The sequence below is a fragment of the Triturus cristatus genome, chromosome 2_2, assembly GCF_964204655.1.
Source record: "Triturus cristatus chromosome 2_2, aTriCri1.1, whole genome shotgun sequence".
NCBI classification, from domain to species: Eukaryota; Metazoa; Chordata; class Amphibia; order Caudata; family Salamandridae; genus Triturus; species Triturus cristatus.
In genome coordinates, this window is record NC_140582.1 from 987,193,524 (window position 1) to 987,337,702 (window position 144,179).

Genomic DNA, 144,179 nt, shown 5'->3' on the forward strand with positions numbered 1-144,179 from the left:
CCTAGGCACTTTGACTGGGGTAGGTCTGGAAATGCTTATGAAGGACACCTTTGCACAACTGTTTTCACTTTTCCCTAAAACTGCCTTTGTGTTTTCCAACATATGCCAAAGGCAAAAATGGAACTGGTCCAATCATTTCTGTCCGCAGATTGACAAAGCAAGAAAGCACGTCAACAAATCTGTTTCTGCTTTCCTCCGTGACTATGGTATGGGTGCCATTTACCACAACAACTTGCGTTATGACTTGCAAGACATTTATAGAGGAGATGGTGTGCACTTCAATGATGAAGGGAACAGAGTCTTCCTCTTGAACCTTAGACTCTGCATCGGTACTTACTTGTAGGTACCACTAACAAAATGACTTCATAAACACAACAGCTCTTTTTAGAGCTCCCTAATATCTAAACTCTTAAATCTGCATTTCATTTCTTTTTTAATTTATTTTTTCTTCCGTACGCTTACCGTAAGCTTACCGTACGCGTACCCCGTGATTTTTTTAAAAATCAATAAATGTTTTCTTTGTACTTTACAGTCCTTCTTTGACCCCCTCACAAATGTAAGGGGGTCTGTAACTCTCCTCATTGCCCCCTTTTCTTGTTTTCACTCTTTTTTTTCTGAGTGAAACACACAAAATGGCGGCCGCCGCTTCCTGGTTTCGGCCGATTCGAATGTTTACTAAGATCTAACAGCCAATCAGAATCTCGCTCGCGCACGCCACCGTACGCGTACGGTAAGCGTACCGTAAGCGTACCGTAAGCGGGCTCAGATATATATATTGATTTAAAGGCTATTTTCTCAGAATCTACTGAACAGATTTACACCAAACCTACAAACGGCACTTCCTTGACCTACGGACTACCTCTCTGCCAAATTTCTAGTAATTCTGTTCAGCCGTTCGGGCTGTAGCTCGTTCTAAAGGTCCTATGGAAAAATGCATGGGAAAAACGCGTTTTGGGACCCCCCTTTTATCTCAGCCCCCGCTTGACGAATCCCCCCAAGACTTTCAGGGTAGGAGCGGAGCGGAGCGCCCCACCTATTTTGAGAAATTCGCGAGGATTCATCGACCGGCGCCAAAGTTATTCAAAATAGAATGTTGCGGATTTCCTATGGAAAAGGGGTCCTAACTATAACTACCTACTGGCGACCGCCAGTAGGTAATATATATATATATATATATATATATATAGAGAGAGAGAGAGAGAGAGAGAGAGAGAGAGAGAGTCTCTCTCTCTCTCTCTCTCTCTCTATATATATATATATATATATATATTTATATATAGATCACTTTTTTATATATGTGTGGTTACCATGGGGGCGATCACGGCCCACAGGGACACCACCCATGTATATTAGAAAAACTAATCACTATATATATTTACAAACCATTATAGGCCCCTGTGCCGTGCTATTGGGCCCCCCAGGAGAACAAAACATACATTTATTTTAAAATATTGCCCCACAGGAGGGGTGGCGTGGTACCACGAGGACCGCCCCCCCTTGCAGTATCCCTCATGGCCTAGTGCGATTTATGCTCATGGATTGTGACGCGCCGCGATCCATGAGCAGGAATCCATTTGTGAGAGTCATTGTTGGAACCTTTCCAGTGATGCTGGCCACAAACATGGGGAGGCATTCTAAATGCCATAAGCCCAACCGAACATGGGAGCAGCTCTTAACTGCTGTTTGTCTCTCACCTCTGGTGGGGATTTGGGACATCAGCGTGCCACACGGTGTACTGACATCACAGATGGGTGGGTGTGGGCGGGGTTAAGACACAGAAGCGATTCCATATCTCTCCCAGCTTTTCTTTGTAAAGGAATCCTCTGGTGCACGCACCAGAGGATCCTATTTAGCACTCCCCGGTGTTGGACAATGTCTGATCCTCTCACTGGTCAGGTTGTGCATGTGTCGGCCATTGGCCGACACATGCACCAAAGAGAGTATTTGTATATATTTTTTAGAATTTGCAGCCTTGATGAAGTTTGTGATTTATGAGTGAAACGTTTTGGCCGCTTTGTTGTGTTTTATGATGCTCATCTGAATAATAATAAAACATACATTTTAAGATTCTTGGACTTCCTGTGTTTTTTTTGACTGAAGAGACTTTACATTTGTTTTTGCTGCCTCTCCATTTTGTATTGTTTCAGAGGTGTGGATTTGGTACAGCTGATTCAGGGAGGTGGGCAGCACATATATGTATCAGAAATTAGGAGAACTAACTGGTGGTTGCACTGGAGTGCCTCAAGCTGTCCATCCTTAGTCTAGGTGGTCTTCTTTCTTGTATCAGATCATATATTATTTTCTTTTTATATGTTTTTAAAACTCCCAAAAAGGTTGATGTTTCCCGTGATCAATCATTTTTGTTAATAGAGCCCAAAAATAAATAAATAAATAGCTAAATAAATAGATAAATAAATATCAGTCTTCAATCATTATGATGATTTTCCAAAATTAAGAAAGTCAGTCTAACAAAATCACGCTGACGAAACTTCATTTTGAAGAAATGCCACCTATTCTAGTAAAACAATATTATTTCATATGAAAGGTAGACCGGTATTTTTCTAAATACAAAAGGAGATCACCACTCAGGTAACACTAGAAAAGAGTTGGGAGAGTGGATGGAGTGGCACAGAGAGGATTAGAACATTGGTTTATGGTTTAGAAAAAACAAGGTGGGGAAATAGGGAAGTAGAGCAGCACAAGATGCTTAAATGGAATTGTGGAGTGTAGAAAAATCATTGTAAGAATTGGGACATTTGTTAAAGGGGGGTAAAACCCTAGTCAAGTAGCAACCACAATCCTTGTCAGGGTGAAGTCACAAGTAAACCCCAAATTAGCTTGTGCTTAACCCTCTGGTAGTTGGCACAAAAGCAGTCAGGCTTAACTTGGAGGCAATGTGAATAGTATTTATGCAGCAACTCAAACAGTAAAAAAGTGAAGCACAACACAAAACAACCCACACCAATTTAAAAAAAAAGAATAACATCTAATAAATAATTTAAGATCAAATAGACAAAGGTCCAATCAGTGGAACCAGAGATATGCAAGTTTAAAGATTTATGTGAAAATAGTGCCAAAAAGCACAAAGCGTCAACTTTGGTAATCTAGTGTTGCTAGAACTGGACAAAGTCACAAGTACAGGCCACCGTGATGGAGAGTGGACCGGCTACAAGGACCCAGTTAGGCCCACTGAACTGAGTATCTTTAATCCTGGTTGTGGGGCGTTGTGAGATCCCACGTCGAAGATGCATTGCACAGCAGCAGTTCCGAAGGGCTGCGAGGTGAGGTCTTTTGTTATAGTCGAGCATGGCATTGATGAAGGGTTTGCGATGTGAAGCCCTGTATCGAGAATGAGTTGCACAGCAGCGTTTCTGAGGAGTATGCGGGCTGTGATGCGAAGTACTGTGTCGGGAATGCATCGCGCAGTGGTTCTCATGTGGAGTTTTGTGAGGTGAAGCATCACACTCAGTCAGTTCTGCTGGGACCACAGCTGGGCTGGAACAGCACATTCAGGTCTAATGCAAAGATTGCAGGACTGAGATGGCTCTACTTGAGAGAACAGGATTTACGGCTGGCAGAGTCCTCGTGCTGGGTACAAGGTTGTTGGTTGTTCTGTCCCTGAGGCTTTGAACAGGAGGCTAGCCAACTAGCCTTTGGAGTCACACTGGTGGTCCTGGGATCAAGATGCATTTCCAGTCCTTCTCACTCATACAGAAGGGCAGCATAGCAGGGCAGCAGAGTGGCAGTCCTTCTTGTAGCAAAGCAGTACAGCATTTCTTCTTCCACTGGCCTATACGTGTACTGAAGAGTTGGGTCTGATGGTCCATTATTTATACCTGGTGCCCACTTTGAAGTAGGAGATGTTTCTGGAGGTTTCCATCCCCCTGAGGTGTCAGGCATACCCTTAGTCCCTGTCCTGACCACAGCTTGTCTGGGGAAACAAAAGACTAATGACAAACTATTTGTAAGTGTGTTCAGGCAGGGCCCTTGTCACGTGCCAGTGTGGTTGGTGACAGCTCTGCCCCCTCTTAAAGTCAGAGTGGCCCATCCTGCCAACACCTATCTTCCCTTTGTCTCACTGTCTGGGAGCAATACACAAGAACCAACTGCCAGCTACACCTAGTTATGTGCCCCAGGGACAGCCTGCAGCCAGCAAATGGTAAGGACAAGAAAACACCAACTTTCTAAAAGTAGGATTTTCGGAATTAGGACTAAAAATCTAATTTTACACTTGTGGGCTTTCAATTACAATTGTCTAGACACCAATCTCGACCTGTCTACCTGCTTCCAATTGAAAGTTATCACTTATTAATTGCAATAAGAAACCCAAATATTGGGGAGAGGTAGGCCTTACAGTAGTAAAGAATGAATGTAAAAGTTTTTCACTACAGTACAAGTAAAAAGTACATGCCCAACTTTTTAAAAACACGGAAACCTGCCCTCTGAAAAAGTCAACAAAATATCATATGTGGATTGTTTTTAATATATTGATGGTGGATAGCAACACTCTCTTCATGGGTGTTGTCTCGAAATATCCCACTACCCCTATCAGCCACATGTATATACTTTTGTGCATAGCATGTATGAACTTTTTGCACTAATAGTCACTTTCACTGCGCCGTCACTCTCTAGGCGCACCTTACAATTGTTTCAAAAATGTAATAATCAAATTGAAAATTTCAAAAAATGAGTCCAACAAAATAAAATAAATGTACAACTTTGAGTTAAATGTTTTAAATGTATTTGTACGCTTATCTCATCACTCTGCCGTGGGATTCAAGGGCTACAATTCCCTCATAGGGACCACCTTTTTTAGGTCTCGCCTGACCCAGCGCATGCGCTGGTCGGGCGAGACTTATTGAGAGGGCTCCAAAAAGTGCTACCAGGCCAGCCTAGAGCCTAGTGCATGTGCGCGGGCGGGCGTGCGCGCCACGCTTTTCGCGGCCGCACGGCCGCTTTGATGTTTGATCGCGACCACTTACACTTTCGCGGCCGCTTGGCATAGCCAATAGGTCTCGCTTTTGGGACCTTATAAGTATTTAGTGATGCAACTGTTGCATGGCTAAACACTTATAAGGTCCCAAAGGCGAGACCTATTGGCTATGCCAATGCTTGTGTTAAATATTGTCCAGCCCAGATCCCTGGGTTGCCCCTTTTATTATTAAGGATGAAGAAAAATATCAGCAGAACCAGTTTCTTCAGGTGTGTTTTCAGTTAAAAACAGAGACAACCCAAAAAACCATCAAAGATACTTGGTGAAATAGAAAAAGCAGTTTTGGCAAGTAGAGCTCCATACTGGAAAAATATTTTTTCTTAGTATTACAGCATTAGGCAGATGTGATCACCATTGTTCTACAAAAATACATAAAAACAAATCAGAATATTACTTTCCTTATGGAAGAAAACTATACCCAAGCCACTAACACTGGTGATGTCCCTCAGACCATGAAGCAATCTATATACAAAATTCAGATTTATTACCACATGCCTTAGGTTCTCAGATTAACAAGCAAATTAAATGAATTTTGTAAATAGTACACTATGAAAGAACTTTCCTTCCTACTGAAACAATAAATTACAGAAGCTAGGAAAATGTAAATCAAAGTCAAAAAGATGGTCTGGGTGAAAATGTATAGCAAAATATTATCAAAGATTCTGGCGTGACTGGTCTCATTGATGTAATGGGATCAATGTGCCAGTGATAATTCAGGAGAGGCAGACCAGTAACTTGCCTACATTACCTATCTGTTAATTATCTCATCATGTTTTTTTTCACAATAGGACTGCAATTTTGATGAAATTGGGCTCAATTATTTTGTCTAAAGTTTATTCCAATGCAGTTGAATAATGCCTACCAAATATCAATAAATATTTAACTTTGGTATTGGTTGGATAAACATAATGGGCCATGTAATATTAGGATTAACCTATTGGTTAGCTTTGTACTTTAGTTTATGTAATTAAATGTAATTGAACTTAATTAAATTAAACATTTAGCACTGCTTTAGTTGAGAGTTACTGTTACTATTAGGGTCAGGGGACTCTGTGTGCTTTTACTCGGACCCTGGGCAAGTGGACCCTCATCCCAAGGAATCTTGTGCCTGGACCTAATTGTTGTATCTGCCATCACTGTTCGCCGGACCCGCTTTGCGGGTCCCGCTTCACGGGAAAAATCAGCGGAGAACTTGTAGTTTCTACGGCAGCTGGGGAGGTCTGTGGCAGTACAGCAGGGCTGCGAGCATTACTGCAGGGACTCCATCTCCCAGGAGTCCCTGCCTGGCCAATAGCTCACACCTGGCCCGCTCTCCCTGCAAGCCACGCCCCCAGCGTATACGTACATAATCACGCTCACGTCCGCGAACGCGGGTCGCGCGCGGGTCGAAGCTCAGAGCGAAGCCCGGGCAAAGGGCGGGCAGTCTGTGGCAGTCCGGGGCTGTCCAGGGCCGGGTCGGGCCACCCCCCTGACAACATCACTGGTATTTTTAGACGCATAGGGGTTTATTATTATTAATAATATCTGGTCAACACTATAGCCTGTGTTAATGTCCACCCGTTCAGGGAAGAGCCTCAGGAGAGGAGGAGAGGGTGGAGCCAGCTGTATTATAGGCACTATGGATCAGTTCATTACACGGGTAGCTGCTGTCATAGAGAAGGAGATTGTAATGACAGAGCGGCGTCTCTCCCAAGAACTTCCTCCATCGAAACGGTCCTCATTGGGTTCCCTGGTGCTTGTTACCTCGCCTGTATGTAGTTCAGATCCCCTCTCAATTACATCCCCTCCACTGGAGCTTCTTCGGGTTGCATCTCTGAGGGCCAGTATAGATAGGTTGGAGAGCTTGGCAGCCATATCTATTCCCCCTCCCGTTGATAGTAGTAGTTTTGACCCATGCTCCAGTGAATTCCCTGTCCTTACAACTCATCCTATCATTCCTACTATCCAAGTTAATATCCCTCAGCCACCTGCCTTACCACTGACGGTATCCAAGAATGTAACTTATACCAAAAGGAAAAGGACTGCAAGCCCACGGAAAGGCAGCTTCCCAAAACTTTATAAGAGACCAAGGAAGTATGGTGCCAGGGAAATAGGAACTAAAGCGGGTGAGGGGTTGGGCGCAGGTCCCGCTTCACGGGAAAAATCAGCAGAGAACTTGTAGTTTCTACGGCAGCTGGGGAGGTCTGTGGCAGTACAGCAGGGCTGCGAGCATTACTGCAGAGACTCCATCTCCCAGGAGTCCCTGCCTGGCCAATAGCTCACACCTGGCCCACTCTCCCTGCAAGCCACGCCCCAGCGCACCGGCTACATTTAAGAACACCTTCTTTCCCTGGTGCTGGTGGGACTCTGTGTGCTTTTACTCGGACCCTAGGCAAGTGGACCCTCATCCCAAGGAATCTTGTGCCTGGACCTAATTGTTGTATCTGCCATCACTGTTCGCCGGACCCGCTTCACGGGAAAAATCAGCGGAGAACTTGTAGTTTCTACGGCAGCTGGGGAGGTCTGTGGCAGTACAGCAGGGCTGCGAGCATTACTGCAGGGACTCCATCTCCCAGGAGCCCCTGCCTGGCCAATAGCTCACACCTGGCCCGCTCTCCCTGCAAGCCACGCCCCCAGCGCACCGGCTACATTTAAGAACACCTTCTTTCCCTGGTGCTGGTGGGACTCTGTGTGCTTTTACTCAGACCCTGGGCAAGTGGACCCTCATCCCAAGGAATCTTGTGCCTGGACCTAATTGTTGTATCTGCCATCACTGTTCGCCGGACCCGCTTCGTGGGTCCCGCTTCACGGGAAAAATCAGCGGAGAACTTGTAGTTTCTACGGCAGCTGGGGAGGTCTGTGGCAGTACAGCAGGGCTGCGACCATTACTGCAGGGACTCCATCTCCCAGGAGTCCCTGCCTGGCCAATAGCTCACACCTGGCCCGCTCTCCCTGCAAGCCACGCCCCCAGCACACCGGCTACATTTAAGAACACCTTCTTTCCCTGGTGCTGGTGGGACTCTGTGTGCTTTTACTCGGACCCTGGGCAAGTGGACCCTCATCCGAAGGAATCTTGTGCCTGGACCTAATTGTTGTATCTGCCATCACTGTTCGCCGGACCCGCTTCGCGGGTCCCGCTTCACGGGTAAAATCAGCGGAGAACTTGTAGTTTCTACGGCAGCTGGGGAGGTCTGTGGCAGTACAGCAGGGCTGCGAGCATTACTGCAGGGACTTCATCTCCCAGGAGTCCCTGCCTGGCCAATAGCTCACACCTGGCCCGCTCTCCCTGCAAGCCATGCCCCCAGCGCACCGGCTACATTTAAGAACACCTTCTTTCCATGGTGCTGGTGGGACTCTGTGTGCTTTTACTCGGACCCTGGGCAAGTGGACCCTCATCCCAAGGAATCTTGTGCCTGGACCTAATTTTTGTATCTGGCATCACTGTTCGCCGGACCCGCTTCGCGGGTCCCGCTTCACGGGAAAAATCAGCGGAGAACTTGTAGTTTCTATGGCAGCTGGGGAGGTCTGTGGCAGTACAGCAGGGCTGCGAGCATTACTGCAGAGACTCCATCTCCCAGGAGTCCCTGCCTGGCCAATAGCTCACACCTGGCCCGCTCTCCCTGCAAGCCACGCCCCCAGCGCACCGGCTACATTTAAGAACACCTTCTTTCCCTGGTGCTGGTGGGACTCTGTGTGCTTTTACTCAGACCCTGGGCAAGCGGACCCTCATGCCAAGGAATCTTGTGCCTGGACCTAATTGTTGTATCTGCCATCACTGTTCGCCGGACCCGCTTCGCGGGTCCCGCTTCACGGGAAAAATCAGCGGAGAACTTGTAGTTTCTACGGCAGCTGGGGAGGTCTGTGGCAGTACAGCAGGGCTGCGAGCATTACTGCAGGGACTCCATCTCCCAGGAGTCCCTGCCTGGCCAATAGCTCACACCTGGCCCGCTCTCCCTGCAAGCCACGCCCCCAGCGCACCGGCTACATTTAAGAACACCTTCTTTCCCTGGTGCTGGTGGGACTCTGTGTGCTTTTACTCGGACCCTGGGCAAGTGGACCCTCATCCCAAGGAATCTTGTGCCTGGACCTAATTGTTGTATCTGCCATCACTGTTCGCCGGACCCGCTTCGCGGGTCCCGCTTCACGGGTAAAATCAGCGGAGAACTTGTAGTTTCTACGGCAGCTGGGGAGGTCTGTGGCAGTACAGCAGGGCTGCGAGCATTACTGCAGGGACTTCATCTCCCAGGAGTCCCTGCCTGGCCAATAGCTCACACCTGGCCCGCTCTCCCTGCAAGCCACGCCCCCAGCGCACCGGCTACATTTAAGAACACCTTCTTTCCCTGGTGCTGGTGGGACTCTGTGTGCTTTTACTCGGACCCTGGGCAAGTGGACCCTCATCCCAAGGAATCTTGTGCCTGGACCTAATTGTTGTATCTGCCATCACTGTTCGCCGGACCCGCTTCGCGGGTCCCGCTTCACGGGAAAAATCAGCGGAGAACTTGTAGTTTCTACGGCAGCTGGGGAGGTCTGTGGCAGTACAGCAGGGCTGCGAGCATTACTGCAGGGACTCCATCTCCCAGGAGCCCCTGCCTGGCCAATAGCTCACACCTGGCCCGCTCTCCCTGCAAGCCACGCCCCCAGCGCACCGGCTACATTTAAGAACACCTTCTTTCCCTGGTGCTGGTGGGACTCTGTGTGCTTTTACTCGGACCCTGGGCAAGTGGACCCTCATCCCAAGGAATCTTGTGCCTGGACCTAATTGTTGTATCTGCCATCACTGTTCGCCGGACCCGCTTCGCGGGTCCCGCTTCATGGGAAAAATCAGCGGAGAACTTGTAGTTTCTACGGCAGCTGGGGATGTCTGTGGCAGTACAGCAGGGCTGCGAGCATTACTGCAGGGACTCCATCTCCCAGGAGTCCCTGCCTGGCCAATAGCTCACACCTGGCCCGCTCTCCCTGCAAGCCACGCCCCCAGCGCACCGGCTACATTTAAGAACACCTTATTTCCCTGGTGCTGGTGGGACTCTGTATGCTTTTACTCAGACCCTGGGCAAGTGGACCCTCATCCCAAGGAATCTTGTGCCTGGACCTAATTGTTGTATCTGCCATCACTGTTCGCCGGACCCGCTTCGCGGGTCCCGCTTCACGGGAAAAATCAGCGGAGAACTTGTAGTTTGTACGGCAGCTGGGGAGGTCTGTGGCAGTACAGCAGGGCTGCGAGCATTACTGCAGGAACTCTGTAGTAAACTAGTCCTTCCTCTGTGTTTCCTCTTACTAAGCCTCCCAGAATGCCTGTGTACATTCTATGTGATACTTGGAGGTTCCACACTTGTCAGTTGGGGTCTGGTCAGCTGGCGAGGTGTGTTGCTCTGCTGTAACTTAATAAACCTAACTTATAACTACCAAGAAGTGTCCTGCTGTCTACCTGAACTTACTTACAACATTTTGGCGACAATCTTGGCTGACCAGACCAGGCAAGCAGACCAAGAAGAACTGCGCAGCACGAGCAGCACCTCGCACAAAGAACCCAAGAAGGCGTTTCACCTAACTTCAGCAAGAATTAAGTGGTAAAGAAACCTGAAACGCCAGCATATTTCAAGAAACCAAGTAAAACTAAAAGATGGTACGAATTTAGTCCATCTGCTTCCAGTAACTTGATAAGGAAAAGTGCGTAACCAGAGTAATGCCAGAAGATTTGGAAAAACGAAATTTAATGTATTGAGAAACTAGCTACTGCCAAAATAACTCAAACGAGTTAAATCCCACGGTTCCTGTCACTCTGCAATCTTTAACAGGAATTAAAACAAGAAATCAGCTTCATGTAATGCCTGAAGATTAACGCGCAAGAACACTGCTGCCCACATTAAGAAACTTTTCGTGTTTAGCCCAGCTGCTGTCATCCACTAGTCATGATCTCTATCTTCGTATGGTGAAGAAAATCGATTTCGAGCATGGCGTGGATAATGAGAGGAGAAAACGAGACTGAGCAAGAGAATGGTGAAGTTCTTAGTCTCCGCCTTACCGTTATGCTTCAGTGAGATCTTTCCGACGTCGCTTCCATCCCCATACTGATGACGTCTGAGAATCTCCGTGGGTATCGGTGGAGAAGCGTGTCATTCCATGCGCAACGTCAGCTGTCTACCCTCACAGGAAGAAAGCTTCCCTCGTAGCCAGTGTGAGCACGTCACCACGCTGCTCGTAAGGTCAGGAGGCCATCTTTGAAATTTTTGTTTGCTGGTTTCCATGGTAATGGGATGTACGGGACTCTACGTGGCAAGGTAGTCCATCGTTATCTCGTCAAGGATCAAGTAAGACACCCTAATGTTGGAAAAGTTAAAGGTGAGGAGAACGCAAGCAGTTTTATTTATCGTTAGGATTTTCAGAGTGCTTGTGGTTCCGCTTTGTGAAAGTGATTTCTGCCGAACTGGTGCTTCCCAGGGGATGTCAATATTCTGGTCAGTTTCCTGGTAAAGCGCATGTCGTGGTATCATAAGATCGAAGTTTGTTTATGCGAATGCCTTGCACTTCGTTATGCCTCTTAATGCCCGTTCATCATCTCGCCAACATCTTTCCAAAGCATAGGTGAGTGAGCATATGCATAACAGTGTCTCACAAGTTTTGGGCAGCCAACACTGTCTCCGATTATTGAAACTTATGTGTACACCTAAATGGCGAAAGAACAAGGTGATCGTAACATAGACAGAAGCACAAACAGGTCAAAGAGCTGTAGGTTTGTGAACCTGTTGACAACAGTGCCACCTAGGGGATATTCGTAATCTTTATTGAGCACTGGGAAAAGTCAAGAAATGTATCGAAGAGCACAGTAGAAACGAAAATAAACTATGTATTGAGAAAACGACTGTTTTATAACGGTATTATATGTCATGATGCCTACGCCATCCTGGTACCACCTGCCGATGTGCAAGAGATGAAGGCTCTCCCAGCACAAAAAAAAAAAGAAAAAAAACCTATAGCCATTACTGGCTCGTTACTCATAACCACAACTAGTACCTGTTTTACACAAAAGAGCCCAGTGACAAGGGAAAAGAGTTCAATTAGGGGAAAGCGAGCCCATGTGCGGGCTACTGGACCCAACCAGGGACAAATGTCACGGAGAAGCAATTTGAGGACAATATTTTCAGAACCAAAAGGGGTCAAAGGTACAGAAATTAGTAGGAAACTCAGCTTCCAGAGCCAGCTGAGTACTAAGGACTAACTGGAAAAGGATAAAGGAGTGGACAAAGGCCGTTCCAGAACTTTGTGTGAAAAAAAAATCGTTCAAGAGGGGACAAAGGTCGTCCTAGAACGAGAAGTAGTGAACTCGTCCATGAGGGCACAAAGGTGTTCCAGAACAAGAAGTGGACAAAACTTGTCCAAGAGGGGTCAAAGGTATCCCAGAACTGGAAAGGCCCCGGTGTCGGGAAAAGGACAAAAAAAAAGTGGACAAGGGCCGTCCCTGAACATGGTGTGGAAAAAAAATCGTTCAAGAAGGGACAATGGTCGTCCCACAACTATGAATGGACAATGGTTGTCCAAGAGTAGGCAAGGTCTGGACAAAGGTCTTTCAAGAGAGCACAAAGTCTATGACCGGTATGGCGATCAGAAGTGGGTCAGCGGATCCAGAACAGGGTCTTACGTTCCACATCTGGATGCTGGTCAGGGAGCTCTCAACCTTGTCTGTGAACCAGGAGGGGACAAATGATCCGAAACTTAAGGTTAAAAAAAAATCTAATTCTGAGGCGCTCGATCAGAGCAGAGGATCCAATAGTTAAGAAAGAGGTCAAGATCTGGTTAGAGGGATCCAGACCAGACGGGACTTCTATATTTTCAAGTTAACCTTTATCTTCATTTTGGAGCGCAAAACAGGTTGAAGAAAGTGAACTGTCTCTTTATGTTTCTTTTGCTGGTCAAGGACAGATAGGAGGGAGTTGGACTGTCTTTTCCTGTTTTGGTCTGTCTAAGGGGAATAGGTGGTGGTGATAGCTATTAGTTGTTTTGGGTGGTGTGTTTCACCTCACATCTCACTCTCAACACTCTTTGCCCTTTAACGCTCGTCTATCTTTTCTATCTTTATTTTAATTTCTATTGTTGAGAAGGAGGATGGGTGTATTACATTTCTAGATGAAGGAGGAGGATGTGTAGTTAACAAATGTTCTTCCCCAACATGGCCATTTGCGGCGTTTTGTCTTTTCTAGATAAAGGGGGAAGATGTGTAGTAAACTAGTCCTTCCTCTGTGTTTCCTCTTACTAAGCCTCCCAGAATGCCTGTGTACATTCTATGTGATACTTGGAGGTTCCACACTTGTCAGTTGGGGTCTGGTCAGCTGGCGAGGTGTGTTGCTCTGCTGTAACTTAATAAACCTAACTTATAACTACCAAGAAGTGTCCTGCTGTCTACCTGAACTTACTTACAACAGACTCCATCTCCCAGGAGTCCCTGCCTGGCCAATAGCTCACACCTGGCCCGCTCTCCCTGCAAGCCACGCCCCCAGCGCACCGGCTACATTTAAGAACACCTTCTTTCCCTGGTGCTGGTGGGACTCTGTGTGCTTTTACTCAGACCCTGGGCAAGTGGACCCTCGTCCCAAGGAATCTTGTGCCTGGACCTAATTGTTGTATCTGCCATCACTGTTCGCCGGACCCCGCTTCACGGGAAAAATAAGCTGAGAACTTGTAGTTTCTACAGCAGCTGGGGAGGTCTGTGGCAGTACAGCAGGGCTGCGAGCATTACTGCAGGGACTCCATCTCCCAGGAGTCCCTGCCTGGCCAATAGCTCACACCTGGCCCGCTCTCCCTGAAAGCCACGCCCCCAGCGTATACGTACATAATCACGCTCATGTCCGCGAACACGGGTCGCGCGCAGGTCGAAGCTCGGAGCGAACCCCTGGCAAAGGGCGGGCAGTCTGTGGCAGTCCGGGGCTGTCCAGGGCCGGGTCGGGCCACCCCCCTGACAACATCACTGGTATTTTTAGATGCATAGGGGTTTATTATTATTATTAATATCTGGTCACCACTATAGCCTGTGTTAATGTCCACCCATTCAGGGAAGAGCCTCAGGAGAGGAGGAGAGGGTGGAGCCAGCTGTATTATAGGCACTATGGATCAGTTCATTACACAGGTAGCTGCTGTCATAGAGAAGGAGATTGTAATGACAGAGCGGCGTCTCTCCCAAGAACTTCCTCCATCGAAACGGTCCTCATTGGGTTCCCTGGCGCTTGTTACCTCGCCTGTATGTAGTTCAGATCCATTCTCAATTACATCCCCTCCACTGGAGCTTCTTCGGGTTGCATCTCTGAGGGCCAGTATAGATAGGTTGGAGAGCTTGGCAGCCATATCTATTCCCCCTCCCGTTGATAGTAGTAGTTTTGACCCATGCTCCAGTGAATTCCCTGTCCTTACAACTCATCCTATCATTCCTACTATCCAAGTTAATATCCCTCACCACCTGCCTTACCACTGACGGTATCCAAGAATGTAACTTATACCAAAAGGAAAAGGATTGCAAGCCCACGTAAAGGCAGCTTCCCAAAACTTTATAAGAGACCAAGGAAGTATGGTGCCAGGGGAATCGGAACTAAAGCGGGTGAGGGGTTGGGCGCGAAAAACCCCGGGATGGAAAAGGGGGGTAATCATACAGGTCATATGATTGAGGAAGCATATGTAGATCCAAAATCAGTCTGTCATTTAGCTCCACCTAATGACTCTGTAACAATTACACAATTTGAAGACCTGATGACAAAATTATTGTCCCCGATTGTAGAGAGAGTAAAAGGGTTGGGAGAGAGGTTGGATAGATTTGAACAGGCAACCTTGGATAATTTCTTCTCTCTGAAAACCCTTATCAAACTGCACTTGATCGGGGAGGACGGACAGGGAGGGGATAGTGGCACCCGGATGTTCTCTGCATCCACACAGGCCACACCTACCGCCTCTAATACAGCAAACACTGTAAATATGTTGGCTGTGGCTAATGTACCTGCTGCACAGGTTGCGGATACCTCAGGCAGTACTAGTCATTCAGGCCTAGCACAACCGAGTGCACCTAAGCCTCTTAAAGTCCCGGTAAAGAAGCCTATCCGGGCTGAGCTGCAGGGTAGGAAGGGACCTCTTAAATATAAGGGAACCTCGAATGTGATTGCCAAAGGCAATGGTCCCGATCAAGCGCACTCGACCAGAACTTGTACTAACCTCCCCAGAGAAACCCAGCCAGAAGAATCTTCCCCCAAAGCGGCTCCAACTATTCCACCGGTGAATTTGCCCCCCGAGTGCCACCCGTATGTCGCCATACTTACTAACGTACCCACTTTGAAGGATGATCATTATGAATCCCACCAGGCTTTAAAAAATAAAACCATGCACTGGTTAAAGACCAATAGACCTCTTCCTAGGGGTCTAGATGGGTTGATCCTAGGAGTGAGAAGGGTAGGGTGGGTAGGATATGGTCGCAAGCACCTAGAAGGAGATTGTGTGGTGGTAAACCTCAAAGACAATAGGGTTGCTCAAACTATTTGCAATCTAAAGTATGTAATTGGGGGGCAAGCATTGGTGTAGTAGATTTAACCCATTTTTACCCTAGGACTGCAGCAAATAATAATGGTTTACATTCTGGCGGGGGTTGGAGCAATAACCCTATTTATCCTGAGAATCCCGTTATCCCTCAATTATTCCAACCGGCAGTCTGGCCTGGGTCTTATGGGGGGCCGTCGGGATATTGAACCGACACTTGCCATAGGATGGCCTTCAGGGACCAAAGCCCAGGTGATGTTCCTGTGCCAAACGAGTCGGTGATGGCAATGTCTTTCTTCCCTCTCAGTTAGACGAAGCCACTACCCTACCTCAGGACATTAACTCGCTTGCAGGAAGACTAAGTGGGGGCAGTAGATTAAGTCTTATAGATCTGACGGAGGGGGCACCTAACACCGAGCCCCGCAGGGAGCCGGTTGTGGCGGATCCAGACTTTAAGATTTTTAGCTGGAACGTCGCGGGCATCTCAAGGAAGCTGGGACTACCAGACTGGAACGTGCTTGTGGAGGGTTACTCCATTTGCATTTTTCAAGAAACATGGTGCAGGGAGCCCTGCCACAAGGTAGGATATTCGACATATTTTGTTCCCGCTGTACCCCTGTTTCAGGGAAGGGACACCCTTCGGGCGGTCTCCTCATATGGGTTGATGTCGCTCTCGATTGCCAGGTGGTTCAGCACCCCACCAACTCTCCCGATCTCCTCAATATTACTGTAAAGGGTGCACGGGGTGGCCTTCTCCTGGACATCTTTAATATCTATGCCAGAGGCACGAAGGGTGGTATACCATCGGCCACAATATCCCTATTAGAAAGTCTGCTCAGGCAGCGCCCCAATAAATCTCGCATCTTGGTGGCAGGAGACCTGAATTGTACGTTCGAGCCTTTGGGCCTGGACGATACATTGGGAAGTGGTGAGGAGGACTCCAGGAGGGGGATTCCTGCCCTAGCGCTGCCTCCCATCAAAAGGTTGACCCAAGTGGCGGTACAGATTAATTCCCTCACCATGGAATTTGACCTTAGGGCTGTTAATGGGAGGTCCAAGTCTGACCTAGTGGGTGCTCATACTTATAATAGGCCGAATCATACGTCTAGAATAGATTATATTCTTCTTGACGTAACTCTATGGAGCATCCTGAAGGATATGGAGATCATACCGACAACTGAGAGTGATCATAATCTCCTCTCACTCGCTCTCTTTCCCCAGTGGTTAACTGATAAGGGGGGATTATCATCTTATATAGCTCCAAACCCCCACAAAGTTTTCCCATCCAATTGTGGTAGACGGCTGAAGTGGGCTAAGCTTATCATGTCCGAAGAGAAAGTGGCAGATATAGGGGCACTTCTGGCTGCAGCACAGTGCAAATTGGAGTCGCTGACCCGATCGCCTGAGGAGATCACGCTGACCTTCTGCGACTTAACTAGGGCGCTGAGCAACCTATTTATTCTCCCTAGCATGGCTCCTCGTGCTAACAACAGGAAGTTGCTGTCCAAAACGCAGGGTTGGTTTACAAAAAAATGCAGAGTCAAGAAAAAAGCGCTGGTAGGGGCTGTCAAATCTAAATCCCAGGTTGCAATTAGGCTCGCAAGGAAAGATTACTCCCAGACTTTAAAGGCAGCAAAAAGAGAGGGGGAGGAGAAGTTCTGGGCGGACCTCTTGGCAGCAAGCTTGGACAGGAACGCTAGGGGATTTTGGAGTTTGGTACGATCCAGGGAAAGGCCTGTTGGCACATTGCTGACATGTAATATCCCAGCTCAGAATTGGTTTAGCCACTTCTTGTCCCTTTATACCCCTGCCGAGGGGGTCCTTAATGACTCCTTTGCTCTGCTGGTCGAGGCAAGGGACACTGAGGTCGATGCCTTTACTGACAGAGAAGTGGAGGTCGTAATCAAGTCCCTGGTCCCCCTAAAAGCGGCTGGGCCTGACGGGATACCCGGCGACTTGTTACGTACCAATCCCAAGCAATGGGGGAAGTTGGTTTCCACTCTATTGAATGCTATTATGGGGGGAGCATCTGTACCTGAATCCTGGAAAGGGGCGGAGGTTGTCCCGATATTCAAGAAGGGATGTCGGGACAACCCCGCTAACTATAGGCCCATAAGCCTTATTGATTCATCCCAAAAGGTGGCAGGGAAGGTAATTCTGGGGAGGATCCTCAAATGGGTGGATGATAATAAGATTCTGTCAGATTTCCAGGCTGGTTTTCGCTCTGGAACCGGGACCATAGAGCAAGCCTTCAGACTGGCGCTCCTGCATTGGAAGGTGGTGGTGCTGGGCAAGGGCAGTCTTTATCTGGCCTTTATCGACCTCAAGACTGCCTTTGACCTGGTACCTAGGGAGGAACTGTGGAGGGTCTTGCAGGGTTTGGGGGTGCCTTCTTATATCCTATCACTCCTGATAAAACTACACACAGGCAATTATGCACAGGTGCGGTGGGGTAAGAATGGGGAGAAAACCGACAGAATTCCAGTGAGTAGGGGTGTCCGCCAGGGATGTGTGTTAGCTCCCACCCTATTCTCTCTCTATGTCTTACTAGGGCGCTGGACGCTCTGATACCTATTGTATCAATTAAAATCAACCCCCGGGAGTCTAGTCCCTGGTATGGCGGGGCCTTACGCGCTTTGAAGGGGGCCTGTAGACGGGCGGAGAGGGCATGGCGGAAGACCTATGGGGCTGACTTAAAAGCCGCATATGCTGCTTCGGTTAAGCTCTATCACCGGGCCATATGTCGGGCTCGTGCGGCCTTCTATGCTGAAGAATTTCGGAACAGCACCAACCCGTCGAAGGCCATCTTCAAAGCGGTTAAAGATCTTATGGCCAAACGGACTATCCCTTTAGCCGAGAGCTCGGTCTCCCATTGTGAAGCCCTAGCCTCTTATTTTCTGGGAAAGGTCCAAGCGATCTATCGGACCTTACCTAGTATTGGGGCTCCGCTGGAAAGTTCCATCGAGACATTGCGTCAGTTTACCCTGCCTTCATTCCCCCCCCTCACCTCTGATGGGTTTGACAAACTTGCTTTGCAAGTTAAATCAGGATCTCCATCTGATCCGGTAAAGCCTGCTCTCTTCCGAGACCAGACCTTTTTGGGGCGCCCTGTGGTGCGCTCCCTTGTCAACCTCTCCCTGGAGTCGGGGGTAGTTCCAACTAAATGGAAGCAGGCGGTAGTGTCTCCGATTATTAAAAAACCCTCCCTAGACCCGTCTAAGCCTGAAAGTTTTCGCCCCATTTCGCTGCTACCGTGGCCGGCAAAGTTGACAGAGGCCCATGTCAATCTGGCCCTGTCGGAACATCTTGCCCGGACCAATGCCCTTGATCCCACACAGAACGGTTTTCGTGCTGGTCACAGCACGGAGACCGCTCTCCTCGCAATGGTGGAACATCTGCGTGCTAGGTTGGATGCGGGTCAGACGGCGGCGCTGATATTGTTAGATCTCAGCGCCGCCTTCGACACTGTATCTCATGGCATCCTCCTGCATCGGCTAGAGGAGATTGGTGTTCGAGGTCTTGCGTTGCAGTGGTTCCGCTCCTTCCTGGACAATCGCTCCTTCTGTGTGGCCATTCCTCCCTTCTCGTCCAGTTCTCAACCTGTGGCCATGGGGGTTCCGCAAGGGTCTTCGCTAAGTCCCACGTTGTTCAACCTTTACGTGAGACCGCTGGCTGATGTCGCGAGGCAGTGGGGCCTTACTTTGGTCTCATATGCCAATGACACTCAGCTGGCGGTTACTCTTAGCGGAGATGTCCAGCTAGACGCCCCTAGGTTTCGGTCTGGACTGAAGGCGGTGGCTTGCTGGTTGACAGAAAACTGTCTCCAGCTTAATGCCACAAAAACAGAGGTGATGGTTGTTGGGAAGGGAGTGGAGCTCTGGGGTGATCAGTGGTGGCCTTCTGAGCTGGGCCCCACTCCGACCCCTGTGTCGGAGGTGAAAAATCTGGGGGTCTGGTTGGACGCCGGCCTTACTTTCACAGGACATACTAAAAAAACGGCAGCCTGTTGTTTCGGCCTACTAAGAGGTCTTAGACCGGTCCTCAAATACTTCGATGCCCCTACCAGACAGCTTGTAGTCCAGGCTACTATTATCTCTCGCCTGGACTACGCTAGCTCTCTTCTGGTTGGGGCGAATCAGGCTGAGTTAACCCGCTTACAGCGGGTTCAAAACGCTGCGGCTAGAGCCATTGTTGGCCTGCCCAGATTTTGCCCGGTGGCGAATGTCCTTCGTTCCTTGCATTGGCTCCCTGTAAGGAAGCGTATTCTTTTCAAGGTCCTCTGCTTGGCCTTTAAGATACTAAGAGGTATTGGCCCTGAAATCTTGTCCAATCTTATCTCCTCCTATGTTCCCACCCGTAGCCTCCGATCTCAGGGCCAGGCCCTTGCTGTGGTCCCCAGATTTAGACTCTGTCAGATGGGGGGTCGTTCCTTCAGCGTGAAAGCTGCTCTAATCTGGAACACCCTCCCAGTGGAAATCCGACAGTTAGACGATCTGCTTTCTTTCCGTAGAGCGATTAAGACTTTTCTGTTTTAGCTGTCTATCTTGGGCGTTTTTGTTTTGCTATGTTGTGTTCCTCCTTGTCTTTGCGCCGGGACGCTCCTTGGCTGGAGTAGCTGTGCGCATAATAAATTAACTTAACATAACATAACATAACATAACATATGTGAATGGTGTGGTTGAGTATCTGCTACAAGAACCTGCTGATGCACCCTCCCTGGCGGGCACTCGGATCCCCACACTGCTCTTTGCTGATGACACCCTCCTCATTGCAAAGACCCCCCAAGGCCTCCCAAAACTTCTTAACCGCTTCCAGGAGTTTTGTTCCCTTAGGGGATTGGTGATCAATGTTGACAAGACCAAATATTTGATCATGAATCCTCATGGGAAACTGGGGCGCCCCCCGGTCTTGAACTCTGCTCACCTGGAGAGGGTGTCAGAGTTTGACTACCTGGGAATCCGCCTTAGCGACTCTATGAGTTGGACTCTGCACATCCACAAGATGCTCCTTAACCACAAAAGGGTGGGTGGTGTGTTGCTTAGGGAACATCGTTCTTCCACAAAACAATTTATTGCCCCAGTTGTGGAGATTTATAAAGCTAGAGGGGTTAGTGCTGCCTTGTATGGGGCAGAGCTGTGGGGTACAGGCAATCTCGATGTACTTGCAAAATCGGAGAGCAAATTTTTGAAAGACCTGATGGCTCTCCCTTTGAGCACACCCACAGTTCCAGTGCTGCTGGATCTAGGCTGCAGATCAATTGCGGACCAAGCTCGACTTTGTCCCTTGCTCCTGTGGGCCTGCTTGTGGAGGGTGCCCGAATTAGCCTCCTATGCGGAGGGACTGTCCGAGGTGATGTCAATGGGGGGCTGGCATAGGATTAAATGGTTGAGGGACGTTAAACATCTTTTGGGGGAGCTGGGCTTAGGTGAAGCTTGGGTTACTCGATCTGCCCCTCCTAAAGCCACTTTAAAGAAATTGTATTGGGATTGGGTTTCGTTTAAACTCACTGTCGATCCACGCCTATGTAAGTCAACTGTAGCCTTTTTGAGGATTAAAGACGTGGTAGTTTACGAACCCTATCTCGACATGATTTCCATTCCTTTTGATAGGGCTTTATATTTTAAATTTAGAGTAGGGATTCTACCTGTTGGTGACCTGATATCCCGGTGGAAATTGTCCCCCCAGTCCTCCCCCTTTTGTGCCCTCTGTTCCACGCGGGTCGAGACGGTGGCACATATTCTTTTTGAATGCCCTGACTATTGCTCTCCCAGGAGGCGCTGGCTCACACCACTTTGCAGACAGTTGGGAACTCGCTATCACACTGTGGCCCTACGTATTTTATTGTCCGACACATCCACTTTGGTGGCTTGTGGTGTGTCTAAATTCTTAAAGTGGACCTGGTTGATTCGTGCAAAAAGGCTTTCCGTATCAATTTAATCCTGGTTTTAACTGTATTAATTGTATTTATTAAGTTATTGTATTTTACCTTCTTTTTCTTCTGGGAATGTGTTTTATTTGTTGTTTTTCTTAACTGTTGAACCGCTTTTAAGATATTTTATGTATCGAAATAAAGCCTATCAATCAATCAATTAGGATCAGAGGCAGTGCATTTGTTTTAAGAAAATACTTATAAGATAATCCCAGTTAAGGTGTAAATGGCCATGTAGACTGACACATTAGTACTTGACAAACTAGCGAAGGTATAGCTAAAGGTATGTGCCCTAATTCTAGTGGTATTTGATTTGCATGTATATGAATTTTTATGTTTATTAAAAGGCAGATAACGAATCACAGACATATTTTCTGAAAATGAAAAATTTAGACCAGGTGTAATATCTCTTGGCATGTGATTTATAATAGCCATTTGTTCCAGGGGGTGGGGTGATACACTAGCATACACTCCTGCAGCAATGTAGCACAAATACGAATTTGCTATGTAGCCAGTGTTTTCTTTGGTTCCAGAGTATTCTAATAGGAATAAATAGAATTTTCGGCTGTAGTGACAAGCTTTTCAGGGTACTGCGAAAGGATCTGAATTATCAGACTAGTTAATAAGTTTCCCTTCAGAAAATCTATAGGGTTTTATTGAATTTAATTTGAAAACTGTGGCCATATTATTTTCTTAGAATAAGAATTCACCTGTCCAAATGATGGCAAATGAAATAGATTTGCTGAGAATTTATGTTGTCCTTAGAGTTAATAAGCATGTGAATAACTCACTAAAACAAGAAGTGGAAAGCAAGGAGGAGTAAGAGAAAGCCTAGGAGAGCCTGCTGTGGTGTATCATCGTTGAGTAGACCTGGTCTGAACCGGCGTCTGTTAGCAAACTATTACATAGACTGACTCTCAAGCAGGAAATGAAATGAGTTCTGGATAGAAATAGTAAATGCAAGAAAGTAAACAAATATGCAATACAATGTATAAACGTGATCAGCTGTATGTGACTATTGGCTGAATATCTTAAACAGATCCAAGGTGGAAGAGACAGTGATGAAATCAGATGCTGGCATGGATACCAGGGCGGATCCCTAGAATGCCGAAGAGCAGGGAACTCTTCAAGAAGCAGCAGGTAGCTGATATACAAACAACATATAAACAAGAACAGAGCCCAGAAAGTATTGAGTTCGTGGAAATATATATCCTATTATATCCTATGAGATTTATATTTTGGCGTACCGGATATCCGTCACCGTTGTGTCAGAGCAGCACATCCGCCAAGGTCACAACGGTGATGGATATCGAGTTTGCGGGAATGTATATCCTATGAGATTTATATTTCGGCGTACAGGATATACGTCACCGTTGTGTCAGAGTAGCACATTCGCCAAGGTCACAACGGTGACAGATATCGAGTTTGCGGGAATATATATCCCGTTATATCCTATGGTATTTATATTTCGGCAGAGCGGATATCCGTCACCGTTGTGACGGAGTAACCTGTCCACTGAGATCTAAATCAGGCTCACAGTCCTGAAGACACCTGCACTTCTACAAGAACAGCCAGTCTCTGTTCTCCCAGACTCCTCTGTCGACCATTCTGCCAGAGCTGCTCCGACTCCAGCAGCAAACAAAGGCAAGCATCCTCCCGAGTACCACAGTGCAGCTTTCACTTGGTGCATCCACAACAGCTGGCGAAATATATTGACAGAAAGGAAAATTGTGTGTTTACAGGTGAGCACGAGAGAAAGTAGGTGGGTGTATGATGAAGGAGGGCAACACAAGAAAGTACTTGAGGAAGGACAGGGTGAGAAGAGTAATGGGGTGGGCGAGTTTTGCATACGGGAGATTTCTGAAAGAAGAGAGAATAAATAATAGGTAGGTGGCAATCACTGAGAAACTGTGCAGGAAAGTGGTGTGAGGAGAACGTGAGTGGTTGAGGCAATCTAAAGATCAAAACCCTTTCCACAGACCTCAGTAACCCACAGAGAAGTACCTAAATACTAGTTATAGCTTTGTTTTTCTTGCGAAAAATATAACTCAAAGGATCGAACATCTGGCTGTATAATATCATACATATGCACAGGATTGTCACTCACATGCATAGAAGTGTTACACAATCTAAAAACCTGGTTTTAGTATTTGACAACGATGATCGTCCATGTCATGAATATATAGATGCACATACTGCCGGCAGTGTAGGGCCACTGCCGGTGTGTAAGCAGGACCGTAGCCTGCGTAAGACCCAACACCCGGATTCCCTTTCACAGGCAGCGGCGGCCTCTGCTGTTGCGTCCTCGCAGAATCTCAGGAAAGTGCGAGTTCCTGTCTGAGCGCTGCTGGTCGGTGCCAGGGAGAGAGCAACAGAGTCCAGCCTCTGGGTGGGCGGGGCAGACACGATGGTGACGCAGTAGGAGAGAGCCTGAAATTCACTGGCAGTCTCTGATCAGGGCAGGTTACACGCGGAACGGGCAGCAGTCGGCTCTCTGCTGTGCAGCTCTGAGCTCGTGCGCCGGCAGCTGAGCTGGGACCGGAGATTCCGTACACAGCACGGGGGAGGAGAGTGCAGGAGCCGGGACCCGTCCCTCAATCCGCGCTCATGGGCCAGACTCCGATGACTTGACTGCAGCACCTGTACGTCCCAGGTGAGCGATGACCGTCAGGCCGGAGGGAGCGTGTGTGCGCTGACTACAGACCTGCTCGCAGACTGCGCGGCTTCCTCTCACTGGGACAGCTAGTCCTCCCCGGGCAGTGAGTGGGGGGAGCGGGTGTCATTTACTAACCGCACGCCGCTTTATGTACACTACCTGTTTGGGAGGATGCCCAGAGCTGCCGACTTTGTTTGGAGCTGGGGAAGCAGGTTCCAATCTCGGCGTCGGCTCCACATTCGGTGATTTTGGGCATATCGCTTAATCTCCGGCTCGTGCCTACCAAAAATGAATGTGCATTGTGTAATGTAACTGGTGCACGGGATTTTATACTTTCGGGTCGAGTTTGCGTTATATGAAACTGCAAGGAAATACATATATATAATTCATATGCAGGTCAGACCGAAAAGTCAATTCTTGCCTATTCTGGCTCAATATTTTTCATGAATGCTTATGGTTTGGTTCGTCATTGCTGGCACGTTAAGCGTCGTCAATGCATCCTACAGTTTAGCTGTCTTCCAGATTTTTGTTTACCATATTTTCATTATATAGCACTGTATCATCAGTACCAAAGGGGCGATGCTAGGCAATGAACGTGTAGTCTGCCATGACTTTAGTACGCCCAGCTCTCCGTCGCTCGAGACCTAATTTCTGCATTCTTTACCAGTGTGTAGTAGTGGTGTTGACAAATCTGTGACGATTTTACACTTCTTTAATACCCTTCTATTATAAGCTGGAAAGCACGTGGGTTAGTCGCGCGCTGACCTTTTGCTGCTATTTCCCTGTGTATTATTAATATTAGCCACGTGCGTTTTAATTTTTCCTGCTACACCCTCTTTGTGTCACTTGGGACTTTGGTTCCGAATCGGCTGACGCATAACATTGCACAATCGCACCTGTGTCTGCAGTTCACGGTTCCCACGAGTCGTCTCATGTACAGGTGCAGAGACAGGAAGTCCCGGGCACGTCGTACGTTCATTCATTTACCACCCGCGCCCCATCCACGCAGGCCTGCCTGTTATCTATTCTTTTTCGTCACTTCTCTGACGCTTGCTAGTCTAGAGCCTCGCGCTTCAAAGTTCTGAGGCCACTCCTTTATCTGGACTCCACCTTGAGGTGTGGCATACGTACTAAATTAACTTCACCAACATTAGTATTTCCTGGGGTGTGACATGATTAGGAAATCAACTTCCTGATTGCTTGGAAACGCCAGGCCGTATTTCCAGTGTTTTATTTGAAGTGGATAATTAATTCCAGCAGAGATAAGATAATGAGCAGGAGCAGAGAGCTCGCCACGTGCGCAATGAAAGGAAAAGAGTCGAGGCTGATGTTTGGCGCTCGCAGTCAATCGAGAGCCACAGTGGTCCATTGACAATGTTCTTTTGGCGCGCATTGTTATGTTTACGTCTGTAGTATGGTATTTTTTCATATGACAGTTGATACAACAGTTTTGGTGTTTTATAGCACTGCAAATTATCTGGACCACGATAAGTGCAGTCCACCCATGCTATACTATTTCATAACTGTCAACTCACACAGTGTGACGCACGATATCGGCTCCCATCACACGGTCACCCGACGAGCAGCTGATATCACACTGTGGCAGGGAAAATGAGCTGAAAACCACTGTAAATAGCATTGCATTGTAATTGCAATTATAGAGCGCTTACTACCCCTGATGAGGCGCTGAAGCGCTTTTTCGGCGAGTAGCACGGTAATCCAGAACCAATAAAGGATTAGTGGTGAATTAGTTTAGCGAAAATATGAAGGTAATACTGGTTTTCCAATTCATTTTCGTGAGGCTTTGAACTGCCGACGTCCATTAAGGGGTGTTAAAACACCCCAGGACATCGGCACCAGCCTGGGTAAGTTTTTTTAAAAAAATGTATGTGTGTTTTTTGTTGTTGTTTGGGGGTGGGGGGGGCTTGGGAGCAGGGTGGGGTTCTAAAGTGTCTCCTAGGTACTTCTAGGCATGAGGTACTGCCCCTTCAAGGCCCTGCCTCCTCCTTACACTTTGAGATTGTTCTTCAAGTTGTCAGGTATCCTGTTTCGAACTGACACATGTATGTACAAACAGACATCAGCATGCTATGCAAACCCTTATTCTGGTACAGGTCAGTCGGTGCAGATGCTCGTTTTGCTTTTGCGAGATGCACCACAAGCAGGGCATTCTATGTAATCTGGAAATGTGGGTTTCAATATTTGCAGTGCCACCTAGGTAATCTAGCCTCAGCTTGCGCCTTGGTGTTGCATAAGGTAAATTATCAGAAAAGAATCCCACAAATATCGCCAGAATATGTCTTGGCTGGGGCCCCAAAATCTATTCATGAAAAGTACATCTTGTGCAATGTATTATATCATGATAGCAGCAGTAAATGATTCAAAAGGAATGCTGCAGTTATCAGACCATTCGACACAAAGGGCCTCGGCAACAAGAATGGTGGGAACTCTTCGATAAGGCGGTGGTGTAATGGGAGAGCGGTGGGTGAGGCTCGAATTAGATAGACACTTCTCAGAGACCAGTGGGTGTATGGACAAGAAGACTCTAAAATGCCCTTCAGTAACCTAATAAAGTAGCCTGGAGGCTGCAGGGTTAATGCATCTGCTGCAGAATTATGCATGCTGTGTGTATATCTTTTATCTACTCAAACTTAATTAAATGAGACCATTGGGTTAAACATTACTAGCACGTGTTTGCTGTGCTGAAGCGGCGGATGTGTGGCAGCCAGCACTTTATAAAGCGCAATGCACACCAGGACATGGAAGGCTGCAATTTCCCCATCGAGTATAAGCCTGACCACTTTAAAGTTGTGTGTGTGTGTGTGTGTGTGGTGGAGAAGGACTACTGCAGATCCACACACAAAATTCATCAATGTCCTTGCAGACGTTAAGAACAGTTCTGTGGTTGCAGTCTCATAGTCCTTCTAATGGGCATGACAGCTCCTGTAGTGCATTTCCCAAAAGTACACATCGCCACGAGCATTCTATTTCACAGCAGAAATAAGATCGATTATTCAAGCTGCTGATTTTCCGCTTGCAAACATTTTGTTAAATTAAATGTAGTTATAGGGCTGCAGTGCTAATGTCCTAATCTAGATGTCCCCTCGGACATTATATATGAGTAACAGTCTGTTCATCCTAATACCATTCTTATTTGACTCTACAAATATTTGCATCCTTTGTTTTTTCTTAGGTGATGTCGTATGTCGGGCCGCAAGCAGGGCACTCCTCCGGAGTGTAGTGCTGTGTGGCTATCCATAACTAGACATTTTCAGCAGTTTCTTTGTTTGCTATGATATTGCCAAATACATGGATGCTGTGGTTATGATAACCATAGCATCCATTTATTTGACGGTTTTATTATTTATGTTTAGTCGTTTGAGAACCATGCATTTTCTTAGCAACATATTAGTTAGAGCTTGTTATGGTATACTATAGTTTGCGTGTATCCCAGCTCTCAGGTCCTACTATGGGAAGGGGGCCTGGTCGTTGACTTTGCTGTATGCCCAGTCCTTGACAGCCCTCCGGCCATGTCATACAGCCATGGCCAGCTGGCTTGGAGCACAGGGTATGATTTTTGCTACTGCCCTCCACTAAGCCTCTTTGCTTTGAGACCTGTTGTGCACAGTCTTCAGCCATTCCTTGTGGTCTTTGGGCACACTTTGAACCTTGCCCGCCTGTCCATAAAACCTGCTGGGTATTTTATTTGTTTTGCCATACGTTGAGTTCTGGTCACGTATATGGGAAAAGCTTGTATTCATTCCTACTGCTGCCAATTAGACGTGGAAAAGACCAATCATTGGCAGATTAGTTAATATATTCTATAAATGACATATTACCTCTGACGGGGGCTTTGCCTAAGTTTCTGTCCTTGAACACCAGGTGCCTACTGTTCTCTACTGCCAAACTCATAAGACTACCCTACTATAACTACATTATTCTGCAACACCTTTGGTAGGATCCCTGATGGCTTTTGAGATCTGTAGACCATACATGAGCAGTGTCCCAGTAAGCTATGTTTGAAAAGGGGAGCATTCAACTATGAAATAAATAATCTAAAGATTGCCAGTTTTATTTGATTGAATTTTGTATAGCACAACGTATGCCCAAGGGTGTCTTGACCGTGCCTATTAGTGAAGAGGGTGAGAGCTGCCTTTGGAGATTTTACCCCGGAAGGGTAAATAAAGAAGCTTCTGCCACCCCAAGAACCCTTGTTGGCAAAGAGAACCAAAACATTTCTAGCTGAAGCTGATCGAAGAGAACTCTTTGAAAAGTACCAGGACATTTTACTTTTTTTAAAGTCAGGATCTTGATGATAAATACATTTATGAACAAGGCCGAGTGTCTTCAAACTAGCCACTGTCTTTTTGATGGGTAACCAATGGAGGTCCTTCATAGTTTTGGAGACTGGCTCAAATTTGTTGATGTTCTATAAACCCCAAACTGCTGCATTTTTATGCCTCTGATGTTTCTTCAGGATACCCAGCTGCACCGCAACATAAAGTGCATTACAGTAGTCTAACCTGGATAGAGCAAGTGAAGTAACTGCTGTTTTCTGCAGATCAACGGGCAGAGAAGGCAGAATCTTCTTCAAAGTTATACGCACGAGGCAGCAAGACTATGTAGACTGTTCTCTAAAGTACAGGTCCCTTGCTTTAGGGACAGGATAGGGAAGGGAACCAAGAGATTGCGGCCACCAAGTGTTTTTCCAAAAAGAGGTGTCGCGTCTAAAAACGAGGACCTCTGTCTTTTCAGAATTTAGCTTCAAGCTGTGGGAGCTCATCCAGTCAACTTCTGTGGTCATGCATTTGTTGAAGCGAGAGGCCACTTCTTATACGATGGGTACCTCAATGTGGGTATTGCCTGCATAGGAGACTGTGGCGAAACCATGTGATCTCATTATTTGCCAAAGGGGAGCCACATAAATATTTAAAAGGCCATCCTCTGCCATTTTAGACTAGTATAGTCCTAGGTGGCGGATTCAGCAAGGCTGCTGCTGGTATAGTTCACATTTCCAGATGCAGAAAGGGCAAAGTGTTTAAGTATTGGCAGGGCGTGAGTCCATACCAAACCAATGTATGCTGCTCAGCTAAGTCAGCAAATAGTATATGTGACTTAAAAGAATAGGTATCTCCTCTCATGGGTCCTATGCATTAACAAGTGAATTTCTCTATAGGATTGCAACCAAGGTACGTCTCAAGACCAAAAGCATCTCCCTCATTCTTCCCGAGTTCCTGACGGTTACACTCAACCATGCATTTTATTTTCTCCAGGCTACGCCTATGCAAAATCCACGACCACGCTTTGGTGCCGAATGGTGATCATTCGGAGCAGTCGCTATTCAATGATTGGAATCGCGCAGTTAATTCTATACTAAACAACAGATCTTTGAAGCCTTTTTATGCAGAGTAATCTTGCTGGCCCCAGTCTCGTTGAAAGCATACTTGTTTCAGTGTAAGGTAAAAGACGAAACCATACATGGCTGACCTCAATGCTACCGAAGCTAACATTCATTTAGTGCACGTATTGCTTTTAAATACTTGTTTTTCCTGCTTCAGTGATACACCTGAAATGGAATACAATAACTGTGATACCACATACAACGCCCTTGCGAGATAGTGCTGAACAACATGCTAAGATTATGTTCCCCTCTAAATGTAGGCTCCAGCAGCAAAAGACTTTCTGCTGCAGCATTTAACTAAGAAGGGGCACCCCTTTGGGCGGATTTCAGAAAACAATCCTGATTGGCAACGAAAAGATCTCCAAAAGGTGAGAGTCGTGACTAGACAGTGGCATCTTTCTGCTAGGCATAGGTGTGGTCCTGGCACAAGAGGAACAATGGATGAGACTGTTGGAAATATAACCACGCATCAATCCTGCAGGCTCCGGGAGACCATAACCACAACCACAACCAAAAACCAATGGTGGCCCAATGAAAGAAAGTGTGAATATCACAAATAAGACTTTCCTGTGGGAAACTGTGCAAGTCACCTACCTCCTTTCATCACTTATGAGCGAGCTTAGTGCTGCTAACGAGATGATCCATATGTCTACAGAACTGTTGTGTGATTTGTACCACACCCAGTTTTCAGCGTCATGTTACAAAATATGTATCAATATTGTCAAACTCATTTGTTCTCAGACTTAGTTCAGCTATCGGATTAAGTACACAACCCAGTTGGCTAGATCCTGGCCAGTTACCCATTTCCAATTTATTACAGATACATTTATTAAGTTTGTGATTAAAATGTCCTGGTGTAGCTGCGACAGACCATTTAATGACACCTGTGCGGCACCATCTGATCATGATCCACTAATGATGGTGCATTAAAGTCTTTTCCATCTACAGACACTCACAGACATACCCACACACAGCTCTTGAACACACATACACACTGCCCAGCAACTGTACAGGTTTTCTAAAGTACAGGAGAGACCGGACTTTCTCCCCTATGTCAACAAACGGATATACGAAGGAGTAATATACTTTGTCCTTGGTCGCTCTGACCAAGAGTCATTCATATACCATGCAGCAATTTTAGATGCGCGTCACAAAAAAGTATACATTAAGAGTCAAATGAGCTAACCACTGCAACAGCATAAGAACCCTGGTCAATGCAAGCCAACACCAGACAACATACAAATTGACGACAGTCGTCTCTGTAAATTAAGACTATGTCACTACGGTCGTCACTCCTAATCCCACACACAATTGGGAAAGTATTCTGTTCAAATGGCGTGTGGCAGTGACACGCTGACGACAAAGGAGTTCAACACATTTGCTCAGGCTTGAGACTCATGAACGCAGACTTGCACCAGAGTATGATTGGAATGTCAGATTACTTCTCCTGAGCCACATCAAAAACAAAGTGCACACTGAGATGTTCACCTCTACCTCTTCCCACTACGAGTAAGCACTGTTTTAGGAGACCGTGGGGCGCTGTCCTTCAACACATCCAACAGAGTATGCTTAAAACGCGTTCTGTTATATATTTTTCTGTGTGCATATCCAAACATAACCAAGAAAACACTGAGTTTTTGTCATGATGTATAAATGATTTACTGTCTGCCGTGTAACGCCTCACTTAGCTGTATTATTCCTTAGAAGTGTGGTGAAAAGCCAGATCTGTTTAACTGCAGGATTGTAATTTTGTTTGGGGAAAGTTCTGACTCAGTGGTTCGGTTTTTATGTAATTGTTTTGGACGGTTTCATGAAATGTCAGCAGCACATTTGTGAGCATTATGGTTAGAAGCTACCTGACCACTTTTGTTGATTATCTTCAAACTTAAAAGCAAATCGGTGTTCTCCAGGTTGGACATTTCAACCCATTAATAGTAATGCCATTGCAACGCCTGGCTTGGGTTTTTAGGTCGAGCCTTAGCGCAGCGCGCATGCGCTGCTCTAAGGATACGGCCTCTTGGAGCTGACTAGCACTTCACGCACGAGAGAGCAAGCTCGTGCTCGAATTCCTGACATTCCATTGGCCTTTGCATGCATCTTGCGTCTTCCTTAAAAGACAGCACGCAAGTGGGTAAAGGCGGGCGCATGCCCCGCCTTTCCCAGCCAATGTAACCGCCCACGGCTTAAGGTTTGCGATTATGCACTCAGGCCACATCTCATTTCAAATATTGTGCCCAGACGCGGGCGCGATAATTGAAAACAAATGGGCTGCTCGCTCTCCCAAGTGCGCACCACTTGCGAGCTTACCTCATCCGTTCCCGCTGTCGCCACCCTGACCCCTTTTAGGATGCACGTTTTGGGTCTCTCCATTTCTAAAGCAACCCCATACTGCGTTATTAAAGAGCAGGCCCATGTCAGACATTTAGAATGTTGTGTGGGAAAGCTGAGAAAAGAATGAAGCAACAGTTGAAGGATATGCAATTAAGCCGGTCCAGTCTCTGAAGTTGGTTTGTTTTCTGTTTGTATACTTATTGCTAATAAACCTTGTGTTTTGCCCTTTTTTGTACCAGCCCAGCGCTGCCTCGTCGTTGTTGCACTTCCCTTTTTTCTCTACCTTTTGTTACTACTAGGCTGAGTGGAGTACGGTCAGTCCTCCAGTTACAAGCAGAGAAGTTGCGCTTGTCTTTGCATTCTGGGGTGACCGGCTGCATTTCTTATCTTTTTGAGCACCTCCTTGTGTGGACGGTGGTCTGGTTAATAGATTAGTCAAGAGCTGCCTTTAATTTGTTGGCCAGCGATTCACGCCCAGGGACATTGGAGTGCTTTAGATTGAGCTCCAGTTACACTATCCATGGTTATATTAATTTTTTAGGCATGGGTAGATTAAGTGTTGCGCTGAGAATCAGTGGGAATCAAACCCCGATCTTCAAAAGTCAGAAGCCCTGCCCGTAAGGCCACATCCTGTACCTGCCAATCTATTAGCTCTCTGCTTTACTCATCTCGTCCACATGTAGAAAGCAAGGAGATTTGTGAGATGGGTGGGGAGGAAGCCATGGGAGTCACATTTCAGTCAGACATCACGTCCTCATTTAAAGCGGAGACAGGGTAATGCACTCAAATTATTTTGAGACTGCAGTACAACACAGTGAAGGGTGGCAGTCCATGAACAGATCGCTACTGGTCTGGTGCTTCAGAGACAGCCTGAATGCACATATAGCAAGTTTCCTGCACTTGCCAAACAATAAGGCTTTTGTAAATCCAGTGCATAGTTTACAGAGGGAGATGTAAAATCCGTCATCTTATACGCATAACTTCCTGTGACACTGATTTTTCAGGCTGTTTAATACTCTAGTGATGCAGTCTCACACAGAATGTTATATTGCTGCTGAATTGCATTGAGGGGCTTGTCTTTCTGTCTGTGCATTAAGAAGTCTTGCAGTGTGCCCATAAATGTTTCCTGGGGCAAGCATGTATTTCTGAATTGGACTGCATGACCCAGTGTGTAGTAATTGTATAGCTCTTCAATCCCTGGCGGCACAGAACTCAGGATAATGTGCTGCATGGCTAAACACTTACAAGATCCAAAAGGCGAGACCAAATGGCTATGCCAATGCTTGTTTAAAGTGTCAGTGTGGTCTGTTTAACGGGTATCGTGGCTACACATACATTGGGCTGTTTATTGTCTTGGTCAGAAGGTCTCTGTGGCTGGTAGAACTGGCTGCAGAGGAATGTCTACATTTTTAACAGGATTGAGATATGAACCAGACAGATGCTAGGAGTTAAAAAAACACACGTGGGTCAGATTTGAGTTGTGGAAAACAGATGCACAGTGAAACACGAGGTAGTATAAAGTTTGGCTTCAAAGGGAGAAACTACACGAACTGGAAGTATGTTGCTTAAACATATTTTCCTGGAAGAACCCCTGACTGTCGAGCAGTGAACAGAGAGGCTGTAAGAAGAGCACATTCCACGGGTTGTGAGTGGGAAGGGTTTTTACAACCTTCTTTAGAAACCAGAAATCAGGACCAGAAGTGATGTAAAGAACAAGAGATCAAAGGTCAGCCATGTGCGATAACTGGCGGGAGGACGGCTGTTAAATGTTAGGGCTTTAACCCCTTCATCGCCATCTGTTGCCCTCATGCCGGATTTCACGTTACGTGTTTGCTGCAAAAGATGGGAACATCTGTATTGCAATCTTTGGTGTTTGTGGTAATTTTTTTTATTTCGGGAAATATTTAACATTTTTATATCTATTTTTGTGTAGGTTAGCAATTAATTTTACAGGTAATGTGGAACATCTGGCCTTTGAATAATACAGCTCTCATACAGATGTGAGTGCTATAAAGAACCCCCTGTTAGAAGGGAGGTTTGCAATGCATGAATTTCTCTTATTCTTTCTAAGGAGAGAATGGAGGTAAAAGCAAATTGGTATTTATTGTTTCTTTAAAACACGTTCACATATCGGGTTCCGAAGTAATGATTGTGATGACCATTAATGATGAGAAAGGCAGGCTGCAGTTAATAACAAGAGAGCAAAACGAAGCCAGAAAACATTCTGTCTGCCTTCAAATATCGTAGCAGTCAACATTCCAATTGTACCGTGAACCAGAACAGTTGGCAGCATCCTGTAATTATTTCAGTATTGAAAATGTGTTAATTAAAAAGTCAATATGCTTAATGAGAATCCATTCCTGAAAGAAATATTGGGTGGTAAGAAATGTGATACATTTGTAGTCGGGTGAAAATCTGTAACAGTCTATGGCGAGCTTAACCTGTTTATCACAAAAAACGAAATTCATTCTATAATAGTTCTGATTTCAAGGATGCAGTTCTAGGAAGGAAAGACTGCTCAGTGGCCTCCCTCCTCGCGCAGAAAGAAAGCTTCGTGCACGGTTTTCAAGACCAGACCCTCACTATGGAAGTTTATTTTTTAAAGCCAATAAAGCTTGCTGAACAGGACCAACGTGCGTGGTTGGTGCTGACTCCGCAAACACTTCAGCCTTCAAAGAAACCACAACAAAAGCTGTTGCAGTGATGGCATAGCAATCCTGGCCAGCCAGGGAGGGATCTTTAAGTCTGGTGGGCGGTCCTTTGTCGGAGGGGGGGGAGGGGGGAGGGAGAGAAGAGGCCATAGCTTCTACTGACCTGGCAGGCTGGTTGGTCACCCTCTAAATCGGGCGTCTCCAGCCTTTTCTGTAATAAGAGCTGCTTATGTTCAATGAAATTCACTGAGAGCTACAAATATAATTAGTGTTCTAATAGTGGCAACGTCAGACAAGATTACATGGGTTGCCACCATATGAAGGATTATTAGCAGCAATCACCTCAGTGCATCAGAAATGGTTGCCAGCATTATTGTAAACAAGCATTGGTAAATGCATTAGGTTTTGCCTATGTAAATAATGATAAGCAGTTTTTTGTTGTAGCTTGCTGAGTAGTTGTACTATATAAATTACAGAAAGTCCGTTTAAGTGTTATGCCCTCGTTATGTACAAAAAGGCAACATATTGTGCTGTTACTGGTGGTACAGTGCGGGTAAGTAATAGCAAAATTCTGAACAATGAAATGAGAGGGAAATAATAACTAATGTAATAATATTGTGTTTAGAGGAGTTCTGACAACGTTTGGGCCCGGTGCCACTGCAACTGCTGCACCATTCCAATCATGCCCCTAATACCTGCAAGATAACTACTTTTGTGACTGCTTAGTAGTAAAATATAGCAATATTTGGTGTTTAGAGGAGTTATGACCACTTTGGCCATGGTGCCACTGCACCTGCTGCACCATTCACATCATGACGTTATTACCTGTAAGGTAACTGCACTTGTGACTGCCTGTTTAGTAATAAAATGTTCCAATATTTGGTGTTTAGAGGGGTTCCTAAAGCTTTCGGCCCTGGTGTCACTGCACCTGCTGCACCATTGAAATCATGACCCTAGTGCCTGCAAGGTAAATGCACTTGTAACTACCTGTTTAGTAATAAAATATTGCTATATAGAGGGGTTCCTAGAGCTTTGGGTCCCAGTGCCACTGCACCTTCAGCACCATTGAAATCATGGCTCAAGTGCCTAATAGATAACTGCACTTGTGACTGCTTGTTTAGTAGTAAAATGTATCAATATTTGGCCTTTAGTGGGATCCCTAGAGATTTTGGGTGTTTACAGGAGTTCTGACAACGGTTGGGTCCAGTGCAACTGCACCTGCTGCACCATTCAAACCATTACCCTGTTGTCTGCAAGGTAACTTCACTAATAACTGCCTTTTTAGTAGTAAAATATAGCAATATCAGGTGGGTAGTGAGGTGCCTAGAGCTTTTGGTCCTGGTGCCACTGAACCTGTGCAACAATCAAATCATGACCTTATTGTCTGCTAGATAAGTGCACTTGTGACTATCTTGTTTGTTAGTAACATTTAGCAATAATCTGGTTTTAATGAGGTCCCTAGAGCTTTTGGCCCTAGAACCACTGGACATGCTGCACCTTTCAAACCAAGTCCCTTTTAACTGCAATTGTGACTGCCTGTTTAGTGGTAAAATATAGGAATATTATGTGTTTAGAGGAGTTCTGACAACTTTTAGGCCCGGTGCTACTGCACCTGCTGCACTATTCAAATCATATCTCTGATATCTGTAAGGTAACTGCAATTGATTTGAGATTTGATTTGAGATTGTATTTGTATAGCGCACTATCACTCCGCGAGGAGTATCTTGGCGCTGGCGTCATACAGTAGTGATAGCACGGATTATTGAATTGCTAAGAGTAATTAAATCAAAGCGAAGCAGCAGTCGTCCGAGATACCATAAATCCAAGTTTTGAGATCTTTCCTAAATGAAAGTTCAGTATTACAGAATTTAATCTGGGCTGGCAGCTTATTCCATGCTCTGGCACCCAAAAAGGCTAGGGTTTTTGCGCCTTTTCGTTTATATCTGTAATTGGGTAATTTTAGAAGATTTGCCGAGGAGGATCTGAGTGGCCTGGTGGTAGTATAAGGAGAGACACGTGCCGACAAAAATTTAGGACCAGTCTTCGTCTTTGCCCTAAACGTGATGAGGAGGATTTTAAAGAGAATTCTTTTGTGGACCGGGAGCCAATGAAGTTTATTTAAGGCGGCAGACGCTGAGGAACTTCTGGGGAGTTTAAGTACCAGGCGGGCTGCAGCATGTTGTACCACCTGAAACTTCTTTAGGACTGATCTATTGGCTCCAGCCAGTAGCCCGTTGCAGTAGTCCATACGAGAAAGTATCAGGGCCACTGCTACGGACTTTCTAGCTGACAAAGGAAGGAACCGAAAGAATTTTTTTAGAGTTTTAATTAGGCCGAAACACGTTCCTGCAACTGCTTTAGTATGAGGAAGAAAGGAGAGGGAGTTATCAAATTGGACTCCTAAGTTTTTGGCGACCTTGACCACCTCAGGGGGTGGGGTAGCCCCGTCAGGCCACCACATCGACGGGTGAAAGGAGGTGCCAGTCCCTATGGGGAGAATCTCTGTTTTATCGGTGTTGCACTTCAAATGATTAATCGACATCCATTGGAGAACCGCAGTTAGGCAAGCTTTAAAATTCATTTCAGCTTGCGTGGAGTCGTTCTCCAAGGAGATAATCATTTGAGTGTCATCTGCGTATGACAGAACCTCAATCCCGAAGGAACTAATCAAAGTGATCAGAGGGGCCATATAGACATTAAAAAGTAATGGACTTAGGGAAGATCCCTGAGGGACTCCTGCTGAAATGGGTCGTTCAGAAGAGAGGAAAGAACCAAGGGTAATGACCTGTCTCCGTGAGGACAGGAAGGATCTGATCCATTTCAGCACCGTGCCTGAGATGCCGCTGCATTCGAGACGTCTCAAGAGGATGTCATGAGAGATCGTATCGAATGCAGCTGACAAATCGAGCAGAATCAGTACCCCCTTCCTACCTCTATCTGCAATCATCTTCAGGGCATCAGAAACTTCAATGAGGGCTGATTCCGTAGAATGTTTGGGACGGAATCCTGCTTGGCGAGGGTGAAGAATCTGTTGATCTTCCAGGAATTTTGTGAGCTCCTTTAAGACAAAGGTTTCTGTGATTTTTCCCAAAGTTGGAAGAAGTGAGATAGGGCGGAGATTGGAGAGCACAGCTGAGTCAATGTGTTGTTTTTTTTTTAATGGTTTAACCAGTGCCAACTTCCAGTCTGCTGGAACAACGCCCAGACTAAGGGACGAATTAACAATCTGATTAATCAAAGGGTTTGCTACCTCTGACAGCTTGTGAAGAACCGATGGAGGACAGGCATCCAAGGGCGACCCCGAGTTGCATTTTTGTGTGGCCATAAGGGTCAAATCTAACGATACAGGTGAGAATGCCACCAGAGAGGCAGAGCTATTCGTCGGAGAGGGGTCAAGGGAGCAATTGGCATCTGGGAAATTTTTCTGAATTGCGAGGATTTTCTCCTCAAAAAACAAGGAGATCTGGTCGCATAGTAACTGAGAGGCGGGCAACTCTCTTTGCTCCGCCGTCGGTGTTGTGAAGGATTTTACAATTTGAAAAATCGTCTTCTGATTGTCTTGAGCTAAGTTGATTTTATTTGTGAAGAATTCCTTTTTTGCCAGTTGAATTTGGGAAAGATATGCTTTCCTACCTTCCCTAAAAATTGTTTTTTGTTTCTCCGTGTATCCCTTTCTCCACTGCCGCTCCAATTGCCTGCAATGCAATCTAGCAAGAGCCAGTGTGGGCGTAAACCAGGGGGTATTTACGTTTTTTGGTTTTAGCGGCTTGCTTGTTATGTGTGAGGGCGTTATGGCCTTGCTGATGTTAGTGAGCCAGGACTGAAAAAGGTGAGAGTCAGTATCTGTATTGCCTGTTAAAGATGGGACTAGACTTTTGGCCACTGTGGTTAAATTAGGATTTTTAACAATCTGCGTCCATGAGGGTCCCAGCTGAGGATTATTAAAGGTTTTCACAATCTGTGTCATTGGAGGCATAGTAATTCTAAGGGGGATAAAGGAATGGTCGGACCAGATTAGGGGAACGGGGGTATCTGCAGCAAGGTGCAATAGATTAGAGCAGACCCCATCAAGGGTGTGACCTGCTGAATGGGTGGGGCCATTCACTATTTGCTGTAGTGAAAACAAATCTAAAGTTTGAAGAAAATTATTTGTTCCAGAATCAGAGTGATCCTCTAAATGTAGATTAAAATCACCTAAAAGCGTAAAATTGGCATATTTGAGCATAAAATAACTTAATGGGTCATTAAGTGAGTTAATAAATTTAGCACTTTGACCAGGAGGCCTATACATAAGAGCACCAGAGAAACATAGAGTGGCATTCAAAGAAAGACAGAAGCCCAAGCTCTCAACATCCAGCAACGCATCCAACTCAAAGAAAGTACAGACCAATGAATCACGAAATATAATAGCCAGTCCTCCACCTCTACCCACTGGCCGGTCCTTCCTCTGTATAAGATAGCCTGAAGGGATCGCATCGGCAATATCTGGGCTGCTCCAGTCCTTGAGCCAGGTCTCTGTTACAAAAAGGATATCAAGTTGGGAGTCTAGAATTAGGTCCCTAATGTCATGACAATGTTTACCCATAGATCGTGCGTTGATAAGGCCTCCAACAAGTAGGCCCCTGTTCCTAGCAGTGCCAGCCCTAGAGTAGACATTCTGATGAGAGACTCCAGTTGAGAGTACAAATGGAAGGTCTGACAGACATCTACCACAGACACAGGCTCCATATATGCAGTCAGGATGTATAGGATGTTGACAAAGGGAGGTCGAATTTAAACTCTTTAGGACCTCAGCATTGTAGGTTAATCTAACTGGAGGAGCAGTATATCCCGTCTTTGTCACGTCCTTGGCGCGGACGGGCGCAGACGGGCTTACCTTTGGCGCGCCTTCGGCGCGCCGCCGGCGCGCCCGCTGCGCGCGTCCGCTGCGCGTCCGGCCCAGCTTGAAGTTAAATAGCTGCCCGGCTCGAGGACTCTCGTCTCCGCCTTCCCTAGAGGAGCGAACAACAGAGGCCCTGATAGGTCAAGGCGTGGGAGGGGAATATCCGCTTCCCTCCAATCAAACGGCCACAAAGGCCGGCGTTGGACCGGGGAAGCGGAGGGATGCTAGAATAGACGGGGGCTGACAGAAGCTTCGTGAATATCAGCACATCAGAGCGTCAACAAATGTAGAACGTTTTTAAGAACATTTAAAAGGTGATAATTCATTTATAAAATACAGTACAACTTTACAGGTTTAAGCTAAAAAGTGCAAATATGCCAAGTGCAGAATAGCAGAGTAAGTGCAAATAGCGCAAGGAACGAAAATTTCGTCACAATTATGATTCCCCCCTAGTCTCTATAAGCATGAGTCACCAGTGAACTATTTTTAGAATTATGTCAAATGAGGGATTGCCTCACCAAGTACGACGATGCGCGTCCGGCCCAGCTTGAAGTTAAATAGCTGCCCGGCTCGAGGACTCTCGTCTCCGCCTTCCCTAGAGGAGCGAACAACAGAGGCCCTGATAGGTCAAGGCGTGGGAGGGGAATATCCGCTTCCCTCCAATCAAACGGCCACAAAGGCCGGCGTTGGACCGGGGAAGCGGAGGGATGCTAGAATAGACGGGGGCTGACAGAAGCTTCGTGAATATCAGCACATCAGAGCGTCAACAAATGTAGAACGTTTTTAAGAACATTTAAAAGGTGATAATTCATTTATAAAATACAGTACAACTTTACAGGTTTAAGCTAAAAAGTACAAATATGCCAAGTGCAGAATAGCAGAGTAAGTGCAAATAGCGCAAGGAACGAAAATTTCGTCACAATTATGATTCCCCCCTAGTCTCTATAAGCATGAGTCACCAGTGAGCTATTTTTAGAATTATGTCAAATGAGGGATTGCCTCACCAAGTACGATATAATTGTGTATATATAGCAATATTAGGTGTTTATTGGGGCTCCTGGAGCTTTTTGTCCCAGTGCCACTGCATCTACTGCACTATTGAAATCATCACCCTAGCGCTTGCTAGATAACTGAACTTATGACTGTCTGTTTAGTTGTAAAATATAGCAATATTAGATCTTTAGAGGAGCTATGCAAATTTTCGGACCTGGAGCCACTGTACCTGCTGCACCATTCAAATCCTGACCCTAATGCCTGAAAGATAACTGTATTTGTGACTGTGAGTCTCATAGTAAAATATAGCAACATTCAGTGTTTGGTGGAGTTCTGCCAACTTTTGGCCTAGGTGCCACTGCACCTGCTGCACCATTTAAATCGAGCACCTTTCGCCTGCAAAGTTACTGCAATTGTGACTGCCTGTTTAGTAGTAAAATATAGCAATATTTGGTGTTTAGTGGAGTGCCTGGAGCATTCAGGCCCGGTGCCACTGTACCTGCTGCACAAATCAAATTAGGTTCCTTTTAACTGCAAAGTAACTGCAATTGTGATTCTGATTTATTATCCATGATTGGCATATTTGACTTACTGTTAAGTGCATAGTAAAGTGCACTGTGTGTCCCCAGGGCCTGTAAAGCAAATGCTACTAGTGGGCCTGCAGCACTAGTTGTGCCACCCAGCTGAGCAGCCCTGTAAACGTGTCTCACGCCTGCCATTGCATGTCTGTGAGTGCAGTTTTAAATTAGTATGTCGACCTGGGAGTGCACCCAGTTGCCAGGCACTAACTATTCAATTTACTGCATGTAAGGCATCCCTAAGTTAGGCCTAAGGTACCCCCATGGGCAGGGTGCAGTGTATGTGAAAGGTAAGATATGTACTGGTGTGCTTTACATGTTGTGATCGTGTAATACTGCCAATTTCGTTTTTCTCTATTACAAGGACTAGCTCTCCCATAGGCTATCATTGGTGCTGCCTTGTAACATTTTACAAGTATAACTTTCAATTGGGAACAGCTAGGGATTCAGAGTTTGGGCTCTCTGAGCTCAGAATTCAATAACGCATCTTTTAGTAAAGGTGGTTTTTAAATTGTGTGTATGAAGGAGCCACTTTTAGAAAACAAAAGACCGATGATGGGTGGCATGGTGAGAAGAACAACGCTGGATTTAACACAGATCTCTTTACGGGGGGTGAATGTTTGATTTGCTCTGCATTCCATCCATCTGTGTGTCTTTTACTTTTAGAAAGTGGGCATTTTCTTGTTTAACCATCCTTGCGCCTCTGCCTGCCTATGGAATCAATGTCTGATTTAGACTGACAGGGCCCTGTTTGTACATTCACTCTAGATAGTCACGCAAAGGGAGTTCAGGTGTGCACTGCATATCCTGATGGCCCACCACCAGGCTGATGGGTCTACCTGAGCTAGAGTGGTAGGAGGAGCTGCACCTGAATAGGACTGTGCCGGGCCTCTAACAATGCTGTTTCCCTCCCTCCACCCCCTGAGTGTGTCTGGAGCCAAGACCAGGCAGGACAAGAGCTTGTGCATTACAAAGAAAATTCTTTGAGGTATCCCTACTTCAAAGGCCAAAAGGAGTATAAGTAGTGGACCTGAAACCCCAAACTTTAGAACACTTCTGGATCAAGAGGAACCTCTGCCAAGGAGAAGAGCTGTGAGGAGGAGTACTGCCCCTTTGCTGTGTGGCACTTTGCTGGGTTGGCCTGCATTTGCTGCTTCTGCTTTGAAGAGGACTGGAATTTGCTTTGTATTCTGCTTGTGAAGTTTCTCCAAGTGCTCCTGTTGGCAGTCTCAGGGCCATCAAAGACTGCATCTTCAGTATCCCTGAACTCTATTGCTGAGATTTCTTACCTACTGTGTGATGCCAAATCCAGTTCTTGTCCCTTGGAGGTTATTCCTGCTGCAAAGAGTTACATGAAACCATCAAATCTGAAGCATCGCCTTTTCAGCTCCTGTTTTCTCATGCAGCACTGCCGCACGGTAGAAATTTCTGTGCACTGCTGACGCACGGCTGAAGAAATTGACACAGCATCTGCCAGCAGCCAAAGAAACCACTGCAGCCAGAGTTCAGCGCACTGTGTCTTCGAAGCTCGAGCCCCCTGCACTGAAGCCAATGCAGGCCCTGCTGTGCGGATGAAAGAATCGACACATCGTGGGACCACAGCTGAAGAAATCAACGCAGCACCTGTTTGCAGCTGCATCAACCTCCAGCGCATCTGGTTTTCCATGCATCATACCTGTGCACCAAGTTTTTCAGAATCCTCAATCTAAGACCAGAACCATCTTGGATTTCATCACATCCCCCCCCGCCTCCACAGACTGGATTCAGCGCAACACTTTTCCTGGATGCAGCAGAACTTGATACATCACCTCCCTGTTGACTCAGCAACTGAGGCATCGCTGTGTGTTCCGACGCTTCCCTCCTCTGCAGCGGTTTTGCCTTGTGGATTTTGACGCATTTGAGGTACTTTGTGTAAAATCACCTCATCCATAGAGTTCTATGGACAGAATTGCTTGAAAGGTTTTAAGTCATATTTTGAATTGTGTTCGCTGGATTTTTGCCATTTTGGTCTTAGGTGGTTTAAATAAAGATACTTTATTTTTCTAAACTGATGTAGTGTCCATTTATAGGGCCATATGTAGTTAGCTAAATACCGGTCGGTAACGGCCGAAAATCGGTAAATATTCCGTTACCGACCGGTATTTAGCCATTTGAGATGTAGGAGGCAGGTTTTAAGGATTTGGTAATTTACCGAATCGGTATTTTAAGGAATCGGTAAAATACCGAATCGGTAAATTACCGAATCCTTAAATCCTATGTAGGGAGCACTCAAGTGAGTGCATTTTTGTTTTAAGGATTCGTTATTTACCACCAACTACAGGTTGGTGGTAAATACTGAATACCTTTTAAAAAGCAATTTTGTGCTTTTCTAGATATGCCATGTGGCAGACATACATGCCCTTGGGGCATGTATGTGCACCACATGTGCACACATGCACGATTCAGGGGTGCAACAGGGTGTCAATGTGACACCCTGCCACCCTTGAATATGCTCCCCCTATTACCGAATCGGTATTTACCGAATCGGTAATAGTCAATGGCTTCCCATCCATTCCTATGGGCCTCCAGGCCCATAGGAATGAATAGGAAGGTATTCCTTATTAACGATTCGGTAAATACCGATTCAGTAATACCGAATATTACCGAATCGGTAAACTTTACCGATTTATTACCTACATTCTATTTACCGATTCTTAAATACCGAATCGGTAAAATTCGGTATTTTGGAATCGGTAAATAGAAATTACCTACATATGGCCCATAGTGTTTTAATTGTTACTGTGTGTTATGTACAAATACTTTACACATTGCCTCTGAGATAAACCTGACTGCTCATGCCAAGCTACAAAGTGGGTGGGCAGGGCTTATCTCTGTGTGTAACTCCCTTATCTTGATTAGAAGGACTGCTTGGAGATGGTGCATACAACTGCCAACTAGAAAGCACCATTTCTAACAACAGCTCTTAACAAAACAAGAATAACGTAACAAAGGCTTACTTTTCTAAGTTAATCCACTCTGGCGATTAATAATTACTTGCATGGAGCTTAAACATATCACCTAATATTTTCATTTGATTTCCCTTTGATGGTAATCTGATGCAATGAAGTGATGGAGTTTTGTGTTTTAAGCTCGTCTTTCCACCCTGGGTGGTAGTAAAATTATGGACCAGGAGAGCACTGCTCAAGTTGTTTACAGTCTTGAATAGTACACTTAAGGGGAAACCGTTGCTCTCTTGATAATTATTGATCTACAATTTTAAGTCATTTTTGACCCCCCCCCTCTAGCTCCTCAACTTGATTTCATATATCCCTCCTTCACAAAAATGGTGCCTCATTATCCCCTTCGTTAAATCTTGTTGGAAATATACCTGGCTTCCTGCCATCTCTGCAGTCTCTCCTCCTTTAGTCACCCCTATCCTCTTTACATTGAAATTCATTAATCAAATCCTCCATGTGTCCTGCTGCTCTCCACAACCCCAGTCTTGTATTCCATCTTTTTTACACTTCACATTTGTAAGAAAAAAAAAATGCATCCTGTGCCTCGTGCCCCTGGCCTCTCTTACTTCACTGAATGAACTGCAGCCACTATCTGTTAGAGAGCAGGCATTAAAGTTGGTAGCTGTTTTGGCATCAAGCCTGCTTCTGAGCGTGGAAGAGATCCACCCTGATATGGGAGGTGGTCATACCACAGCATGACGTACCTTTCCACAACTTTTTAAGTTCTCTGTAGAGGATGTTGCACCAGAAGATAGGACAAGCTGTAGATCACCATCTGCCCTTCGGTAGTGCTTCATAGGTTTTTGGGATGCCTTCTTAAGAGGAAAGCAAGTCATGGAAGCAGTCAATCTACTGCTTCTGTATGCCGTGAAGCAATGATAGTGAAAAACAAGTATGGTTTTTCGGTGCTGTGACTCACAAATAACCAGGAACATATTTATCTGTTCATTCTAGCAGATTTCCAGGGTAGTGTTCGCAAGAAAATAATTCTTGGTTAGTTAATTGCTGCCTTATCAGTTTGTATCATGTGGTCTAGCAACTACAAAAGTTCCTTTTACATCACTGACAAAGGAATGCATCTTTCTTTCCACTACTCATGCAATAATATCTGTGATATCACTCTTCGCATAGCAGAGTGAATACATTTCACATTCCCATTTGGCAAAGGCTGGCTATTTCTTAACATTTGCCTTGGTCAATGCACATAACTGGTGATGTAAAGGTATACGTAATAACCCAGTTTGGTTTAGGAATTCTTGCCTACATTTAGGTTTTATTCAGAATTAAAGTTTATCATCATACACTGTGAAACAAAAATATTGTAGCCACTGAAATGTCCATGCAGCAGTAATGCTTTCTCCAGGTTGTCAAATTTCAGTAAAATGCTCAATTTTTAGACCCTTGTCACTACTTAACAGACTATAAAATCTGTGCTGAATTAGTTGCCTCTAGACTTGAGAAAATTCTCCCCTCTCTCATACACCTGTCCCAGATTAGTTTTGTAAAGGGAAGATTAGCTGCAGATAATATTTGCATTTTTTGTCATGAAGTAGAAAAAGCAAAACTGATCCCTTCTCCCACCATGACTAATGTCCTGGATGCGAAGAAGGCTTTTGACAAAGTGTCATGGACTTTCATTAACGCTGTCCTGAAAAGTCGAATTAGGCAACCATTTTCAGCGTATGGCCATGTCCCTTTACCACAAGCCCTCTTCCGGTATCAAACTCAATGGATGCTTGTCAACTGAATTTCACCTAGTGCAAGGGACTAGACAAGGCTGCTCTCTGTCTCTGATACTGTTTCTCCTCTCAATAAAACTAGTTCCTAAAGCTGTCAAAACAAATAAGATAAAAGGCATTCCTTTTCCACACGGTCCTCCAAAGTTGGCGGCCTATGCAGATGACTTTCTGATTTTTCTCAACTGAAGCAGAGACTGCGGTGTCTTAAGTTCTCAACATTATTTTTAAATATGCTAGTATCAGTCTACTTAAGGGAAAAAATGAAATATTCCCCCTGAATGTCTTTTGCCTTCCGAACATAGCTATGCTAACTAACCTTTAATGACAGCCTTTAAGATTAAAATAGCTGGGTATTGAAGTTTCAAATCCAATTGAAGAAACCAGATTGCATAAAGAAACTACCTTAATAGGTAAGAATATAAACTTAAGTGATATGTGGTCTCCTAGGTTATCGCATGGTGGGGACGTATAGAAATGGTCAAAATGATGCTGCACCTCAAATTTCCTTCTTACTTTGTATGTTCCTCGTGAGACTGTCTGACTCCTTCCACAAATCTATCAACGTACTAATATTTTCCTTTTATATGGTGAGGCAAATGAGAGAGAATTTTTATTCCAGAAACTTCAAACCTATAGATTCAAGGGTTGCCTTAGCCTCCCAAACTTTAAAAGTTATCAAACTGCATTCCTGCCAGGTAAGCCACTTGGTGGATGCTTTCGGATTCCCCTTCCCGCCTTACCTGGGTTGATATTGACGTTGAACGAGTCCTCTCTCCTTATCCAGAACCTTTATAATATAATAACTTCAGGTTCCTCACTCATTTTAGATCCTTAAGGATACACTGACACCAATAAAAACCTCGGATAACTGCTTTGCTCACAAAATAAGGGGATCTGAGCTAGCCTCAATTTGGTTGAATAGTTGTTAAAATCGATCCTATCTTTACCTGGAAAGACTGACTGCTCACAGCATTCTTTTTTTATTAAGGACCTTGGCGATAACTGCAGCCCTTTATCCTTTGCTATGCTTTCTAAGAAGTTCCATCTCTAACCTTACAACTTTTCTAATTTTCTGAAAGTTGCAGATTGCCTTCACTTTCTTGGGAACCTAACAAACCCTACACTGCTTCCCTAATATACAAAGCTTTGCAAAAATCACATTAAGCCCGGCAATAAAAAGATTCAAATGAAATCGAAGGATTCAAGCTTTCATAACTGCGTTGAGACCATACCTCCCTCTTTCTGGGTACAAAACTTCTCTGCAACTTTATCAGTGCAAATATTGGACATCACACAGATCTTTTTGGTCCCCTCCATGACTATATAAACTTGGTCTAACAGATTCGGAAACCTGCTGGTATTGTGGTTTCACTCCTGGAGACTTGGATGACCTAATCTTGTACTGCAAACATATTTAGACCCTTCTGGGTGGAAATCAAAGGGGTCCTTAAGATTCTCCACACAACTCACCCTAAACCATATAATCATCTCTTTGGGACTCTTGGAATGTTCATGTACCCTCCCTCTTGACATCTGGGATCAATGCTTGACAGATATATTACCTAGTACTGGTCCAAAAATCATTTTGGCAAAGTGGAAAAACTACAATACCACCACATGGTGAGCTTGGGTTTGATTTACAAGAAGTGCAGACCACCGCATACCCAACAGCGATTACAACCCCGAATTCTCCCATCTACTACGGTCATGTCTAACTATTTAACTAGAAAAAATCAAGCCGCCATTAATGTCCACTCTGTCATAATACATATGACCTGACATTTCTTAGAGTGCCTACCCCTATTTTTTTCCACTTTACCCTTTTCCTAAATGTTCTTCCTCTCTATAACCTCCCACTATCTGAGTCTAATCTTCCCCTTTCCTATATTTTATTTTACCACAGGGTATCATGACATAAAATCCATTGCTATGCACTGTAATGTATTAACATATTTTGCACGGAATTTCCCATTTGTATTATTCTGCATTGGACTTGGCCACTTCGACTTGGCCAACAAAAACTTGTTGAACTAAAATTTAAAACTTCAATTTAGAAGTTCAACTTCTTCTGCACTTTTGTTTTTATCCCATGAGACTGACTATATGAAAGCTGCAGTTTTAGATCCCATATCATACTCAATGCCCTGAATTTTGTGTTTCTTAAAAAAGTGCTGAGAATTTTCTGTATGTCTTTGAGATTAATACATTTGGGTTGTATTGCCAAGAAATCTGTTGAATAGTAACTTTAAAGGAAGGCTCATTTATTTGTACGTTTTGTACCAGTATGTTACTCATGTCCAATAAAAGAGCATTTCAAAATGAGATTTCATTAGTACTATGTCACACGGACCAGCTCGCTGGTGTTCACTACTGACCTTGGTAAATCCTGATCAGACACACAAAAATGAAAACAAACCATGATTAGTAAGAATTCACCCCAATAACCGGCTGTAAAACCATATAAAATGTGCAGTAAACTTCAACTTCCAATAGCTGTAGGTTAACAAACACCTGGTGTGCTTGAAGGCAGTTTTGATTTGATAGGAAGCAATACTACTTGGAGTCGGATTTCATGTGCTATTGTGATACAGTTATGTACTATAGTTTAAATAGCTGGATAGTCAAATAAGCAAACACAGCTTTCTTTTTGTTTTTCACTAGATTTCTCTTATATAAAAAGAATGTTGGCTGTCCTTTGTTGTGCATGACAGTGTAATAGGCACTTTACACCTGCCAATTAATTGGTTAGTTTAGTGTTGGGAATACCAGACCAAGGCAATGACTCGACCACTCTTTTTACTTTCACATTACTCAGTCTCATTTATAAGGCAACACAGCAGCATCAAATTCCATACTCCAGAAAATGTGATGGATTGCAATCCAACAGTCTAATATAGGATTTGAGCATGTTAATTTGTGTAATAGATGAATGGCAAAATGGGTAACAATATCATATACATCTTGTCAAGCCTATTCCACATGATAAAATACATGAAGCATCTTTCAATTAAAAAATTAATTGACTAAGAGTGTCATAAATAGTATTTTTTTAAACAAATACTTCAGCATTCAACTTTAGAATTTAAAATTCAATCTGCATAAATCAAAAATGTTTTAAGACTGAATGTATGTAGTAGTAAAATTACAGATTTGGCAATTTTTGATTTCATGCTGAAGCAAAAAAAATCTATTTCTTTAATAAGGGCATGCATTGCAGATTCGGGATTAGAAACCTAAAGTAGGATCATATATGCAGAAAACTATTTGTCAGTGTACTTAAAACCTGCACTATAATTAAATTGTTAAATCCTACATAGAAGAGCTTTAAAAGGTATTCAAAAGAAAGTGTGACAATGGACCGCCTTCTGTAGTAACTCTCCTAGTTTAGAGAAAAAGAAGCAACCGCAGGAACTTAAATTAACATATTGTGCGTACAATATACTTTTGGATAGCTCTATTCATTACGATGCTCATCATTTAATACCACCCAATCTAAAGTTGTTGTTTTTTTCTGCATCCATACTGAAGGCTGCAGCAGGTGATCTGCATCAATAGGTTACATTTCTATTATTATAAGTATTATTTCCTTCAAACATACAACTGCTCTAAACTAAGTAGTTTACATTCCTTCAAACATACAACTGCTGTAAACTAAGTAGTTTTCAAAGGAATATTTCTAGGCCAAATACCAGTAGTTTTGAATTAATTCCAGTGTTAGCTAATACATTTAGTATGTAGTTTTTTTTTTTAAGTATCCCATGTTTCAAACTTCTTTAGCTAACAATCATATCACAGCCCCCGTAAAAGTTCCTTTTGATTTATTCCTGCCACAGAAAGTTTTCACAATTGGCTTAATTTGAGAATCAAAGCCTTTAAAAATTGCAAATAAAACACTATTGGAAATTAGTCCGGACTAGACAGATTATCTTTGTTAATTAAACTTATAGTGCTGCAAATGTTCTCAATCGAATCCTGTTCCTCCAGACAGCACCAATTGTGCACCTCCCAAGTTTTCTTATTAATAGTAAAATTATTATCCAATGATGACTAGAAGGATTGGTATCGAGTGAACCCAATTATTTAAAATAATATTTAGCAAAATAGTCTGACATTCCAGACTTGGGAGTGTCAAGACTGACTTTCCTTTCAATTAAGAGGAGATTTTTAATTGTCATCTTGCAAAAATGTCCTTATTTATTCTGTTTCCCTTTAGTATGTAGCATACATTTTAAGCAAGTATACACATTCAGCCTCAATAGATTTATCAAACTCCTTTAATTCATAGTGTCAAAATTAAAATATTGACTTAATATGCGGCTCTGTAGAAAACCATTACTTTTTGTTAGAAAATAAATTATAGGAAAATGTCTTGACACCGCTTTAAAAGCATTAAATATAATGGGTGGAGTTAAATCTTCTCTATTTTGCTGATTAAAACATATGATTATAAAAAGTTTCTAAGGCTGAAATAAATGCAGCATTTTTTAAAGAGGGAGTTGTTAAATCTCCATCAGCCCAACCTTTTTAAAAGGTACAAAAATCAAAATAAGAAATAACCGTTCCATGGTGTAAAGTAGCTCCTATCTGAATTAAGATTTTCTCTATATTTTACTCAAATGCATTATTAATCTGCGTGTTTGTGCAATGTAATGAAGTGAAAAATGTATCTTCATGTACATCTGGTTAAGTATCCAATAAAGCTCATTAAAGGCCTGATTATGAGTTTGGCGATATGGGAACCGATGTACCCAGGGTTGCAGTCTGACTGCCATGACCTCGGCGGTCCGACTGCCATATTAAGAGACTGACGGAATGCTGTTGCAAAGACCGCATGTAAATTGCCGGCACTACCAGCCATTCGCAGACTGCCACGGTCAGGGAAAAGCAGTTACCACTTGGTGGTACAGGGAAGTTTCACTGCCGTGCATATGTCGAGCGGGCTTTGTGACTAGCCGACTGCCGGCTTCAAGTCTGTGAAATTGAAGGATCTGGGGTGCATACTCACTCCTTTCCAGTTCCTACCATCAGTGTTCGACGTCAATCCCTTTCTCCAGGTCCCCCCTACTCAGTAGCATCTTCACCCCGAAGAATATGAACCTGCTGTGGCGATATACATGCAAGTCCTTTTTCAACCATATACCCATTGACTGGACTGTCCAAAAATGGGCCAGACTCCAGCAATGGGTAGGTGGTAACTTTTCCACATGCATCAAGCTTATGTCTAGATTTGACATGTGCAGTTGTACTATACACACATGCATCAATTAATATGGAAAACCATTGACAGCTGTCAGGAAGTTTGCCGCTGGCCCTGCAGTCTTTTGGAGGCCACTGCATTCAGGCGATCGGACTGCCAAACTCGTAATCCTGCCCTAATAATGACTCAAACATATTTTGTATATTATCCAGAGCCTATTTGATTCTAGAATGTATCTAAAAATGGGTATATATTTTATTGCAGTAGCCTATAAAAATTATCATTGGTATAACCCATCCATTTTGACCAACAGATTTCTAGAAGTCCAGATTTGTTTATTTTACTCATAAATATTTAGTATACCTAAAATAACATTATAGTAAGTGATCTTTATTCAGTTTAAAAATATACCATAAAAGATCCAAATTAATACAATTTATGCTTACTCCATATCCATCAATTACACATACAGTCTCCAGACTTACGTGTATCAGAGGTATATACAACATTCTGATCAAGGAAGTTTACCATAAAATCTGTGTTAAAATTGCTAAAAAAACTATAAAAATACACTCGGATACAACCAGTAGCATAGAAAGCCATGTTCCAGCATTTTGAAAACATTAACATAGAGGGTATAATAGTAAAACATACATGTTAAAGTGCAGTTATAGTGCCCATGACTTGGGCCTAGGTTCACAAAAGCCATACAGTTCTCCGAGTAACACAAAATTCAATCAATATCATAAATTTAAAAAAAATCTGCTAGTATTGCAGAAATGAAGGCGTACAATACATACTTAGATAAATGCATGATACAAATATGCATGCTATACAGAGGAGTTTGTTGTTCTTGGAACTCACTACCATAATCCTGTATGCTAGAAATCCATTCACGCCTTGAGTGTGATACAGTCATAGAACCTATACATCTATTAGGTTTTGAAAGTTATGCACGAAACTTGCTGAACAATTAAGCGATAACTGACAGGAATTTGGAGATGGAAAATAGTTATGTTCCCACCAGCTTCCTTAAACTAACAGATGATAAAATGTACTTGTAAACAGTGTGGCAAACCATGTTTGTTTGTAATAGCTGTAGATATAATAGTGCAGGTCTGCATTGCTTGCTCGTCGGCGACCTCAACAAAGGGACTAGCAGTGTCTTCCTATTCCTTTTTATATAGCTCACAAAAAAAGAAAAAGTGCACCTGCGATTGAGCAGAGGTCGAGTCGCAGGGACACACTTTAAGGTCCTGATCGAATCTGGCTATTGAGGTATAGGCAACCAGTATATGTGACAGACCAAGGAGGAATCTGACTAAATAATAATGATGGGAACTAGTGATAGTGAGCAGATATGGTTCCATGAATCTAGTTGTTACTAGCATGCTATATATTTTGACTGAACGTTTACTGAGTTCAATCTCCTCCTCTTTTTCTCATCATATAACGCATCCATTCTTTCTTGACCAAGGTTTTCATGGGCTAGTAATACTCGTGGGGTGGTTAAAAGGATCTTGCCTCCCTATCATTGCCAGTTGTATTTTAACATATTTCAACCAGTCAATACTACCTGCCTTATCTAGCTTCAGATAATTGTTGTTTACAGCCTTCGTTAATGCAGCTTAAGGGCGATTCCAAACCGAGATCCATAGTTTTAGTGGCGCTAACAAGATGAGATCTCTTACGTGGTCCAGTCCTAGTTCTTCATGACAAATGGATGCCGGTAAAGACCGTGTTAAGCGTAAAAGTTTGCATACAAATTTGTTTTCTTGAACCTGTAATGGAGAGGGCTGATGTATTCCCCATATCCCTGATCCATTGGTGGCTGTTGAAACTCATCTAGCCTTGTATATATTAAGCAGCACACCATTGGCGAGGTTCCTAGTTTCTTACTAACTTATGAATCACGCCCACATTTTGTTCAAAATGAGAGCATCTTACCCAGGACAAATGTATGCAATTGCATACCTTGTCGAGAGGTAACCCTAATCCAACCTAGTGCCCTGGATATAAAAGGATCTTGTCTTCCTGTTAGAGGGGCCACAGTTCATAGTAAAGGACTTTGTTTTGTTGGTGTGCAGCTCTAGGGATGCTATATATGGTACAAAAACCTCTGGAGACCCATAGCTGTTCTCGACCTAAGGATACAGTCCTCCACGTACACTAATACGAGGATGACTCTGGTCCCTGCTCTTGGAGGATCTGCCACAATTTCTCCTAGATGTTTTTTCAGATTGTTGAGATATATAGTGAAGAGGAATGTGGCAAGGACGCACCCTTGAAGTACTCCCTTACTGATTTTGAAAAAAGGGGTACACTCCCCTTTAGCACTGTACCTAACGCAGCCCTCAACATCCTCGTGTAGTTTACTTAGGATTTGCGCCAACTCCACCTCCACACCCAAGTTCAGCAGTTTGACCCAGAGTTTACTTCGGTCAACATTGTCATATGCTGAGCTTTGGTCCAAAAAGGAAAGGTATAGTGGTTCTTTATTTGCTGTGGACGAGAGAGAGTTTAAGGCATTGGTCAATTGTTCCTAGTCCCCTCCTAAACCCAAACTGGTCAGGTGTCGGGATCTCATTCTCCGGTTCCCAGTTCTCCAGACGCTCCAAGATTATCCTGTCCAACACTTATGGTGTATTGCGTATCTTTGGGAATACCCGAAAGCCTACCAGACCCGGGTTAGTAGTTCAGTACAATATCAAAATGGCCAGGTAGTGTGCAACAATTTTAGATATACAAAGTCATTCACATCCAAAATACCAGGTTTTCAAAAAATAATAATAAATCACAGATGTATTATGCTGTTGTTGTAAATCGCAACACAGTTGCACAGTACTCAACTGGTACTTAATATTTATACAAATATTTACACATTTTGGTGGTTAGGATAGGAGAGAGGGGAAAGGAGTGTTTGTGACCATTGTGGGTTTGTGAGGGTAGTGGACACGGACAGAGTGGTGTAACATATATACATCACATTAACATTGTGATAATGATCCGGCCTAAAGAATAGGTCAGTTTTTCCACATAGTATACATAGCTCAACCTGGACACTGTTAGTTTTATACAATTGTCCTTGCTTGCAATCTTATGGGTATTTGTCGACATTTCGACCCCTTTAACTAGAACTAGGTGAGTCCAGCCTTAGGTTGGGGTCTTTATCAGGACTATGGTAGAGCACCTAGAGATAATAGAATATCATGTGTTAGGGTGATGATATGGTTACCTGATAAAGGATGTGATGGGAATCTGTAAAATCAATTACCTATTCATGCTTCCAGCTAATGACTTATTGCTGGGCGAAGTAGAGAATGTGGGCTCAACCGAGCTTTTGTATGAAGAGAGAGGTGGATGTCGGTGAACAGCCCAGGGTTACAACATGCTATAACCTCCTGGCGGTCTAAAATGAAACTTACTCGTATATTGAACGGCCTTGCGTGCACGTGGTGTTTAAGGAGTGGCAGGTCATCTGATCTCTGTCATCTCAAGAATAAATCTGTGTGGGACAAGGACATTTTAAAATCATGAGTCCCTGTGGCGCGTGCAGGTTCCCATATTTACGAACCCCTGCTTAATTAAGGGGACTCATCATAAATGGGACTCGTCCACAAATTGCCGTCTCAGGACCTAAAAAAAACTAAAGAAAAACCCGTATGGTGGAACGTTTACGTTCGCGGGTATCAGGGCGATATCTCGCATCTAGCCAGTGTGGAACAGTAGGGGCACCCTTAGTTGAACACTTCACCATCAAACAACACAAACCTGAGTCCCCTTAATGAAGCAGGAGTTCATAAATGTGGGAACCTGCACGCGCCACAGGGACTCATGATTTTTCAATGTCCTTGTCCCACACAGATTTATTCTCGAGATGACAGAGATCGGATGACCTGACACTCCTTAAATGCCACGTGCACGCAAGGCCGTTCAATATACGAGTAAGTTTCATTTTAGACCGCCAGGAGGTTATAGCATTTTGTAACCCTGGGCTGTTCACTGACATCCACCTCTCTCTTCATACAGGAGCTCGGTTGAGACCACATGCTCTGCTTCGCCCAGCAATAAGTCATTAGCTGGAAGCATGAATAGGTAATTGATTTTACAGATTCCTATCACATCCTTTATCAGTTAACCATATCACCACCCTAACACATGACATTCTATTATCTCTAGGTGCTCTACCACAGTCCTGATGAAGACCCCAACCTAAGGCTGGACTCACCTAGTTCTAGTTAAAGGGGTCGAAACATAGACACATACCCATAAGATTACAAGCTAGGACAATTGTTTAAAACTAACAGTGTCCAGGTTGAGCTATGTATACTATGTGGAACAACTGACCTATTCTTTAGGCCGGATCATTATCACAATGTTAATGTGATGTGTATATATGTCACACCATTCTGTCCGTGTCCACTACCCTCACAAAACCACAATGGTCACAAACACTCCTTTCCCCTCTCTCCTATCCTGAGCACCAAAATGTGTAAATACTAAGTACCAGATGATGAGTACTGTGCAACTGTGTTGCGATTTACAACAACAGCATAATAAATCGGTGATTTATTATTATTTTTTTTAAACCTGGTATTTTGGATGTGAATGACTTTGTATATCTAAAATTATTGCATACTACCTGACCAACACTTATGGTGTGCCGTCTATAAGTGAAATTAGGTGATAACATTTGGGGTCACCTATTTTTAAAATTGGGAATATGATGTTACTAGACCAGGACTTGGAGGGCCCACACAGGATAACGTTCAGTTTAAGATGTTAATTGAATGGGTGCCCACAGCCCAGTGTTGTTCTTGAACAAATCAATTGGCACCCCATCAGGCCCAGGCACTTTGTTTGGGCATCTTGTAAGAGCTAGGATAACTTCCTCCAATCCGATAAGCAGCTGACAATTCGCTAATCCCCTGTCCATGTTAGAGTTGATTGTCACTTGCCCATGATTTAGATGATGGGTATCATTAAAGACCTGGCTAAAATGGGTCACCCAGGTTTGAGTTAAAATGGGTAAATTTGTATTGCTATTATGATTGTGAGCAAAATCTCCAGAAAGTCTTTCAAACTTTCACTATGCAGGCCCTCTCCAGCTGCTCCCATGCCTCCATACTGAAACTCATTTTCCTAGCAGCAAGCATGGCCTTATAGATAAGTCTGCAAGAGCGAATGGTCTCCATATCCCTAGGTGAAACTTTCAATGCTTCCTTGAGTTGTTTGTATATGTACTCTAGTACAGTGTCTGTCAAACCACTTCTTGGTCTTATCCGGGTGTTTTGGTAGTTTTGTTGTTAACAGTTCCTATATATGCACACAACTTTCTAAGTATGCCCCAGCAACTTTGTTGAAGGGGTATCGCAACCTAGACAAATATCAATTTCACTCTCACAGCTTCCCAGCAACTGTCTTAGAAGCTCCCCTGAGTGTACTTCCACCCACTAATGCCTAAGTCCCTGATTTTTGGAATAATCTGCACTAGGTACAAGCTGTAAAGGGGAGAGGTGTGGCGCCACGGCCAGGGCGACTGACACTGGACGCTGGGGGATCACAGTTTGATCCCTGGCTCTGGCGGCAGTGGTCTGCCCAGCACAATGCGACTCTGGGCAATAGCTCGCTTAATCTTCCCAATGGGTCCCCAGTGCCGAGATACCCCTTCGGGGGTGATTTGTGCGCTATACAAGTACTGGATTTATATTTTATTTTATATAGTTGTACAAGATGTTAGTTGCAGTTTTATCTCCATTTTTTTTCTTGTATTGACTTGATTCCCACCGTTTGATCCCCAATTATTGTTTATTCTTATTGTCCTTCACCGTCTTTATATCACTTGTGTCACTGCACTTATCACTCTGTGGAAATATGGATTTTTCTGGTCAGTTATGTCCCCTATCTTGGACCCCAACGGTTCTATGTGCATGTCACAAGTACATGTATGTTCCCTCCAGTTCCAGTTATGAAGACGCAAATACATGTGCGTCCACCGTCAACATGTCCTCTGTCAGATCCGCCATGAATAGGCCGGATATTCCATTCCTAAGTACGAAAGGCCACCGGCTTTATATGGTTCACTTATGCCATTTTACAGTCCAGGCAAGTAGGCCCAGATTCTGTCATCAAACTCTTCTTGCTTTCTGCCTCTGAAAACTCCAGTTCGAGCCTGCATCTGTGACCATGAACTTTGTCTCATTCTCTGCGCGGCTCACGAAGCCTGACATCAGCCTATTCTCTGCCAAGAACTGTATTTCACCTTCGAATTATCTGCTTCCCCCTCAGCCGATGCATTCCTGCCTAGTAGTTTAAGTAAACATTCTTCCAGTAACCAAGCAAAGGGCCCGGCTTCTCTGCCCTCATGCAAGTAATTCATAGTCCTGTTACCATGGAATATTTCTACCCCCTCGCATTTAGTGTAGACACTTAGACGCTTGTACACGCACGCACAGTCAGTATAGAATAGATTCTGTCCGAGAGTCCTTCTTTTATGGATAACATAGTTCTTTAAACATAGGATGTTAGATATGATTTGGGACTAGGTTGACTTGACCCCCCAGACTTCTTGTCTCCACATGTAGAGCTAAATGTCAAATCCCCTTCACCCCCTAGTTACACGTCAATTACACGTCATACTGCTGCGCGCTTCTATGCCAAGTATTATCTTATAGATCCACCTATAGGTGACATCATAACCAATTATGTTCCTTTTTACTCCTTGTTCCACCCATTTTCGGTTACGCAGACAACTCGTCATTTTCCTTATCAATTGTTACGCCTATTGCATTCGCTTCATTGTAATGTATGTACTATAAAAGTCATTTCATGTCAATAATGTATGTACTTCACTTCCTGAACCCTCGTGGTGATGGAACTTGGAGCATCCGATTATAATCGATTATTGGAATAAAGCCCATTCCGAACCTCTAATACCACGGATTCTGCCTCTCATTTTACTGAGCTATTTTATTATGTTTCTGTATCAAATTCAGTCCTGGTAAAGGAAAATTATTTACCACATGAATGGCGCCCGAACAGGGACACTTTCTCATCTCACGCGCCGGCGGTGAGTTGCAGGCCCGGTCTCCTGCCACAGCTGGACGGACAATAACGCGTACCAGCAGGATTTCCTGTATCTCCCTCCGGTCAAGCGGGGGCGACTGAGACTGCGATCAACACCCAGACGAGGCGGTGAGAAGTGCGAAGTATCCCGACCAGAGCCTAGCTGAGAGAGCAAGATCCGAGGTATACAGAGACCCACCAGTTCGAAGTCAAGTCCAGTGTCCGACGAGTCGAGTCGAGTCCAGTCCGGTTCAAGTTCAAGTTACCGAGGCCTTCCGTTTCCGAAGCTACCCGGTGAGTACCATTGCTGGGGAGGCATTTCTGACGTGCACATAGGTTGTGCCGGTCAAGACGGGTTTGGGTACACAAATCCGGTCTGCACTGTTTAGCAGTGTATCTGTACTGTTTAGCAGTATATCAAGTATTCCGAAGTATCAAGAATTAAGCTTGGTGATTAGTTATGCAGACGATCATCATTGTTGTTTCAGTTAAAGGTTTAATGTTAAATGTTTAATGTGTTTAAAAACGTCCTGCATATTGTGGTATGAATGACTGTTCATTATCGTGTTAATTGTATTAAGTCTGTTCAAATTCAAGTATCAGGTCAGTTGGTCAAAATCAAGTATAAGGTCAGTTCTCAATATGCCGCTCTTTTCGAAATTAAGACAGATCACTACTAGAAAAGGGGTTCTCGAAGAAGCCGTTCCTATTCCTCCTAGGGACACTCCAGGGCACTTTATGTATCACAAACATGGCTTAGACGCTATATTATTTCTTGATTTATGGGTAGACTACACCAAGGGATTACTAGAAAGTCAGAGGTGGCCCACAGCGGGAACCTGGGATGCAGAGTGCATCATGAAAGTTGAGGAAGAGTTATGGAAAAGGAAGGTCAGACAGTCACAGAAAGACGCCGTTGAGTTATGGCGTAAAGAATCTCATAGACGCACAGAAAAAGCACGTAGACAGGAAGAAAAGAATAAAGAAAGTTCAAATAAAGTTCGAGAGAATCTATTAATTGAGGAAGGTATCCGAGTAAAATCAGAACAAGTAGATAGGCAAAGAAATGCCCTTATGAATGGTATGTATCCCCTTCTGGCCGAAGGATTACCTAAGGCTACTCCAGAAATACCGAAAGACTTGCCACCCCCATTGTTCCCAATAAAGGTACATCCTAAGGGGCATCCTAGAACAGCAGAAGATGTTTTTCTTTCCTCATATTTAGATGACGCAGCTCCCGAGTATGCCAATTCCGCCCCACATAGACCGCATACCAGGGAGGTTCAACGCCAAGATCCAGTGCCCGTATCCCTACAGCAACAAATCGAGTCACAAGTTCCGGCAAGCACATCTGTTTCTGCATCCGCTCCTACAGCTACTTCTATAGCTGTGTCCACACCTGTAGTTGCTGTGTCACGTTCGACGAATCCTTTCACGCCCGACACCCCAGATGGGGCTACGGGAGGTGCTAGCAACATTTTTTCTACGCTACCCAGAATAAATAAACTTACTTTTCAAGAGTCAGCACATTCACCGAAACTCATTAGTGCCCGTACGCTGAAGGAACTTCTTATAGATTGCAGATATGACCCTGTGCCCGGTAAAGAGGACGAAATGACCCTGGCATCATTGCGTATCAGACGAGCCGCAGTGTATTTAGGAAAGCTACCAGGAATGACTGAGCATCTAGATAAAATATATAATTTTGTCCAAACAGGGCGAGATCCAGAATGTATTAACAGAGCTATGGAATACCAGAAAGTAGAGATACAGGGGGAACTGTTACGTTTCCTCATAAACTGTGTGATCAGAAATCAAGACCGACCGGGGGTAGACCCGGAAGCAATGAAAATTCTTACAAGATGGAGCCAGAATATATCAGAAGGGAGACATGATAAACAGAATTGTATAATAGCCATGTGCCGAAAGATCCGTAAAGAAATAGAACGCCTACACGAAGAGAGATTAGAGGTAGACGAGTTCGAACAAAGCGAGGAAGAAGGGTCAGGACCGCCCACCGGACAGTCGGACACCATAGCCTATGTAGGTAGAGGAAGATCTTGTAATAGTAATAGATGTCTTACTGACTCGATACGTCCGATATGTCCAGATAATAACAGGAATTTCCAAATACCTATAATTAATATAAGGTCTAACGAGCATTCGTTCCAAACCGCCGACAAACTACTCCAAGAACGAAGGGGTTATCATTCTATGGATGAACAAGATTTAGCCAGGGCAGCTGTCCATTGGGTGGACAGTCCCGGAAAATATAGTGATGATACAGTAGCACGCACATTTTTGAATCTCACCCCAGACGAACAGAGGTTAGCTGGGATTTATATGATTCAACAACTCATTATACTATATCGGAGTCAGCATTCGGACTCTGGTCCCTTACCTGACATATTGACCGAATTGCTTATGAATGAATGGAGAGGTTCAGGTACTAAATTAATTAAAGAAATTCTAGAATCAAGAAAGCAGTATATTCTTTTTGTATGTTCAGACCGTGTCTCATTGCCCGTCAAGGAAAGAACTACGTATCACATGGATAGACAGAATCCCTTACGAGAAGTGCACCCAATAAAAGGCGAGGACAACGAGTTTAAGCGCGTATTTGTATATACGCCCATATCAAAAATAGAATTGTTACAAATGAAAAAAGTGGTACCCAGTCATGACAAAGATCCAGCGGGTTTTCACCGAGAAATTAAGGACATGTTACTCATGGGAGAGTATACCTATCCCGACATTATGACAATATTAAAGGTATTAATGCCTGCTGGTATTTATGAGAAACTCAAGGAAAAAGAGTGGGAGGTAGGAGACCAAAAGATAGAATGGTCAGTGTTAGAAGCGGAAGAAAAGGCCCGAACTGCAGGAGCAGGACTTGGGGATAAAACTAAAGCACTGCCAGGTTTATTAGTACAGGTACTGCCACGTTTATTAACTACGAAAAAGGAAGATTGGGGTACAATTTCAGCCTGTAAACAGAAGCAAGATGAAGACACTAGTGATTACTATGCCCGATTTGAAAAATGTTTTGGTATAAATAGTGGCATAAAAGCAAGTAGCGAATCATACCCACATCTGTTTGTAACAAAATTAGTAGAAAATGCCCTGCCACCAGTAAAGAATAGAGTATTAAAATTCGAGAGTACCTGGCAAGGTAACACTCCATCACAAATGTTACAGTACCATCACAATAGAATTAGAGAGGAACAAGAACATGAACACAGACGCATGAAAGACACGAAAATGAAAATGCTAGTTTCCCAGACAGTTCCAGCTGAAGGACATAAAAAGGGTATGACACATTCCGATTCAGCAGGACCTGTAAAAGGGACATGCAATTATTGTAAAAAGCCAGGTCATTACGTACACGATTGTCCAGTTTTGAAACATAATATCAGCATAGGTAAAACACAAGAAAGATCACGGCCATTTAGACAAGATCAGAATGAACAAGGAGCTCCGCAGCATGCCCAGGCCATGCCAGCCGCACAACAGCCAGTACAGTTTGTGCCAGCTGCACCACCGTTGCCTGTCGCTGCCACACAGACAACAACACGACAAATGTATCAGACCGCACAGTATGAATATCCTGAGTATCAGCGTTACGCATGAACTAGCCTAGAGAGGGAAGTTGACTTACCCCTTATTGAAATCCCAGTAGATCAAGAAGGACCTTATGTACATAGTGAATTATTAGGCCAAGATAGAAAATTTCTACTCGATACAGGGGCAAGTCGAACGACCATAAAACGCAGTGAAGTTCCAGGGGCACCCCTCTCAGGCTCACAGAATATTTCCCTTGGTTTTTCAGGAAAACCTATTGTTAATGAAGTATCACAGCCACTGCCACTTACGATAGGACCTCTGACCCGAACTACAGATTTATTGCTTACTAAATCATGTCCAGAAAACTTGCTAGGAATAAAAACGTTGAAAGCTCTAGGAGCCATAATATGTTGTTCTCCGGAAGGAGTAAGGTTGTTTTTACGTGATTTTAAAGGCCATTATGTGTCTAGAGACATGGATCCCCGACTACAGACATTACCTACACACCTATGGGCACAAGGCCCTACTGATGTTGGACGCATGAATATCACACCATATCGAGTCACATTAAAGGCAGGAGTGGTGCTACCACGAATGCGACAATACAAGTTACCCCCAGATGCTGTAGTGGCTTTACTACAAATAATTGACGAGCTCATTGCCCAAGGAGTAGTCGTGGAAACGGACTCCAATGTATGTAATTCACCGATAATTCCGATTCTTAAACGAACAGATCCTAAGGCCCCGCCAGTCTATCGATTGGTTATTGATCTGCGCGAGTTAAACAAATGCATTGTGCCACAATTCCCTGTGGTCCCAGATATCTCGTCATTACTGACAGCCATTGATTCCGAAGCAACATTCTTTACTGTAATTGATCTCAAGAATGCTTTTTTCAGCGTCCCAATAGATCCGGAAAGCCAATATTTGTTCGGATTTAGTTTAAATGGACGTAGCTTTAAATTCTCACGCGCACCTCAAGGATTTACAGAAAGCCCCAGCATCTATAGCCAAGCACTGAAACGAGAACTAGATAGTATCCACATGCCAGTTAACACTGCTCTGCTCCAATACGTCGATGATTTGCTGATCACCGCAAGAAGCGAACCAGAATGTGAAAAAGCATCACTGACAGTTTTAAAATTTCTAGCCGAAAAGGGGCACAAGGTGTCCCCTTCTAAGCTGCAATTCTGTGTCCAGCGAGTTGTTTATCTTGGACACTCGCTGTCCAAGGAGGGAAGGCAGCTTACACCCGACCGCATTCAGTTAATAGCTAACATGCCAATGCCCAAGACACAAAAGGAAGTACGGGCTTTCATAGGCCTCACTTCATACTGTAGACAGTGGATCCCTCAGTATGCATTTCTAGCAAAACCACTCATTCAGTTGACAACACAGGAGGCAGCCACATCGACTGTTCTCCCTTGGACTCAGGAACATACACAAGCTTTTGAAAGCCTAAAGAAAGCTTTATGTCAAGCACCTGTTTTAGCAACGCCATGTTACAGAAAACAGTTTACACTCTTTGTTACAGAACGCGAAGGTACTGCCTTGTCAGTACTCACACAGGAACAAGCAGGAGCACACAAACCATGTGCTTATTTTTCTAGTACATTAGATCCCGTAGCTCAGGCTTTGCCAGCATGCCTGAAATCAGTAGCAGCGACAGCTTTAGCAATCAGACAAAGCGATGCCATAGTGTTAGGACATCCATTGACAGTTCAAGTACCGCACGCAGTAGAGGTCCTTGTAAATAGAACGCAAACACAACACTTGACTATAGCACGACTTACAGGGTATGAACTTACATTGTTTCAGCCACATATAGAAATCAGACGCTGTAACACATTGAATCCTGCAACACTTTTGCCAGTAACCGGAACAGACCCACTAGCTCATGACTGTATTGAAGTTATTACTATAACGACAAAACCCAGACAAGACTTAACCGATGTCCCATTGTCAGATCCAGACCTGACGTTGTATGTAGATGGTTCATGTATGAGAACAAGTACAGGAGAGTTAGTGGCCGCTTACGCAGTCACAACAGATACTGAAGTCATTGAAACTAATCGTATAAATACTTTGTCAGCTCAAGCCGCAGAGCTCATCGCTCTGACACAAGCCTGTATTCAAGCCACGAATAAAAAAGTCAACATATACACTGATTCACGTTATGCATTCGGAGTTGTACATGACTTCGGCGTGCTGTGGCGAGAGAGAGGTTATTTAACTTCCCACGGTGCCCACATTCAGCACGGACCCCTCATTCATGCTTTATTAGATGCAATACATCGACCCACTGCAATATCAATTATGAAATGTAAGGCTCATACGAAGGTTACTGATATCATTTCCCAAGGCAATGATCTAGCCGACAGAACAGCTAAACAGACTGCTCAAACTCAAACCCCCGACATGACAAAGACAATAGTCCCGATGCCGACACATTGTATGACAGTTAAAGATCCTACTCTTGACGTAATTGACATACAGACACATGCTACACAAGACGAAATAAAGAAATGGACTGAATTAGGAGGGATCCAAATGGACCAGGGATGGATGATGAAGGAAAAGTCTGTGTGGTTCCTTCCTGATTCAATGGTCCAAGTTATAATTAACACTACACATAGTCCAGCACATCTCGGAGAAAAAGCTATGCTAGACAGCATTCAACACATTTGGTTTAATAAACATTTACGAGCAGCAGCAAAGCAAAAAGTCCGTACCTGTATGATCTGTTGTCAGTTTAACCCAGGAAAAAGCGTTCCCGTAGAACAGGGTGGATTCCAAACTCCCGATCACCCTTTTGAAGTGCTCCAGATGGATTATATCCAGATGGAACGATGTCGAGGATTCAAATATGTTCTCGTAGTCGTCTGCGCTCTGTCCCGTTGGACGGAGGCATACCCGGTTTCAGATTACACTGCCCCGACTACTGCCAAACAGTTGGTTCGAGAATTCTTCCCACGATACGGTTTACCACGTGTTGTCTACTCAGATAATGGCCAGCCGTTCTCATCCGAATTAATGAAACATGTTTCACTTCTGTTAGGATATCAGTGGAAATTCCACTGTGTCCGACACCCCGAGGCAGCAGGTCTCGTAGAAAGACATAACCAGATACTGAAAATCAGATTGTCCAAAATATGCAGAGAGAAAGGTGTCGACTGGGTAGTAGCATTACCAGTTGCACTCTTTTACATGAGAATGGTAGCACACTCTCGAACAGGGCTATCCCCGTATGAGGTGATCTTCGGCAGACCACCAAATATGTGGGGGACGCCTATTCCACGCAAAATAACTGATGTTGACTGTAATATGCTGACAGATTACTTGGCTTCCTTGATGTCTGCACTACAATCTTGTCGTTCACAGGTAGCTGCAGCCTTTCCCGACAACACTGAGGTGAAACCCCATGACGTAGTTCCGGGTGATATTGTATTTGTGAGAAATTTCGACCGAAAGACTCAGCTGGAGCCCAGGTGGAAGACACCCAAGTTGGTTCTGCTAACCACAAGGACAGCCGTGAAGATCGAGGGCCGCAAGGGCTGGATTCATTCAAGTCATATCAAGAAATTTCATGGACAATCCTCGGATATAGACATTGTACCCTGCACTCCCTCACAGACTGATTCAAAACTTCCTTTGGTTGAAAAAACTGAAAATGAACTCTATAAAGCTAAATTGAGGCCTAGAACGTCAGACGGTTTGATTGTTTAAGTCCTCTCCTAGGTGAAGCGGTTGAATCTGTCTCTGACATGTATCCTCTAGACCTGAATCATGGACAGTCGCGAAAAATGATGAAACGACAGGCGTATTGTAAATTACTGCGTAGCCATTGCATAGTGACATTAATAATCTTGTTTTTCTTGAGTCTTTTAATAATTACTGCAAGCATATTGTTGCACATATATTACCCTATTTCTAGACATGTTTATAATGTTACTGCTGAACATTCTTTTAGTGACTTACCTCCGCATGAATTGTCTTATAGACTTGCGCTGCGCAATAACACTTTCATTAGTATGTTACATCATTCCCATCAGACTAGTAATGCCACTAATTGTTGGGTGTGTGGTCGGCTCCCTCCCTATCAGAATTATGAAGGAGTCCTGCCATTCTTTCCACACCCATTTACACATAACGGCTCCTGTGGAGCATGGTTTAGTTTAATCAATTCCATAGATTCAGACACAGCTGTTTACCAAGATCAATGGGTATGGGGAAATCTGAACCTAGTTTTACTCAAGGTCTGCTACCCTGACAAGGAGGGTCGCCCCAAAAGAACAGGAACTAATCTAGAAAATGAAGTATATGGATTAGGTAATTTTACACCTAATCCCATGATTTTAAATGTCATATCCGAAGTTGAACTAGTCTTACCCACCATGTCAGTATTCCCAGCAAAAGGGGAATTATGTGTAAGAAAGGTTGGTTCCATACATATGGGCCATAGTAAATGCACTACTATAGTAGAATTCAGTGATCAAGGCAAATCTTCATTTAGAGCTTATCACCACTCCTACTTTATATGTGGTCAGACTGCATATATGCGTCTGCCTCTAGACTGGGATGGTACCTGCTACATTGCATTCCTTTTGCCACCTGTTTTTCTAGCTCCTCCGGATTATTACAGAAATATTCATTTAGTACACAACAGAGAGCGGAGAGATCTCCCAATTGTCGATTACACTGAAACAGCATGGGAAAAATACACAGATTTCAATAAAGGCATCTTTCCCTATATAGGTACTGTTACTAATAGTAAACTGATACGTAGATTAACTAGAACCCTTGAAGCAGTAGTGAATGAAACTATTTCCGCCCTAGGTAATTTAACAGAAGAGCAGTCTGCTATGCGGATTGTTGTGCTTCAAAATCGTCTTGTCCTTGACGTCATCCTGGCTGATGGGGGCGGAGCTTGTAGGATCATCGGATCAAGCTGCTGCGTATTCATACCAGAAAATTCGCCATCAGTATATAAAGCCATAACTCGCCTTCATAAGATTGTAAACCAGATACACCAGAACCCAGGCACTTGGACTTGGTCCAGTTGGTTTTGGAGTGTGATATCAGCCTGGGGATGGAGAGTTCTATCCTTCCTAGGTATTGGCCTTCTCATACTATTCAGTTGCTGTCTATGTCTACAATGTGGACCAGCGATCTGTGGTCTGTGTGCCACATCATGTATTCCACCACCAAGATTTCATTCGTCACGGAAGAAGAAAGAAGAACAAATGATGTTATATTAACAGATCAATGGATTGATGAAGATTGATATCTCTTAACGGGCAAGTAGGGGACAAGGAGGGAATGTGGAAATATGGATTTTTCTGGTCAGTTATGTCCCCTATCTTGGACCCCAACGGTTCTATGTGCATGTCACAAGTACATGTATGTTCCCTCCAGTTCCAGTTATGAAGACGCAAATACATGTGCGTCCACCGTCAACATGTCCTCTGTCAGATCCGCCATGAATAGGCCGGATATTCCATTCCTAAGTACGAAAGGCCACCGGCTTTATATGGTTCACTTATGCCATTTTACAGTCCAGGCAAGTAGGCCCAGATTCTGTCATCAAACTCTTCTTGCTTTCTGCCTCTGAAAACTCCAGTTCGAGCCTGCATCTGTGACCATGAACTTTGTCTCATTCTCTGCGCGGCTCACGAAGCCTGACATCAGCCTATTCTCTGCCAAGAACTGTATTTCACCTTCGAATTATCTGCTTCCCCCTCAGCCGATGCATTCCTGCCTAGTAGTTTAAGTAAACATTCTTCCAGTAACCAAGCAAAGGGCCCGGCTTCTCTGCCCTCATGCAAGTAATTCATAGTCCTGTTACCATGGAATATTTCTACCCCCTCGCATTTAGTGTAGACACTTAGACGCTTGTACACGCACGCACAGTCAGTATAGAATAGATTCTGTCCGAGAGTCCTTCTTTTATGGATAACATAGTTCTTTAAACATAGGATGTTAGATATGATTTGGGACTAGGTTGACTTGACCCCCCAGACTTCTTGTCTCCACATGTAGAGCTAAATGTCAAATCCCCTTCACCCCCTAGTTACACGTCAATTACACGTCATACTGCTGCGCGCGCATCTATGCCAAGTATTATCTTATAGATCCACCTATAGGTGACATCATAACCAATTATGTTCCTTTTTACTCCTTGTTCCACCCATTTTCGGTTACGCAGACAACTCGTCATTTTCCTTATCAATTGTTACGCCTATTGCATTCGCTTCATTGTAATGTATGTACTATAAAAGTCATTTCATGTCAATAATGTATGTACTTCACTTCCTGAACCCTTGTGGTGATGGAACTTGGAGCATCCGATTATAATCGATTATTGGAATAAAGCCCATTCCGAACCTCTAATACCACGGATTCTGCCTCTCATTTTACTGAGCTATTTTATTATGTTTCTGTATCAAATTCAGTCCTGGTAAAGGAAAATTATTTACCACAACTCGCACCACGCATGGTCAGTGCACAATTGGTTTTTTAGTTACTCTAATCCAATTGTAATGTAGTACTATTATAACTACTTGCTAAATAACAACCTTCACCCCCAATCTTGGTCTCCTGTTTCCCTCCTTTAGTGATTTATACACCTATTATAACAGTCTTTTTAATGATTACTGGTTGAATTAAGCAAGGCCGTCATTGCACCTTTCATATCTCTCACATCTATTTTTTACCACTTGAACATTTAAATGTGCCAATCAATAAAGAAGCAATTTCAGTTAGCAAATAGTAAGATCTTTAGCTTTGTCAATGCTTTTTATTTCACTAACTGTATCCTTTGACTGGATTGAACGTCACAAATTACACACTTTCTCTGAAGATGTTTCTTCTGCTCAGACAAATCTTTCTAAATTGCACTTAAAATGACCTCGATGTAACTAGTTTTTTGTGGCTAATATGTTTCCGCAGTGTGGAAACTCAGCTAGAGTTCGTATTAACACTAAAGTCTTTGTATCCCCTACCCTGCAGCTGAATTTCATTGCACTCAGTGTGAGCTTCTAAGTTTATTTTCTCACACACATTCTCCAGCTAATAGATCATTACAATTTATTGTTCAAAGTTTAAATGTGTAGTTTGTTACTGTTATTTTTCCAGACATGTCTATAGTTGATTAAACGGAAACAGAAAGTAGGTTATTAATTTGAGAAGAGGGGGCACTTCTCAACTTAATTAACATGACGTGGCTGGACCGCAAGGCGCCACTCGAGCGAACGATGCTCAACCCAAATAGCTATGGCTTCAGAAGCAGGCGGCTCCCAGACAAATGGGTGTGAAGTTCAAGCAGTGCCAACAGTTTTAAAGTCAGGAAAAGGGCACAATAAAATTCACAAACTAATTTTTTTAAAAATGGAGAAAAATGTAATGAACAAAAATATTTAAAAAATCGGATAAAGGAAATCTAAGATATGGATTTGTAAAGCAAAAGGCGTCCAGAAAATTACAACACCATTGCAAAAACAATAGTTCATGGTCAAAAATTTTACCTTTTGGACCTTTCATCTTTTTTGTGATTTAGCGGTGCAGGGTATTCACCAAATAGTGTCGGATGTCCGATCCATCAAATTTAAAATGCCATTGATATCAGTAAACTTGGACTATGGCAAACAGGATAGCTGGCCCTTTTTGACAGATGTCCTGTTGCCAACCGACTCTAAATAAGGCCTTTAGTCTCTGAAATGCAGGCCAACATCCGTCAGCGTGGCAATGCACAAGGCTGGGGCTGGTAAGGGATCCTTAAAGTCAGATACATCATTGTCTTTGTCAAGTTTGTGGCAAGCTGTTGGTTTTAGCGCCAACAGCTGCGAGTGGAACAAGGCTGGATTTTGTAGCCACCGAGGTCACTCTGTCACTAGGCTGGATTTGCCACCTCACTCTTGTTTAAGGCTTGTTTTACCTTCACAATTAGTGACTTTTCCAGTTCTCTAAATCTTCCAGCGGATTGACCTGTTTAATGTGGAGGAGTCTCTTTGCTAGCTATAAACAGGGGGGGGGGCGTTCCTTGTCTTACTCCTTGCCTGTTTTGACTACCTCCTGTTGTATTATGAATCAAATAAGTATGTAAACACCCTTATCCAGGAAAAAGACTAAACCATTTTTGCAGCACTCTTTTCACTTTGCTTAAAAACTCCCTGTAGCACTAAATTCTAGGTGTCCAAACCCTTCTTCCATCTGGGAGAGGTCCAAGCTGCCTCCTATATACTACCCCATTTAGATGATCTGTTTGCCTCTCTGTCTGGGTCAATAGTCGTTCTCCCTTCTGCAAGGTTTGGAACCAAAGAGCAAGTTTTTTTCATTTTTTGACTTTTTCTCATATTTTCCATGGTTTGTGTGTGTACTCTAGTAAAGCCATTAGTAGAATTGTACTTTATTCTATCTCTGTTCTTTGACGGGGCCACTTGGCAGGAAACTAAATTATACAGTACATATGCCTTATCTGAAGCGATACACTTTTTAAAATTAAAAATATGGTGGATAGATACATTTCGAAAGTCGCATTTGATAACATTTGTTTTACAGCCACTTGGCTGTATCATATTTTCATCATTTATAGATCTGACTTGAAATGCCTATTTATCACATTGCATCCAATTGTGCACCTCATTGTGTTTAAACCCGAGCTGTTTTATTTAAAAACTGCCTCATGTTGTAAATAGATTTGATGTTTTTCCTGGTGACAGATATGTTTGATCTGTTGATTTATCTGTTTGTTGGATATTTTTAGTTTCACCGCAATGTGGTATTAATTGACAATTTGCTAGAGGAATGCAAGATGTGTTTTTTCATTACATCAACAGATCGAGTATGTTTCCTATGTCCTTAATGTTGTCAAACAGTTAAAAAAAAAAGTTGATTGGGGGGCTTTCACAACCATTGTTTGACCGTGAAGTCCCGGCTGGGTCGAATCATGTAGCTGATCAAACTTTTCATAGTGAAATATATCTGGGAGTGCGAGTCTTCTGTGCCAATTGAATGCGACACAATACTTCAGAGATTTTACAGCCGGGATCCGCATGGGTCACTCAGCACAGACCCCGCTTGGTGGATGCAATCAGGAGCTTGTGGGAGTACAAAAAGTGTGTGTGTGTGTGTGAATGTGTGTGTGTGTGTGTGTGTATACACACACACACACATTTATTTATTTATTTATTTATTTATGCAATTTGTAGGGTGCAACAGCTACCCAGAAAGGGTTTCCCAGCGCCTGGATGGAACTAGATGCAGCAAACAGTGCAAGAAACATACATACAGCCAGCCTTATCTCTGAGGCAATGTGTAAAGTATCAGTACAAAACACACACAGTAACACAATGAAAAACGTGCATAATAGCTCAGTTCAGTTCAACTCAAAGCAAAGTTTATTTGGACTAAACAGTCCTTAAACATATAAAATCGTCATAAATACAGTGCATAATAGACACCACACCAGTTTAGACAAATAGCTAATATTTATCTAATCAAAGCAAGATCAAATCGACAAAAATCCAGCATGCACATGCGAAGGTATGAATTGCTTAAAAATAAAGCAAAAATGCTGTTCCCTGAAGTCGTTAGCGCCAACCTGAGCTATTGCGGCATCATGACTAACAGCTCAGTCTGACCTCGATGGAGTCAAGCGCTGGCTAGGGCTTCGGGAAAGACCTGCAAACAGTACCTTGGAGTCTGAAGAGGCCTCGTGGACCTTGCGGTCAAGTATAGCCATCAGGCATCAATGGAGCCGCGTGGTGTCGGTGCAGAAGTTTTTGAGTCCTTGAAGTCACACACGTTGCAAATCGAACTCTGTGAAGTTGAAGTCAGTAGCGCTGACTTTGGAATGCCAGGGCTGTGGAGTCATCATGGACGGTGCAGTGTGCACTTCACGATGCGGTTTCTGCTGTTTTGGTGCAGCAGCAGTCTCGAATAATGGTGTCGTCGTCTGTAGATCATTGACTGCGGTGTCATTGAGAGCAGTGGCCATGGCTACGTTGCAGAGTCAGTGACGGCGTGAAGCGGCATCGTCGGTGAGGCCAGGGCTGCCTTGTCATCTGGTTCAGTGCTGCGCTCACCCACTGTTGGTGCAAGCAAAGGAATGTTTTTGTGGAGATTACCGTCCAGCAAACTTCTCCAGTGGTCCTTGCCTGGAATTGGCACCACTTGGCAAGTTCAGGACACCCAGCGATGAAGTCCAGATGTTGTAGGTGAAGTCTTTGACCCTGAGTCTTCCAAAAGGATTCAGACACAACACAAGCCCTTGGAGAAACTTCACAAGCAGAATACACAGCAAAACCAGTCCTTCTCTTCTCGAAAGCGGAAGCAGCAAATGCAGGCTAACCTAGCAAAGCAACACACAGAGAAGGGGTAGTACTCCTCCTTACAGCTCTTCAGCTCTTCTCCTTGGCAGTGCCTCCTCCTGTTCCAGAAGTGTTTAGGTCCAATACTTGTACATCTTTTGGCCTTTGAAGTAGGCATTCTTCAAAGGATTGTCTTTGTAGTGCACAAGATTTGGTGTGGAGATGGCATTGTGAGAGGCCGGGCACAGCCCTATTCAGGTGGAGGTGACCACTCCTCCCACCACTCTAGCTCAGAAAGGCCCATCAGCCTAGTGATGGGCAATTAGTATGTGCAGGGCACACCTCAACTCCCTCTGTGTGACTGTCTAAAATGAATGCACAAACAGGTTCCTGTTAGTCTAAACCAGATGTTGATTTCACAGGCAGGTAGAGGTACAGGATGGCAACGCAAGAAAAATGCCCATTTTCTAAAAGTGGCATTTTGAAACTGACAATTTGAAAACCATCTTTACTAAAAGATTTTTTTGCAATTCTGAGCTCAGAGATCCCAAACTCCAAATCTCTAGCTTTTCTCAATTGAAAGTTACACTTGTAAAATGTTACAAGGCAGCTCCAATATTCACCTATGGGAGAGCTAGTCCTTGCAATAGTGAAAAACGAAATTGGAAGTATTTCACTTTCAGGATATGTAAAACACAACAGTACATGTCCTACCGCTCACATACACTGCATCCTGCCCATGGGGGACCTTCGGCCCACCTTAGGGGTGCTTTATATGAAGTAAAAGGTAAACCTTTGGGCCTGGCATTTAGGTGCACATGTCAAGTCGACATTGCAGTTTAAATCTGCATTCAGACACTGCAACGGTAGGCCTGAGACCGTGTTATAGGCCCACTCATGTGAGTAGCTTAACCAGTGCTTCAGGCCCACTAGTAGCATTTGATTTACAGGCCCTTGGCACACACAGTACACTGTACTGTGGACTTATCAGTAAGTCAAATATGCTAATCGTGGATAACCAATCATGGATAACCAATCAGAATTGCAATTTACACAGAGAGTACATGCACTTTAGCACTGATCAGCAGGGTTAAAGTGCCCAGAGTCCTAAAGCCAACAAAAACCAGTGAGAAAAATAGGCGGCAGAAAGTTTTGGGATACCCTGCAAAAAGGGCCAGGTCCAACAGTATTTTTCGCCATACTATTTTTTAATGTCCCCAGAGTGGGTACCTAAAATATGCTTAAGTCACTACTTTTTCAGTATATGAAACTTGAGCCCATATTCGTCAAAGAGCAAGCAATGACAAACCCAATAGGCCTTTGTTTTTGGGGCTGTTTATTGAACTTGCCCTTCAGCCATATTCTGCACACCTGCGCAAGCAAAGAGGATGCTTAATTTGTGCCGGTGCTTTCCGGTGCTTAGCACCGGCACCTTTTTATCAGGGCCTGGTCTACACTGCCAACTTACATTACTGCAGTCTGCACGTCAAGTGTTAAAGTAAATTAAGTACAATTACCGGCTTACTGCAGTGTTGTTCACACTCCGTTACAGTCTCCAGCAGTAGTCCTTCGGTGAAGACGTGTGGTGCTGCTACTGAGAGAGCGCAGCAAGCTTGATAAATTCATGCAATTATGCAGGTTATTTTGATTTCAGTTGCAGTGTTGCCGGTGGTTGGGCCACTAATTTGGCTGCATTTGGTTTCATGGGGATACGGTAGGGGGCTACGTCGGGCAGTATGTGCCGTGCGTAAACTTTTTCCTTACATGGATGGTGGACCACGCCCCCCGCACACACATCCTGCAGTGGACGAGTAGCAGCAGTTAGCGCGATGTCAAGGCGGGCACTTTTATGCAGAAGCGCAGCAGGCCTCTTAAAAAAGGGCAGTACTGACCAAGGCCGTGCCGCCAGTCCAGCAGTAACTGACGACCCGACGGACTGCAGTAAGTAATAAAAAAAACTCAAGGCTCACACTCTGCTCTTTCTTGCATGCAGTGTTGCTTTGACACTGTCAGAAGCCTGCTGCCCCCGGCCCGAGCAATTATGCCACTGGTGCCAGGAGGGCCACCGTGTGCAATGCTTGGGCCCCCTGGACAGCCTGGCATTAAGCTCAGGCCTTTCAGAAATGTTTGACGAGCACAATAGCTGTGTGCTCGCCAGACGTGAGAAGGCAGGCAGGGCCGGTGCTCCAAGGCTCCACTGGAAATCCTGTGGCCCGAGTACCAGTGCACCGATCAGGAGCACTGAGTAGGCAGACTAGCAAATATGAATGACACCATAAGACCCAGAAGAATGGGGTGGGGGCTCGCTCAAAGCCCGTATAAGTATTTTACGTTGTTAAAAAAAGAAGAATGATTCTACAGATGACAGGAGGTCAAAGTTTACCCCGGAGAGGCTAAGCTTTGCAAACAGAGGAAGGGGACACATTTTTCACGGGCTCCCTTTCCAGTGTCATTATTTAGGAAATGCAAACGCCTTTAACACCATCATGAAAGAAGTGGGGCTTGAGAAGCCTGCCCTCGTGAAAAGATGCAGTGACATTATCACATTCTTTCCCTGCTCGTCTTCACTTCCTAAAATCCGGGTACAAAAACAACTGTTATCCGTGGCACTGTTTTCGTTTGGAATTCTAGAAAAGACAGGGTCAGCTGCATCACTTCCATTAGCTCTTGTACAGCTAAAGCAGGTGGTGTGCCTCTGACGTTCCTATGTTGATGGATCTTTGTGGCAAAGTTTAGGTTTTTAAACTGCTTTGCACAGGGCAAATAAATATGTGTTAACTTAACGGTATTTTGCTACTGTTTTTGATTCATACATGGACAACTTTTAAAGCACACAAAATTCAACCCAGTGAAAAAGATATATGAATCAAATATACTAAGTTTAGAAAATGGTTTTAATGTCATGTGCCTTGCCAACCCTGCATGCCCGAACTGCATTCCTGTGTTACTGGGTTTCTGTTTTTTGTCATGACACACACTAATTCCATGTGTGTAAATTGCCTGAGGAACAGTCTTTTGATAATAATAGGCTCTGGATCTGGTCCTGAACCAGGAGTGTACCAAGCGTACTGTCCCTAATGTGGGTTTCATGCCTGGAGCGCGGTGATGACAGCATACCATGATTGGTAAATTACAGTGGCAGGCTTGTACCTGTGAGGCGTGAATACACACTTACAAGCTCAGCCATGTGAAGTTCTGCTGCTCATGATGAATCTGGAATCCTGAACGCAACATTTTTTGTGCATGTTTGTATGTGTGTGTGTGTTATAGGATGCCATGCACAAGTGATACAGGCCCACAAGTTAGGATGCCCGGAGCAGCGAGACGTGCTTCTTGAGCTCCCAATGTTATATATGTCCCTGGAGCGCCCTTTAGTGGGCATATGTCAATACCGCGCTCCCGCTGTCCCAACGCCTTCAAAGTATACACCTCAGCTCGACTATACCACTGGAGTGTGTTCCCCAAGTAAAAATCCAAAAAGCAGGCCAACCTGTAGGCACAACATTAACATAAAGCAATGACAGATGAATAAGCACAAATATGAATAGTACGTCTACAGGATAAGTTAACTAAGAGACTCATGTCTTATCTGTGCTCTGCTGGGGCAAAAAGAGGAGCATAGATGAGAGACAAGGACTCTTATGGCACATTATGTTCTGATTGGTTGAAGTTGTGTTCAACTCCAATTCCCGGTGATTCATGGGAAAGAGTGTTTTTTTTTTTTGTTAAATTTTGAAGCATCCGCAGTCAAAATAAAGGGAGAAATATTAGCATAATCCTCGCCGCCAGTCCTGGGAGTTGTTATATACTGGTTTACATACACAGACAGCAACATATATATTATCTCAGCCCATGGCTAGTATTATGCGCTGTTAAAAATGGCATGCCCAAGTATTTTCCTTTCCCCAAATCGGCACATAGAGCGCTGGAATGTTTCGTGTGTCCCTGTTCAATACATTAGTTGTTTTAACTTATTTATTCCAAAATTGTGCTTTAAATGCACTTTTGATGTAATCTTTTTTTTTTCATTTTCAATTTTCACAGACCAGGAGAACCTCCTATCACATGCTTACTTGCGGGATGGTTGCCTTGCTGAAATTCAGATCGGCTATTATATCTGACTTTCAGCAGTGCCAGTTGAGGATGTGGGCGGAGCCAATAGAGTAATAGGGCGGAGGAAGTGGGTGGAGCCAGGGCGGAAGTGGGTGGAGCCTCTGAAAAATATTTGAGCACCTGGACTTCATATTTTACAAATTAAGCACTGCCTTGTGCCTATTTTCAGCGAATCTTCTCCATGTAGGAGCCTTGTGGTGACTCTGCAAAAAGCACTAAATGTGTGACTCAAGACTTTAATACATTAATTTTTGAAATCACAGATCTGAAGCATTAAGCACTGCTTTCTGCTCCATGTTACAAAGGTGCCTACGGTTCATCCATTGACTTATAAAATGGATGAGAAAGGATATGTCTTGTAGACACCGCAAATTAGTTAAAAATGGGCACATGACATCTGATGCAGCTCTACTTTGTTCTCAAGCCAGTCTGTGCAGCATCTCACTGCCTGTGCCCCGTGTTTGACATTATAGCTTTATAGAGAGCTGGTCGTGGTGATGTTGTGTGTGTGGTTTTTTTTTTTTTTTTTTTTGTTGTTGTTCTTTTTAAGCTTGGGAGGAACATGAGTAGTTTCACCCCATGGAATTCCTTGGAGTTACAAAAAAGTCTGCCAGATTCTGCAGAATTCTACGAACGGGTGGTAATATCTACGTAAACGGCACTGTGAGGGCACAGCAGCTAGAGTAGATTTTCAGAAGATGCCAAATCTCGATCACCAACTTAGTTTTAAAGCTGCGCGCGGTTGGTCAAAATTCCTCCAGCAGAGCGGAATATATTGCCCACCCCTAATCTTTTGGAGGACTTTCTTTTTAAAGGAACTCCCCACTACCCAGACAGATTTCTATTCTCCTGATCTTGGTAAAGATGAAAAACTCCATTTGTCAATCAATTCGAAACTTTATCCGCATACTAAAGGTATACATAACAGCGGGATAAAAACATTACAGTAGAAAGATAAATGCAATTTCCATAAGACACCAGAGGTACAAATAAAAAATAAAACAGATAAAAACAGCATTACAATGAAATAGATAAGTGCAATATTTTCCTTGATCCATAAAGAAAACCGACACCTTCACAGTACAAACGATCATATTTAAAAGGAATCAGTTGATCATACTTTTCCTAAAATGAACAGCTAGCTTCACGAAAATGCCCATCTGGAAACAGAATTCCTCTGTACCTAACGTTTGCAAATGATTTTATGACACTTGTTGCTCGCTCTGAATGCTGGCAACCCCTTTATCCAACTTATTGATGGATAGCGATGAATAAAATTGCTCCACCCGACCAATATCTTAAAATAATCATTCACCGTAGGCTAGCCAAGGGATAGCAGAACCTTTGTCTAACTGCAGACAGCCTCTGATAATATCCCTATTTAAACTCTCCTCTGGGTTAACACATGCCAAACTCCACAATAGAATTTGAGTTAGTTTAATGCAGTCCTCAAAGTACAGCAAGCCTAGCTTGCCATGACAAATGAAAGGAAAGCTGGAGGGAGGTTGCTTCAGTAGGTGCCTACAAATACGTTTCTCTTCTAGCTATAGAGGGTCATTTTAGTATGACCCCTAACTCTTTAGTCATAACCGGCAGTGGAAACACACTGGGAGCTATAGATGGATATGAGGGGAGTCAAAACCTTGCTCTCTACTGGCCAGGGACACTTGTGCACCTGCCGCCCTGGATAATCTTTGAGTACTGGTTGAGATGTGGACTCCCCATGACCCTGAGCTATTGAACATTTTACGTGAGTACAAGAAACTAAGGACACTGTTCAATCGCTGGCCCTCACATGCACCCTGTGTTTGCTAGGGCCACAGGCTATATGTGACTGAGTAAAGTTTGTGATCAAATCCAGGTTTGCTAGGAATAAAACAAAGGAATCCAGCAGCCTACACTGTGCAATAGGGGTGCAGGGCCATGAGCACCACATTGTCCGCATGCAATAAGGTGGGTATGGCCACACTGCTTATCTTATGTATGTCCATTTGGCATACAGTAAAGAAGGGGTAAGAGGATAAACAAAAGAGGAGCCATCATCCTCCCTTGGTGAACACCACTCTAAAGCTAAAAACTTCAGTGAGCTTCCCTCTTAAAGCTTACAGTATCCCCAAAATGCTCATGAAGTGTGTGCAAAAAGTGTACTAAGGCAACATCAAAGCACAAAATCCAGCAACATCCTCCATTATTTGGTATGGAACACAATTTAAGGCAGTCAATAGGTCCATAATGCTAGGTTCAGTTACAGCATCTAGAAAAAGTATATTCCCCCATTATTGGGTGGAAATTCAGGCACTGCTCCCCAGTACCCAACCACTCTGTCAAACTGTTTTGACTTAAGTGTAGTATGTTATGTTCATGAGTCCATTAGGGGAGCTGGTTAAAAAATACCCTGCCAATGATTTTTACTGCAGAATCAATTGAGGATATGGGGCAATAGCATCTGGGTTCTGACTTGTTGTACTTCTTAAAAATTGGCATGATTGTTGAGAGAAACCAGGACTTTGGAAAACTGCTAGGAGTCAGCTTGTTGAACACATTAGTTGAGAAATGGGCCCAGAGCTCCAAGATGCACTTAATAAGGTCGATTGGAACCCCGTCCAGACCTGGGGATTTGGAATTCAAAAATAGCAGCAATTGTCTCTTCAACTGAAACAACTAATTTAAGAAGGTGTCCCGGACAATGCGCTGTTTGGGAGTCCGGTGCAAAAATCAGCACCCCGGAAAACGATATATGATGGAAAATTGCCTAACCCAATTGTTAGAAGTGATGTAACAGCATAGATTGTTATCTGGTTTTCCTCTTGCCTTACTTAAGAGTTGCCTAGGAGATTTGCGATCTTTTTGATGTAGCAGCAGTGGTGAGGTGATCCCAATCCTCATCGTTGAGTTCACCCCTCTCTCTTTTAATTGGCTGTCTGTGCTGCCTCCTAGCACTTGCCACCTCCTGTGGGATCCTGGGATTAACTAAAAGTGCTTTCCTGAGCTCTCTATAGGCAAGTGAACAATGCGGAATCAAAGCACCTAATAACCCCATAGTTAACCCTCAACTCCTTTATACAGGAATTTCTAATCAAAGAGCAAAGTGTCTCAAAATGATGCAGGGTATTGGGGCCATATGGTGCTTCAGAAAGACAGCAATGGAATGTACTCCGATGCGGTTGAAGCATTTTAGCCAGACACTCACTAGGATTTCGCATATGCCAGTGCAACCTTCTCCCGACCCTTTTTTGAGAATTACCACTCCACCGACAGTAGGGGAACTACTATTGATTCAGGATAACATTGCAAATAGAGTGCTATGGTCCCTCTCAGATGTTTCCCATACGCCTTCTGTTGGACTTGGCCCTTTTTGCAGGGTCATCCCTAAACTTTTTGCCTTCCTCCTGCATTTTTTCTGACCTGTTGTTGGCTGTTTTATGACTCTGGGCACTTTACCACTGCTGTTCAGTGCTAAAGTGCATATGCTCTCCCCAATGTAAAATGTTTATGTTGGTTGGATTCCATGATTGGCTTATTTGGTTTACAATCAGACCCCAGTAAAGTGCACCAGGAGTGCCAGGGCGTGTAAATACAAATGCCGCTGGTGGGCTCGCAGCACTGGTTGTGCCACCCACAGAAGCAGCCTGGTAAAATGTGTCTAGGTCTGCCATTGCAGAACCTGCGTGCAGTCTGGTACTGACATGCTGACTGGCAAGTGCACCCACTTGCCAGTCCCTAAACCTTCCCTTAACTTCATGTTAGTCACCCCTATGGTAGGCCCAAGGGCAGGGTGCATTGTAGCATAAGGTAGCACAAGCCATGATGTGTGTGGCATGTCCTAATAGTGAATTACAGCCATTTTCGTTTTTCACTATTATAAGGCTACCTGTTCTCCATAGGCCAGAATGGGCTCTTAGAATTGTTACATCCTAAGATCTTAACAGACCCAGGGAACATGGTAGTAAATCGAGTTTAGTATGCCTGAACTCCGAATAATAAGGTACATCTTTTAGTAAGGTTTATTTTAATATTCTGCGTTTGCAAATGCCACTTTTTGAAGTACTGGGAATTTTAAGCCCAGCGGTGCAGGGGAACACACCCTATGACTTCGGGTTCTTCCTGTTTCAGACCTACAGAAACACAGTCTTCTGGGTGAAGTCCAAGATCAGTTTATTGGCTGCAGACCAATTACAGGTATCCTAGAAGTACAACAGCGTGTATGTTCTCAGGAGACTGCTAAAAATCACAGAAACAGGCTTCTCCTTAAATACAAAATATTCTGCTTCAGGCACACATTCCTTGTTTTATGATATGGCCATAGAAGTGTATACATTACAAACGAAAAGGCAGAGTCATGATGACCATCCCACATTCCAGTTAAGCCAGCCCGCAATTATCTACCCAGCAAGGCTCAGATCCCACATCAGGTATCGATAGGCCCCAATAAACATGAGCATCTCCTGTTTGGAAAACAAGCCATAAAGCAGGAACAGTCAGGTGTGAAAGAGATTAGCTGGAGGCTCGTGTTTAATGCAAAGGCTTTATGGTGTGTCAAGCCCTGATGCTAATCAGAGGTGGCCAGAGGACGGGGAGCTTGTGAGACCGGACTGACCTGGGGCAGCGGAGCCAAGCTGCCCAGGTCACAGAAAAGTCAAAGGAAAGCACATGTGCTCTAAAAGGCCCGTATTTGCTTCATGATATGTAGCCTATGTGAGGGCAACCATAAGATGGCCACCGCTCTAAGATGGAACCCACGTAGTGATGTATAATGACGTATACACAGTGCATTCATAGCTAAAACGTTACACAAAACACTTGTACATACCCCATTAACCATTCGCGGTTCACTAATACCGGGATAGCCCTGCCTCCTACGTGGTCCCAAATTTCAAAGTACGACAGACCCTCCTTTTGCCCTTACATAGGCAATAACTATACTCATTTCAATCCGAGTCTAGGTCAATATTCACGAAGTCATGGAGATGTTGCTGTAGCATCATCCTATTACTTAGCTCGTCCCTCGATACAGGTTTCCTTACACATAATGTAGCACAGAGGCCACATATTGCAGGAGCACACTGTATGCACAGACAGAACAGGAAAAGGATGGCTAAGATCATCCAATGACCATCAGAACTTTCCAACCCCAGGCAGATATCAGTTCCCAGAACCACCCCACCAGTGATCAATCTCCTTTATCCACGTGTATGGACTCAGATATTTTATGCAGTTTGGAGATAGCTTGATAAACTGTTGGAGCGTTGTCTGGTATGAAAATGCAACAACTAGATTGGATAACCTTACATACCCCACCGCGGTCTGCAAGTATAACGTCTAGAACCATGCGGTTCTGCAAAGTCATGAGGCGATCCGCTTGGAGCTCAGCTGTCAAATTACCAAGGGCACCAGCCGTAACATTAACCGTGGATTCAACCACACGAGTCAGTTGTCTCAGGTTCCTACTATTGACCATAGGTCCACAAAACGGCAGGAAACCCAAAAAGAAATCTCCCGCTTCCTGATCAGCAGTATCCTCCTTACTAATCACGCCTCTCACAACTCTGGTCTTGTGATAGTCAGAGGCGGCAGTAAATGTTGGCGGTAGCAGATTTGCAATATAACATGTGCCCGAGAAATCAGGCGCAACCATGTATATGCTCGGTCATTGCAGATAAAATATGTACCCTTGGAAGCCAAAAACGCAGGGGAAAACTGTGACGGAAAAGTGTACGTTTCAGTACAGTCACTTCTCCCCAGTTGAGCTCTTGGATTCTGACCATTACCTTGTAAACAGAACCGACCTATGTGGGGTACGACCCAGATTGGGGATGAGATTTTTCGCTGTCTTTCACCCAGACTAATACTATATCCCGTCGCGTTCCACCCTACATAAGCTCTCAATTCTTCTTTGGGTATAGATGAGTATGCGTCGATATCTCTGCTCATATCGGCAACTCCTTTCATTAAGGCTTTATTATTGGTGCTAGGTCTGATGGAACGCAGTTGTTGCGGGGAGTAGGCGTCTAGTGCAAAGAGAAACATGGTCTGGAATGCCCATGACGATCCATTGTAACTAAACGGCAGCACTAGATAAGGAATACCCTTATTAATGGTATGTGGCATTAAACCACACACCCAGCAATTGGTTGTATTCATGTCTAGTTGGTGCTGGTGCAGGAGCTGAATAAACGAGTTATTCACAAACTCTGATCGTCTAGCTTGTTCGTGTTCAGGCAGAGGGTGGAAAGAGTGTGAGGAGATAGTAGGAGGAGGTATAGGCTGTACAGTGGGTGCAATGGGCTCTTGAGAGGAGAAGAATACAAATCCTACAGTAAACACGATCATACTACATAATATAAACAGACATAATAATACAAAACGTTTGCTCTTCATTATTTTACACATTCTTGCTTTAAAGTTCATTTCCTCAGCGAGTCTCTCCATCTTGAAAAACTCCATCCTCTATTCGTGCCGCTCGCGGCGGGTTAGTATCTTCTGCTAAGGAGTACGCCTGTCAGTCCAGGGAACGCCCTAGACCAACCAGAACCGTTGACCGAACGTCTTCGGCCTGTACCCCAAAGTCTTGGCACCGCGACCCTGCCGCTGAACCCGGATGGTGGTTCGAAAAACAAAAATCAAGAAAGTCCTTCAGATGGGAGAGCTCTGGTATCAAAAACAAAAGGGTAAGGAAAAAGAATATTTATTTGTCCATAGGCCTTGGTCTTAGATTATAGTGGAGACGGCCAGGTACTGTTTGATCTTGAAACAAGAGTTCAGGCTCTGTGGTGTCCAATTGAATTGACGGTGGCACAGCTTCTTGCAAAATATCGTCACTCTGTTGTGCTGAAGTTGTGCCTTTTATGCGTGCATCACTGAACGGCACAAAACGAGGTACAGTGTCTGTTTCAGAGTCTGCGATACCCTCCTGGACCCACTAGTCATACGGCAGAGGCAAAGGGATCCTTTTCACGTGGGCGCCGTGGATCCAGTTCTTCTTCCCCCTTTACTCGAACAGCTGGTCTTGTAGACAAAAGTACGAGATGAGGGCCGATCCAACGAGGCTCATCGTTGCTCTTGCGCTGAAATTTTTTCACCAAAACCCACGTGCCAGGGTCGATAGGGTGTCCTGGAGCCTCAGAGGCCTGGGGAAGAGTATCGTGCACCTGTTGGTGTAAAACACGTAATTTAGCCGTCAGATCATACAAGTAATCAAGCAGTACTGGATGCTCGATTTCACTGAATTTTGTCGGTCTTGGCACACCCCATACATTGGCTGGGCGGCCAAAAACGACATCATAAGGACTAAGTCCCACTCGTGAGTGTACGGTCATTCTCGTGGATAGGAGTGCTAGAGGCAGAGCGTCAGGCCATTTAAGACCTGAGCTCGCTTGGATTTTGGCCAGCTTGAGTTTTAGAGCGCCATTGTAGCGCTCTACTAATCCAGCTGATTGGGGGTGATTTGCAGCGTGGAACTTTTGCTTTATACCTAGTCCCTCACACACATTCTTCATCACTTTACCCACAAATTCACTCCCATTATCACTCCACACCATTCTTGGCATTCCAAACCTAGGGAAGAATTCCTTCACAAGGCCTTTGACTGTGGATAGAGCAGTGTTGTCCTTTAGGGGATAGGCTTCTATCCATTTTGAAAAAGCGCAAACAACCACCAATACATATTTCAGGTTGTTGCACCTTTCCATGTGGATAAAATCTAGCTGCAAAACTTCAAATGGATATGATGGAGGCACAAAATGACCAGCTGGAGTTGGGGTTCCCCTACCAGGGTTGTACTTCAAGCATACCATACAATTCTTGACCACATTCTCTGCACACTTAGGAATTCCAGCATTCTGCCATACTGGAGCCAACAACTTACAGATTCCTTTCATACTGATATGTGCCATAGTAACCACTGGAAGCACATATGCATCAGGTAACAACCATCGCCTATGTTCTGACAAATCAATCCAACAACCATTCTCATCCAACTTACCCATACTTTCTCTCCACTTGCTCAACTCTTTCTCTGTGGCTTCAGCTTGAAGGGACTTTACACTTTCTATTGTGTTTTCACACATTCCAACATCACCAACCCATCTGGCAGGGCCTGCAACATACATTCGAGTCTTCACATCTTTTGCTGTTTCTTTCGCGACTTCATCAGCAAACGCATTACCACGACCAACATCATCAGTGATTTTCTTGTGCGCACTGCATTTCATAATCGCAACTTGTGACGGTAGGGTCAGTGACTCAAGGAGATCATTCACCAACTTGCCATTCTGAATCTTAGCTCCATGCGAAGTCAGGAACTCACGTTCTTTCCACAATCGCCCAAAACTGTGCGCCACGCCAAAGGCGTACTGGCTATCCGTATATATGTTCACTTTCATTCCTTCAGACAGTACGCATGCTCTCGTAAGGGCAATCAATTCTGCTGCTTGAGCCGAATTTTGTGGCACACGCGCCGTTTCTACAATCATGTGCAAAGTCGTGATATCATATGCAGCAGTCGTATCACCATTCGGGAGCTTGAAACGCGAACCATCCACCCATAAGGTACCATCACACTCAGTCAGGGGAGTATCTTTGAGATCTACTCTTCCTTTCGTCTCTTCTTCTGTTCTGAACAGACAATCATGTTGCTCAATCTCGTCTAGGTCTGCTGGGATTGGTAATAGTGTAGCTGGATTCAACGTGCTGCATCTCTGTATGTGTATATGGTTTGCTAACAGTGTCAGCTCATATCCAGATAATCGCGCACTGGTTAAGTGTTGTGTCTTGGTCCTGTTTAACAATGTGTTCACAGCATGTGGAACCATAACAATCAATGTATTATCCATTACTAGGCCAGCAGACTGTCGAATAGACATAGCTGCGGCGGCTGTGGCTCTCAGACAACTTGGCAATGCCCTCGCTACTGGGTCCAAGGTTGACGAAAAATATGCGCATGGACGGCGTCTATCGCCAAAAGGCTGTGTTAACACTGATAATGCGCAACCATCTTTCTCATGAACATACAATGTAAAAGGCTTGCTGTAGTCCGGGGTACCCAACACAGGAGCTGAACATAATGCATTACGCAATTCCCAAAAACTTTTCTGACACTCTTCAGACCATGGGATAGGATTCAGTGTGTCTTTGCATGTTAATGCTAACAAAGGTTTTGCCAACAAGGAAAAATTGGGAATCCAATGCCTACAGTATGAAGTAATGCCCAAGAAAGCACGCACTTCTCTCTGTGTTCTTGGCACACTCAACTGTGCAATGGCTTGAATTCGTTCTGGGGTCAGTTTCCTTCCCTCCTTCGATAAGAGATGACCTAAGTAGGTCACTTCTTGTCGACAATATTGCAGCTTTGAGAGAGACACTTTGTGATGGAAGGCAGACAAATGACGCAACAATGACAGGGTAGCATTTTTGCAAATCTTTTCAGTATCCGCGGCGATTAGTAAATCGTCAACATACTGAATAAGGATAGCGCCACTAGGTAAAACAAGTGCATCAAGCTGCGCTTTTAAAGCTTGACTGTATATTGATGGACTCTCACAGTAGCCCTGGGGAGCGCGTTTAAAGCGGAAGCTGCGACCTCCTAAACTAAAGCCAAAAATGTCTCTGCTCTCCTCTGCAATTGGGATGCTAAAGAAAGCATTCTTTAAATCGATCACTGAGAACCATGCAGCGGAGGCTGGAATCATGGTTAACAAGGCAGTTATATCAGGGACAACTGGAAACTGTGGTACAACAATCGTATTAACCTCTCTAAGATCAATCACAAATCTGTAAACAGGTGGCTGTGAAGGGTCCGTTCGTTTTAAGACAGGTAAAACAGGACTATTGCAAACGTTGCCTCTTGTCTCTTCAATTACACCCTTTTTAATCAAAACACTGACAATTGCTAACAATGCTTTCTGACCTTCATTGGAGATCTTGTACTTGGGAATACGTGGCAATCTGACATTGGCTTTTAAAGTGACCACGTATGGCGGTATTTCCAAAAGACCCACATCATTGGGTCCAGTAGCCCAAAGGACATCCGGAAGGGATGACAATTCAGGTGGCATTGCATTTTTAGACAAATACATCGGGGAAATCACTTTCTTGCCTAATGTAAGTTGTACTCCTGAGGGAGAACAATATAACGTTGCATGCAATCTTTTTAGCAAATCTAATCCTAGCAAATTTTCACCACAACCTGTCGTTAAGATGAGGGGTGCTTTTAGCTCACAAGGTCCAACAGAAAGTGACATAGGACTAGAAATCGGGTTCCTAACTGGGGCGCCAGAAAAAACCTACTGAAACATTCATTTCGCCAGACAAAGGCGCGCCAGGGAGTTTTGAATGCATGATTGAACTCTTTGCAGCACCAGTATCCAGCAGAAAGGGCTCCGTTACATTTGCTGTAGTTACTTTAACATAAGGTCCGCTCTGATCCACTGGCACTGAAACAACTCCCTCTCTCTTTCTACGGCTGTCCTAGTAATCATTATCTTCTACATTGTCATCTTCTGCATAATAATCATTATTGTAATACTGAGCTGTATTACCAGTCGCGTTGGCTTGCTGATCAAAGCTATTTATGGTATTTTGAGGCGGAAGAGGACGCGCGTTCTGGGGAACATTTCCACGCCCTCTGCCTCTAGGAGCTTGCTGACCACCTCTACCTCTTGCGCCATACGCATTACTGTTACGCTGCATTAATTTAGGGCAACTATATTTAAAATGACCTTCCTCTTTGCAATATGAACATTGGTTGGGACCTACAGGGATTCGTGGTTGATAATACCCATTCATTTGCTGATTATTCTGAAATTGTTGGGGTTGCTGATAGATACCTTGGGTTTGCCTATAATTATTCTGTCCTCCACGTGGTGGATAAGCCTGCTGCAAGAGGACCTTTGTTTTTAGTTCTTTCGTTTTCTTATCTGTTCTATCCTTCTCATCTTTGTCTCTATTTTCATAATACTGTGCAGTAGCCAGTATTTGCGCTGAAGAGCAAACAGCCCAAGAACTTTCTGAGTCTTTTAATTTTTTACACAACTCGGGAAGTAGATTCTGCACAAATTTATCAACAAATAACCGTTGGCCACCTTCAGTGTTCATGTCTTGACCACTTCATGTCTTGACCACTGTAGTCGATAAACGTTTCTTCAAACCTGGTGAAGAAATCAGACACTGTCTCATCTTTCTTCTGCTTACATGCGGATAGTTTATCCCAATTTACGCGCATCACAGGCATTATAGTTTTCATGTAGGTAATAATTCTACCAGGGAGTTCTGCTACCAAAGGATCAGGCTTCGTGCCACCAACCCGTCTAGCGTCTGCAGCAACGATATTAGCCCATGTACCCCCTAGCTCTGCAGCATGATCCGTATTACGGATGGATCCCCATAAAGGCTGTGGAACAACATTCCCGAATAACATATCTATGTCAGCCAGATTCATAACACACGATTCTGCAGTTTGGGATAACTCCTTATAATATCCTGTAGGGTTCTTACGGGGGTCAGGCAATGTCTGCTTGAGCGCTAACACCTCAGATCGCTTCCATGGGACATGCACCCAAACACGTTGAAAATGTGCTAAGACAGGTGGATTAGCAGGTCTCCAAACTGGGGGAACCTCACGCATCGGATATTGGCGCGCTTTTACCTTTTTCCCCACATTGAGTTCCTGTTCGAACAATGATTGCTGGCAATCACCATTTCTGAGGGACAGTAAAGTCGCAACTGCTTTATCTACATTGGGGCCCACAATTATACCTGTTTCAAAATCAAATCACACTCGACACAATTCCTGTGGGTTTGGGTTTGCACCATTATCCTCCAATTCCTCACAGAGGAATTCACACATCTTATCAAAGACATACCTCTGCTTTGGGGCATCCCATTGGTGAAAAACGTTAACAACTGATTCCACATCATAGAGTGAAGGGAAACAAATCCACCTACGCGCCAGATGATCTAACACCTCTTTCTCGTCGGGACCAGGCAGCTGACTGCGCAATTGCTTACGCTGTAAGCCAGGAGTCGCACTAGATGACCCAAAGAGAGGCGACATTAAACTAGTAACTACATTAGCTAGTCATTGTCGTGCTGAAGGAGAAGTTGAGGCGAAAACGGGGGGATAGACCGAGGGAAGAAAAACAGATTCAGATACAGGTACCTGGGTAGTGTAAGAAGGAGCGCCAGGGGAAGCCGCTGGCGTGCTAGGCAAAGTCGCAGGAAGCGCGGGGGTAACAGGTAACAAGACTGGCGGCCCTTGAGAGGGCTGCACTGCAGGGATAGGAGCCAGCTGAAGAGGAGCTGGCAGCTGCGGGAAGGCTTGCGGCATATTTACTGGAGGCTGCACATTTACAAGCTGTGGAGGTGCGGTGGCATTTTGTGCATATGGGGGTGGTGAACTTAACAAATGGGACATTAGGGAAACTTTCTCTTTCTCTTTTGTCTCATCTTGCACAAGGGATGACAAAACAGGGTAACATTTATCAATCCCTAGTTTGCGCTGTCTGTGCAATTGCTCATTCATTTGTTCCTCCTCATTATCTTTAAATTGCACAGCTGCTTGCATCACTGACATACCTTTTTCTCTCTTATTCCTTTTCGCTAGCTTAATTTCCTTCTGTTTGGCTTCCTTTCGCCATAGGCGGAAAGAATCAAACATCGCCGGCCGGGCTTTCTTTTTAAACAATTTTACTTCCAAAATATCTAAGATATCTGTATCGAAACTACCATTTTGGGGCCATTTTAAAACACCGTCCTTTCTGGTGTATCGGATCCATATTTCATTATATGCAATGGGGCCCACGCCATGTTTTACATAAAGCTCATAAGTTGGAGTTCCAATTGGAGGAACCGGACATGAATCCTCTAACTGGAAATCCCTTCCACAACTCAAACAAAATAATCTTCCAAATATACTAGCACCAGGCATCTTTGCTCACTAGTCTAGTTCCAAACTTCAAAGGATTATCGATTACGATAGTCTTGTGAACACACCAATCAATCAATCAATCAAAGACACTTGTAGAGCGCGCTACATACCCGTAGGGTCTCAAGGCGCTGGGGGGGGGGGGGTGCCGCTACTGCTCGAACAGCCAGGTCTTCAGCTTCTTCCTGAAGGAGAGGTGGTCTTGGGTCAGGCGCAGGTCGGGGGGAGGGAGTTCCAGGTCTTGGCGGCCAGGTAGGAGAAGGACCTTCCTCCTGTAGTCGCTCTTCGGATGCGGGGGACGGCGGCGAGGGCGTGGTTGGCTGAGCGGAGGTGGCGTTTGGGAGCGTAGAAGTTGACTCGGCTGTTGAGGTAACTCGGGCCTCGGTCGTGTAGAGCTTTGTGTGCGTGGGTGAGGAGGCGGAAGGTGATTCTTTTGTTGACGGGGAGCCAGTGAAGGTCTCTCAGAGGTCCGGAGATGTGGCTGGTTCGTGGGATGTCGAGGATGAGTCTGGCTGAGGCGTTCTGGATCCGCTGGAGTCTCTTCTGGAGCTTGGCGGTGGTACCGGCGTAGAGGGCGTTGCCGTAGTCCAGACGGCTGGTGACGAGGGCCTGGGTGACGGTCTTCCTGGTCTCGGTGGGGATCCACCAGAAGATCTTCCGTAGCATGCGTAGGATGTTGAAGCACGTCGAGGAGACTTTGTTAACTTGCCTGGTCATGGAGAGGGAGGAGTCCAGGACGAAGCCCAGGTTGCGTGCGTGGTCTGTCGGTTTGGGTGCGGTGCCCAGGGCGGGAGGCCACCAGGAGTCGTCCCAGGCGGAGGGTGAGGAGCCCAGGATGAGGATCTCCGTCTTGTCCGAGTTCAGTTTCAGGCGGCTGATCGTCATCCACTCGGCTACCTCTTTCATCCCGTCGTGCAGGTTGGCTCTGGCGGCGGCGGGGTCGTTGGTCAGGGAGAGGATCAGCTGGGTGTCGTCGGCGTAGGAGATTATGCTGAGGTTGTGTTTGCGTACGATGGCCGCGAGGGGGCTCATGTAGACGTTGAAGAGGGTGGGACTCAGAGATGATCCTTGGGGGACGCCGCAGATGACTTCGGAGGCCTCTGACTTGTACGGTGGTAGGCGGACTCTCTGTGTTCTTCCGTCGAGGAAGGAGATGATCCATTCCAGCGCCTTGTCCTGGATTCCGACGTTGCTGAGGCGCTGTACTAGGGTGCGGTGGCAGACCGTGTCGAATGCCGCGGAGAGGTCCAGGAGGATGAGGGCCGCTGTTTCTCCATTGTCCATCAGGGCTCGGATGTCATCGGTGGCGGCGATGAGGGCTGTCTCGGTGCTGTGGTTGGCTCGGAAGCCGGACTGTGAGGGGTCGAGGGATCCGTTCGTCTCGAGGAAGGCGGCCATCTGCTTGTTGACGGTCTTCTCGATGACTTTGGCTGGAAACGGGAGAAGCGAGATGGGGCGGTAATTCTTGAGGTCGGTGGGATCCGCTGTTGGTTTCTTGAGTAGAGCGCTGAGTTCGGCGTGCTTCCAGCTCTCCGGGAAGATGGTGGTGTCGAAGGATGTGTTGATGATGTCTCGCAGGTGGGGTGCGATGACAGCGTCGGCCTTGTTGAAGACGTGGTGAGGGCAAGGGTCGGTCGGTGATCCGGAGTGGATGGAGTTCATTGTGCGGATGGTGTCTTCGGTGCTGATCGGGGTCCAGGCGTGAAGGATGGTGGTGGGGGGTGGTTGTTCGGTCACGGTGTGCGTTGGTTGGTTGTTGAAGCTGCTGTGTATGTCCGTGATCTTGTTGTGGAAGTATGAAGCGAGGGAGTTGCAGAGGTCTTGCGATGGGGTGACGTCGTTGTTTCCTGCGCTGGGGTTGGAAAGTTCTTTCACGATGTTAAAGAGTTCCTTGTAGTTGTGTGCGTTGTTGTCCAACCGGTCCTTAAATGCTGTTTTCTTGGCGGCGCGGATCAGCTGGTGGTGTTTCCGGGTGGCCAGTTTGTAGGAGGTCCTGTTGTCCGGTGTCGGTTCCCTTCTCCAGACTTTCTCGAGGGCTCGGCAGTTCTTCTTGGAGCTCTTGAGTTCGTCGGTGAACCATGGGGCCTTCTTGCTGCCGGGTCTGCTAGGCGGGGTCCTCCGAGGGGCGAGTTCGTCCGCGCAGTTGCTGATCCACTTCGTGAGGTTGTCGGCGGCCTGGCTGGGGTTCGCTGAGCTGGCAGGGGGGTGCTGACTCAGGGAGGTGGCGAGCTGGTCTGCTGTGATCTTGTTCCAGCTTCTGCGGGCGGCCTGTTGCTGGTGGTGGTGGGTCGTCGTTCTCTTGAAGGTGAAGTGGACGCAGCTGTGGTCCGTCCATTGAAGCTCTGTGGCGTGGCTGAACTCGATGTCTGTGCTGGAAGAGAAGACTGCGTCGAGTGTGTGTCCGGCGAGGTGGGTGGGGGTGGACACCAGTTGCTTGAGTCCAAGGTTGGCGAGGTTGTCGAGCAGGGTGGTGGTGTTGCGGTCGTTGTTGTTTTCCAGATGGAAGTTGAGGTCTCCCAGGAGGATGTAGTCAGCGGAGGGGAGGGCATGCGGGCTGACGAAGTCGGCGATGTCCTCGCTGAATTGTGTGCGTGGTCCCGGGGGTCGGTAGATCAGGGTGCCTCTGAGGGTGGTGTTCGGGTTGGTGTGGATCTGGAAATGCAGGTGTTCGGCGGTTGTCAGGGTGTCGTCGGTGCTGGTCGTGAGACGGATGGTGTTCCTGTGGATGATGGCGATGCCTCCTCCCATCTGGTTGGCGTTTCGGTCCCTCCGGACGATCTTGTAGCCCTCTGGGATGGCGATGGCGATGTCGGGAGCTGAGGATGCGTTCATCCAGGTCTCCGTGAGGAAGGCAACGTCAGGGGCTGTGGCGTCTAGGAGGTTCCAGAGTTCGATGGCGTGTCTGTGGACGGAGCGGGTGTTGATCAGGATGCACTTGAGGTGGGTGCTGCTGGCGTTCGACTTGGTGGGTGCTGGTGCGAGGCAGGTCCGGGTGCAGGTGAACTTGCAGGCGTGGCAGCTGAAAGGTCCGTGGGTACGTCGTGGAGTGGCTTGGTGGCAGTCTGGAAGTCGGCCTGTGTTGAGAGCGGTGAGGGTGGCGGCGGTGTACGTCCGGCGGGTCGGTCGGGATCGTCGAGGTCCAGGGTTCCTGGCACTGGGCGCGGTCCAGGCGCGGACGGGCGCAGACGGGCTTACCTTTGGCGCGCCTTCGGTGCACAATCGGCGCGCCCGCTGCGCGTCAACGCTGCGCGTTCGCACGGTCGCCATTTAAGGCGAAGTGCGCGGGTGGGCGGAGCAGCTGGGAGGCGGGAGCGGGGAGGGTACAGAATACAAAAAAGGGCGGGGAAAAGCGGCGTTTGGCGGGAAGGGAGGGCGGAGGGCGGCGGGCAACAAGGAAGGAAGGCAAAACACGGGGAAAACGAAATTCAGACAAAACAGGCACAAAGAATCGTCAAAACAAGGGAAAAAATCGGGTTAATGACAAGCAGGCACAAATTCACGTGAAAACAAAGGGCAAAACAACCGCAGCGGCGGCAATCAGGAACGAGGCAGCAGCGAGGCACAGGGATGCAAGGGGCACACGCAGCAGCTGGTGGCCGTGCGGCGCGGGGGTGTCCCACAAGTGGGTCACACTCACCTGCGTCGCACGGTCGCCATTTAAGGCCAAGTGCGCGGGTGGGCGGAGCAGCTGGGAGGCGGGAGCGGGGAGGGTACAGAATACAAAAAAGGGCGGGGAAAAGCGGCGTTTGGCGGGAAGGGAGGGCGGAGGGCGGCGGGCAACAAGGAAGGAAGGCAAAACACGGGGAAAACGAAATTCAGACAAAACAGGCACAAAGAATCGTCAAAACAAGGGAAAAATCGGGTTAATGACAAGCAGGCACAAATTCACGTGAAAACAAAGGGCAAAACAACCGCAGCGGCGGCAATCAGGAACGAGGCAGCAGCGAGGCAAAGGGATGCAAGGGGCACACGCAGCAGCTGGTGGCCGTGCGGCGCGGGGGTGTCCCACAAGTGGGTCACACTCACCTGCGTCGCACGGTCGCCATTTAAGGCCAAGTGCGCGGGTGGGCGGAGCAGCTGGGAGGCGGGAGCGGGGAGGGTACAGAATACAAAAAAGGGCGGGGAAAAGCGGCGTTTGGCGGGAAGGGAGGGCGGAGGGCGGCGGGCAACAAGGAAGGAAGGCAAAACACGGGGAAAACGAAATTCAGACAAAACAGGCACAAAGAATCGTCAAAACAAGGGAAAAATCGGGTTAATGACAAGCAGGCACAAATTCACGTGAAAACAAAGGGCAAAACAACCGCAGCGGCGGCAATCAGGAACGAGGCAGCAGCGAGGCACAGGGATGCAAGGGGCACACGCAGCAGCTGGTGGCCGTGCGGCGCGGGGGTGTCCCACAAGTGGGTCACACTCACCTGCGTCGCACGGTCGCCATTTAAGGCCAAGTGCGCGGATGGGCGGAGCAGCTGGGAGGCGGGAGCGGGGAGGGTACAGAATACAAAAAAGGGCGGGGAAAAGCGGCGAGTCCTCTGGCTTTGGGGTTTGCAAACTCCAAATCCAAATCCAAATCAAAATATTCCCGAAGTATCCCAAATTCAAACTGGGAGACGCTCCACTTATACTTAACTGAATATCGATGATCAGTGGCGTCACCAGAAGACTCTCTCGATGTTTCGCTCTACCAAAATCGTCAAGGGTCCAAAACAGGGCGATTATTCAGGGCAGCAGTCTTTCGTAGCCGTCGGGACGCGGAGAACCTCGCAGAAAAGACTTTCGGACCACGTCGACATGCAGGGGTCGATGAAGTGGCGGCCTTCCTCCAGAATTTCCACACGAAGCTCCTCACGAACCTCTGGCTTGGACCGGTACCACTGAAATCGCGCCGAGTTGGGCGCCAACTGAAGTACTGGGAATTTTAAGCCCAGCGGTGCAGGGGAACACACCCTATGACTTCGGGTTCTTCCTGTTTCAGACCTACAGAAACACAGAGTCTTCTGGGTGAAGTCAAAGATCAGTTTATTGGCTGCAGACCAATTACAGGTATCCTAGAAGTACAACAGCGTGTATGTTCTCAGGAGACTGCTAAAAATCACAGAAACGGGCTTTTCCTTAAATACAAAATATTCTGCTTCAGGCACACATTCCTTGTTTTATGATATGGCCATAGAAGTGTATACATTACAAACGAAAAGGCAGAGTCATGATGACCATCCCACATTCCAGTTAAGCCAGCCCGCAATTATTTACCCAGCAAGGCTCAGATCCCACATCAGATATCGATAGGCCCCAATAAACATGAGCATCTCCTGTTTGGAAAACAAGCCATAAAGCAGGAACAGTCAGGTGTGAAAGAGATTAGCTGGAGGCTCGTGTTTAATGCAAAGGCTTTATGGTGTGTCAAGCCCTGATGCTAATCACAGGTGGCCAGAGGACGGGGAGCTCGTGAGACCGGACTGACCTGGGGCAGCGGAGCCAAGCTGCCCAGGTCACAGAAAAGTCAAAGGAAAGCACATGTGCTCTAAAAGGCCCGTATTTGCTTCATGATATGTAGCCTATGTGAGGGCAACCATAAGATGGCCACCGCTCTAAGATGTTTTGAGAATTACCACTCCACCGACAGTTCAGGATAACATTGCAAATAGAGTGTTATGGTCCCTCTCAGAAGTTTCCCATACGCCTTCTGTTGGACTTGGCCCTTTTTGCAGGGTCATCCCTAAACTTTTTGCCTTCCTCCTGCATTTTTTCTGACCTGTTGTTGGCTGTTTTATGACTCTGGGCACTTTACCACTGCTGTTCAGTGCTAAAGTGCATATGCTCTCCCCAATGTAAAATGTTTATGTTGGTTGGATTCCATGATTGGCTTATTTGGTTTACAATCAGACCCCAGTAAAGTGCACCAGGAGTGGCAGGGCGTGTAAATACAAATGCCGCTGGTGGGCTCGCAGCACTGGTTGTGCCACCCACAGAAGCGGCCTGGTAAAATGGGTCTAGGTCTGCCATTGCAGAACCTGCGTGCAGTCTGGTACTGACATGCTGACTGGCAAGTGCACCCACTTGCCAGTCCCTAAACCTTCCCTTAACTTCATGTTAGTCACCCCTATGGTAGGCCCAAGGGCAGGGTGCATTGTAGCATAAGGTAGGACAAGCCCTGATGTGTGTGGCATGTCATAATGGTGAATTACAGCCATTTTCGTTTTTCACTATTGTAAGGCTACCTGTCCTCCATAGGCCAGAATGAGCTGTTAAAATTGTTACATCCTAAGATCTTAACAGACCCAGGGAACATGGTAGTAAATTGAGTTTAGTATGCCTGAACTCCGAATAATAAGGTACATCTTTTAGTAAGGTTTATTTTAATATTCTGCGTTTGCAAATGCCACTTTTAGAAAGTTGTCCTTTGCTTGCCTAACCATTTCAGCCCGCCTCTGTGTGATGTGTATCTGCTGTCTGGCTTGTGTGAGTGACAGGGCTGGGGAACCCCAGATGGGCAGGGCTAGGTAGACTGGTGGTGAATAGGAAGATTGACATATAGATGGGTGGGAGGAGTACACCTGGACTCTGAATAGGGCTGTGCTCTGCCACCACAATGCTGGCTCCAGCCCCTGTGGAGCGTCTGACGGCTCTGTCCTGCACCCTGAAAGAAGAAGCCTGCATCGCATCAACAAAGTGCTCCAGAACTGGACTGAACTAGGCAAGGGCCCCCCTGGCCTGAGAGAACAAAGGATTTGTGGTATAAAGGAAGGAGCCCTGCTCCGAAGAAACTAGATCCTGTCCTGCCAAGAAGAAACCTCTGTCCGACCTGAAGGAACTGGAAAAGCTGCATGGAGGAGTACTGTCCCTGACCTGGGGGATTGGCCTGCAGTAGTTGCCTTGCTGCTGAAGAAGAGGAAGAAAAGACTCAAGGAACTTTTATTTGACTTGTGCTGACAGATCTCCAAGGGCTTGTGAGTGAGCTTGCCCCCTGAACGAAGTCCCAGGACCAGTGGACTTCACCGCCGTGAGATCGCCTTGGAAAATGGACCGTTTTCCCCGCATCTTCGATTCGAACTGCTGCGTACGTCTCGCTGATCGCAGCATACCCCCTGAAAGCTGGTATCCCGCTGTCTGGCCCGAACAACGTGACTAAGGCCCCTCTACGAGTCGTAGCTCGCACCGCAAAGGAAGGTATCGTCCGGCCTGAGCAGCGCAACTAACAGGCCCCTACGAGCTGTAGCTCGCACCGTAACGGAAGGACTGCGAACCGTACTTGCTACTATCCCCTACGAACCGTTCTGCCGGCGTACGCTTCTTTCCCCTGCTTTGGAAAGGCTGCAGTGCGTACGGTAGTTGCGTACGTCTCCCCTGTGCGGAGCGTACTGTTCGCTTGTATCCAGCGCTTCGAATCAAGATTGCCGATCTCATGGTACCGTGCGAACGCCACGACGAACATTGAATGCACCGTCCCCTGAAGCTCTGCACACCCAAGGTCTAACGTACCGTAGTACGCACCGCACCAGGAGGACAACGCACCGTACATCGCGCTTGATGTCAGCGCAGCATCCGTGACAAACTCACCAAAAGATAAAGGTACTGTGCCTGGTCGCACCGTAGGGTGTACGCTTCATCCCGAAGCGCCTACAGTGCGTGTGAGACCCGTTCCCAAGCAGTTTTTACCGCGTACGAAGCGTACGGAAAGGAACGAAGCGCACAGAACTTTAAAACTACGCTAAACCTAAGAACTCTTTGTCTAATAAGTATTGTGGGCCGTTTAAACGTTATCTGGTCTTGTGCTAAGCCTAATCTATATATATAAAGTGTTATTTTTTTATATATCCCAGTGTGGAGTCCATTTGTGGGGTTGTCACTGAGTTGCTGTGTGTGTGTTCACAAATGCTTAACCTAAACACTCTGAGATAGGCCTTGTCTGCTCGCGCCAAGCTGCCTAGAGGGTGAGCAGGGGTTATTCTTGGAGTGTACCCCCCTACCCTGACTGGAGGAAAGGTTCCCTGCTTGACGCGGCGCCATATGGTACCTACCTGTGCCAACCAGAGATTCTAACACCTTCCCTAATAACGTAGGGCACATATATAATCAATTGTGGTTCCATGCCCCCTCTTTCGAAACGAAGGTGGATAGCCATCGCCACTATCCAAATATTCCAGTAAATTCACCAGATCATGTGTGGGGAGAGATGCCTCCCCACCTCTTCCCAACCCCCTCCCACCCCACCTGCCACATCCCCTCACCCCTCTCCAATCCTGTCCCATAGCCAGAACAAACGCAGTCCCAGTTCCAGCCTCAGGAGTCTTTGAGGCACACTTGCATTAAAATCGCTGCAGCTCATGCAATTTTATACAATGAGTGGCAGTAAACTCCATGTGTCATGACTGTAAGCTACAACCACCAGTGGCTGAATTGCTGTAGAATGTGGTTTGAGAATATTCGAATGACTGTAAAAAGAACCAATGGTTGAGGGTGACTAAACTCCTACCTCTCTGTAACCTCCAGTGAGCCTGCTAAAGCAATCTCTACTTCTAAAAGGATGGATTTTTCAAAGTGTTTTCTTATAGTGATTGAAACATGTTTCCATCTTTTACATTGCCATTTAAAAACCAAAGGGAATTTGTGAGAGCTGTTTTTGTATAATTATCTAAAAGCCATTCTCATTAAAGGGGGTCATTAAGAGATCATTACGAGAATGCGGTATCTCTCGGCTCAGTTGTAGAGACAGTGGATCGGCAAACTTCTAGGGATATTTAGGAGGAAACAGCTCAATAGATTTCCTTGCCAAGCCACAGCCGAGGGAAATCCAGAGAGGAGGGAAATTAACTCACAGTACAATAAACACAACCATTCAGGAGAGAAAGTTAATTTGATAAATCTGGTTGTGGTTTGAAAGCGGAGTAGGGGCGGGGGAATGACGCACGAATCTGAGCGCGCTCTGTAAACCCACAAGTGTGGTTTCCTGAGACCCTGGAGGATTTAAATCGAGATTGGTGCCTGCCTGAGGTCCAGCATGTTTTTGGCACGCGGCCTGGTGTGACATTTAGTATGACTATCCCGTGATGCAAAAGCAGAATTGCTTTTTTTCAAATCTATTTTCCATTCTTTGCAGCACCTTTTGCATTGTGCTTCTAAAAAAGCTTGGTCGAGGATAGCAAAGCTATTTGGTGGGTAACTCTAGTGCAAACCCACACACAGCCATAACGGGGCAGCCAAATTCAGCAATTGAATTTACTTTACCCGGCAATACCCCCGGGGCATCATTTCAATATATTCTTCTCTTTAGTCCATTTTGTGCTTGAATTCCGGTTTCTATGTCCAAGTGTTTAGTACAACCGAAATGCATTTGTCCTACAAAACGGATATAAAAGACGTGTTTAAGGCGTTGATTGTAACATTCTTGTTCTAAAATATATTTCAATTATGTTCAGATTGCGAACGTGTTTTCTACCTGATGGATGAAATGAATGCAATAAAATGAAGCAGCACTAGCAAGAGATGGCTCTATACTGGGTCCAGTTCACGAAGCTCATCTCTGCGTACTGCAATTCCTTATTCAAGTTTAATCTGCTGCAGATTACACAAATATAATCTTTTTTCCTACACTTTGCACAAATAGGAACATCTTAAAATTGTATTTACTGATTTGCAGGAAATAATCAATAAAAAAACAAGAAAGGAGAGCACCTGGTGACCAACCAAGCTAGGACCGACCACACCAAGGACCTGTGTGTGGATCGGCATCGACAAACTCAACATGGCTTCCCAAGTCCACACAGTCACCACCTCATGCTTCCATACCCTAAAGATGCTGAGGAAGATTTTTCCGATGGCTCCCAATCAGGATCAGGAAAACTGTTGTGTTTGCTGTCATCACAAGCAAGATGGCCTACCGGAATACCCTCCTTGCCAGGAAAAAGAAAAAACTCACATGCTGGCTGCAGACCATTTAGAAATCAACAACCAGAATCGCTAGCTTCCCATACACACACAGGCCATATTCAAACTCCTCACCCACACTTTCAAGGAACTATATATCAGCATAACTCAACAATCTCATCTGCTTTTACAAACCTTCCAGACCCCTCCACTCCTCTAGACTCCTACTGGCACACCTCTCACGCACACAGAAAAACCGATCCGGTGAACGAGCCTTCTCCTACCTTACTACTAAAGCGTGAAACAACCTGTCTCTACCCAGAAGAGCTTCCTGACTCCTTGAAATCTGCCAGTATCCGAGGAACTGGCTTTTGAAGTAGTCCTACTAGATCATAGGTTTAGTTACACTCCCACATGTTCTGCACCAGGATACCCTCCCTAGGTGATGGTGCACTCTATAAATCTGTATAACAACACATTTTAGAATAGCGATATTTGTGTTTTGTCACATAGGTAACTACTGAGTAATATTGGGTGGATAGACATTGTTGGATTTTATTTCCTTCTACCCATGAAAATTTGCTTTAGTTCATGTACCAAACATCTTAACGCTCACAAGCAACTGGGAAGTGATGTTTACCTCTTCAAAGAAACAACGAAATCCTATAAATCCAGCCTGCCATTTAAATCTCTAACAGCCTATGTTCTAGCTGACAATCCCTTGAATTGAGGCCTATGCAATCCTTTGAATTTTACCACATCTAAATCCTTTCAAATTAAAATAAGTGAGTACTGCTACAAGCTTCATGATACTTGTGAGAAAACAAGAATTGGAGTGAAATCTACCCAAGAGCTCTTGCTCACTGCAGTTATGGAGACCTAAACCAGAGACAGCAATGCCTCAACCAAAGCCCAGTGATTCTGTAAGCAGGGTTGCCCTTCTATCCTGAAAATCAAGCCCAGCCTTGTATTTCATACTATGCTTGCAACATTCATAATCCTATTTCTAGTGGACCTGCCATAAGCCTGTCTGATTGAAGAGGCGGGCTTTGTTTAGAAAAACAACAGTCCAGCCTTCTACAGAAAACTTGTGATTCTCCTTTGCTACAAAGAGGATTCATAAGCTGTTTATCCTGTAGATGGTTCGTCCTTTGGTGTGAGTGATTATATCCATACTTGCAGTGGTGGCAGTAATGATGTATGGGTAATCCTACCAGAGATCAGTTTGGGATTTGCTCCATAACGTAGTGGACCTGGAATTCCGACCAATCCACCTTAAACTTCAACTTTCCAATGTGGGACGTGTGTATGATTGGAAAATGATTGGCAGACTGCGCCCTGCAAGACATCAGAGCAATTGCACTCACTTTTGCACCAGCCCTGAATACCTACTAGCAAAACATTTAGCATCTTCATTGACAAGTCTTGTTTTCATATGCTTAATTTTTAGCAATTGCTGACATTTATTTGTATTTTTTAAATCACTCTTACACCACTAAGTGATCCTTACTTGGCGTCTTCAGAAAGGAAATAAAATGAGCAAATGAGATGGTTTTATTGCTAGGTGCTGAAAGATATGGTTACAGAATGCAAGTTAAGCAGAATAGCTGGTTGTTTGGTCCTCACTTAAACATTAAGGAGCGTTGTTCAAACCGAGATGGAGGGGTAGGAAGGCTGATGAAGAGGCTCAATTTTGGATACAGAATCCCCCCAAAATGACTATCTGTTTAAGGCGAGGTTCATTTTATTTTTAGGTCTCGCCTACGCAGCGCGCATACGCTGCATAGGCAAAAAGACCTTTTCAGCCAAAAACGTGCACACGTTCCATTGCCTTCAGTGGCAATGCGTGCATGTGTGACGATTCACTTGCGGGAATGCGCGGCGCCATATGGTAGCAATTATCACTTCTGGCGCTGCTCGCTCTCGCAAGTGAAACGCTTTCACTTTTGCCAACACTTTTTTTTTTTTTATCCAGCACTCCCCCTCCCCCCCTCCTCTCGCCTTTTTATCCAGCACTCACCCCTCCTCTCGCACCTCCCCCTGCTGCCTCCTTTCAGCACGAGGAACGCACTTGTTTTTCGTAGAGCTCAAATAATGACTAAAATGTGTATTGTTTATCATTCCGTGTGGGACTAAAGAACAAATTTCCGAAAATGGCACTGGTAAGGAACTGTTTGGACTTTTATACCAATGCAGTTTTGTTTAACCATCTGGCCTCTAGCAACAAGAGAATGCCTCTTGGTGTTGTGCCTACACGTGTATGTGGGCGCCATATACGCCGTTAATACGATCATAATACCAATTGTTAAATTATACTTACATTTAATGACTGGAAATACTGCTCTTATAATAGTATTAATGCGTGCAAGTTTCTGACCGCTGATGAAATGATCAGCCCCAGAAAGAAATCGAGGGCCTGATTTGGAGCCGGATGGAAACATGGAATCCTCTGATTTGTGGAGAAAGTGCTAATTAAGAGAAGAATCCACTGATAGAGTTCCTTCCATTATGGGTTTACTATGCAGAAGAAATTCTGGATCAGGGCTATGGTTTCCATTGAGATTATTAATACTTATCATGGAGGCGAGGGGCACATCTGTATAGCAAGCGAAGCAGTAACAGGAAATCGCCTTTCACCGGGACAGTCCGTCCCATTGCATGTAGGGACCCCCAGGGCTTCAAGAAATAAGTGGCGGGAATAACTTGCATTGGTGATATGCAACACCCTCACTGGAAGTGATGCCACATCCCTTGCGTACCCGTTATTTGAATGGGAATGTGTCTGTATTATAGTTTATGATGATCTAATATTCTGTGTATTCACCTTGCAAGAGTTCAGTTTAGTCACCTAGATAGTATTATTTGTATACTTGCTCATAAATCTCATATAATGTTTTAATTCATGTCTGTTTTTTGCTAGATCTTAGCTTGGCACATTTTTAACAGGGCTTAGTAGTTGAAACACTCGCGGCTGAGATCTGCGTGTGACATGCAGCTCTCATGTTAAAATAATCGCAAATTAGATAGATGTGGACTCTGAACCGCATAATAAAATGGCAACAGGCTAAAAATGATACTGTTTTTAAAAATTAGTCCAAAAATGTTAGACATAAAGCATTTTGTATACAAACGCTCTATGAAACAAAGTGTTATTACTATAAAAGAATAAGTGATTCCTTCCACCACGAAAGTGTGACCCTTTTGTTTACTGTTAATATTTATTGATTGTGGTCAAAATATAACAAAAGCGTGTGTACCAAACCAGCAAAAGCAATCCAAAAATGGTTGCCAATTACCGATGGGGCTGACTGGCTTCAATAATATCACTGATAACAATGTATGCAGCAATTCTCAGGAATGATTTATCCCTGTCTTCTTCTCTAGAACTGTGATAAAAGGTGTGGGTGATGCTGAAGGCAGCCATTTTAGTTTTGATGTTTGGCGGGTCATTGAAACTATACCTGATAGCATATATGGGATAAAGCAGTATAGCCCTTCTGCTTTCAGCTATACCGGATGTTAATGTCCCTTTTTATAGGCCCTTGCGCGTGGCTCAGGCCTATAACGCTGGTTCAGAGCCTGTAACAACCGGTATAGGCCTCGATAGTGGGCTGTAATGTTACACTGTAAAATCTATAATTGTATTTAATGTAAAAATAGGTATTCTTCCTAGTACGATGTATCACAATTTAATTTCCCAGTCACACATCTAGGTTTGGGTAGTTTGGTTTCAGGTGTGCCCACAGATCTATAATAATGTTCTATGCACAGCACCTATGTATTGGTGCTTCTGCTGAAACATAAATCTCTGTAAAACAGCATTGCTCCTGTCAGGACCAGGAGTCTGATTAAGGAATTAATTTCAGCGTGAAGGGACTGGCTTAGTTATCATGTTACATTCTTTACTAAGCGCCACAGAGGCAAATCTCACACCAATGACACCAAAGATATTGAAGTTAATATCGAAGGGCCACTTCTATGTAACTAAGATAGTAACCACAACAAAAAGCGGTTCTTGACATACAAAGCTGAAATAATGAATGAAAGAAAACACTGCAATGAAAAAGATTTGAATGTAACAATGTCCTGAATTTTCATGGAAAAACTGGCACATGTTAAGAAATGTCCCAAGTGTAGCAAACTATACAAATTAGGGCCTTATTTAGAGCTTGGTGACGGGATACTGTGTCATAAGGGTTGTGGATGTCCCGAGCGCCCGATTTAAAGTGCTTTATAGCCTATGGCACTTGTATTGCAGAGGACAGGATATCCGTCACATTTTGTAGGAGTATCCCATCCGCCAAACTCTAAATAAGGGCCAAAGCATTGCTTAATTTGAGCAGGTGGTTTCCGGTGCTACCCACCGGCATTTCGACATCAGCTCTTTTGACAGTCTGCCACGAGGTGGCACTGTCTAAGATGACCACAACAGTCAATTATTAATTCAATATACATTTCAAATTACTATTACCTGCAGCCCAAGCCATTCTTATCACTTTGGGAGGCCTGGAATAGAGCAAATTGTTACATTTGTAGGAGTGCGATGGTTAGTACTTGTGTTCGTACTGTCATGGGCAGCATGACAGGGGGCAATGTGTGGTGTAAGTTGCAGTGGTGTGCTGACGAGAGCCCTGGCATTTATTTTTATACAAATTAAACACTGGGCCAAAGTGAAACTCTCCCTTGCCCTGATCTAACCATACTTAAGATGTAGAGATGTGACGTGCCTCTCCCCAGCAGACATCTCTTATATTGGCAGGAACCTCCGTGACTGACATACTTAAGTTCGGCCGACTCTACATGAGACGGCGGAAATTCAGTTTGGCAAAGAGGGTACTTTGTTGCAGTTGGCAGTACTCTCTTCACCAGACTGTAAATCAGGCCTACGTCCCCTCGCTTTTTTCCCATACGTTCTTAATGGCTTGCATCACCAGTCAGTAACATTGCTGCATTATATCAGATCAGAAATACTTTATTCGATCAATACAAAATTAATCATAAAAGTTCAAATCTACATCAGAGATAAAAACTCTAAAACAGAACAGTTCATTCATATTAGCAAATAAGCGATTTCCTGGTTTTCAAAGACATACATAACAAGCATTGGCATAGCCAATAGGTCTCGCTTTTGGGACCTTATAAGTATTTAGTTATGCAGCACAATGTCCTTGGTGCAACAACATCAACTGTTGCATGGCTAAACACTTATAAGGTCCCGAAAGGCGAGACCTATTGGCTATGCCAATGCTTGTTTTGTATGGCCAATATTGGGCTACTGGGTGATTGGTAGTTCAAAAAGGATTTTGAAGTTCACACCGCGCTAGTGCTGGAGGGAGGAAGGATTGGATCTTCTTAGGGAGAATACATTTTTGCTATTTGTAGTTTCCCATAGACTTAAGTACGGAATGCAGCACAGATTGAATCGCAATAAGTGGGTCAGTATTTGTCCACTCGGGCAATTGGACTAATCTGGTACAGCACATTCAGCAGATTTAGGATTCCTTGCAGGAGGTGCAGGCCCCTGATATCGATTATTTGCCACCATGCTTTATTCTTGGATACCAGCTCTAGCAAAAACGAAAGTTCACTTTCAAATTTTAAGTGTTGAGATTGGTAACATCACATATGTTGCCTTCCAATCCAAAAGGGTTACAAGCAGCAACCTAGTATTAAAAGATCACTATTCCATCTATAACAATTGCTCACAGTGGTGCTTAACGAAAAGTGTGAATACTGCACATACGTGTTACCTGCATGACTTATACCATAATGCTGCCTTGGCCTCGCATGTAGGATTAGAAAAAAAAGGAAGACTTATTTAGCAATGTTTTAAAAAATGTGTTCTAAAAAACTAGAGCAGCAAACCCACATATTCAAATTACATGGGTAAGCAAATTTTAGTGAATGTTGTTGCTAAGTGTTTAATAGATGTCTTGTGAATACAAGAATAATAATTTGGGACCATATATGAACTACACATATAATAACCGACAGCTGCTGCAATTTGCAAATACGTTTTTTGCGAACCAACCTACGTACAAATTCAGTTTACCACAGAAGGTATTGGAGTGGGTCTCAATCTGACTGACCTTATTTTTAATTGTGAGTTTGGTCGCGTCTTAGGGAGGGTGGCCTGTTTGGGCCTGCAGACCACTAGAGCTCCTCACCTGTAAATAACGTAGCTCTTTAATGCAGCCTCTTTAACGTGAAGTTTTAAGAGTTGGCAGCGTTTCTCTGTACCATTGTGCATACCTCCAAACAAACCTTTTTTTATTTTTTTAAATTTTTTATTTTATAAGGCAGCCCCTTCCCTTTTGCAATAATTTACAGTGCCAACTCAGAACTATGTACCTTCTAACGTTTCTCTGTAGTCTGGTGACAAAACATTTGAAGTATAGGCTACTGAATTAATATTTAGAAGGGATGCCCGAAACACACCCCATCCAAAAGGCGATTTGGTACCCATTTATAAACACATTTAGTGATTTGGAAAACGTTTTTCACGTTGCTGAATGTATTTAGAACATAAGGAAATCTTTTCAGCATTTGCAAACCCTCAGATTTACTGATTCAGAGAGATTGCTAATCAGGGCCGGACTAGCAATTCCGGACACCGGGCAATCGCCCGGTAGGCTGGATGGGGTGGGAGCTGGATTTTTCACAGGGGGCCGGTTTTGTTGCTGGGGCCGATTTTCGGTCCGTGAGTCAGTCAGTAGTCTGACTGACTGTCTGACCTCCGCTGCTGAGGTCAGGCAGACAGATAGACTACTACTCCGCGTCCCCGCTCCAAAAAAGCACATCTGCATTGGAGTCTGGTGCTGCAGCTTCCGGGTCTGTGACCCCGGTGCAGCAGCCAGGTGTATTCAATCATTTAATAATCGGGAGCAGAGGTGCGCAGCGTGCAGATGTCTCCGCCACCGCGTCTGCGCGGTCTTACTCTTCAGTTCACCCTTAAGGTGGGGCTGCTGTCTGGTGATCATGCGCGTTGGGGCTCGTGCAATAAAAAGTGTGCGTGACTGGTGAGGCGAGGAGGCATCCCAGAGGCCAGAGAGAGACGACAGAGAGGCACTGTGCAGCCATAATGTAATTATTTCTAGCCCCCCTGTCTGCTGCCCGCAGGCGAGTCTACTAGTGTCCGTCCAGTCGTTTGCAATCATCATGGCACTGGGCGGCCGTCGCGACCAGGCCGGGATTAAAAGCAAAAGGTGAAGCTCCCAGCTCGGTTCTGCGCAGTGGTATATTTGTGAGCAGGGCGGAACAAGAGGTGGCTTGAGTTGCGCAACGTCGCGGGCCGTGGAAAGAGCACAATAGATGTGCGGCCTGTTTTGTGCTGCACGGCACCACATTGCATTGTCTCCATGTATACTGCTTAACTTGAAATATCAGTTGGAAAGGTTAAGGCGCGAGTTCTGAGTTATGCTCACCTCTCTCATTAAATCTGAATTGACGAGTGTGTGGATGGCAAATACACAGAAGCAAATACTGCTATTCTTACTTGCGTATGTACAGGAGGAGTTACTGTGCACACACTCACAGATTAGATGATGGACAGGTTTTTAGAGTTTGTGATATCGAAGCATTGTTACAACGCAAACATTCTCATGTACTCTTATATTCTTGCACCAGCATAGTACCACATTTTAACTATTCCTGCTGTTGGTTACAAAGGTCAGTGTCCTCATTTTAGAATAATGAAAACAGAGTTTTACAGTCGAGACAAGTGGCCAGAAACAGGCAGTACATTGGAATGGCCCATAAAGAATCGGAAATTACTCGCTATGTTAAGTCAGTGAATGCTATGTGACCCATTCATTGTTTTGCACAGAACCACGTAAATGTCAAGCACGGCCTATACAAACCTTACTATGGCTGATTAAATCGACAAAAACCAAGTGATACACCCAGCAGAGCGGCTAAGATGGCCTTAGCAAAGGTAATGGTTATGTGTAGCCTCTCAGAGGTCTTTCCTTTTTATTTATGTCAGCTCTGAAGAGTTGTATGTCACTATATTGCAAGCCACTACTCCCTATGTTGGTCTTTCCCAATGTTTGGAATGCAACATAGTTTTATAATGGTGTCCAAGTTTCGATGTACCTAAGCATAGAAGAGGCTCATCAAAGTCCTAGCCTTAGATTCATCATAGAGCAAAGGTTAAAAATACTCTGATGCAGTTTCATGAAAATATGGATTTTGTGTCCCCCACAGCACTATATCACCAATCTTGATACAAGACATGTGCGTGGCTTAGATTAGTGCAGTAGCACTTGGTCTCAGAGCCCTGTGGGGCCCTCTGAACCCAGATGTTTGCTGTATTTATCAGTCAAAGGGATTATTTTCCTTGCTTGCACCAGGACCCAGGGCATCCTTACTAGGAACGTCTGTGATTTATGACTGTATCCTGGTGCTCCATAAGGTAATCATTTACTATGCTTTAAAAGTTAATACAATCTAATATGTAATGAAAAATGTGTTGAAAAATGCTTTGTTTTGGCCTTTCTGTCTCCAAACTTTTCTTGGGGGGGGAGAACCCCCCCAAACTCCCCTTAGTAGTGGTTGCTCACTGTACTTGCTCGCTACACACCATATGGGGGTTGGACTAGCTTTTACTTTGTTCTCTCCGATTCACTGCTCGTGTCTATTTTTGGTGCTCTCTGTTAGAATGTCTATGGGTACATATGACTGGGTGGGTAACCAGGTGCACTTTAAGGTCATCATCTACTACTTACTGTGCTTTGAAAGTTGATACAATTGAATATGTAATGAAAGATTTGCTGTAGAATTCACCATTTTGGTCTGTCTTTTCCCAAAATTTTCTTGGGGAGATTACCTTGTCCCCCCCCCCCCCCCCACTCCCAACGCCCATGGTAGTGGTCTGGTTCGCCCGCTGCACTCGCTCGCTACGCACCAGACGGGGACTGGTCTGGCAAAATTTGCCAGGGCTTCTTTCAGTTTCCAGTCCGGCCCTGTTGCTAATGCTAAAACCCTTTGTATATCCGACCCTAGTTCTCTGAATTTTTGATTATTTTTACAACTGACAGCTGATGATTGAATAGTCTCGGGGAGAGGGGCAGGCAAGACTTATAGCGGTTTACTTTAAGACAAGGTGTGAATATTTCAATGTCCATTTCTGACACTGTAAGAGTGATTTACTGCAAAATGAAATTAAGTAAAATCCTAAAGCATGCGAAGCTCCGTGCAAATTATATTATAACTACGTCCGTGTCAAAGCCTGAATTCTAAGCACTGTAATTTCATTCCTTATAACCTTTTGAATTCGAGTAGGCATGATTTGCAAACTAATAGTTGCAGCTGGTCCTTACATTGGTAAGTTCAGTAGAAAACAATTAGTATGTTTGTACCAGATTCTTATGAGTAATATTAGCATTTCAATTAAAATAACATTTCCTATTGAGAGTCCTAATTAAAAAAGAAAAAAATCACTATACAGTACTGAATCTTTAAATGCTTTATTTACATTTCCTATCATGGTGTCCGAATATACTAAACTGCATGTGTTTTCTTTCAGTGACTTCACATTTGAAGCAATGGATTGGGTCAGTAAAACATTCCCATGTTATTCCAAAGACATCTACCTGAAAGTTGGAAAAAGTCTTCATGACTGGAAGAGTGAAAACAGGAAAAGAACTTCTGTCATGGTAACTTTTTTACTGTGGACTGTTCTTCTTTTTGTTCATCCTAGTTTGGTGTCCTCAAGGCCAATGACCAACTCACTCTTCACCTCCATGAATAACTCCAAGAAGAGTTTCATTAAAAGTGACTTGAGGAACAGTTCTAACATAACTCATCAGCATTTGCCCCACACCATCATCATTGGAGTGCGAAAAGGTGGAACTAGAGCCTTGTTGGAGATGCTGAGTCTTCACCCTGATATCTCGGCAGCAGAAAGTGAAGTCCATTTCTTTGACTGGGAAGAGCAATACAATAAAGGCTTAGAATGGTATATTAAGCAAATGCCTTTCTCCTACCCACATCAGCTTACAGTAGAAAAAACTCCAGCATACTTTACATCTATGAAAGTGCCTGAGAGAGTCCATAAAATGAATGAGTCTATCAGAATACTTCTTATTCTAAGAGACCCGATTGAGAGAGTTCTTTCAGATTATACTCAGGTCTTCCACAACCACAAACAAAAACACAAACTCTACCCACCTGTAGAAGAACTTTTGTTAAAAAATGGAGAAATCAATGTGGACTACAAAGCAATAAACCGAAGTGTGTACTATACTTACATGCAAAACTGGCTGAAGTATTTCCCCTTGCATCACATGCACATTGTGGATGGTGACAAATTAATAAAAGAACCCTTACCAGAGATGGAGAAGGTGGAGAGATTCTTAAAGTTATCCCCACAAATTAATGCATCAAATTTTTACTTCAATAAGACAAAAGGGTTTTATTGTTTAAGAGATGGTGGACGGGATCGCTGTCTGCATGAGTCCAAAGGAAGGGCACACCCTCATGTCGACTCTGTGTTAATGGAAAAATTACAGGAACACTTCCACGAACCCAATAAGAAGTTTTTTGACATTGTTGGTCGGACATTTGACTGGCGCTAGTTTGTGATAAGCCAGGATACAAACCTTACTCCATAATGTGTTTTGTTTGTTTCAAAAATATTTTAAGCTATAATTTATTTGTAAAATCTATATAAGACTTATGCACAGTATTAAAGCCATGGTTCACCGGAACCATGTTTTATTTTTCTACTTGTAAAAATAAAAAAGTATTTTGTATGTATTTTCATTGTTAACCTTCCGTCTTAACATTACTTAGATTATGTACAGAAACTAAAATATATATATTGCTGAAATAAATATTCTTGAAATGATTTATTTTGTATTTTATGAAGTCGTTCTGATAAAGAAAAGAAGCATTTGGCTCTTTTTATATACAATTGTTCTTTTAGAGGTTATGTACATTTCTATTAATGGCCAATGTTTATAAATGGCGTTTTCAGCACCAATTGTGTCTAATTGATTGGCATTACTGGCTTACTTTTTTATTAAATCTTAAGGCCTTTAGAGATAACTGACTAATCTATGAACACATTTTAACTGCACACCCATTGTGCATGTGTGTGCTATTAAAAGAGAAAATTCAAATTAGTAAATTTAGTTGTATGTGCTTTTGAGACAATTTTGACATTTCTATCGTATTTTATAATGAACCAAATACAACTACATTTTGCAGTAGGGCACACTTAGGTGAGCAGAAGTCCACAACCGCATTGCACCTTAGCATAAAGCATGTACACACACAGAAAAACACATAGGGTATAAAAGGTTTTGATAAGTAATAAAGATGTTGATATATAATAAATATTGTAAAGTATACACAACAAAGTAAAGGGAAGAGGACAGAGGACAGGGTTCTCCAATTGTTTCATGCATTGACTCCTTTGTGTAATTTAAACCATTTCTGTGATTATTTTTAGAAGTAGCTGATCATTCTTTTCCTGTTGCTCTGTGTTGCTCTTAGACCTGACAGTCTTGGTGTGGTCTCCCTGCCCCACCCCCAACTTTTTGACTACCGACTCTACTTTTCTGGCCTTATTTTTGCTGGCTTTAAGACTCTGTGCATGTTACTACTGATAACTAGTCCTAAAGTGCTGTCCCTTAAACATGGTAATATTGGTTCAACCCCAGTTGATATACCTAGTTTACTAAAAGCTCCCTAGTGAAGTGCACTGTATTTTCCTAGAGCCTGTAAATGAAATGCTACGAGTTGGCCTGCAGCACCTATTGTGTACCCACTTAAGAAGCCTTTTAACCATGGGTCAGGCCTGCTATTGCAGAGCCTGTTTTTGCAGTTTACACTGCCATTTCACCCTGGCAAGATAAACCTCTTTCCTGGCCCAAACCTTCCCTTTTCGTTCATATAAGTCACCACTAAAGTAAACCCTGGACATATCACAGAGAAGAGTGCAATGTATTTAATATGCAAGACATGGACTTTAAAGTTTTACACATCCTGGTAGTGAAAAACATTCAAATATATTTTTTACTAGTGTAAGGCCTCTCTCTCCCATAGGATAAGATTGGGATTCATTTATTATATGTTTTAAGGGTAATTGCCAATTGCGAAGAGAGACTTTTTCAGTTTTTCTCTCGAATCACAATTGAAAACCACAACTTATGGTGCAGTCTTATTTTAAATTGCAGTTCTGAAAATGCCACGTTTAAAAAGGTGACATTTTCCTTTACCCATTTGGTGCCTGCTGTCTTTGTCTGATACACAACAGGAAAGGGTGACAGCTGGGCTTTGTGTACCCCCCCAGACAGCCACACAAAATGGGATCTTATATGTGACTTGATGGGCCATCCTGGCAGGATGGGAGGGAGGAGCTAAGCCCACCCTCACTTACACTTGAATAGGCTGTGTCCTGTCCCCCACACAAATGGCTTCATACCCTTTGTAATGAGTCTGGAGCTGCAGCAGGAGGGAGGACCTCTGTGCACTTTGAAGACCTATCTTGGAAATCTCCCCCACTTCAAAGACACAACTAGATAGAAGGACTGGGCCACTGACACCACTACTTCAGTACATATCTGGAACTGTGAAGACTTTGCCAGGAAGGATGACTGCTTTGCTGTTGAAGGACTGCCACTCTGATGGACTGGTGCTTTTCTTGACTTTTGCTTTGCTGGCCTGTTGCCTGCTGTTCCCCTTCCTGGGTGAGAAGGACTGGACCTGCATCATTTGAACCCAGAGTGATTCCCAAGGCTAGCTGACTGGCCTCCTGATCTGGTGCCACCCTAGTCCTTAACCCTTGGAATCGAGGCCAAGGTTGCATGCTTCAGCAAACCCATACATCCTCTGTGGAACCAGAACATCGCTCCTGTTGCATGGATCCGAACCAGTGCATTGCTCCTGTTGCGTGACATGAACCGGCTCATCACCTCTACTTCATGGATCGAACCTGACATGTGCCTTTTGGAACAACCCCTGCAGGAAGTCTCCGCATCTTCATTCACTGCATCTGTGACGCTGAATTTCCGCATCGCAGCTCTGCTCTCATCAAAACTGATGCATCGTCACTGTTGTGCAAATCAAGACCGGCATATTGTCACCACTGCGTGAATCGACACTGAAGCATCACTTAGACCCGAGCCCGCATCTTTGACTACGATGCAGCCTGGATCAAGGTACTTTTGTTAAGCATGCCTCACTGGGTCCCTGTATCCAGCCCGTAATGCATCACGGTTGGCCTGAACTCTTACCTTTGTCCCAGTACGGTGCAACCATATATCCCAAGTAAGGTCTTATTGCTACTCAGCACTATTTTACAGGAAACAGCGTTTACATTGCGGATTTTACAACGACCGCGTTGTCATGACGCACTACCTTTACAATGCAAGTCATTACAACAACTTGCGCTAGATGGCACTCTAGGATAAGGAATAGTATGATTTACAATTTCGACACTTTCCTTAGTGTTGCAAACACTGGAGTTGGAATAGTAAATCATACTATTCCCAAGTCCAGTGCGCCATCTAGCACAAGTGTTTGTAACAACTTGCGTTGTAAAGGTAGTGTGTAGTGACAACGCGCTCGCTGTAACAACCGCGTTGTGTTTGCATCACGGAGTAAAATCCCCAATGTGAAGAGAGATATTCCTATTTTACAGTTTACTCTTTAAAAATTCATATTTCAAGTTTTACTTCTTGGATTCTTATCATTTTCATTGGTTTTTTTTTTAAATCAAGTTCTGTTGCTCTAACCTGGTGTAAACTCTTTTTGTGTGGTGTTTTCACTGTACTAACTCTTTGAAGTGTTTCACATATAGTTTATGCATTGCATCCAAGTTAAGCCTGAGTGCTTTGTGCCAAGCTACCTGAGGGTGAGCACAGGTTAATTTAGGATTTCCCTGCTTCTTACCCTGACTAGGATTGTGGTTGCTGTTTGAATGGGGCTCCTACTGCTGTCAACCTCCAACCCCATTTCTTACAAATGCATTTCGATAATTCCTAATTGGAACCACTCAGATTTCCCCACGGCTTAGTCCAAATGTTGTTCAAACTATTGACTTCTTTGGCAATCAGAGAACTTGTACTCCTTTTTTTAAAATGTATTTTTAATTTACATGATGAATAACCACTCTTCTCTAGCTCTTGATACATTGTCTTGCCACCTAAATCTTCACTTCTCCTGTAAATAGCATTCCCTTAGCAAGGTGAGAAAAGCAACAGATAATTTGTATTATGTTATATTTATCTAGGACATTACCAACATTCTGCCAATATAATCAGGGTGTAATATGCAAAACTGCCAAAATCCTAACCATTATGATCAGAATTAAGTCTGCATCCTTGGACAATAAGAAGAGAAATGTATCCCGGTATAAGGATAAAGGTACTCCTTGGGAGGCATGAGGTCTGTCTGTATTAAGGAGGAGATCTGCCTCTATGCTCCAAGTCTGAATTGAGTTTTAGAATGCAAAGATTACTTGAATGGTACTCGCTGGCTGTCAAGAAGGGCTAAACAACCTCCTGGTCCCCTATTTTCTGCAGGGGACTTCATCCCCCAACACCAGTAGCATCAGGAGGCACAACTGCAGAGTCTGGCTACAAAGAGGGTGGCGCCAGCACTTGCTGAAAGGTGCTCCCTGCATTCCCGCAGCACGGGATATGCCTGGGCGAAGCCCGTCCTGTGCCCTTCAATGATAGGAAGGGGCAGGGCCACCTCCATTGGTCCTGCGGCTGGACTGTAACAGGACTCCCAATGTGCAAAGGAACTATTTTATTATTTCTGTTGTCCAGACCCCAGCCTAGGGCAATCGCCGTTGTTCGCTTGCTGCATCTATTTTAACACTGGGCCAGTTATACTATTACACTTCATGAGGCAGGTGAACGCACGCTGGCCACATTGCCCTCTCTGTATCCTGGCATTGGAAGAGCCTAATGGAACACTTATGGCATGATTCCCACCAAAAGGTTGCCTCCTTCCCTGGAACTATAAGCTTGGCTATTGGATCGCCACTAAAGTACATTTAAGAGCTTCTAAACCGGAGTGGGCTTAGTTTACCTGGGAAACATTAACGGTAACACCATGGTGAAGTATCTGATTTTGTTCAGTGAGTGTGTGGCTTTGTAGTCTGTAGACCTGCTGATCGCTTCCCTGTATTTCTTTTTTTTTTGTATATACCTTCATGAGGGAAACCAATTAATCGAACTGTACACCTCACAATAAGTAACCAACAGCTGAGATGGGAAAGCGGAAATCAATGGATCGCCACCCAGCTCATAGACTCCCTGCCAAGGCCACTTCCATTGACCGAATGTTACACAGACCCATCGGTGTCATTAATACAGAGATGACGCTCACTGAACAGTGACTGACATTACAGTTAGACCATAGCTGAGCGAATGTCCGACCAAGACACATTTCCTCTGCTTCCACTAAAGCCTGCACTTATGCTATTACATACTCTCCAAGGAGCAAGTAAAACGGAACTTACGAGCACCAGAAAGTCACGCATGATTAGCGTAGACCAATCTAAAGGCAGAGCCAAGAAAAACAGGACAGCCTGCAGGCAGCAGAAACAAAGTTGCTCCTTTTGCTCCTTCTTCCCCGTCTTTATCCCAGGGACTCCCATGAAAAGAATTGCTTGACACATCGCCACAGTGTTCAGCGAGGGGGCGGTGTCCAAATGCTGTAGGTAATTCATGCATGACTTCCTATGCAAGGTTAAGGGGCTTCTAGCAGAGCACCTAACCCCAATCTGCGACTGCCTAATAGCCATAGAGAAGGAATTGGCTGCAACCAACCAACAAGGAAGCCTAGAGTACTTCGGGGATCCAGGGTTAAGGAGCATCCCATACTCTGTCCAGGGGCCACCTGCCAATTCTTTTTGCTCAGGGAATAGAGTACTTGTTGAATCCCCTACTCGGGGAGATGGTCCAGAGCGCAATAATTTAAATTCCCTATACATCCAGGAAGCCTAGGTTGCAACAACGAAGAACATGCTGGTGATAAAGGGCCCTGCCCCACCAACCATAGGGAGAGTCTTAAGTTGCCAATCCTAAATCTTCCCCGGCATAATTTCCATATATGGTAGTCCTAATTAGGCGTACCCCACCTGAGGGATGGTGAAAGTGAAACATGATGTGCTTCACAACAAAACCCTAGGGTGGTTAGCACGGTTTAGAGGTTTCCCCCTTTCACAATCCAATAACATTGCATTTCAGAAAATGTGCTTGGATTGGGCCAGAGAGGGTGAACCGAGATGGTGAATGCTTTATCATAAATTTCAGATCTGCATCTCTGGCCCAACGTGTTTTACTTAGTGCTGCCAGGAAGCCACCAGCAGGGACCCACACATAGACTTATCCCCTTATTGCTCCCTCAGCAGCCAACACCCCAAAGCTCATTGTCACATGCAAATAGAGTACACAGGGCCTACACCTACTGGAGGAGGCACATTTATAATACCAAAAGAGACACAGATGATGGACGGATGCAGAGCAAATCAAGCATTCTCCCCCAGTCAATGGACCTGGATTAAATCCATCGTTTTTTTTGTTGCTCACCATGCCACCCCAGTTAAGACACAGCCATATGCAAATCAGTCTTGACCCTGTGCCTCCTGGGAACAGTCCAGACCAAACTGCCAAGCCAGGTCCTTCCTGGACCAGAAACAAGCATCCTGGGACCGGTTTCGGGGCATCACCCCTCGTCAGCCAGGCTAGCTGGAATCCAATGGAACTTGAACCAGGTGCCCATTTCTGGGCATACCTGGTGCACTTAGTACAAGAAAGCAAAAGATACACAGATGATGGACGGAATGCAGAGCAAATCAAACCTTCTCCCTAATCAATAGATCTGGGTTGAATCCATAGTTCTTTTACTCACCATGCCACCCCAGTTAAGACTCTGCCATATGCAAATCAGTCTTGACCCCGTGCCTCATTGGAACAGCCCAGACCGAACTGCCAAGCCAGGTCCTTCCTGGACCGGAAACCAGCATCCTGGAACTGGTTTCATGGCATCACCCCTCGTCAGCCAGGCTAGCTTGAATCCAGTGGCATGGAGAGCACGGGACCCACGTCTGGGCATACGTATCCCACTCAGGGTGACAAATGCAAAAAGAACAATTGATGGACAGAATGCAGAACAATGTCATACATTCACCCCAATACAGAGATCTGGACCTAGAGAGGATCCAGGAGGGCCACTGTTTACCATACTAATAATAGGGGTGACCAAGTACAACAATGTAAGGATCTGTTCTGGTTATGGGCGAGCAAACAAGCCCAGATCAGTGCCAAAGCAGATGAAATTACTGACTCGTAGCATATTCCACAGTGCTAAAGCAGTAGCCTGACAAAAATGTAGACTACAATATGCTGATTGTGGGCTATAGTGCAAGACAAGAGTGCAAGACAAGAGGGTCCAAAAATTAACAGGGGCTCCAATGTTATTGATACCACAACGTATAATGCAGTTGTTGAAGGGGTGTCGCACCTGTCCGTAGAAAACAAAACAATTGGCAGGGAGGGGGGAACACTGGTGCTGCTCTGAAACACCAGACTAAGCTTATTTTATGGAATGTAGCAGGCCTGGCTTCCAAACAAGTTTGCTCAGAGTTGTGAGAGTTCATCGACTAGTTCAACCTTTTGTTTATTTAAAGAGGCATGGTGCCTGCAACCCCACCACTATATAGGCTACTTTTACTTTGCAAAGGAAGCTGTAAGAGCCAGGAAAGGAAGGTCCTCGGGGAAGGGGACTCGCTATCGGTAAGAACAACAGTGTTGGGTGGGTTAAGAGAGATCCAGGGGAACTCCCAAGACCTATTGGGTGTTTGCCTAACAGTCCTCCAACTTACTATCTCTACAATGTCTACTGCAGGTCTGCTGTGTGCAACAAGGAACCTGTTGTTCCAGAACATCTGAGCGCACATTTAGCCTCACTGGCAATTAATATCAAGAAAATCGCAGGGGGGGATTGATTGCCAATTTGAACTGCTAAGTGTAGAGCCTTTGTCTCTCTCGACAGAGGACAATCAATGGCTAGTTCCAGCCCTGGAGATTTCGCACATCAAGAAATGGACACCAACTGCATTTAAAATTAACCTACTTATTCTAAGCTAAGGGCTACAAGCTTGCAACGGTAGAACTAGCTCTGATAGTGCTGCATCCCACCCTTTTAATTGCATTAATGTCGCTAGCCTAATTGACTATATTTTGTTGGACCTTAAGTTATTTCCTTACCAGGAGGATATAATTGTTATGGCATGTCAGGATAGTGACCATAATGCCTTGGCTCTCACGCTTAACGTAAGTATCAAAGGCTAATTTTAACATGGAAGAACCACTGGATAGGACTGATATGATAGGTGAAACTCTTGCAGCCATCCTCAACTCCATGTTTATTTTAGGAGTTTTCCCGACTTAGTGGAAATGGCCTCCATTCTCCCACTTATAAAGAAACCTAACCTAAAACCAGTCAACCCCAACAACTATATGCCCATTTCGTGCCTTCCACTTCCTGCTAAACTAGTTGAAAAAGTTGGGGATTCTCAGATCACACAGTACATACAAGAGAATCAGTTGTTGTATGAGACACAATTTGCTTTCAGGTCTGGACACAGCACTTGGTCAGCACTGATTAAAACCACAGAAGAGATAAGGGTCATGCTGGACAGTGGTGGAGCCGCAGCACTTAATTCTCCTTGACCTGTCGGCAGCAGTTGATATGGTTGACCATGGGATGTTGATCGACCATAACAGTAATTAGGGCATTAAGAGTAGGGCTATATCCCTATTGACCTCTTTTCTTACTGATAGACCACAATCATTAGCACTGGGTAACTTTGAATCCGCTTCCTTTTCTCTCCAAAGGGAGGTCCTGCAGGGTTCATCTATTAGCCCAACTCTGTTTAACATTTATGTTACAGAGTTGGCTCTTCTGGTCAACTCTTTTGGCCTTGCGTTACCCTCCTATGTGGACGATACCCAAATTGTCCTGTCCGCCTTCAGAAATGGTACTGAGGTTTCGGACACTTTTCATGATTGCATGCTGACAATTTGCTCATGGATGAACAGACACTGCCTTAAACTTAACTTAAATAAAACTGAGGTGGTTCTGTTCTGTAATCTCTCTCCTGTCTTGTCCCCTAGTTGGCGGCCATAAGACTAGGGTTCTCCCCCCTATACCAGCAACCAAGGCAAATATTTAGTTATGTTTATAGATTAAAAGCAACATTTTAGACTGCAAGTCAATTTTTTGATCTCCTCCTACCTGCTCAGAATGATCAAGAAACTATTCCCTTTTATTCCAGCGCAGGCTAGAAAGACAGTCACCATGACATTATTCCTTCCAAAAATGGATTACTGCAATGGTCTCTAATATGCAGGAAAAAACCTCAACAAGCTACAAATGGTGCAGAATGCATCTGCCAGGCTTCTTTCTGGGACCTCTACATTCATTTTGGTGGCCAAAGAAATTTGACAATTGCATGGGCTTCTAGCAATAAGCGGTATCACATTTAAGGATCTGTGCATAGCCTACAAGGCTTTACATAATACGGGCCCTGAAGCACTCCTTTCAGAGATGGTTGCGCTCCCTAGGTTTGAATCTTATGAGGACTCCTAGAATTCCCAAAGCTAGTTGGGGAAGCAGAAGCTTTGTTGTTGGAACCACAAAGCTCTGGAACAATCTGCTCCCTACCCCCCACACCAATCAGAGCTATGCCCACACCTTAGAAAGGAGTTAAAAACATGGCTCTTTAACAACTATGCTCCTTTCCAGCTCAGCAGTAGTCAGCCCAAAGACACCTCAGGGTATATGTGCACTTAACCAATTGCTGTAACATAACATAACTGAGAGTTACCAGCAATGGACTCCAGGTCAAATGGAGCAGTTTGGAGAATTCACAGGAGACCATTTGCCATATCTATGGCTTGGTGGCTGAGAGCATGGAGAGGATGGTGTCTCTTCCCTTGACAGGGGTTCCTAGAGGACAGCGGAGGCTAATTTCCAAGAACCACAAAGGGATGTTTAATAAACTGAGAAACCTTTTCTCTGTTAATGCTGGGCGAAAGGCCGAGAGGAAGCGTCCACTGACCTGCTACAGCAAATTTTGTAGAGTTGCCAATACCAATCTGGTCACAGCCATAAAAACACAAGATAAAGCCCTGATCCACGTAGAAAGGAGTGCCCATAAAAAGGCTCTCTACACTACTAAAAAGGATTGGAGTGGAGAAAGTGGGAGAGATTCTTAGCAGCTGCCAAGCAAAAAGATCACTGTGCCTTTTGGAATCTGGTGTCCTCTGGCAGCAGGGAAGGGTTTAGTTCCATCAAAACCAACATCTCAGCCAGTGACTGTGTAGCGCACTTTTCTTGCATTTATGTGTAGCCAGAAGTACCGACTGCCGCTTCTAGTGACCTGACGAGACCGGGGACTCTAGGACAATCGTCAACGAGCACAAGGGAGGCGGAAGAAAATACTGAGGAGAACCCAATCAACATCCTTATCCCTGGGCCCAACTATAATAGCCATTAAATTGTAGCTCAAGAAATATCTCTAGCCATTAAGGGCACTGTACCCAACAAAGCGCAAGGATTTGATAAAATCCCTGGAGATCTATTCAAGAGTAAGATTGACACATGGAGTGCCTACTTCTATACGCTGTTTGCTGCCTTATTGAATGGGGCACCATTGCCCCTGACATCGGCTGGGGCTGACATTTTTTCTAATCATAAAAAGGGTCCTCGTGGCATGGCAGCCAACTACAGACCCATTAGTCTTCTCGATATCTTACAAAAGCTATTTAGTAGAGTTATACTTTGTAGACTACAGGAATGGCTAGCAGAAAATGTTATTAGTCTCTGTTGCAGGTGGGCTTTCTGGAGGCCAAACACACGATTGACCAGGTATTCCAGTTCCTCCTGATGTAATACTGGAAAGTCGCCACTGTGGGATGTGGTAGGTTGGATGTCCTATTTGTGGACCTCTTTTCTGCATTTGATTTAGTACCCAGGCCGACCATTTGGTGAGTCCTGCAAAAGATGGTGGAATCTAGTTACCTTCAAGATATTATTGTGAGATTGCATAGTAACAACTGTGCGCAGGTCAGGCTGGTGAGTTGACAGAGCCTTTCCCTGTAAGTAGAGGGGTATGGTAGGGGTGCATACTTGCCCTTACGTTATTCTTACTCTACATCAACGGTCTTATTACTTTCGTAGAACAGAGTGAGAGCAACGCTCCAAAGTTGGCAAACATGAGGATCCTGGTCCTCCTGTTCGCCGATGACACCCATCTCTTAAGTCTCCCGGGGCCTGCAAAATCTCCTGGATCGCTTCAAGAAATTCTTATAAAGTGGGGTGTAGAAATTAATGTGGGTAAGACCAAGTATATGATAATGAACCCAGGGCATTTGACCAGCACTAACAAAACATTAGCAGGGACTATCCTTGAGAGAGTTCAACTTGTTCCTATCTGGGCACTCCATTGACCAAACATTGGGGGTGGCAGGCACATATTACGCAGGTTAAAACTTGAGAAAGTGGTAGGAAGCATAATCAAGCTGACACACAGTTCTCAGTTTCGACCTGCACAGCTATCCCTGCAGGTATGCCAACACCAAGCCCTGGGGACAGCTACCTATGGAGTCATCTTGTTGCTTCTACCTTAGAATCAGTGGAGAACAGATTCATGCATCTCTTAATACGTGCCCTCATTAGTGCTCTCCTACTCCCTCCTTAGACTTGATCTTGGGGTGAGAGCCCTAGCAAATAAAACCGGTCTATGTCCAATTTTCTATTGTGGAGGATCTGTGCCACCCTAGAGCTCCATCCACATTGTGAAGGCCAACAAGAAATGCTTAGTCTTGTGGGTACCCGTAAGATACCCTGGATCAAGTATATGAAAGCTACCCTGGGAGAGATCGGTTGGAAACTCTGTAGAGTAGTCCAAGAGAGGCAAGGTCGATACCGAAGTCCAACATTAAATCAGCCTACTGGCAGTATTGAGATTCTCCAATATACTCCTGGGCAAGCCATGGTACATTGAATGAGGCTTTTCTTACAATTAGAGACGCCTGTATTAGAGAAGAGTTTGGGGATTAAATAGAACCCCCCTTAGCTAGGTCCTTTTACTTGCTGTTTCGCTACTGGACTCTACCCTTTCATTCATTTACTGCAAAGTTGGCTAAAAACTAGAGAGTGGATGATTGGTGGTGCCCGGCTTGTGGTGCCCCTGAAGAGACCCCTGAACATGTATTTTATTTTGACCAGCCTACAAGCTCAGCAGGCTTTGCAGGATACTTCAGCTATGTCAAAATTTGGATATCCGAGTATAACTTTGCATTTAGGATGTTAAAGTATATGATCAAGACACTCATTTATGTGCTCACTTGATGTTTAATGGCTATGTGGATTGCTAGAGCAAAGACATGTGCCTCTCCTGAGAACCAAATTAGCGCTGCTATCCCGATGTGAGATATAATGAACATAATCTATATAATTTTTCTTAATATGATTTCAGATGACTTCAAATTTGTGGCCTCTTATCTTTCCATTGATTTAAGCATATTGATTAAATGTAAAGCTATCTTTAACTTTTTTTGCTACATACAAGGCTACTATTTAAAGGCTTTCTTAATCATGAGTTTTAACACTATGCTTTTTTTGTATTTTATCATTGTGTTCTAACTATATTGTATTTTTTTCTATCTGCTTTTATAGCTATCGAGCCGAAATAAAGGTCTTGAATTAATTTTTCTAGCTGCTCCCCAAGCATAAGGAGTATACCCCACATGAATCCTTCTGAATTTCCTCAAGACTTCATTCCTTTTATTCTGGGAATATCTCATAGACTAATCTTTACCTGAGTGACCTCACCACTGTAGTCTAACGTGTCACCTACATATTCCCATAGCATACATAGCTCACCAAAGCTTCTAACAGTCGTCCACTATGTTTTTTTAATGCACAGCCATACTGCCACAATTGTTCTTTTTGTTCTTAAGGCTCAACAAGCCTTTTGCTCCTGTTAGACTGGTCAGTCTTAGGGTGGTCTTCCCCCAAACTGTTTGCCTCTCCTCCTCCATTTAGGTGAGTGAGCACAGTGCTAAAGTGCTTGTGGTCACTCACCTAAAACATTACATTATTGGCCTATACCTCATTAGCATATTTAATTTACTTATAAGTCCATTGTACAGTAGTACTACATGTTTCCAGGGTCTGTAAATTAAATGCTGTTAATGGCCCTCTAGCACTGATTGTGCCACCCATATACGAAGCACCTTAAAACATATTCAAGGTGGGCCATTGCAGCCTGAATGCAGTTTGAAACTGCTGTGTCGACTTGGCATTAAAAACAACTTGCCCAGCCTTAAAATCTCCTTTTATTACATACAAGTCACCACTAAGGTAGGCACTACGCAGCTCATAGGGCAGGGTACTGTGTAACTAAACGATTGGGCATGTACTTTTAAGTATTACATGTCCTGTAGTGGAAAATTCCTAAACTTAATGTTTTACTACTGCGAGGCCTACCCCTCTGATAATATTGATGATTCCTTATTAGAATAAATAAGCTGTAATTTCCAATTTGGATGTGGTAGTTGTGCAGTATTTGGTGTCCTTGGAATTGTGGTGAAGTGCCCTAGTCAATGGGAAAGTCAGGTTTTTGATCACAATTATAAAAAAGCTACTTTTAAAATTTTAATTGTTTTCTGCTCTTACTCCTTTGTTACCTATAGCCTGTCCTAGGTCACATGACTGGGTGTAACTCACAGAATTGTGAATTCCTCGCAAACAGTCACACAAAAGAGGGATTAGGTGTGCCTTGATGGCCCATCTGCTGCCAAGATGGGGGTGGGTGAACCCTAGCACAGCCTCACTTGCAACTGAATAGCCTGTGCTTTGCCTTCACACAAAGGACATAACAACCCTGCCCTGCACTGTCAAAGTCATTGTTTACCTCTTACACCTTCCATAAACAGGGCACCAGGGTATAACGGAAGGTCCTCTGACACCAACTCTTCAGTTCACTTGTGGTCCTGTGACTTCTCTGCCAGGAAGAAGGACTGCTGTGCTGCTACACGGAACTGCTGCCATACTGTGCTTATCTGCAGCCCTCTTGCCTGGGAAAGAAGAACTTGCTCTGTAACTTTATCTTGAATGCAGGACCCCAGAGTGACTCAAAGAGCTAGTCTGCTGGCCTCCTGAGCGGAGCCTCAGGAACATAAAAGGTTCCCAAACCAGCTACTGGACCCACCTGAAATGAGTTGGTGACCTCCAAGTGGTGCTTTTCCGGTCCTGGATCCTTGGTGTGGCTAATGCGCTTTTGAAATCAAAGGTTTTAGACTATTGCAAGTGCGAACGCGCCTGTTTGAACCGGAACCGTGTTGCTTGTACTGAAATTCAGCACAAGCCGCTGCTAGCCAGTTTCCTTGCACAGCAAGTATCAATCGCCTATGTAGGACTGCCACTGTGAAGCTCCAACCTGCCCATCCTCAACTCCCCACCTGTTCTTAGTGCCACACTGGCTGACACCTGTGATGCTGTCTTTGCACCCCATGACCCTCTCTAGCGTGAACTGGAAGCGACACAAAATCTAAGAATGCAAAACTTTAGCAGGACTAATCTTTGAATGTATTTAACCCATGCTTCATTGCAGTCAGCCAGAACTTTTGACTTTTACCCAGAGCAATGTGACCAGATAGCCACGGGTGGCGCTTTATGATTTTAAGTGCTATTTTACAGTTTATTCTTTAAAACTTCACAACTCTAGTTCTACTGATTAGATTTTTGTTGTTTTGGTCTTGTTCTATTTATTAAATTCATCTGTGTTTCTCTAACCTGTTGTGGGATACATTTTGTCTGTTGTTTACACTATTTTACTGTTTGAAGAGTTGCTCAAATACTTTACACATTGCCTCTAATTTAAGGCCGAGTCTTCTGTGCCAAGCTACCAGGGTGTTGAGCACAGGTTAATTTAGGGTTTGCATGTGCCTTATCCTGACTAGGATTGTGATTGCGGCTTCACCAGGGCTTACACCCTAGTTAACCAGTAACCCAAATTCTAACTGCCTCCATCAGGTAAGCACATGCATCTGATAAAAGCCGGATGCAAATCCCTTGCATAATGCTACTCAAGAATCAAATAGCTTTCTGCCTATCAATATGCTTATTAGTATTTCAAGGAATGTCAGTTGTTACATCACTAGTTTTTACATCGGGAGCATAACATCTTGATCCTTCCCTCAGGAGTACTTTACCTTACAGGGAAGATGGTAAGTGTGTGTGTGTGTGTGTGTGTGTGTGTGTGTGTCTGTTTATGTATGTATATATATATTCCAACGTACTGCTCGGCGAAACCCAAGCCTCTTAGACGGCGGGCAACACGGAGAAAAAACATAGAGATGCATTACAGAGTTTGGACGATCGGAGAGACATTGTAATCAAAAAATCCGATAAGGGAGGAAATGTGGTCATCTGGCCTCTCCAGATGTATCTAAAGGAAGGTCAAACACAACTGGCAGACAAAGAAAAATATTGCCTTGCATCCAAAAGTGTGTATGAAGATGCAAATAAACAAGTGATAGACAAATTAACTGATTGGCGAGATCAAGGCATATTAGAATGGGAAGAATACTTATTCTTAGTATGCAAAGATCCCAAAATTCCAGTATTATACTTATTGCCAAAAATACACAAAAATGTAAGTTGTCCGCCAGGGAGACCAATTGTGTCCTCAAGAGGTAGTTCCCTTGAGAACATATCAAAATACATTGATCATTTTTTGCAGCCTCTAGTGCAAGGTTTACCCTCCTATATTAAAGATACAGGGGACTTTTTGAAAATCATCAAAGATATCACCTGGGAGGATAGTTACCTACTAATGAGCATGGATGTATGTAGTTTGTATAAGAGTATTCCCCAGAATGAAGGAATTGATGCATGCAGATACTTCCGAAGGTCTTTTCTGTTAAATACAGAGATGATCATAGAAATGATTTCAATTTGTCTTAAAAACATTTTTTTCTTGCTCAACAAACTGATGTACAGACAGACCCAGGGGATGGCGATGGGAAGCTGCTTCGCCCCCAGATTTGCAGGTCTTTACCTCGGCTGGTGGGAGGAGCAGATTGTCAGAAACACCAGACAATACCAGGACCACGTCGTCCTCTGGGTAAGATATATTGATGACATCTTTTGTATTTGGAAGGGCACTGAAACTCAGGCACAGGATTTTGTTTCTGATCTGAACAAAAATACTTTTAACTTAAAATTTACCAGTGAAACCATTAGTTGCTCTATTGAGTTTTTGGATTTAAGATTAGAAATTCACAACAACAAAATATGCAGCAAATTATTTAGAAAAACAACTGCAGGTAATAGTTTGTTGCATGCCAAGAGTTGCCACCCGAAGAACTTGATATACAGCATTCCATTTGGGGAATTGTTACGCACCAAAAGAAATTGCAGCACTGAAGAGAATTATGTACTTGAAGAAAAAATGATGAGTCAGAGATTTTTGGAGCGTGGCTATAGTAAAGCTACGATTGACTCAGCTATTGAGAAAGTAGCTAAAATAAAAAGAGAAGATATGTTTCTGAGTAAAGAAAGGGTACAAACCAATGACCAGCTAAGATTCATCACAAAGTATCATAATCAAGCATGAGATGTAAGAAAAAGTCTAAATAAATTCTGGGAAATATTAAAGACTGACCTGAAAGAAAAGATAGGCAACCACCTCTCAATTACTTTTAGGAAAGCCAAATCCCTGAGAGATGTGTTGATGACAAGTACGATAAAAGAAATGAAGAAACCTAATGCTATACAAGGTTTCTTTACTTGTAATAAATGCAAGGCGTGTAAATTCAGTCAAAGCTGCAAGACTGTGAAATTAAACAATGAAAAACCAGCGTACAAAATTTTGAAGCATTTAACTTGTGACACAGAATATGCAATCTATGCACTTAAATGCCCATGTAATCTATTTTACATTGGAAGTACCATTCACAAAGTAAAGAAAAGGATTTTGAAACATTTTAGAGCTGTAAAGAAAAATGACAAACAATATCCGGTAGCCCGCCATTTCAGTTTGAAACACAACCAAAATGTAAATCTTCTGAAATTCTGTGTATTGGACCGTGTCCCCCAAAGGGAAAGGGGAGGCAATCATACACTGGAGTTGAGGAAGATGGAATCGAAAATGATAATCAAGTATGACACTATATGCCCTACAGGTTTGAACCAGGATGAGGAAATGTCAATACATTTAAGATAAAGTAATTGTTCAGCAGCTGCAATCGTCTAAAGATGTTTTTAAGGGTTTTTAAGGTTTTATAGATTTTGTTTTCACACAGCAGTCCGTCTAGTTAATATGCATTTTTAATTTGTTACAGGATTGAAGCAGATACCGAAAAGCAGATACATTAGACTGATTACATGTATAAGAAGAAACCACACTATGAAATGATTACAACTCACTTGAGTTTAAAAGAGTTTATGTTTTGCACGTTTAATAAACATTACATAACAGCCACTTGGGTATTATTGACATAGAGTTGTATTTAAATAAATTTGCTTTCACGATATTGAAACAAGCAAACACATAGAATGTTGGCATTAACATTTAATAATGAAAGTGTAATCTCTGCTTTGTTTACATGAAATTGTGATGATATTGAACAAAAACTTTATTGCAACATTGTGGCTGACAGTATGTTTTCCATGTTTACTAAAACTAATTGAAATGTGATGCTGTAACTTTAAAAGTATCACTTGCACTTTGAATCCCCGCCCGTGAACAAGGAGTGATTGAAGCTCCGAAACGCGTAGGGACTTTCGTTGAATAAAGCACGTCTTTAAACTGAGGCCACGGTACCAGTGAGTTTCATTTCATGAACGTTAAACTGGATTGCGTTGGATATATATATTTATACACACTGAAAAAAACACAGGTTTCAGGGACGTTATAGTTAGGCTGACATTTCACTCGTACAAAACCAGAGAACTTCGGCCGTTATAGTTACCTGAGCTAACTAACTCACGCCCCCGCAATGCACTGCTGATGACGTCACATATTACATCACTCATGACATGGTCAGTGACATCACTGATGACATCACTGATTACTTCATCCACTGACTGAGTGTTTCTAAAAAGTTTAAGAATGTTATATATACACACGTCAGGGTTTATTGAAGAAGTGGGTGTATGAGTGTCTGAATGGATGATTTAGTGGGTGCGTGACTGACTAAGTAACTGAGTGATTAAACGTGTCTTAGTGAATGCATGGGTGAATGACTAATCTGTGTGAATGTCTGTATGAGTCTGTCAGTTGGTGTGTAAGTGCCTGCATGGGTTGGTGAGTAGCTACATGAGTGTCTATGTGGGTTAATGTTTGGTTGTCTGATTACCAGTATGGGTGCCTGAGTGTCTGTGTTGTAACTCCCTGCACAGATGTGTGAGTCGGTGATTCAGTGGGTGTAAAGGTTCATGAGTACATCTGCGAGGTGAGTGAGTGTGTGTAGGGCTGTGTTGGTGAGTGAATAGATGTCTCAGTGGTATATGCGTGAGTAACTACATTGTGAAAGGCAGTACATGTGAGTGTTGGAGTATATAAGTGACTATATGTTAGAGTGAGTGAATGTGAGAGTGGCTGTATGGATGAGGGTATGCATGTGTCAGTGATTGAATGAGAGTAAGTATGTATTAGTATCTGTATGAATAAGTGAGGTTGTGTGAGTATAACTATAGGTGAATAAATGGCAGTGTGATTCAGTCTTTGGGTGACTGACTAGGTGTGTGAGTATCTCTGTGGGTGAGTGTTGATATGTGTGTGTCTGTATGGGTATATGAGTGCATTTATCCGTGGCTGTATTGATGAGTGACTGCGTGTATGAGTGACTGTATGAAATGAAATGAAATGAAATGAAATGAAATGAAAAGTGGATTTGTAAATCGCGAATTGCTGCCCTGAGGCGTCCAAGCGCTACCCGCAAAGTATGGTAAGTTGTCAGAGGCGAACAGCCGGAGTTAGTTTGGAGAGGTAAAAAGAAAGGTCTTCAATTGTTTCCTGAAGGAAAACAAATTGGGATTGGATCTCAGCTGAAGGGGAAGGAGGTTCCACAACTTGGTGGCGTTGTAAGAGAACATCCTGCCGCCAGCTCTCGCTCTCCTGATTCTGGGAACTATTGCTAGGAAGGCCAGGCCGGAGCGCAGTTGTTTCCTAGGATGGTATTGTGAGGTGAGATTGCGGCAGATTGCCGGTCTTTGTCCCAAAAGGCTTGATGGGCAATACACATAGCCTTGAAGGTGATTGTTTGTCGGATCAGCAGCCAATGCAGGCTCCTCACCCCAGGTTTGGCTGATGATCTCCGTGGCAGCTGTAATAGGATACGAGCAGCGCAATTTTGAATGATCTGCAACTTACGAAGTGTATATTCGGGAGCACCAAGGTACAGGGAGTTGTTAAAATCCAGTCGGGACTGGATCAAGCCTTGAACGGCAACTTGCTTGGCCTCCATAGGTAGAAGTGGAAGCACTTTCCTGAGTATCCTAAGAAGCCCAAAACAGGTCGCCGACAGCCTGGTAGCCTGGGTGTCGAAGGTTAAGGCTTTGTCCAGCCATACCCCCAGGCTTTTTATGTTGTCCTTAGGTGCAGGCGGAGTGCCTAAGCAAGGGGGCCAGAGGGGGTTGAGGGTCGTTGGTGTGACAGGGCCCAGGAGCATCAGCTCAGTTTTATCCCCATTAAGTTTAAGGGAGGATCTCGTCATCCAGTCTTTCACATCCTCCAAACATTGCCTTAGTCCTGTTTGCGTGGATCGGCTATCCTCGTGTGTCAGGGATACCACTAGCTGAGTGTCGTCCGCATAGGAGATGATTTTAATTCCAAATGGACGGACAACCTCAGCCAGTGGTTTCATATAGATGTTAAAAAGCGCAGGGCTTAGCGAAGAGCCCTGCGGAACTCCACAGCTCAGGCGTTTGCTGGTGGAAACAATATCGCCCTCAAAGATCTGAAAGGATCTCTTGCTCAGAAAAGATTTCAGCCAGCACAGTGCCCTACCTGAAATTCCCACTTAAGAGAGGCGGCAAATAAGCACATCATGGCTAACTGTGTCAAAAGCTGCACTCAGATCAAGGAGGATCACTGCCACTGATCCGCCTTGATCCAAGATCCTTCTGGTTTCTTCGGTGACTGTTAATAAGGCAGTCTCGGTGCCATGTTTTGGTCGGAAACCAGTTTGGGTGATATCTAGCAGCTGATTGGCCTCCAAAAAAGCCGTCAGATGTATATTGATGTGCTTCTCCAGAATCTTACTCACCCAGGGGAGCAAGGAAATGGGGTGGTAGTTGCTAAAGTCGCCTGGATCCAGGTTGGATTTTTTTAGGTAAAGCCCGGACCATATCCTGTTTCCAGGGAGGTGGGACTCTGCCGAAGGTAATAGAGGCATTAGGGAGGTTCTTGATGGTGGGGAGAACGACCTGGCTAGCGGAGATCATAGCCTCTGGGGGAGCAGGATCGCAGGGTGACCCTGATTTTACTTGTCGTGCTAGGATTTCCAGGGAGTCCTGTTCTATCAGAGGGAAGTGTTTCAGAATAGCCGTGGATTGGTGGGGGGCTTCCGCCTGACAGGGCCGTAACTGGGAAACTGGATGGGAATCAGTGTCAGAAAATGAGGAGTATATTCGAAGAACTTTTTGGTGGAAAAAGACAGCCAGGTCGTTGCAGTGAGCTAACGATTTACAGGGTAGTGTAGAGGGTGGTGGGGGTTTTGTGAGGCTATTTATAATTTGAAAGATTTCTTTAGGTTTTGATTTGGCGCGTAGGATTTGAATGGAAAAATAAGTTGCTTGAGCAAGTTTGATCTCATTTTTATAAACTTTGATCGCGTTTCTGTAGAGAGACTTATCCTCCAAGGAGAAATCTAGGCGCCACGTCTTTCTAATTTCCTACAGTGTCTTTTTGTTTTCCTAAGTTCCTCGGAGAACCGGGGGCGGTTTTTTGGAGACGCTTCGTGGTGATTTTATAACAGGGGAGTGTGGTATGGTCATGTGAGTGGATGTGTGTAGACCTATGAATCAGTAAGTGGGTATGTACTAACAGGTATTGGTATGTCTATGGTTTTGTGTATGATAGTCTGTATTTTAGAGTAGGTACATGAATGGTTATATTAGGGAGTGAGGAGGTGCATCAGATATTAAGTGGATGATGTTATCAGTGATGTCATTTGAGAAGTCATCCGTGATGTCGCTGACCATGTCATGAGTGGTGTAACATGTGATGTCATCAGCAGTGCATTGCGGGGGGGCGAGTTATAGTTAGCTCAGCTAAGTATAACCGCCGAATTTCTCTGCTTTTGTACGAGTGAAATGTTAGCCTAACTATAACATCCCTGAAACCTGTGTTTTTTTCAGTGAATTTCGAAGGTTTTTTAAATGTTAATTACTAACTATAACATCCCTGAAACCTGTGGTATTTGCAGTGAATTTCTAAGGTTTTTTAAATGCTAATTTCTAACTATGCCTACATAGGTAGAACATGTACAGAAAGAGGAAGAAAGGCACAGAAAGAAGCAAGAGGAGTGCAGAAATAGGCAACAGAAGTCCTGAAAGGGGAAGAAAGGTGGAGAAAAAAGCAAGATAAGTTCAGAAAGATGCAACAGAAGTGCAGAAAAAGGCCTACTTTGACTGTAACTTTCCACAGACTCATACAAAGTAGCCTAATCACTAATCCTCCTCCCAAAATTTCTCTTCAAGGTTCACTATTCATCGACTGCTCAGAATGTTAGGCCTACCAAATGTAAAATATCAATCCTAACCATATCACTGTTGTACGTCTCACCAAGCTTGTGAAGGTATGCATGTCTCTGCTTTATCTAGTGACATGATACATAAAAATAAACATACAAATGTTAATTACTAACTATAAAGTCCCTGAAACCTATGTTTTTTTCAGTGAATTTCCAAGGTTTTTTAAATGCCTATTTCATTCTATGCCTACATAGGTAGAACATGTACAGAAAGAGGAAGAAAGGCGCAGAAAGAAGCAAGAGCAGTGCAGAAAGAACCAACAGAGGTGCAGAAGGAGGCAAGAGGGGTGCAGAAGGAGGCAAAAGGAGTACAGACATTTGCAAAAGAGGTCCAGAACATAGCAAGAGCAGTGCAGAAAGAACCAACAGAGGTGCAGAAGGAGGCAAGAGAACTGCAGAAAGGGGCAAGAGAGTTGCAGAAACGGGCACTGGAGATGCAGAAAAAGGGAACAGGGGTGCAGAAAGAGGCAAGAGATGTGCTGAAAGAGGGAAGAAGGGTGCAGAAAGAGGCAAGAGGACTGCACAAAGAAGCAAGGGAGATATATAAAGAATCAAGGGAAGAGCGGAAAGAAACAGAGGTGCAGAAAGAGGCAAGAGGGGTGCCGAAAGAGGCAAGAGTTGCAGAAACAGGCAAAAGAGGTACAGAAAAAAGCAAGAGCAGTGCAGAACGAATTAACAGAGGTGCAGATGGAGGCAGGAGGGGTGCGTAAATTTGCAAGAGAGATGCAGAAAGAAGCAAGAACAGTGCAGAAAGAAACAGGTGCAGAAGGGGTGCAGAAAGAGGCAAGAGAAGTGCAGAAAGAAGCAAAAGAAGTGCAGAAAGAGGCAAGAGAAGTACAGAAAGAGACAAGAGTGGTACAGATAGAGACAATAGTGGTTAACAAAGATGAAAGAAGAGTGCAGAAAGAGGCAAGAGAGTTGCAGAAACAGGCAAAAGAGGTGCAGAAAGAAGGAAGAGGGGTGCAGAAGGCAGACAGAGGTGCTGAAAGAAGAAATATGTGCAGAAAGAAGCGACAGGGTGCAGAAAGAGGCAGCAGGGGTGCAGAACGAGGGAAGAGGGGTGCAGAAAGACATGAGTGCAGAACTAAGCAAGAGAGGTTCAGAAAGAAGCAAGAAAAGTGCAGAAAGAAGCAACAGAGGTGCAGTAAGAGGGAAGATGGGTAGAGAAAGAGACAAGAGAAGTACAAAAAGAAGCAACCAAGATGCAGAAAGGTGGAAATGGGGTGGAGAAAGAGGCAAGAGGGAAGCAGAAAGCAGCAAGAGAAGTGCAGAAAGAAGCAAGAGAGGTGCAGAAAGAAGCAAGGGGGGCAGAAAGAGGAAAGGGGTGCAGAAAGAGGCACAAGGGGTGCATAAAGAAGTAAGAGACATACAGAAAGAAGCAACAGAGGTACAGAAAGAGGGAAGATGGGTGTAGAAAGAAGCATAAGAAGTGTAGAAAGAAGCAACAGAAATGCAGAAATGGTGAAGAGGGGTGGAGAAAGAGTCAAGAGGGATGCAGAAAGAAGCAAGAGTGGTGTAGATAGCAACACAAGAAAGGAGGAATAGAGGTGCAGAGAGGCAAGAGGGGTGGAGAAAGAGGGAAGAGGGGGTGCAGAAAGAGGCACAAGGGGTGCAAAAGAGGTGCAGGAAGAAGCAAGAAAAGTGAAGAAAGAAGCAACAGAGGTGCAGAAAGAGGAAAGAGGAAAGATGGTGCAGAAAGAGGCAAGGGAATTGCAGAAAGAGGCAATAGTGTTGCAGAAACAGGCAAAATAGGTGCAGAAGGAGGAAACGGGTGCAGACAAGAGAGATGCAGAAAGAGGCAAGAGAGGTGCAGAAAGAAGCAAAAGAGGTACTGGAAAAAGCAAGAAAAGTGCAGAAAGAACTAACTGAGGTACGGAAAGAGGCAAGAGCAGAGCAGAAAGAGGCTAGAGGGGTGCAGACATTTGCTAGAGATATGCAGAAAGAAGCTAGAGCAGTGCAGAAACAACCAACAGAGGTGCAGAAAGAGGCAAGAAGGGTGCAGGAAGTGGCAACAGAAGTGTAGAAAGAAGCAAAAGAGGTGCAGAAAGAGGCAAGAGAACTGCAGAAAGAAGCAAGAGGGGTGCAGAAAGAGGCAAGAAAAGTACAGAAAGAGGCAAGAGAGTAGCAGAAACAGGAAAAAGTGCTGCAGAAAAAGAGGGGTGCAGAAAGAAGCAAGAGAGTTGACAAAAGAAGAAAGATGCGCAGAAAGAAGCAACAGGGGTGCAGAAAGTGAGAAGAGGGGTGGAGAAAGGCAAGCGAAGTGCAGAAAGAAGCAGGGGTGGAAAAAGAGGCAAGAAGGATGAATAAAGAAACAAAAGAAGTGCAGAAAAAAGAAAAAGAGGTGCAGAAAGAGGCAGCAGGGGTGCAGAACGAGGGAAGAGGGGTGCAGAAAGAGACAGGGGTGCAGAAATAAGCAAGTGAGGTTCAGGAAGAAGCAAGAGAAATGCAGAGAGAAGCAACAGAGGTGCAGTAAGAGGGAAGAAGAGTGGAGAAAGAGACAGGAGAAGTGCAGGACAAAGCAACAGAGATGCTGAAATGGGGAAGAGGGGTGCAGAAAGAAGCAAGAGAGGTGCAGATAAAAACAAAGGAAGTGCATAAAGAAAGAATAGGGGTGCAGAAAGAGGCAAGAGGGGTGCAGAAAGAGGCACAAGGGGTGCAAAAAGAAGCAAAAGAAGTGCGGGAAGAGGAAAGAGGGTGCAGAAAGTGGCAAGGGAACTGCAGAAAGAGGCAATAGTGGTGCAGAAACAGGCAAAATATGTGCAGAAAGAGGCAAGAATGTTGCTGAAAGAGGCAAAATAGTTGCAGAAGGAGGGAACAGGGGTGCAGACATAAACGAGAGATGCAGAAAGAGGCAAGAGAGGTGCAGAAAGAAGCAAAAGAGGTGCAGGAAAAAGCAAGAGAAGTGCAGAAAGAACTAACTGAGGTGCAGAAAGAGGCAAGAGCAGAGCAGAAAGAGGCTAGAGGGGAGCAGACACTTGCAAGAGATATGCAGAAAGAAGCCAGAGAAGTGTAGAAACAACCAACAGAGGTGCCGAAAGAGGCAAGGGGGGTACAGGAAGAGGCAAAAGAAGTGTAGAAAGAAGCAAAAGAGGTGCAGAAAGAGAAAGAACTGCAGAAAGAGGCAAGAGGGGTACAGAAAGAGGCAAGAAAAGTGCAGAAACAGGCAAGAGTTGCAGAAACAGACAAAAAAGGTGCAGAAAGAAGGAAGAGGGGTGCAGAAAGAAGCAAGAGAGGTGACTTAAGAAAGATGTACAGAAAGAAGCAACAGAAATGCAGAAAGGGGGAAAAGGGGTGGATAAAGAGGCAAGAAGGATGAAGAAAAACAAAAGAAGTGCAGAAAGAAGAAAAAGAGGTGCGGAAAGAGGCAGCAGGTGTGCAGAACGAGGGAAGAGGGGTGCAGAAAGAGACATGAGGGGTACATAAGCAAGCGAGGTTCATAAAGAAGCAAGAGAAATGCAGAGAGAAGCAACAGAGGTGCAGTAAGAGGGAAGAGTAGTAGAGAAACAGACAGGAGAAGTGCAGAACAAAGCAACAGAGATGCAGAAAGGGGGAAGAAGGGTGGAGAAATAGGCAAGTGGGAGGCAGAACAAAGCATAAGAAGTGCAGAAAGAAACAAAAGAAGTGCAGCAAGAAGGAACAGATGTGGAGAGAGAGGCAAGAGGAAAAGTGCAGAACAAGGCAAGACAGTTGCAGAAACAGGCAAAGGAGGTGCAGAAAGAGGGAACACAGGTGTAGACAGGAGAAGTACAGAAAGAGGGAAGAGGGGTGCAGAAAGAAGCATGAGAGGTGCAGAAAGAAGCAAAAGAGGGACAGAAAGAAGCAAGAAAAGTGCAGAAAGAAGCAAGAGAGGTGCAGAAAGAGGAAAGAGCGCGGTAGAATGAGGCAAGAGATGTGCAACAACAGGCAAAAGAGGCATAGAAAGAGGGGAGAGGTATACAGAAAGAAGCAAGAGCTGCACAGAAAGAAGCAAGAGAAGTACAGAATGAAGCAACAGGGGTGCAGAAAGAGGAAAGAGGGGTGCATAAAGAGGCAAGAGACGTGCAGAAAGAAGCCACAGATGTGAAGAAGGCAATAGAACTGCAGAACAAGGCAAGAGAGTTACAGAAACAGGCAAAGGAGGTGCAGAAAGAGGGAACACGGGTAGGCAGGAGAAGTGCAGAAGGAGGGAAGATGGGTGCAGAAAGAAGCAAGAGAGTTGCAGATAAAAACAAAAGAAGTGCATAAAGAAGGAATAGGGGTGCAGAAAGAGGCAAGAGGGGTGCAGAAAGACGAAAGAAGTGTTCAGAAAGAAACAAGAAAAGTGCAGAAAGAAGCAACGGAGGTGCAGAAAGAGGAACGAGGGGTGCAGAAAGAGGCAAGAGAACTGCAGGAAGAGGCAATAGTGTTGCAGAAACTGGCAACATAGGTGCAGAAAGAGGCAATAATCTTGCAGAAACAGGCAAAATAGGTGCAGAAGTAGGGAACAGGGGTGTAGACAGAAACAAGAGAGATGTAGAAAGAGGCAAGAGAGGTACCGAAAGAAGCAAGAGAAGTGCAGAAAAAAGCAAGAGAAGTGCAGAAAGAACCAACAGAGCTGCAGAAAGTGGCAAGAGCAGAAAGAGGCTAGAGGGGTGCAGAACTTTGCACGAGATATGCAGAAAGAAGCTAAAGCAGTGCAGAAAGAAGCAACAGAGGTGCAGAAAGAGGCAAGAGGGGTGCAAAAAGAGGCAACAGAAGTGTGGAAAGAAACAAAAGAGGTGCAGAAACAGGCAAGAGAACTGAAGAAAGTTAAGTGAGGTGCAGAAAGAGGCAAGAGAGGTGCAAAAAGAGGGAGGAAGGGTGCAGAAAGATGCAAGAGGGATACAGAAAGAAACAAGAGAGGTGCAAAATGAAGCAAGAGAAGTACAGAAAGAAGCAAAACCGGTGCAGAAAGAGGCAAGAAAGGTGCGGGAAGAGGGCTATGAAATAGGCACGAGTGGTGCAGAAAGAGGCAAGCGAGGTGCAGGAATATGGAACGTTGGTGCATAAAAAGGCCAGAGAAATGCAGAAAGAGGCAAGAGAGGCACAGAAAGAGGGAAGAGGGGTGCAGTAAGAAGCAAGAGGGGTACAGAAAGAAGCATGAGAGGTACAGAAAGAAGCAAGAGAAGTACAGAATGAAGCAACAGGTGTGCGGAAAGAGGCAAGAGAGGGGTGCATAAAGAGGAAAGAGAAGTGCAGAAAGAGGCAACAGATGTGAAGAAGGAGGCAAGAGAACTGCAGAACAAGACAAGAGAGTTGCAGAAACATGCAAAGGAGGTGCAGAAAGAGGGAACACAGGTGTAGACAGAGACAGGAGAAGTGCAGAAAGAGGGGAGAGGGGTGCAGAAAGAGGCACGAGAGGTGCTGATAAAAACAAAGGAAGTGCATAAAGAAGGAATAAGGGTGCAGAAAGAGGCAAGAGGGATGCAGGCAGAGGGAGGAGCAGTGCAGAAAGAGGCACAAGGGGTGCAGAAAGAAACAAAAGAGGTACAGAAAGAAGCAAAAAAAGTGCAGAAAGAAGCAAGAGAGGTGCGGAAAGAGTGGGGTAGAATGAGGCAAGAGATGTGCAACAAGAGGCAAGAGAGGCATAGAAAGAGGGGAGAGGTGTGCAGAAAGAAGCAAGAGTGGCACAGAAAGAAGCAAGAGAAGTACAGAATGAAGCAACAGGTGTGCAGATAGAGAAAAGAGTGGTGCATAAGGAGGCAAAAGAAGTGTAGAAAGAAGGCAATAGAACTGCAGAACAAGGCAAGAGAGTTGCAGAAACAGGCAAAGGAGGTGCAGAAAGAGGGAACACAGGTAGGCCGGAGAAGTGCAGAAGGAGGGAAGAAGGGTGCAGAAAGAAGCAAGAGAGTTGCAGATAAAAACAAAAGAAATGCATAAAGAAGGAATAGGGGTGCAGAAAGAGGCAGGAGGGGTGCAGAAAGAGGAAAGAAGGGTTCAGAAAGAAGCAAGAAAAGTGCAGAAAGAAGCAAAAGAGGTGCAGAAAGAGGAACGAGGGGTGCAGAAAGAGGCAAGAGAACTGCAGGAAGAGGCAATAGTGTTGCAGAAACAGGCAAAATAGGTGCAGAAAGAGGCAAGAATTTTGCAGAAACAGGCAAAATAGGTGCAGAAGGAGGGAACTGGGGTGTAGACAGAAACAAGAGAGATGTATAAAGAGGCAAGAGAGGTACCGAAAGAAGCAAGAGAAGCGCAGAAAAAAGCAAGAGAAGTGCAGAAAGAACCAACAGAGGTGCAGAAAGTGGCAAGAGCAGAGCAGAAAGAGGCTAGAGGGGTGCAGAACTTTGCACGAGATATGCAGAAAGAAGCTAAAGCAGTGCAGAAAGAAGCAACAGAGGTACAGAAAGAGGCAAGAGGGGTGCAGAAAGAAGCAACAGAAGTGTAGAAAGAAGCAAAAGAGGTGCAGAAACATGCAAGAGAACTGCGGAAAGAGTCAAGTGAGGTGCAAAAAGAGGCAAGAGAGGTGCAAAAAGAGGGAGGAAGGGTGCAGAAAGATGCAAGAGGGATACAGAAAGAAACAAGAGAGGTGCAAAATGATGCATGAGAAGTCCAGAAAGAAGCAACAGATGTGCAGAAAGAGGTAAGAGAAGTACAGAAAGAAGCAACACTGGTGCAGAAAGAGGCAAGAAAGGTGCAGAAAGAGGGAAGAGGGCTATGAAATAGGCACGAGTGGTGCAGAAAGAGGAAAGAGAGGTGCAGAAATATAGAACGTTGGTGCAGAAAAAGGCCAGAGGGAACACAGGTGTAGACAGGCAATAGAAGTGCAGAAAGAGGGAGGAGGGGTACAGACATTTGCAATATAGATGCAAAAAGAGGCAAGCGAAGTGCAGAAAGAGGCAAGAGAGGTGCACAAAGAGGGGAGAAGGGTACAGAAAGAGGCAGGAGGAGTGCAGAAAGAGGCAAGACAGGTACAGAAAATGACAAGAGAGGTGCACAAAGAGATGAGAGGTGTACAAAGAGGGAAGATGAGTGCAGAAAGGTCCAACAGGGGTGCAGAAACAAGCAAGAGAGATGCAGAAAGAAGCAAGAGAAATCCAGAATGAAGCAACAGAGGTGCAGAAAGAGGCAAGAGGGTTGCAGAAAGAGGCAAGAGAGATAAAGAAAGATGCAAGAGGGGTGCAGAAACAAGCAAGAGAGCAGCACAAAGAGGCAAGAGAGGTGCAGATTAGAGGGAAGACGAGTGCAGAAAGAGGCGACGGGTGCAGAAAGAAACAACAGAGGTGCAGAAACGGGCAAGAGGTGCAGAAAGAGGATACAGGGGTATAGAAAGAGGCAAGAGAGGTGCAGAAAGAGGGAAGAAGGGTGCAGAAAGAGGGAAGAAGGGTTCAGAAAGTGGCATGAGGGTGCAGAAAGAAGCAAGAGTGGTACAGAAAGAAACAAAAGAAGTGCAGAAAGAAGGAACAGAGGTGCACAAAGAGGCAAGAGGGGTACAGAAAGAGGCAAGAGGGGTGCAGAAAGAAGCAAAAAAGGTACATAAAGAGGAAAGAGAAGTGCAGAAAGACCCACGAGAGTTGCAGCGAGAAGCAACAGAGGTGCAGAAAGAGGCAAGAGAAGTGCAGAAAGAAGGAAGAAGGGTGCAGAAAAAAGCATGTGAGGTGCAGAACGAGGCAAGAAAGGTACAGAAAGTGGAAGAGATGTGCAGAAAGAGGCAAGAGAAGTGCAGAAAAAGAAAGAAAGGTGCAGAAAGAAGCAACAGAACTGCACTAAAAGGCAAGAGAGGTGCAGAAAGAAGCGAGAGTAGTTTGCACACCATTAGTACCAATTTAACATCCACATTTAGCATTAAGTAACATGTGACCATTCTAGATTTGCAAAGGGCCTTCCACCACGCTGTAAAACTTATTGCTGCAATTTTGATAACGTTTGAGCTAGAAACAAGGTTTTTCTGTTCAAATCTGCAGATTATGCAGTAGATGATAGATTATGTGGCAAATGCGGAAAATGTATAATTGTGCATAAGTCAGTGCAGTCAAACAGTCACATAATTCCAGTGCCCTGCTAATACCTCTGACTAGGTCCAGAAGTGCTCCTCAGTGGATCCTTCTTTTTTTTTGTCTCATTGAGTTAATAATTTAGCTTCTATGGAAACAAGGAAGACTAAACCTGAGGTTACCACTCCACAACGCAGACTACCATACCTCATAATTACTCTCCATAACTCATAATCCCACTCTCCATAATTCATATACACTAAATACCACATACTTTCTATCCATATAAATTTCACTGCACAACATACCACATAATTCCACTACACACAACCTACATCCACTCCACTCCACTCCAAAAACATTAGTAAAAAACGTTTACATTTACAATGCCAGTAGCTCTAACTCTTGCAAATGCGAGACCTATTACATTACAAATGCTTCTTTCACTGGTAGTCGCGTTTGCAGAGTGGTGGAGAAAGGAGGCTGGGCCTCCAACCAGCGCTCAGGAATTCTGCTGCGTAGGACTTACAGGATGTACCAGGAGGGCTTCTTGTCCCCCAAAGTCCCTCAGGACTAAAGTGGACTTCATCCCCCAACCCGTAGTGTGCCAGGAGGCGCGTTTTCAGAGTTTTGGAGAAAAGGGGGGCGTGGCCACCGAAGACCTTTTAGTATTCCCACTGTGTGGGACTTACTGGAGGTAACAGGAGGGGTAGATGGCCCCCAAGGACAACCTTGGGGTCCAACTACCCCTCCTATTACCTCCAGTATGTTATGTTATGTTAAACTTTTATTTCTATAGCGCACGGCTACTCCGTGGAGTGTCCCGGCGCTTTATCGAGGCAGCTCAGTAAAACCGAAAACATAAAAACAGACTAAAGAAAAAAAGACAAAAAAAGACAAAGACACCCTACAGGTTAAAAAGCCACGTCTTGAGGCTCTTCCTAAACAGAAGGAGAGAAGAAGAGGACCGTAGGTCCAAAGGCAGAGAGTTCCACAACTGAGGGGCCCTCAAACTAAAAGAGCGACCCCCAGTGCGGGCCTTCCTCACCCGAGGAACCACCGCGAGAAACAAAGATTCCGACCGCAGAGATCTAACTGGGCGATAGAAAGACAATCTCTGCTGTAGATACCTCGCTCCGGTGCCAAATAGCGCTTTATGCGCCAGGGTCAGTGCTTTAAACATAATCCGCTTCCGGATAGGTAACCAATGAAGCGATCGCACCAGACCCGAAGCTCTCGCTCGCCTATGAAGGCCAAAGATGGCCCGGGCCGCGGAGTTCTGCACAACCTGCAGCCGCTGAACCAGAATTCCGGAAGACCTACATAAAGGACGTTCGCATAGTCCAATCTCGAGCCTATCAATGCTTGCACAGTGATCTTTCTGTGCTCTTCTGAGAGTAAAGGCAGGAACTTCCGGAGCATCTTAATCATACCAAAGCAGGTACCCACCAGGCCAGAAGTATGTGAGCTCAGTGACAAATCATTGTCAACCTTCACTCCCAGATTCTTAGCCACAAGCGATGCCTGGACAGGGCAATCCATACCTAATGGCCACCAGGCCTGCCAATCAGGGTCCAGAGAGCAGCCGAAGAACAGCACCTCCGATTTACTGGAGTTTGCCTTAAGGCCGTTTCGCTGGAACCAGCCAAAGACCAACTCCAAGCAACCCCGGATGTTCTCTCCATCAAAAGCCTGGCCTTTCCCACACGTGAAAAGCAGTTGAGTGTCATCAGCGTAGGATACGATCCGGGCCCCAGAGGACTCCACCAGTGCCGCCAAAGGTGTCATAAAGATGTTAAAGAGAGTCGGGCTCAACACAGAACCCTGTGGAACACCGACTCCCAATGGCGACATCTCGGCGGAGCTCGGAGAGGCCCAGACCGTTTGTCGGCGGCCTTCGAGAAAAGATGTAAACCAATTGAACACCGTCCCCCTCAGACCGATGTCATAAAGTCTGGAGAGGAGCACCTCATGGGGGACGGTGTCAAAGGCCGCCGACAAATCCAGCATGACGAGCATGACCCTTCCTCCAGAATCCAGTGTCTCCCTGATGATTTCCGACACTTCCAGCAGTGCCGTCTCCGTGCTTAAATTAGGACGGAAACCGGACTGCGATGGATGGAACAAATCATTGGATTCGAGAAAGCTGGAGAGAACACCATGTACATGCTTCTCTGTGATCTTAGCCAAGGCCGGCAAAAGGGAAATCGGCCTATAATTGGCCAAGACCTCCGAGTCCAACCCAGGCTTTTTGAGGAGGGGGATCACCATAGCTCTTTTCCATGGCACTGGAACCCTCCCCTCCCTCAGGGAAAGATTCACCAAAGGGTTGACTAGTGGGTTAACCACGGCCGCCATCTTGGCCAAAAATTTGGCAGGACAAGAATCCAATGGTGAGCCCGATTTAAGGTTGGCCAGTAGAGCAAGAGAAGCATCGGCCGAGACAGGAGGAAACTCAGCAAAAACCGCACCCTGCGCGGGCGGGAAGGACAATCCGGCCATCGGACTGGAACACACCTCCACAGACCTCACTGGGAAAGAGTCCTGGATAGATTTTATTTTATCCGTGAAAAATTTGGCCAGATCGCAGACCCAGCGCTGCAATGGAACACTGTGGGCCACGTAGGATCTAGGCGCCGTAAACTCCCTTACCACAGTAAAGATCTCTTTACAAGAGTTGGAGGCAGTCTCAATCCTCCTGGCCAGATATTCCTTTTTCTCCCGGAGAATATCCTGATGATAGGATTTAATCATTATCCTATAAGCCGATCTAGCTTCCGGGTCATAGCGAAGGCGCCATGCCCTCTCGGCGACCTTACACTGCGCACGAGTAGCACCCAATGCCTTCGTGAACCATGGGGCTGAGACCCTCTTAGCCCTATCCCGAGGGGCCATTGCGGGGGCCAGATCGTTCAGCCTCTCCAACAGCCATCCCTGCAAGGACTCCACATCCTGCTCTAAATCCCCTGTAAAAGGGCAGGGATGGTCTATAGCAGCCTGAGCCAGCAGCTCGGGTGTGACTCTATGCAGAGCCCTTTGAACAGTGCCATGCTGTCTGGGGGCGCTGCTGAATAATTAGCAATGATTAGTAATGAGTAAGTCCCACATAGCAGCACTGGTAAGCTCTCATAGCAGGCCACACCCCCTTTGACCACCAGTCTACAAACGCGCTCCCTGGCACACTCTTGGATGGGGATTACAGTCCCCTTCGCTGCTGGTGGTCCTTAGGGGCCAACTAGCCTACCTGATACTTCCAGGAAACCCAAGATAGTGGGATTGCTGAGAGGTGGACACAGGCCACGCCCCCTTTCTCCACCACTCTGCAAACTTGCCTCCTGGCACACTCTTGGTTGGGGGATGAAGTCCTCTTGCCTCAGGAGGGTACCTGGGGGCCAGCGAGCCCTCCTGTTATGTCTAGTAAGCCCCACTCAACTGGATTGCTGAGAGTGGTCCAAGGCCAGGCTCCCTTTTTACACCACTCTGCAATCGTACCCGGGGGCATGGCCACTTATATATATATTTTTAATTCTAAAGGCGGGGCCGCACGCTCCCCCTCCTGAGGCTGATTTTGGCCCCAGGGACCCCATCCACCAGGGCCTGGACTCACGTTTAGGAACGCAGGTGTAACCCCAATGCCCCTGCAGTCCCTGGCGGCTCCCCGCTTCCTGCAGGAGCTGGCATTGCTTTTGATCAAAGGGAGCTTCTAACACACAGCTCTCTTTGCCCAAAAGCAATTCTGCTTTGCTTTGTGGAAGCGAAAGCACGTTTCCTGCTCTCGATTCCATGAAGCAAAGCAGGGTTTGCTATCACAGGGCGGGAGCCATGCTCCCACCCTGCCTTAGCAAACTGCAATGTCCCGGGGTGGGCATCCGGGACATTGCTGGATCTGGCCCTGGGGGGTAGCAGTCCCCAGTGCCAAGGAGGGCTCCTGGAGGGGTGTGCGCGGCCCCCCACCCATCATAATTAAAGCCCTGGGGAGGTGGTAGACCCTGGGGAAGTGTGGGGAGGGGCAGGAGTCCTCCCCACACTTATTTTGCAAAATGTAAGCCCAGAGGAGGTGGCGGTCCCCAGGGCAGCATGGGGGGCAGAAGCCCTCCACACATGTTTTTTATGAAAAGCCCCAGGAGGTGGCGGTCCCCGGGGATGGGGGGCCACATGGCCCCATCACATTAATAACAAAGCCCCAGGAGTTGGCTGTCCGAATGATAATTGTGCATTGTCCCAGGGGCTTCTAGAAAACAGAGTGCGGGAGCCCCTGCTTCATTTTTTTTTAACATTATCAGCCTGATTCGCAAACCCAGCATGAATCCCGCCAAAATGTTTTTGGGGGTTTGGCCAATATCATGTTAGCAAGGCTAAGCCACTATCAACATCTTATACAAAACAAATGCCAGTGATGACATTATTTCACAACAAAATTATTTTACAATCATGACCATGTAACAGAATGAACGTGGTCACCATTTATTTCATCATCCTTTTTTCAACAAATCATTATTGATTTTTTGGTGTCTGTCAGATGTAGGAATCTACAAACAACACTTTTCTTTTACTTCAAAGACTACTTGATGCAGCCCATATGACATAAAAGCACACAACACTATACATTAAACAGTGAATCAACACAAATTCTGGCACATGCACTCGAAATATATATATGAACATAAATGTATCACAGTTCTCAAATTCAAATACAAAAAGGAGTCTATGTGTAATTTCCAAATAAGTGAAGCCCCCTATTTAATGAACCAAACCAGGGGATGAAAGGAATAGAATTTCACCAAAGCTGGACACAGAGGGCCATGACATTGCAAATGTTACGATTAATGGTAGCGTGTGTCAAGCAAAATGTTTTGCTTTTTAGGACCGCACTCTCCCTGGTGTTTTCCGCTGTCAACGAGTTTCGAGCCCGGACTCAGTTTTGGGCACTTCTCAGGACAGAGAAATCCAAACAAATCTGTGTAACAAAAATGAAAAAAGAGGAAGATCATCAAACTAAGTCAGGTGATGGGCTGAGTTCAATTATTCAGTAAGACTACATTTTACCACTTACGTGAGCTTCAGTCTCATGTACTTGGATTTCTTTGTTGATGCATATCTTTTTCTGTTACAAGGGTTTGTAATTGCTGAATGAAAAAACAGGAAAAATATAACCAATATTTAGATAGGCGACTGCATGCTCAAAAATAGCTGATTACATTTCATTCACTTGTTTTGATGTGGGCTAAAAGAATGCTGAAATCAATGAAATCATTTTTTTTATCAAGCCTGTTGAGGTCTCCAGCGACCTTCCCAGAGTAGAAGCAATGATTCCTAGTCAGTTCAATTGCATTCAGCTAGAGATTGTGCCGCCCATTACGGTCTCGCAGTTTGCCGCCCTGTGACGGCCCTAGTGCATGCAGGTAAGAGCAGGGAGTGCTAGTGAAGTGAAAGGGTGAAGTGCCGCTTCGCGCGCCGCCCACAAAAACAGTGCCCCCCCCCCCCACAGCTATGCCACTGGTTGCATTACAAACAAGCATCAGCATAGCCAATAGGTCCCGCCTTTGGGACCTTATAAGTGTTTAGCCATGCAACAGTTGATGTTGTTGCACCAAGGATATTGTGCTGTACATAACTAAACACTTATAAGGTCCCAAAGGCGAGACCTATTGGCTATGCCGATGCTTGTTTGTAATGCAACCAGTGGCATAGCTGTGGGGGGGGGGCACTGTTTTTTGTGGGCTGTGCCAATGCTTGTTAACGTTCGTTGTTCCGAAATTGATCAGTTCTTTTACCAGTATAATGAAAGACAAGAATAC

The 144,179-nt window shown here is 44.8% G+C and overlaps 1 protein-coding gene across 2 annotated transcripts; it reads left to right on the forward strand.

Annotated features, from left to right (window-relative positions):
- Positions 1–23,848: 23,848 nt before the first annotated feature.
- HS3ST1 (heparan sulfate-glucosamine 3-sulfotransferase 1) lies at positions 23,849–109,509 on the forward strand. Of its 2 annotated transcripts, none has more exons than XM_085642410.1 (2): positions 23,849–24,060; positions 108,187–109,509. In XM_085642410.1, the coding sequence occupies exon 2, from the start codon at positions 108,206–108,208 to the stop codon at positions 109,235–109,237; it is 1,032 nt and encodes a 343-aa protein (XP_085498536.1). In that variant the 5' UTR covers positions 23,849–24,060; positions 108,187–108,205; the 3' UTR covers positions 109,238–109,509. The 2 variants fall into 2 exon arrangements, with proteins under 2 accessions (XP_085498536.1, XP_085498537.1); XM_085642411.1 differs by having other exon boundaries at positions 23,889–24,049.
- Positions 109,510–144,179: the final 34,670 nt, after the last annotated feature.

Excerpts from the sequence above, each read along its gene's own strand:
- HS3ST1 (XM_085642410.1), top strand. The coding sequence starts at position 108,206 with ATGGATTGGGTCAGTAAAACATTCCCATGTTATTCCAAAGACATCTAC.